General features: G+C 40.1%; 1 protein-coding gene across 15 annotated transcripts; it reads left to right on the forward strand.

The window, feature by feature from the left end:
* The first annotated feature begins 785 nt into the window (after window positions 1-785).
* SHISAL1 (shisa like 1) lies at window positions 786-85,921 on the forward strand. 15 transcript variants are annotated; one of them, XM_083802126.1, is made up of 9 exons: window positions 786-802; window positions 36,290-36,388; window positions 38,930-39,328; window positions 44,438-44,651; window positions 46,756-46,828; window positions 47,324-47,489; window positions 51,562-51,891; window positions 79,037-79,651; window positions 81,350-85,921. In XM_083802126.1, exons 5-8 carry the CDS (start codon window positions 46,804-46,806, stop codon window positions 79,089-79,091), a joined length of 576 nt encoding a protein of 191 aa, XP_083658252.1. In that variant the 5' UTR covers window positions 786-802; window positions 36,290-36,388; window positions 38,930-39,328; window positions 44,438-44,651; window positions 46,756-46,803; the 3' UTR covers window positions 79,092-79,651; window positions 81,350-85,921. The 15 variants fall into 15 exon arrangements, with proteins under 15 accessions (XP_083658252.1, XP_083658254.1, XP_083658259.1 ...); XM_083802129.1 differs by lacking the exons at window positions 786-802; window positions 46,756-46,828 and adding an exon at window positions 50,752-50,869; XM_083802127.1 differs by lacking the exons at window positions 786-802; window positions 46,756-46,828.
* The last annotated feature ends 19,043 nt before the right edge of the window (window positions 85,922-104,964 follow it).

Here is a 104,964-nt window from a genome sequence, read left to right on the forward strand (position 1 = left end):
AATGTAGCTGTGTTCCCAAACAGTAAATAACATACATGCGGTGGGCATGAGTCATCACTCCTGCGACAAGGTCTGCGGAGCTCCCTGCTTTGCACGGCTTACGCATTAACGTGTAAATGAAAAATAGTTTTTATTACAAATTCGCACGAGGGAGATCGTTTATGGGCGCCGGCTTAAAGCAGCCTGCTTCTCCGCGATCGCGGGCGCAAGAGCGCGGGGGTGGGGGGGGAGGAAGTTTTGCCATTTTTAGGCAATTGAGCCCCAAAATCGGCGCACGTCCTCCTTCCCTTCCTCGCTTGGAGCCGCGTTTGCCTAGGGAGCCCGGAGCGAAGGTCCGGCCGTTTAACCCCCAGGGCCGGCCGTTACCCAGGGCCCTGAGGGGAGCGGTCCTGCCCCGCAGCCCCCTCAGGGCTCCCGTGAGGCGCTGGCGACAGCCCCAGAGGAGAGGAGGAGAAGGAGGGAGGCGGGCGGGGAAGTTTCCGTGAGGGACAGCGGGGCGGGCTGACGCGGGGCAGCCGCTGCTGGGCTCCAGAGGGAGCCAGGAGGCACCTGAGAGCCGGCGGCAGGTGGAGGGGGAGCGGCTCGCCGGGGCGGGGAGAGCAGAGCGGGAGGGAGGGGACGCGGGCGGGGAGAGGAGGGGACGGGGCAGCCGCAGAGCAGGGAGATGGCGACGGAGGTGGTGGATCCTCAGGGCCGTCGCCTCGTCCCCCGCCTTGGGCACTGAGGCACCCGCCCGGCTCGACCCACAGTCCCGGGGGGCTGCTGGGGGAAGCGGCCGTGCCCGGCAGCGGCTTGGTGAGAGGTCAGCGGGCTGAGGTGGGCTTGGGGAGGGGAAGGGGCTGGGAGAGCCGTGCCGAGCCGTGCCAGCTCGCCTTTGGGAAACTTTGCGTGCCTCCTGCCAGCCCGGTAGCGCGGCACCGGGACGGCTGCCTTGCTCGTCCGGGCTGCTGGGGTGTGTGTTTGGGTTCTGAATCGATGGTTCGAATCGAAGCAGGGTTCTGGTATTAATCACTCGTGTCTTAGAAAGCTCGTTGGTGACTCGTTTCCATGACAACGAGACCCCTCCGAGCCTTCGGGGTTGTGTCTTTGCCCGTTTTTTATTATTTTTTTTTTCCATTTCGTGAAATGTGTTCGTGCTAATGCCGTGTTTTGTCACCGAGGAGAAAAGCGAGCAAATAAAACCTGACCGATCCTGCACTCCCGGTGCAGCGGTCCTCTGCCACCCGGCTAATTGCCTGCCTTCCTTAACGATGCGCGGATGGGACTCGTGTGGAGAGTTGTACGAGATTCCTCACCTTTTCCTTTACCGGCTTATCTCCTCTGGCCATAAAGCTGGGACCAAAATACGGTTTGAACTGTCACTTGCTCAAGCAAGTGCTCCTTAGCCATGTTAGTACTGCAAGTGTGATGCTTGTTATCTTTACTTATTGCTTCTGAGCACAGAACCCTCTTGGAGGCAGGGAGTCGCCTTCTCTGTAGTTGTGTGGTGGAGCACAGGGCTGGGAGTCAGGAGTGACTTACTGTTTAACTTTGTCACCTTCTTGTGGTGTGACCTTGACAGGTCTCATAACTTCTTTATATCCTACCGTGTCTCAAAAAGGAAACATTGCCCGCTCGTACCTGCGAAGTGTTCCAAGCTAATCAAGCAATTCTTCTGAGATGAAGTACTCTTAAATTTGAATGTGTTGTTTTCTGTTATGAATAGTAAATGTATATTTTATGTTCCTCTTCTGTAATGATCTAGGTGAAAATTCCCTTCTTTAGCTTCAGTCTTAATCAACCTAGCACAGTCCTGCTTGCTCTTCAGGTAATGTGTAGTGTTATCCATCTGAAATCGATAATTCTAATCCTATTTATGCTAACAACCAGTCACTACTTTCTCAGATTAACTCCATCAGATTCAGGTAAAAATGTGACTCTTCGGCAGTTTTAAATTTGTAGGAATGCCTACTATGACAAAGAGTATACATCTAGCAAGGTTATACAATAGTAAAGAAAAGACTGTAAAATTGAATGACAGTCTTGATCACTTGCCTTAGTATTGCAACCAGAGAAGGACTTAAAAAGCTTTTTTGAGAGGGAGGCAGGGAGGGAGAGAGACAAAGAGAGAGAATGAGCAAGCACACACTTTTAACTTAACTGTATGTCAAGTTAAACATCTGAAACTGTTCTACCAATTTTCATAGTTTTCCAAAAAACATTTTAATATGTATTGTTCTGTATAGAAGCATTGGAAGGGAGTGTGTAAGAAATGTTTTAGAATATGCGGTTCGAAACCCAAATACTGTCTAATTGATGTTCAATTATAAACACTTAAGATGAGTAGAAAGTTATACCAGTAGGGGAACTTTAGTAAGAAGCGTACATTTTTCTTCTTTGTTTAAACGCTCTTTTTAAGCGAACAAACCATATCTATTTTAAATTAAGTATCTCCTTCCTACTCTGAGGAAGAGTCTATCCCAAGCTGAGCTGAGCAAAGTGCTAAAACATATATGCCTCATTTCAAATGCATTAGTGTTCTCTAATATCAGTAGACAAATTGTGCTTCAAGCATTTATTTAAGCATTCTAAGGAATCAAAGCCTGTGACCTTACCTTTTGTATTCTGGTCTTTTTAGCAGCTCAGTAGTGAAACATCTGCCTGAAAATATTTCTTGGGAATTGAGGACCTTCTGACCGTTACCAGCCTTAGTGAAGCAAATGTATGACAACCCTATGCAAAGAAAGAAAAAGAAATGATACCTTAATATCTCATCTCCTTTGGATGTCATTGAATTATGTTCTTATACTGAATTACTAAATTTGTACTACTTAGTGCTGCACAGTCTATATAGGTAGACAGAAAGTGAACTGGGCTTTATTCTGTGCTTTATGTCCTCTGCAAAGTTCAATCTGTTACTTGTGGTAGTAAGGACAACAGATATTCCAATTCAATTCTCCGACGCTAGTTGCTGGGGGGGGAGGGGTCGGTCTTAATTTCATTTTTTAATATTGATAGCAGGGCTCTCTTATGAAAGGTATTTCATAAAAAGCCTGTATTTAGAGTTGTTTTTCAGAACATTATTTGCTTAGGTTTGTAAATAGATTCCTAAGTGTATGAGCTGCTACTGATAAAGGTGTTCTGTTTGAGGGAGTAGAGAAAAAAGCAAACATGAAGGCTAAATCCATAGGTATGAATGATATGGGTTTATGCTATATTTTACTTATTTTACCAACATAACTTTGATATAATGTACACTTTTTTTTCTAAAACAAAAATGCTTCTGGCAGTGTTTATATTCAAGAAGCTACGTGTTGCTCAAGCCACGTATTGCTTAAACTTCGGTGGCATGTAGAAGTAGACTTAAGTGTTGTTTGTTTCTCTGGTGTTGGAAGTCCCTCAGGTGGTTTGGTGAATAATGTGCAAGACCAGTATTTAGTGGAGATGGCTGAGCTCCTTTCTCTGTAACAGATCTACTTTGGACAAGTTGCTTTACCTCTGTATTTCATCATTCCCCCATTTGTCATCCTCCTATTTATCATTCAGTCTTGTTTATTTGGAGTGTAGGATCTTCAGTGTAAAATCTGTTGTGCCCAGAGAGATCTCTGCTGGAGCAGCAAAATGCTACTGTGGTACAATAACAAGAAATGATAGCCAGCATTTTTTCTGTATCAGTCACTGTGGTCTTAGCATGATCTCTAGCCACTGTCTGAGAGGCAGTAAGATTGTTATAGATCAGTGTGAAGAGGTAATGGAGGAATTGCTTCTAATGCTAGTACCTTAAAATTTATTTTGCTAAATATATTTAAAGAAGACTCTTAGAGAAAAAGTTCACATATCTATCCTTCAAGGGCTAGAAAATAAATTATGTCTCATTCCTGCTTTTCCTGAACACGTATGCTTGCTGTCAGGGTGAATGTACTAATATTCTGTATGTAAAAATAGAGTAATCATGAATTTAAAATGTGCTATTAGTGGGAAGGAGCTTGTCAGTGGCACAAACCAGCACTAAAGAAACAAAGTGGAATTTTTTTTTTTAACTACTTATTTGTTCTTTCTCCTTTTCTTGTGTTTGTAGGTAGGAGAAAGGCAGATGAGTTTCCAAGTACCCTTTTTGATCTTATAAAGCACGCAGCTACATTTGGCAGCAGTAAGTAATGACATTAGGAAGGTGTGAGAGCTGTTTCTGTATTGTTCCAGCTAGGAGCTTAATTATGCTTGTGATAAACTACTATAAAAATGTTTACACTTCAAAATATGATGTACTTGGTGGTAAGTCCAGCTATGGTTTTTTGTTTGGTCTTACTTTTCAAAATCACCCTATAAATGGATAGTGGTGATTTCTGATAAACGAGGCTTTTAGATCGAGGCAAGGTTCTTTCCTAGGAAAGGTTACAGATGAAAAACAGACTTTTATTAAACTGTCCACTTTTCTGCTTTATATGGTAGACTTGCATTCTGTGCTTTATCTTACTTTGACAGATAAATCCTGATTAAAAAAGTATTTTTGCATATTACTGGAAGGTGAAATAAAGCTCTTCTGTTTGAGGTATTTTATTCCTCTTACAGATGAGATCTCTTACGTGGGAAGATCCAGAAACCTCTTTTCCATCCTTTCATTTACTTGCCTTATTTTTAATCAACTGTGTACAATGATTTCAAAGTGACTTAGAATTTTAGGGCCTGAATTTGACACAACTCAAAGATTTATTTTTTTTTTAAATGTACCTGGAGGCGGAAAAGCCCAGGTCTCTAAAATGTCTGATGTTGCACACCTGCAAGTTGACATGCACAAATTCACTGGTGAGTTTGGAAATTTTGGACCTGGATCTGTTTCCTACTTACAAAATAGAGGGATGAAAGGAGACACCAGCTCAAATTTGTTACTTTCAAATCATCTTACTGCTCAGACTAATAGTGGAGTCAGTTGTAGGGCCCAGCCAGTGATCGATTTGTACATCTCTGCAATACAGACTATAGGAAGTCTGAAGAGCAAAGCAAATCTTTCTTCTCACAAAGTCCTGCTGAACATGGTATGGCCTCCTGCATGAAGGAAAAGAATGCGTGGAAGCTTATAAGGACTTAAAAATGCAAGAAAAAATATGGCACTCTGTGAAGACAGACATTTCAAAAGATTTATCTAGATATTGGCAACTTGGGTAGAAACAGTGGTGTTAATAGTCACCAGAAGCCCAGTAAAGGCAGAAGCCAAATCACAGAAGTTTGGATCAAATCTGAGAGGGAGCAGACCAGACTGCTTTACTGCTTCAGAAATACTGAACAAAAGGATTCCTTTCAAAGGCTCTGAAAACAAAGACAAAGCTATTTGCTGGCCTCTGTGGGTTCCCCAGTACGAAGTCTTCATTATCTCTGTGCCTTACGTAGCTTCAATTATAAAGAGTTCATCCTCTGGTGACTGGAAATGTCTGTGGTGTAATTTCAATTCAGAGGGACTGACTTCTCTAGAGAGAGGGGCAAAAGACAAGAAACAGACAAACTGTTTATCTGTGCCATATTGTGTCTTTGCTTTGTGGTCCAGGTAATATCCAACAGCCTTCAGAAGCCTCTGCCATCTTGAAGATCTAAAAGCAGCATAGTGCTACCTTTGGAGCAGTTAATTTTTTCTTCCAGTGCTTTAACTCTGTTTTTTTTTCTTTTTTTGATTATGGTGGGGAAAAATGTAGGCAGATTTCTCTATTAGCAGTTCCTGTGATAGAGGATTTCTGCTTTTATTGGTACCCTAGGCGCACATAACACTGCTCACCAAAACAGAAGTGAAGAAGATGAACTCCACACACCCCCAAGAAACTGATACACAGCAAGCAAAACAGAGAGTGTTCCCTATTTTACAGTTCAGTATCCCTTGCCTGTATATAAAGCCTACAGAGAGGAGCCATTGAGTACTTATATGAGTTCAGATGGTATCTCAACCTTTTGATGCTGATGCTACATCTGAACTGCCTTACCTTCATCTGGCTAGTATTACACTGTTTTATGGTAAGACTGATTTGCCTAGGCTTTTTCAGTAGCAAGAGATACACTCTGAGCACACTACTTGGTGGGTCTGCCAGGCTGTCTGCGCAGGGTGTAAGCTAAGGTACTGTTCTGTGATGTTCTCTGGGGATAAGGCAGGGAGGGACTTAGCCTCTGCATGTGCAGCAGCCCCAGCAACAATCTGCATGCTTCTCCCTTTGAGGCTCTTGATTTGTGGGCTGACCTTTTCACTCTAGTGAAGCTTAGCAGGCCCACACGATTTTGTCACTTAATGCTGGGATGTCTGATGTTGCAGACAGGGAGTCTGTTCCTGCTCTATTCGGAGTCAAGGGCAAAATTCTTGCAGATTGCCACAGGAGCAAATTGTGTTCCTAAACATACTTCAGTAGCTAGAAAGAAACTTCCTAATAAAGAACCGGACTGTAACACTACACCAAACATCCGGCATTGTTCTATGCCTCAAACCTCTCAACAGTAACATGCTTGCAGACAGAGGACTGCAAACAACAAACCTTAGGGCATTCCTGGAAGGACTGTGGAGGATTGCCAGCTCTGCCTGCTCTGAGAAGCAATTGAGGCTTGATCATGTCATTGATAAAATCCTACTTATTCTAATGGGCACTATTCAGTCCCTTAGAATTCCAATCCTACTACAGTCTGGAAGTAGTGAAGTGTGACTTAGTAACTATTACACAAAGGATTCACTGCCTCAAGCAGAAAAGGCAGAGGGATTTCAATTCACCTGGAGAAACAAAAGGCCCTTTCCCACACTGATGAGGATACAGTTGGAAGTTATCACAGAAAACTTCAGATTGCGTCCTGTTGCTGGGAATTGTGATACTTTAGAAAGACTGACTCCTAACTAGAACAATTTGATTTTTCTATATACCCTGGGTATATATTATATACCCTGGGTATTATTTTTAGTTTTGTACTTTTTTTCCCCTTGGTGATTACCATGTAGATGTTCCTGTGGTTCCCTTAACAGAGGAACTTTTTCAATTACAGGCTTTTTCTCTAAAAGAAGTTCAAGTGAAGTACCTAGATAGAGCCTGTTGGAAGTAGGCTGTTCCAGGAATGTATTTTGTAGATCTCTGCAGCTCTGCGCTTGCTTTCCAAAGTCCCTGTATTTCACTATTTTTGCCCATAGAGAGCTACTGTTACAAAGCTTTTGAGGTGCAAGGAGGGGGCAGGGAGGTAGTCGCTTGAGTCGTATACATTGTGCATTTGTCATCTGTGTAGCATTCCCAAATATGAGAGTGCCAGGGCTGATTTTTCCACATAATTTTCAGCCTATGGTAATTGGAACACCACTTCCTTTGGTAACCATGCTTCACCTGGTAATCTCCCATCTTGTACTGGTTTGCTTTATGTGATGAGAGTTTGGGAGATTGCATCCATTTTTCTTTTTTTTCCTGTGGAATCCTGACAGCATCCACCATCAACATACTCCTCTGCCCAACAATTCTTAAACATAAAAAAAAAAAAAAAGAAAAAAACTGTCTTAGAAAGTGTGTAGCTGACATTTTTTCCCATTATGTCACTTCCCAGGTGGTTCATCTTGCCATTCAAAAACATAGGAAAAATTCTACAGTGGTAAACTTTTCCAGGGAAATTCTGTTCTCTTCAGATGCTTTATCTTAAATAGCAAATATGAATCTTCAAAAAAAATTAATATCCAAAGTACTGACATTTTCTTACACAGCTGAGATTTGTTTTTTTTGTTCCTGTCTTGTCTTTTCAGTATAACCATGGCATGTAATGTGGACAGAAAGCTTCCAGAGTAGACCAAATGAGAAGTTACTCACATGAAATATCCCCAAATGCAGAAATTCAATACAAAGCTGTTTGATTTACTCTAAAGCCATAAAAGACAACGTAAAACTAAAGGCAGACGTGGTGTCAGTGGAAGCAATGAAGCTTCATGAAGAACTTAAGCTATTCAAAATGATGAAAAAGTCAAGCATGCGTGAATGGAAGCAGAACAATGACATCTTTACAGGACAGTCTTCATGCTGTTTTGTGAAAAATGTTAAGGCTCATTCTTCTAAATGCAGTGTGTTCAGTTGCACCTGAAATAAATTCTCTTTATACAAATGGAGGTAGAGAAGCTCTGACATGCATATGTGGCTTTTTGCTCACTGACAGATTGGGCTAGAATTGAAAAGTCATGAGAGGAATTAGTCCATGACTGTTCTCAATAGTGTAAACGTGTTTGTGAAGTAAGTTCGGTATAATCATGCTTGTTATCTTTTTTGATTGTGTACAGTTTAAGAGTAATTCATTGCAATCCTGTTGCAAAGTATGGTGACACAGCAGCATTTCCCTGATTAACATATTGCTGAATTTTCATATTTAGAAATACTATTGGCAGTGATTTAGGAAGCTGGATTCTAGCCAGAGAATAAACAATCACTGAATCCAACTATGCAAGGAGATTCTATACACACAAGTCAGAGACTTAATTATCGCTTTTTGTTGCAGGCTCTCATCTCTGTTTGGGTAAATCTGTGAATTCCCATGTGAAGCAACTCAGTAGCCATGTAAGCAGTGCAGGGGCATTTGCCAGTGCAATGGTTACTGGGTCACATCCTGCCCTGTCACCCTTCCAGGACTCATGGCAAATGGAAAGGTTCCTTTGGGCTTGGTGCTCTTCTGCTTCCAATCTGTGTTTTGTGACAGCTTTCAAGTTGTTCTATTGCTAGAAAAGTGGCAAGGTGTATAAATCGCTGTATGGTCAGCATATTTAAGGAAGAAACCAAATGAAGTTTAAAAGAGCAAGTGCAGAGTCCTGCACCTGGGAAGGAACAACCGCATGTATCAGTACAGGCTGGGGGATGACCTGCTGGAGAGGAGCTCTGCGGAGAAGGACCTGGGGGTCCTGGTGGACGACAGGTTGACCATGAGCCAACAGTGTGCCCTGGTGGCCAAGAAGGCCAATGGGATCCTGGTGTGCATTAAAAGGAGCGTGGCCAGCAGGTCAAGGGAGGTGATCCTCCCCCTCTACTCTGCCCTGGTCAGGCCTCACCTGGAGTACTGTGTCCAGTTCTGGGCTCCCCGGTACAAAAAAGACAGGGATCTTCTCGAAAGAGTCCAGCAGAAGGCAACAAAGATGATACGGGGCCTGGAGCATCTCCCCTATGAGGAACGGCTGAGAGACCTGGGTCTGTTCAGCCTTGAGAATGTAGGGGGGATCTTATTAATGTTCGAATGCTCAAACTTTTCTTTAATTTGAAGTAAATGTTTCAAGACATACATTATAATTTTATAAGTCCATGGACACATTCCTATTTATTTGAATGGAAGCAGGGTCAAGCCCTGTATCTGTGAGGGATGCAATTCTGAACACAAAGGAAACCCTTGTGAGTCCCCTATGCAGGAGTCAGGATGCACTCCTGGCCAGCAATCTAAATATAACAATGTAAAATTTATGAGGAAGGGAAGTGGCAGTAATAATACTTCCTTGCCTTTCTACTCTTTATCACTAGCCTCCCACGCTTTTGGGTCATTCTTGGCAGAGAGCTGTGCAGTTTAGTAATTGTCTTTGTTAGAGAGTCTCTATCTTCTTTCTCATAGTGACACATTCATAGCAGGGAAAGTTCTATCCGTCATTAGTCACTTTAAGCCCTAAGGCTGTAGTTCGAAGCCTCCTTCCTTTTTTTTTCCTAGAATCTGTTACACATAAGAGAAATTAATACATATCCACATGGACACATATAGGCATACATGCATAGCTTTCATTAAAATGAATTTGCATAACGTCTGTTCATTTTGTAATTTTGTAATTGCTCTAATCTCTCAGTGATAATATGAGAGGTACAACAAGGTTACTGCTTATGGCAAATTTTGATCCAGAGTTTGTAACCCTTATAATAACTATTTCTCAACTCCACCTACCCTCTCCCTACATCTTCTGACATTGGACTGCAGTGGAAGATTGGCAGTGTCATGAACATGAATCCAGATGTCTTAATGAAGACTCTTGGTGCTAGGTGCTTCTTAAGGAGAGGTAAGAGGAGCAATATTCTCAGTGAAGTCGGCACCTTTCTTAAGCAGGCTGTGTTTATATCGGTGTCTGTTTTGATAATTAGGCATTAAAAGCAAGAGTTGCTTTTGCAACTTTCTGCGTAATATATTTATCTACACCAAACAATTAAAAGCAGTGTGTAACATTTAAATAATGCAAATGAAACTGTTGTCACTTCTCACAATCAAAGCTAAACTTTCTCTTCCTTTTCTGTTCCTTCTGCCTTCTAAGTTATCTCACCTATCCCTCTTCAGGTGGGTTTAGGCAGCCACATGGTGGAGAGTAATGGGATTCTTGCCATTTGTTTTAATGTCCAAAGTCAGTCGTGACTGTGTTTTGCAGCAAACTGATGGCATGGGCTTGGCAAATAAAGTTATGGTGTCCAGCAGCTGCCTACAAGCTTCCAAAATTTGCTCAACTTCTGTCTCAAAAATCATTCATTGTGCCTTCTTTCTCTTTGTATCTAGCCCAGGTAATTGTATTAGGAAAAGTGGCGGTGATTTTGGTTTTATGCAATACTGATTAGAACAAGGAAAATCTTTTTCCTGTTTTGTGAGCCAAATTTCTATTTCCTTTGCTTTTCCTTTCTGTCTGGTATGAAGTAAATGTTCTGGTTGTTTTAGTTTAAAGCACCAAAACCAAACAACTGTTTATCCCATATCACCATGAATGTCTTCTCTATTTTTTTCCAACTTAGCTGCCAAAACAACAAAAACCAGTTGGTTGCATAGCCTTATACTGGAGAATTTATATGTGGCACAGAATGCCTTCCTTCCCCCCCCCCCCCCCCCCCCCCAAAAAAAAAAAAAAAATGTTTTCTTGTGAATTGAGATCCTGAGCACATGGTACAACCAGACTGGTTCCAGAGTTGTCATTACAGCAAGTCCTCTTTTCTGGAACAGAAGTCCTGTCTTCTTGCACAAGAGTATTTTCCATGACTGAGAAGCCAGAAAGACTCAGAGTTTGTGAAGACTGTAAGAAACCATGAACTGGGGGAGAGGTGAAGGGAGGGTGGAAAGAGCTCATTTTAAGACAGTAGATTACACATATCCTTTTCTTGAAAGCAAATCTAAGATGCGATCCATAAAGAACTTTGTAATTTGAATCTTATACCCATGTTGGCTATGCTTGCCGTAGAATCACAAACTTTTTTATCCAATTCCAAAAAAGTGCTGTTAGTATGAACTGTAAAAACATTTTTGATAGATAATAATTGGGTGCTATGGTGGCATTATCTCACATGTAGTTTATATATCCAATCTGAATGCAATCCATGAGTATGAAGGTTTTTTTCCTTTTGAGGGTTAGTGGGCCTGGAAGAGGATGTCACCTAAATTAAATTGCCTAGCTATTAGTAACAAAGCAGACCCAATAAAGTAAGCCATCTGTTGCACAGCTCATTACTGCTAACAAATGTAATGATACAACAAATGCAGAGCCTGGATTTTGAACCATTTATTGGTGATGGATGTAACTGAAATTCATTGGGATGGCAGAAACTCAGGCTGTCCTCCACCTCTGAAAGGAATCCAGACTTTCCAGCAAGACTGTCAGTGCATTAAAATACATCAGTAAATAAGCAGCTAAGCAATGCTGAAGTTTGTTCTATCACAAGAGTGAAGGATCTCTGAAAATGTAATGGTCTGAGTAATTAGCTGTGGATCTTTCCCATTAGAAGGCTGAAATAATGTCTGAAGAATATGCTTCTTTAAGCCAGAAGTGGTGAAGTCCCACTGTCATTAAATAAATAATGCATTAGAAAGTAGAACCCCCAAAACACACAGCTGATCAGTAAGGCATAAATATATATATATATAGATAGATATAGATATATGAGGTTTAGATTGGAAACAACAAAAGACCATGGAAAGATTCTCATTTCTGTCTCCTTACGATCACAAAAGGGATCAGCTGTTTTCTTAGAAGCAAGTTAAGGACTGCACAAGTCTGTTTGTTTGTTTGTTTGTTTTTCCTGCAGAGGCTAACAACTAAGCAATGTACAAGATGACCACTTCACAGGAGTCTGCTGAAGTTTTTGCCTGCTGTGTACCCTGTGTAGGGTATAGGGCAATTTTAAGTTGATTATCTAGATAGTAGTTGCCTATGCACACAGTAAGTTTCTAAAAAATCACTACTAAAAAATCTACTTTCTAGATGTAAAAGTCTGTTTGAAGAGTTCTCTTGCATGCTCTGACCCTGGGTTGCAACTTCGTTGGTACCAAGAGGTTTCAGAAAACCAGCATCTTTGGGACCATGTCAAAGATGACTTTGAACTCGTAATCTATTCTTTCAGAGTAATGCTTTTTTTGTTTGTTTGTTTTGTTTTGTTTTTTGTAGGCATTCTGTAAGGATGGCGAACAGGGTGAGGGGACTGGACTTTTATGTGGCTTTTTTGGATAGGGTAGATGACACAGAAAAGAAATGTAAGAATGGATATTTTGGGTCAGATTAAACATCCATCTAGCTTGTCATAGCTCTGATGCTGGCTGGAGTAGATATCACATGATGTAAAGCAGACATTTCCACAGATAGATACACTCTCCCAGCTTCTGGCCATCTGCATCACAGGTACCTTTTTGCATTAGAGATCATAGCTTAGAGTTTAATAGCTGTTGGTGGATGCTTTACCGAGGAAATTTGTTTAATAGTTTTTAGAATATAAGCTGTTGTCATCTACAAAATCCAGTTAAACTGCATGTTGTGTGGGGAAAAAAGCAAACACCTCTTTTTGTTTATTTTAGAACTGCTGTCTGACAATACTGTTTGGCTTACAGTTCTTGTATTATGAGAAGCGGTGCATGGCTATTGCCTATTCAGCTTGCCCATGGCAGTTGTAGGTTTTATAGACCTTTATGAGTTCCCTTCACAGCTGAATCTTCCTAGTCCATTTAATTACATGTGTACAGAAGATTTTTTACACCTTTTACTGTCCTCGTTCTCTCCTGTTCCCCTTCCAGCTCTACATATGTAGATAAACTATAAATTTATACCATGACATAATGAGCTTTTCTTTTTTTCTTTTCCCAGCAGCTTCTAAAATTGTCTGCTTTCTGACTGCTACTGAGAACAGAATCACTGTTTGTGTAGAATTATTTGACTTGCATAAGATTATTTATTTCAGACTTCATATTTCCTTTCTAAGATGCAGTAGCTATGCTGGAGGCCACCACTGTGTAAAGCTAGTGTTGGGAGGAGGTTTCAACCCTGCATTGCTTTGCATTTACTGTCATGAAATTCATTTGCTATTTTATCCCCCAGTGACTTGGTATCATGAGTGGTGGACTCTATGTGAATGATTTCTGGGTGAAGGCAAGGAAGTGTTCTGCCTAGCCATGGATACTTTGAAGAGGCAGTCAGCTCCGTATAAGGGAGTGTATGTCTCAGGGCTTGATGCCATTTTGTGGAGTTGGAACTCCTAAGTTCTATAAAATAAATCTGGTCAGGAAATTCTCATACTAAGCCTGCATATTTGTTGCCCTTCTGCCACAGTCTTTGGAGGAGTTAATGGGCAAGACTTGACAGCCAAATGAGGTTGTGAAGGAGGAGTGACAACAGGATTGTGCAAAGCCTGCCTTACTAATTTCGGGATCAAGGGCAACAGCTGGAGAACATGCAATTGCAAGAGATAGGTAGGTGGTTGAGAGGGAGAATAAAAAAGACCTGGAGTCACAAAGAAAGGGACTAAGGTTGGACTCTACCAGAAATCTGTTACATCAGAAAAACAGCATATCAACAGTCAGATGCTTGATTGGTTAGCAGCAGAAATATTCAAGCAGTCTTTGTGCTGTGGTCATGGTGGTTCTTCTTTTTTTTTTTTTTTTCTCTGATCTAGCAACAGAAAACATTCCCTCATGGGGGTACCAAGAAGGCATAAAGATTCTGTTTTTCTAAGAGCTTTAAGAAGATGGCAGGTTGGACTGCCTAAGGCATAGGAAATACTTGAAATCATTTGTCTCCCGAGATCTCTCTCCTCTTTCTCTTTTTATGTATTTGATTGGTTTTTCTTACCCAATGTCTAAGTTCTACCTTGTTTTCTACTGCAGGTGTATTTATTTAATATCTGTTAAACCAACAGCCAAACAACAAAAGACCTATTTTGAGATCTGTGTCTTAAGGCATGGGCTGCGGAGTGCTTGAACTTCCTGAGCACTCTCCTGTCCTTCCCTGTATCACATTAACAGTGGTTTTGGATCCTTCATTAGCAGTTTTAGATGCACAGAAATGGCCTGTCTAGTGAGCAGTGTGGTAAAGCTCAGTGATGGGTAATTCTTCCTCCACCATATTATTATCAATTGTACCTTTCTCAATTTATCCATGTAAGCATTTTATTCTATGTTTTCCCATAGAAAAGTACTCTTGAACCTCAACTTCCTTTCTTGAAGACTATTTGAAAGCTTTGATATCATGATTTGGCTAACCATGACAACTTTTACATATGTTTCAAATACAGCAGTAGTTAGTAGCCCATTTAATTTCAGGCTGATTGTCGTGTTTATCTTCTGCTAAAACCTTGTCTGTGACTCTTAGAATACTTTTGAATTAATTACATTACTGGTATGATTATCATTCACGTTATGCATGTTCTGGTGCTTTATATACTCTTGATAAGTGACAATCCCCTTGTAGTCACGGCATCCTTTCTTCATAAGGCAAGAAGATATATTGTTATCAGTTCATCACAGGCCCTTGGGCAGCTTTCTGTATCAGAATTCTTTTGCTTGTAGTAGCTTGGGTTCTTTGCAAATTGTATGTGGTTGTCCACCATGTGTTTAGCTTTGCTTCACTTGACAAATCCTCATTTATTTACAAATGGTCAAGCCTTCATCTTCCTGTGGTCTTTCTTGGTTTCCTGTTGTATATTGTAGTTACAGCCTGGTGTCTGTGCAGTATTCCTTACTTATCTGTTAGGATGTTCTATAGTTGGTCCCATCTGCTGGATTGAACTAAAAATACTTAGAAGGCAATCAACTACTTTCAGAAATGAGGTTTTCTAAACCTGTCATACACTTGTTGGTTCTTGGTGCTAGTAGGTAGGATGTGATTCGTTAAACTGGATGTATTCATGCACAGTGGAGTTCTCTCCATCTGACATCATTCAGTGGAGTCAACAGCATGTTCCATATCTTCCAAATAGAGATGTTGATATTGATTTGCATGCTGAAAATGCTTTCTTCTCCATTAATTGAATATAGATCTAGATCTGTGTTCTGCAGAACATTTTATAAAGATAGGTGAGATGCATCCCAGCACTTTAAATATCTGCCGAGGGATTTCTGCTTAGGAATCCCTAACTTACCTTTCTTCTACTAGAGGCATCAAATATACAGCAGAACAGATTTCTTGTCCTAATGTATTTTTTTTGTTGCATGTGTGTTTTTTGTTTTATTTTTGTTTTCCTTCTCAGAATACTATTATGTACTTGATTTCAGAATTGAAGCATGGAGCACAGCAGTTCTTCCCACAAGAGCACCAGAAATAACTGGGTCTAGAGATGGGGAGCAAGAGCAATGGTCACAGGTAGTCAGTCCATCATGATGAGATAGTAGACAGTCTCTACTTCACATAATGTAAGCTTACCCAGAGGACTTACTCCCAGTATCCCTCTCTTCTTAATATCTAATACTGGATAAATACTCAGTCCATCTTTTTGAAGAAGTTGATCTTGGACAAGCAAAGCAAGCTGAGACAATAGAGCTCTAGTGTGTAGAAAATCCAAGACCTTCACAGGTATGTGCAGCATTGTGTAGTTAGTTAATTAATAAGTAATACTTAAGTATTAAGTATAATACTCAAGTGAGTATTTGGTTTATTCCTTTTAAGTGTCTTACATTCTGTGTCTTGTTCTATTTGGTTGGTTATAGCTGTTAACAGTATTCTTTGCAGATGGGATATTGTGGAAATGAGAGATGAGTCAGTGAAAATCACACAGGTGCCTGTTGCATGGTACTGATTAAAAAGATGCATGCCAAAATGAAGCAGATGTTAGCAGAGTCATTTGGATCTGAAATACTGGATAACAAAACTCTGAAAGTGTTTCCAGTGCTATAGGAATTGTTCCGTTTAGATAGTCTGTAAAGTGACAATTTAAAACATAGCTAAATATTGAAGTATATTATGGTGATTACTATGGAAATACAAAATACTACTGTTGATATTTTAAGTCTTTCGGCTGCATTGATTTTTACAAGAATTGGAACAGGCTTCGAATTTTCATCCTGCACAACTGGTCCTGGTTTCAAAGTGTATTTAGGGCAGAAAATTCTTTGAACCATTACAGTGTTCAAAAACAGTTTCCCTGTACCTCATAGTTCACTTATCAATAGTAAATAAGTGCTAACACTTTTAACTAAGTACATTTTCCTAAACATCTAAAAGAAATGTGCTTTTATCACCTGAAGATAGATACTTGTTCAGTTGGAAACTAGTCTATGTGTTGTGTAAACTTGGTTTATATGTGCAGCATCATTTTCATTATGCATCATATTGCTAAGACTTCCTTACTCATTGGTCCATCTTCTCACTACTCATTTTTATTGATATCCTATCTCATATTACTGTTTTGTTTTCTGTTATGTAGTGCACTATATTTCAACATAGTTATTAGGTGATACTATTGAAAGATCGTAAAAAGGTTTTCGGAGTAAATTCTAAAATATTTTCAGTAGGTTTGAAAACTTGGCTTGTCATATCTAGCAGCTTGTGACAATGTACCATGATTTCTAGCTTAGTTCATGGAGATTCCAAGTGATCAAGCAGCTGGTAAGTGGACACATCTTCATAAACTCAGCAAAATTAAAAGTTTTTATTACACTGAATATATAATATGCATTACAGTAGTGTAATTCATTGCTTTGCTGATCAGTCAAGGTTCAGGACTGCCCAGTATTCTGACTGGCTCCTGTTTTCTGAGCCTGTCTGGTGCCTTTCTCAGACTTCAGAAAAAGTCTGGATAACAGGAAAAGTTACTCTGGTGGAACATGACAAATCTCATGAGAATCTGCCGAAAAACAAGGCCCCATTATATCAAATCATACAGGGTAGTGTGTCTCCTGCTTTGCAAATTACAGGGCAGAGCTGCAGTAGAGTGGGCACCTGCAAAGCCTTATTGGTACAGGTGTAGCGCTGCTCAGAGGGGGAGTATGGGTTCCCAGCATTATGGCTTGCTCCTAGCCATAATCATTTAAGAAAATTAGGTAACTGATTTTGAATCACTTTAGCACAAACAACTAAGGATAAATGTTAAAGCAGAAAAGCCTGAAATACAGTTTCCATTGTGCTGTGAAGTACATGTAACATTAAACTCCTAGAGGCAAGTTTTTTGTAATTTAATTAAAAAACAAGAATGTTGCCAAGTATTTGGCACCGATTTCTGCCCCTGCATGTTGCTTGCATTGAGTATTCTGACTTTCTCCAACACAGAATCCTTCTCCAGGACCAAAAGGTCTAGTGTAACAATAACTTTGCAAAATCCAGTGGGTGAAAATTGATCTACTACATGCGAATGGGGGCTTTCTTGTTAAGTCAGTATGAATATATACAGATTTTAAAAACCCTTCAGAAATACTTCGGTGGAAAAAAAATAAAAACAAAACAAAACATTAATATCCAAGAGCATTCCCTGTCACTTAGGATGAATTCTTGAAAATACATTGTCCCAAAATGCTACAGGAATTTTTCAAAAGGGGAACGAGGGGAAATCACTTTAACATAATGCACTCGTTCTTCAGATGCAAAATCTTCTAGCATTTGAATAGAAGTTACTCTGTTTGTAGTTAATAGAGGAACCATTTTTTATCTTTAAAAAGTTTATTTTTTAAAGGTGACACGTCAAAAAGGTCCAAGTCCATTGAGAAAAGTAGGATCTTTGATTTTTTTTTCGAATCTAGCTCTCACTTAGCAAAGCCTGAATAAATCAAACTGCATTGGTACTTGTATACTGCAGTATTGTGACAGAACTGTATTTACATAAGGGAAAGAAGGTGTGCTTAAGGTGTGCTTACACTGACCTGTTAACACTGCTGTAATTATCATGTATTTCTGTAGTACTTGATTGTCAAGCTTGAGACCTAAGTTATCAGTTGGTCATGGAGTGCTGAAGCAACTGGATAGGTTTTTAGCCTGTGTGTAGCTAAAAAAATAAAATAGAGAGTACCACTTGAGGTTGTTAAGCAGTCTGTAGTCAGCACCTAAATATTTGGAAATAATCTGGATGCACACTTTCAGATTGAATCAGGTTTGCAAGTGGAGAAAATATTAATGTATTTGTACCAGTAGACATTTTGTATGGCAACACTGCTGATTTTCCTGATGAAAAACAGCTTTCCTTAATTATCCAATTACCTTTTTCCAGTAAGAAAGTTCTGAAGCATTGACTATTCACTTTTTTAGTTATATTTTGGGTAGCTTTAGGTTGCATTAATTTCCTTATAGCATTGAGTCAATGGAAGAATAAACATGTTTATTTTCATATGAATGAACAGCATGAATTATGGATTTGCATGACAGAACAATATGAATTATACAGAATATACAAAGAGTTTTTGTTTTCAAGAATAAATTTTATTGAAGGCCAAAAAGCCTGCAGTTTGGCTTTTTGTGGTAAGAATGTGTGACATCAGTATGTTGTATAATATAAATACTAAAGGTTCATTATTTATTTTTTTTCTTTAGAGTACAACAAACCATTCCAGAATGTTTTTCATGCTCCAACTACAGAGGCAAATTGAAATACCATGGATGGTGGATAAAAAGTAGAAGGCTATTTTGGTGCACTGGTGTAGTGTTGACAGGTTGATACATCCATTTTAGTGGAAACGCTTTTGTTGTAATGCCCACTATGAAACTTCTTGTAATAAAACCAAGTGGCTTTTAGACTTCTCACACTGCATTTTATTTCTTAAATACAAAGACATGCACATACATTTTCCTTTGTCTACCTCTTTGCAAGAAACTTCCTCCCATGCTGAAAGACCAGCCTATGTAGCCAGGAGATATGCTGTAGGAGGCATACACGTCTCAGCTGGCTCCCCATTCTGTTTTTATCTCTTCTTTTTGGAAATACTGGTTTCTAGTGAGCTAATAGCTTATTTGTGCGATAAGAGGCCTGACTCTGGAGAAAACCTAGATAATTGGGATGCTATTCCCTTGTTTTGAGACAAAGATGGAAGTTTTCACTTATGTTCCTAGTGGTACTGATGTTTGTGATCTGTGAGTAGTTTCAGATACCCACTAACGTGCTGGTATGCTGTGTAAGGCTGAATTTAGTTGGCTGTTGCCTTCCTCCACCTGTTAGACAAATAACAGAACTCAAACACCTCAGGTTAACTGGCAACACCTTTGGTCTCTGTTTGGCTTTGAAAGCTTGCATACCTACTTCTGTGGCAGAGCTGCCTTTTTAATTGAAATACTGCCTTTCAAAAAAAAAAAAGTCCGTGGGGGTAGTCATACCATTCAACTATCAAGATTTTAAATGTATGACTTTAATTGCGAATGCTTTGTTAGCCATTCACATGGATATTCGTCTGAACTGATGGTGTTATATGGCTGCAATTGAGACAGCACTTTATTATCAGCTTGTTTCAAGTTCATTGAGCTGATATCCCCACAGGTCTCTTCTTAAGTGCATCAGTTTATTTTGTGTTGCAGGCATTTAGCAGTTGGTCAGAGATCTTTAGTTTAGAAATCTATGTATTGCCATCACATAAGCTGCTGTTTTGATTCTTCTCATAGCTTGTTGGGTTATAAACACTAACAGTCATATTTGTCTTCATTCCTATACAGTTTTGCTTTCCGCTTACTTAATAAACAGTGCTCCCTGGATTTCTTTATGACTTGCTTCATCCAATTGAAGATCACAAATATTTTTCTAGTAGATAAACAGATCCACTTACACTTTGATATGCATCAGTGATTCTTAGATGTGTGCTTTTTGCAACTTTTACCTTTATAAATTATCAAGTGACTGCCCTGCAAAGAAGGAAACTGTGATGTTTAAGTTCTAATTGCTGCCTCTTGGCTTCCCTGAAAAAATTACTACTTCTTCAGGTGAGCTTTGGTCTCATCTCTGTGCACAGTTGGCTATAGTTTTCATTTGAAGAGCTCCTTTGTGACAAGGTTTATGACATTAGAATACAGTTCCAGTGCAGATGATTAACTTGGTTATGTGAACCTTTCTGTGAAGGATTAAGTAGAGCTTGGTCTTGGTGCAATTTCAAGCTGCAAGCCTGATTAACTGGGAAATGTTTTCCAAACTGTGATTTTCTTAAGACAAATCCTTTCTTAATCAGTGCTATACCACAAGACGCGTTTTCTTTTTAGACTGAGAGAGATTTGTGATTCGTATAAGTTGGAATGGGCTTCCCAATTAGTTTTAATTACCTTATGAGGAAGATAATGAATTGCATGACTTGCTTTGGAAATTCATCTGTTTAAAATCACCTTCAGAAGCTGCTATTCCTAGAGATTAGAAGCAAGGTGAAATTGCATTTAAACCATGCTAGTTTGGTATTTTCAGTATACAACTGGTGTAAAGATAGGGGTGGGTTTTGGGATGGGGATACAGATCCAAAGTATCCAGAGAGAACAAATAGCTCCTAGCTAGGAATATATTAGGTTAAGAACAAGGCCTCCTTTTAACTGACTTTTTGATATTCCCTGGGTAGTATTTCTAATAGGTAGGGTTTCTGAACTGCTTATGATGCAACTTCTTGAAGAAAACACAGTTTTTAAGCTATGTAAACATCAATCTAATTTAAAACATTTCAAAATCATTTCCCTACTTCTTCAAATTAATTGATGTTTCAATACCCTTCCATTTTCTAAGCATGTTTCAATACCCTTCCATTTTCTAAGCATGTATTTGTAATAAGCATTATGATCCAAGTTTTATTAAAACAGTTCTAGTTTCATAATCAAGGACTCTTGAATTTCTCCCATATTCCTCACATGACATGTGACACTAAACTTGCTCCAGAAAGAATACTGAGAAGATTGAAACTCTTTATTGGGAAGTGGGATTCAAACGGACCTCCTCTAAAAAATTAGAGGTGATCAAGCGAAGAGAATGTTAAACTGGTCAAATAGCCTTTACTATTTATTTACAACAACTAATCAGTAGAAGTCATTGAGGTAAAAGGTATCTGTGCCAACAAGAGCTCCAGAGAAGAGTAGGCACTTAACAGACACAACGAAATAACTGTGTAGTAATTCACTGTTCCAGTAACTAAAGAGTTTTCAGTGTTTTGTTTTGTTCGTTTGTTTGTTTTAATTCCAGACATTCCAGAGCTTCTAATTATAGGGATATAGAAGAAATTTACCTCTAAGATAAATTTTTGCTAATGTCCATTTTCAAATATCTAGCAGTCTGTTCTGGAAAAGGAAAAATGAATTTGACCTGTGACTGGTATGACAGCCAAGTTTTTAATACGAATTTAGTTGTAGCTTCTTTCTAACCTACAGGAATACTACTAAAAATCTAGTGTTAAGAAACAAAACTTACAGTTTTTGTTCTTTTATTGAAAATCCTGTCATTGATTTCAATGTAATGAAGTTGTCATTAAATGTAGGTTTCTGGGTGGCCATATGGAAAAAATAAAGTATACTGTGTGGGGAACAGAGTGACATTAAATAGGGTTAAACAGAAATATTTTTGCTTTTTCAAGGAAGGAAGAAAAAACTGTCAAGTCAACCAAAGAATGTTTCACTTGACCCAAGACAACATATATTTCTCTTTCTCTATAAATTAAAGAGAAATAAAAAAAGCACTTAGGCATTTCTAGAGCAACATTTGGTGTTTTTTCCTGTTTTTATTCTTCAGTGTCTGCATTTAGAATGTGAAACATTTCACATTTTTAAAAAACAGCCCTTTTTAGCTGACTTTATGGATGCTTTGGTGCATGCAGTGTAGACAAAATGACCTATTCCGGTTTATGCTACAGTCAAGTAGGAAACTAGGAGATAGGCTCTTTTGCTCAAAGAAGACTTCTTAAGAACAAGAACTTGTATAAACTCTTACGAGTTAAATTACACAGGAAAGAAATATAGAGAACTGGATTGAAAAGATAGAGGTGAACTTAACTAACTAGAATATAGCTGTGTAATGGTGCTACCAGCCTGGCCAGTAAACAGAAAATTAGAATGTTTAAACTATAGTTATAGCAGTTGTAGCAAGGTATAATACTACCTGGAAGGAAGGAAGTGGGGGACAGGCTACAACAGTTTGAAGTTCCAGTGATTAGGCTAATCTTTCACTTCTGCTATGTTTAAATGTGTAACAAATACACATAATTTTCAGAAAATTTGTTTATATCACATTTTTGGATGAGGCAACAAGATGAACAGTGTCTCAATGCAATAGAGAAGCAGAAAAAAATCTCAGAATTCATGCACATGGAATAAGGTATTTATTATTCTGGCTTTTGAAAACTGTGTAAACTATTATTAGGGCAGCTGATTTCCTGTAATCAGTAAGATTTCAGTGAGTAGATTTTTTTTGTTGTTGTTATTGCAGACAGGACACTTTCAGCTTTTCCACTGGATAGGATAGGAACTTTTCCATTGGATAGGATAGGAACTTTCCCATAGGATGGATAAGATGCTAAATAAGAACTAAATCTTTGCGTGAAAGACCATGGATTCCCTAAGGCTTCTTGGGAAGGCTGGTGTTTTTCTGATACGTTTTGTTATAACCACAAAAATAGATAATTTTCTTAAGGCAAAACTTCCTGACAAAATATTTAAAAGCTTGTTTCACTTGTGTTTGTATTTAAGACCTACTGTAGATATGACGGCAGACACACTTACTATTCAAAAGCCTGTGGAAAAGGCTAGAGAGAGGGTTCTTCGCCTTTGCTGTGGTGCTTGTAGTGCATCATTGGAATAGGATGGTAATCCTGGATGGGTGATGACATGCAACAAAGTGCACCAGAACATATTGCAGTCTACGCTCACCCGTATAACTGATGTGAAGACCAGGTATTAAAACATAAAGAGTTCAAGAGTAAGGGGATTAACCAAAATAAGGATTTTTGTGGAGGAAGAGAGAACAGCACAACCAGGAGAGGACAAATTAATATATGAATGTAGTTCAAATTTCACAAATCAAAGCAATATGTTCAATAGTGTAGAAAATAGTTGATTACCACGGAAGCTGAAGAATGGACTGGTGGCTTTAATTTGTGGCTAGAAAAGATCATGTCAGTAAGTTTAGAGATGACGAGTAGGTAGAGCAGGATTTTGGAGGCAGCCAAAACCAAAATAAAATTCAAGGAAGTGTTCAGAAGTGTTCTTCAGAAGTCCTCTGGTTGTTTCTATTTCCATTATTTTGACTGTATGGACCAAACCATGATGCAGGTAGCTGAAGTGGGTAGAAGATGGGAAGGAAAAGGATAGGGTTAGACGGGGGGGGGGGGGGGGGGGGGGGCGGGGACACATGACAATCACCTCTGCATCTGGCTTCTGTTTTCTTACCTGGAAGACCCCACTTTTCATTAATTTCTATCTCATCTCCTCTTTTGCCTCTTAAACCTTAACTGTTTGTTTTTTTTCACAGAATTTTCCACAAATGTCTCTCTGAGTTGATATTCATTGGTAAAATGAGGAAGGAAGATTTCAGTTCTTTCTGAATACAAGACCTTTTCTTTTGTGGGAAGGCTGGAATTCAGTTTTAGAACTTCCAGCTGAAGTGAGTTAAGCCTAAATAAAAAGCTTCTCTGCACTTCACAGACCTCATTAGGTTCAGTGCAACTATACTTGAGTTCTAAGGATTTCATAATTCAGTGTATTTTGGATGTCATTTACTGTCCCAAGACACAACTGATTGTCTGGGGTATATGACTTCATCCATACTGACAAACGCATTACACGATGGGCATGAAAAGTCTTACGGTTAGTGAAAAGAAACTCACTGCAGAATGAGTGTTTGTGGTACCTGCCAAAAGATTATATTTTTATTATACAAGAGGGTCCAAAAAACTATGTGACAATAGATAGGACGTTTGCAAGCAGGCCTTGAAAGCCCATAGAGATATTAAGATTAGAGTAATATTCTGCTTATAAAATCTGCATGTATAGTGTGCTCCCTTAGAAGCTGTAGCACCAGCTTTTTTTTGGTCATATGCTAGGTTTTATGACCAGTTTTCTCTGTTGCTGATTCAAATAGAACAGCTAACACTATCGGTATTAAAGGATAATAAAATTATCACTTAATAAATTAACCAATTTCATTTTTCTGAAATACCCAAAAGAATGCATCATTGGGATTAGGTTGTGAGAAACAGTTCCCTGTGCCGATAATGGATTCTTCACTTAGACCGTGATGAAGTAATGCATATAATGTGGTGTTGCTGCAGATAGGAAATGTAGTTAATCAGCCATAATTTCCAGAAAAAAAAAATCTATTTTTTCAAATCATTCCAGTGATTTAAAACTCTACATTCTTATTTGGCTTCTTTAGCACATCTAAGTTGTGACCTGTTCCTCCCTGTCTCTGAATTTGAAGGTTGGTATGGCTGTTCTAAGATACATAACTGTGATTTAAAAAAAAAAAAAAATCTGCAAGGATGGTTTAAAGCATTATTGGTGTCCTTCATCACAATCTTTCCATACATTAAGGTGTGTATTTAATTATACACAGGTTAAGTAATTCTCCTTTGAGTTCCTTGGGTTAGAGATTTTGCAGGAGTATCTCAGAGACAATGGCAGGCATCTAGTTCCTGTCCTAAGTTGGACTTCTGACTCCGCTTTCCAGCTTTACTAAGACCAAAGGCATCACTGAGGCTTATAATGACTTCAAATTTGACTATTAATAAGTAGGGTAAGCAAAATTACCTAGCCAGGCAGTCTTTCGTGTGTAAACTGTATGAAAATTACTTAAACATCAAATGAGTTTATATTCTCATAGAGAATGAGCCTTTTTTTTTTCAGTTTCCCCTAACCTGGTCAGTTTTCACAGGAGCATGGCATTTTTAATCAGTGTTTCCTGTTTAAGTCATCAGATCTAGAAACTTGATGTGCAGTTCCCAAATTTGATATGTTCTTCGTTTATGACTGTAACTTCTCCGTGCATCATTTTCTCTCTGGAAAATAGAAATAGTACCCACTCTCCACTATTATTTTTTCATTTGTTTGGACTCTAAAGTATCTAGGAGAAGAAACAGACTGCATGACTGCAGTACTGCTTGCTAATAATCTTTGCTGTGTAACATACACGATAAATGTTATACTTTGTGTGTGTTATTTAGAGTTGGTATGTTCTGTCAATGATTTTCTGTATGCTGGTGTACAAGGTGAAGGGAGAGCAATTGTCACATTCAGAGGGACCATTTCAGAAAGTTCTGTCACGTGGAACTACATTGGCTACTGCAACCCAAAAACAAGTAATAGTTTGTTACTGCAGATGTGAGCAGCTGATCCTGTTGACTTCAAGACAAAACTCCCACTTACTTCAATAAAACCAGTATTTTACCCTAGAACTTAAATTATAAGTTACCTAAGGAGCTAATCAAAACACCGAGGAAAAGTTACTTTACACAATATGCAGAAATAAATGCCCTTTTCTGTGTTGAAGAAGCTTAAACAAATTGATCCAAATAAAAATGCATGGATGGGTCATGTTTATTTTATGAATGACTCAGACCACTTTCCATCTGCAGTGTGCTCCCTGTTATTGCATGCTGATGTAAGGTGGGTTTAGGAGGATGTTGAAACTAGAAATTAAATCCTGGTTTAAAGATGGGTGAATGGTTTTGTAGGAATGCTTTGTTTTCCACCATGGAGCCAGTTTTCAGCTTAGGGGCTGACACATACACAGGGTGGTAATTCCTGTCAGTTGCTTTGTAGTCATGAGCCTGTGTGCTTAGGGTCTTTTACTGTTGACTGGGTCATGGGGTGATTGCATTACAGTCTCCAGTATATGGTGTGAGCCCATTGACTTCCTCTCAGACATGCACATGTACCAGACAAAGGTGAAATTGTGTTTCAAGTGTGGTTGACAACAAAACTCAGTAGAGCCATAATTCTGCACCCAGCTAAATCCTATGACGGAAGCCAAGTATATTCATCAATCTTCGTAATGGCAATGAATGTTCTTTAAATGCAATTAAATTCTTTAGGCATTCAATTTTTGTATTTATGCTTCACCATTTTAAAAATGCAAAACTAATTCTTACCAGTTTTTCAACAAAGCAAACTATTCAAATAGCTATGCAGAGAGAAGTGTACATACGGATCACGTAAACAGTGGTTGCTTTTTGTAGGAATGACCCAGAATAGCATGTTAGAACCTGTTTTGGGCACGAGCTGAGCTGCAGGCCATTCCAGCCTATATATTAGGCTTTCAGAGTCTCTTTCTATAAAAATTGTCCTCTGTGTATTGCTGAAACTATTAGACATACAAATGGCAAGTGTTTGGGTAGAAGCCATTTCACAGGTACATGGCTGCATGGAGAAAAGCATGCTGTTGATGCCTGCACTTCATGACTAGATTTCACTGTATTACTGTACTTGAACACCAAGGAGTATACTCTGTATATGTAAGGTATGGATGCCCACTGGGAATATATAAATAAATGCTAAATAAAGAAAGTCCCTTCTGAATGAATTGTGGCCTGTCTGCAGTTAACACTTCTGACCGATTCCTGTTTTTTTGCTTAGCTCCAGTGGGTTCAGTGGGACGGGTGTTTCTCAGTGCTTGATCCACGTGCCATCAAGAAGCAGCATTTTTATGGAATTCTATACAAGTCTTTTCAAGTAGCTTCTCTCACACAGACCTCTGAACAGCAGAAAATCTGTAGAAACCCCGAGCTATGCATGAAAGAAGCGCTTCATGCATTCAGTAAAACAAAAGAGGCGAAGCAAATGTTGCAGCCTGTGATGCCACCATCAGCTAGCTACACAGCTTTGTTTTACCCGGTATTTCAGTTTCAAAAGTGCGTGCACACAAAAAAATGTTAAATCGATAAAAAAAATCACTTTTCTGTTGCTCTGTATCCCTTTTACCCTTCTGCTTGGCAGCCTCCACACCTACTGACAATCATCCTTTCTTTTGTCCTGCAAGTATTTCTGCCTAAGAGGAGAGGAGAATGGATTCACTAGCATTTTTCATGGTTCTGGTGCCTTGGAACTTTCAAAACAAAATTCTTGTTAACAGTTCAGTAGTGTGAGGGTTCCAAAATTTTGAGGTTTGTTTGTTTGTTTGTTTAATTAGAGTGGCTATACGCTAGTGTGGTTGCAGTAACACCAGCACATAATGCTCTAAAGCTGTTTTTTTTTTGTTTTGCTTTGTTTGTTTTTTAAAGTATTCAAGGTATAGCTGTGAAGAGTGCATTTTCAGCTGCAGAACAAGGTTGGTGTGTTTAACAGGAATGAGGCAGAAGAAGAGGTGAAAAAAAGTTACTTTCACCTTCTGCCACACAGCTTTTCTCTCCAACATTTGCTGGTTCAAGGTTCCCACACGATTTCCTTTTTACTCAGCTGGTGCAGTGACAGCTCGTTATCCTGTTCCTGTCTGTTTTAAGAACTGCCTTCACTTGTGATGTCACTGAGAAGAACGTAGGAAACATTTGGACATACCATCACAGATGTCTCGAGGAGGGCCAGTTCTTCATTTTCTGACAGGTATTTTACATCATTTTCCCAAAACCAACAACACACAACAATAGATTGTGTAGAATGTTCCCAGTTTACCTCAGGTGACATGTCTAAATTGAAGGTTTTTCTGGGTCTACTTTAACTTTTGCTTAACTTACTGCTTGTATGTTTTCACTTTTGAGCAAAAGATTTTTTTTTAAACCATTTTACAAACCCAGAGTAACAAAAGGTTAGAAACAAATCTGCTTAGATACAGAAAATAATTGTCAATGTTCAAGAATATGAGAATGAAATATAATTCTCATGCCAACAGACTTTTACCAGAAAGGTTTATTTTTCATGAGAGGCAATTTTGAACTGAAAATGGGTCAAAAGTGATCCAGCAGAGACTATAAGTAGTTCCTAGTTTTGGTACATATACAGCTGACCCCATGTTGCTGAAACTAAAGTTTACTTACTTATTTTACACCAGATACATCATTTCTTGAGATACTACATTTTTCTCAGGTGGATAGCAAAAATATACTAGCCAGGGTCACTGCTATGTTGACTTGTACGTGTTTGAATGGCTTGGGTTGGAAGAGACCTTAAAGATCATCCACTTCCAACCCCCCTGCCATGGTCAGGGATGCCTCCCATCAGACCAGGTTGCCCAAATCCCTATCCAGCCTGGCCTTGAACACCTCCATGGTGGATGGGGCATACACAGCTTCTCTAGGCAGCCTGTGCCAGTGCCTTACCATCCTCTGAATGAAAAATTTCCTCCTAACCTCTGTCTAAGTCTCTCCTCTTTTAGTTTAAAACCATTCTCCCTTGTCCTCTCATTATCTGCCTGAGCAAAAAGTTGCCCTCCATCTTTTTTTAAGCCCTCTTTTAAGTACTGAAAAGCCACAAGGAGGTCTCCCCGGAACCTTCTCTTTTCAGGCTGACCATCCCCAGCTCTCTAAGCCTTTCTTCACAGGAGAGGTGCTCCAGCCCTCTGATCATCCTTGTGGCCCTCCTCTGGACCTGCTCCAACAGCCCCACATCCTTATGGTGCTGCGGGCCCCAGAGCTGGCTGTGTCACTCCAAGTGGGGCCTCACAAGGCAGAGCAGAGGGGGACAATCCCCTCCCTCAACCTGCTACTGGCCACCCCTCTACTGATGCAGCCCAGGATGCAGTTGGCCTTCTGGGCTGCAGGTGCGCACTGCTGACTCATGCCAAGCTTTTGGTCCACCAGAACCCCCAAGTCCTCTCCGCAGGGCTGCTCTCAATGAGTTTTTCTCCCAGTCTGTGCTCATGTGTGGGATTGCCCCGATGTAGGCGCAGCACCTTGCACTTGGCCTTGCTGAACCTCCTTAGGCTCACATGGGCCCACTTCTCAAGCTTGTCCAGGTCCCTTTGGATAGCATCCCTTCCTTCTCTTGTATCGATTGACTGCACCACTCAGCTGCAAACTTGCTGAGTGTGCAAGGCGTTCTCAGGTGCTAGTATTATTCTGTAATACATGGATAAGAAATACTTGTCTATTAGACCATGGAGATTCTCAAAATGGAGATAGCTCAAAATGCAAGCTTAAGTTTCCTTAGAGAAGAGCTGTGCATTTCTTAAAGTCTGAAATGATATCTTGATTAACAGTAGAGATTTGTAATGACTTGAAATGAAACCTGTCCTTTTCTCTAGCTCTTTTAAAAAATAATTGCAAAGCTGCGTGTTTCGTTGTCATTCCTCCCTCATGGGATATCAAGAAGATCGTTCATAATTTCAGAGTCAAAATTTTGTTTCATGTTGTTTGTTCTGTGAATAGACCAGACTTTACAGTTTCATCATGATGAGTTTTATATATTAATTAATTTAATATAGCAGCCAGATTGCCAGCTGCGTGAGCTGAAACTAGAACACGGTGGCACAAAATTGCTCATCTGCTTTGTTTAGCTCAGGTATGTGTCCAGGTGTGTATCTGATCTAAGGTGTGCCTTCAAAAGACTGAGCTTAGTTGATTAAAAATAAGAGTCCTGGATGGCGATAACAAGACTCTGTCAGCTGCCTCCATCTATGCTGAATACACACAAATAAGAACATAGGCTAAATCAACACAACTGTAGCTGTTACTTTTACACATCTGACTGTCTCACTGAAGTAACTTAGGTATTTTTTCCCCAAAATGAGATCTGATGTATACAGTGAAGGGCCTGTTGCAGAACAGAAAAATTTGCACCAAGAAATTGATCACTTAACATTTTTGTGGAATGCTGCAATACAGCTACATTATAGCAATACCTTTAATATCTTAACTTTTGCTGCAGAGATGGTGAGGAATTTGGCTGTCAATAAAGATTTCATGTTAGCATAGGAAAGTTTCTCATCAGTTAAATTTTTTGATGGAAAGGTCTGAATGTACCACTGATTCTCTCAAATTAATTATGCTTTTGTATTGAATCCTTTGACTTCTCTGTCACTCTGCAGCACAATGTACTACACAGTCAGGATAGGAACTGCTAAAATTCATTTTCAATTTGCATGCACATGATGTGTCTCTCAGGGTGTAGGAAAGGGCTAAATGTATTGGTGAAAAGGGAAGGGAATAAAGAGGAAGGAGATAAATGAGCAGCTTTGGTGTTGTAATAGACAGTTGTAGCATGTACGAGTTTCTTGGCCTTCTCTTACTAATAACAACTATAGACTGCTTAAATCTCGTAAGGTGGTCTCCAGGCTGTCCTTCATTAAGAGCTGTATTTTTCATGTATGTTGTCTCTTTATAGCTATTTAGCAGGGAGGAAATAATAAACGGGAGAAGGAGGAGGGGTAGGAGGGATAAAACGAACTAATTCGTATTTTCAGTTCAAATTTTAAAAAAAATAAGGGGAAAGAATTTTATAACCAAGTAAGTGTAATATAAGTTTGTTCATCTTTCACAGTACTTAAACCCTAACTGCATGCTTTATCTGCAGTTGTGTAGATACTTCAAGCATATGTATTAAGATGTTTTTAGGGAAGTAACAAGTCATATTAATGCTCCACTCTGATCCAAAAGGTTTTCTATCAGCAATTCTTTTGCATAGGTCTGTTTTAGTTATTTAAAGTAAGACAACTGTTAACTTAAAATTTAAGTATCTGCTTTTCATAATTTTTTGAGGTTATTGCAGTGTGGAACCACATTTTCTTAGTAATCAGGTTTTATTTCATACCAATTACATTGCTGCCTTTGTAGTAAGACTGTAATTTCATTGTAATAGCATGCATGAGCTCATTCAAGATGCATTTTTCACCCCATGTTAATGTGAGAAGCTAACAGAGCTGAGCTAGAAGTTAGGTTCAGACCACAGCCTTATTTTTCCATCTGATCATAAACAGTTTTCTCAACCACTGCGGTTGTGGCCTTGGCTCCATTATATTTAGTCCCCTTACCACTGCCACAATCCAGCCTGTGTTGTCTGTTGACTTGAAATGAGCAAATAGGTTGAGAGAGACCATTTCCCTGACAGGGACCCTTCTTGTCCCAGTAATGTATGAAGTGGAGGAAAGCCAGTATGTCTCTGAGGTTAGTGAGGGCATTTCTCAGGAGGAGACTGCGGAATAAGAGAAGATGGAAATTGGAGCCTTTTGAAGCTGTCATTTAATCAGAACTGTGGAAGATGACTTCTGTGTCCCAAGAGTACAGTGGACAAAGAGGAAGGAAGCCCATCACTGCAGCTGCCATTGTGACAGGATTTCCCAGGGCCAGTCGCTGGTACTCACTAAAATTGGAAGACCTGTTGGAGATTGGTGTGAAAAGGAGTAGGAGTCCTTAATTATGTCACATGCGGTGGCATGTTTTTATGTCTGTATGGCATATTGTTATGTCTGTATGTAGATGTTCCTATCTGATTATAACATACCTACATATCTTTTGACTAACTGTGAGATTTAGCAGAAGCCCTGTGGCTCTCCGCACATTTGCAATGTTGTAATTTTATCTAACTTGGCAAGCACAGGGGTATTTAATAGAACCTTCTGAGCACTAACAAAGTATGAATTAAACAACTGAAGCTGAAACAGTGCTGCAGGCACACCACAGAAGTGTGTGATATCCTTACCATAAACTGTAGCGCAAGATTTATGAAGAGGTGTAGAGAATGTGTTCTTAAAGGAAAGATTGCAAGAAGTAGAAGTTGTGAGCCTAAGAGAAGACTGAGTGGGGGTATGATGGCACTTTTTGTATGTATTAATTGAAAGCTGACACAGAGAAAGGTGTAACCAGTGTGTCTCTGAGCAAATTGTTCTCCAGGTCCATTGGACTCAAGAGGATGGGCTTGAACAAAAGCAAAGGAGCTGCAAGTTAGGTAGAGGAAAACTTTCTAGCAATGAGATTGGACAAACACTGGAAGGGTATCGCCCTCAGAGGCTGGAAAACCCCTCTGGTGGTGATGATTCTGTAAACTTCTGCTAAGAATGTACTTAGGTGTACTTAATCCTGTGACAGAAAGATGGGTTAGATGATCTCTTGGATTGCTACTAGCCTTATCTTCTGTTATTCTGTGCAGAGAGCTAACTTATGAGACTGTGCTGATGTATTTAATAATCCTCTTGCTAGCACCTTTTTTTCTTTCTAATAACAACAACAGCAAAAATGTACAATATCTTTCAAGCACCTCACCTAAATATAGCTTTACCCTTCCTTCAGAGTGAAGGGAAAAAATATTTCTGGATAAAATCTTGCCACGTGAAATGGTTATTTCTCTTGGCAGCTTTTCTTTCAAATGATTCACTGATTCCTTTCAAGAAAACACTGCTAGATAAAAACATATGGATAACCAAAGCAGTGTACATAGCAGCAAAGAATGAGCTAGAATGTCACAGTGTGTGACTAAAGAGTAAAGTCCGGTATAATGATCTGATACATATATCTAATCACTGCATCTAGTGATCACACGGTGAGGGGGGAGGTTAAACGCAAATGAGTTTGGTTTCTGTAGTGGTGGTGAGATTAGAAGGTGCAGTGCAACCACAGGCTCTGTCAGCTGGAACAAAAAGCAATGTTGTCTCATATTAATGTCTATTCTCCTTGATCATAACATCACAGCACCTTTCTTTTGAATTTTGTTCTCTTTGAATCATTCATTGTTGCATCTTCTGCAAGCAAAAGCAATATTCCTAACATAATCCTTGTTTTGTGAAAAGACAGCAAAGCGCTTAGGAAAAAAAAAAAAATGTAAGGACCATTACTTCTGTCTCATAGTAGAAATGTTGAAATGCTGGGGGAGGGGGGAGGGAGGGAGGGGAACCACCACCCTCTAAAACTGTGATTCCCAAGCTATTTCTTCAGCCTAATTTATGATGTAGCTGCAGAGACACTTGCAATTGCAGAAAAGAGGAGGTGGTGTAAGGCTAGGAATGGGTTGTCAAGGGACAGGGAAAAGAATGGGTGTTCCCCTTTCTACCACACTGACCACAAATAAGCTTGAAATGGTGCATTGAAAATTAAAATCGGTGCATTAGACCACACATCTAATCACCAATGTACAGAACAAGGAAGAAAACCTAATCTCTTAGCTTCCAGGCCCTTTTCCTTTTCCACTGGGTTTGTCACAAGCTGTTTGAATTTTATAAAAAGAAAACAACAACAAAAAATTGTCTTTCTTCAAATGTTGTTGTTTTTTAAAAAATAAAAATTAAAAAATTAAAACGGTGAACAGGCTGCCCAAAGGAGTTGAGGAAGCCCCATCCCTGGAGGTGTTCAAGGCCAGGCTGGATGGGGCTTTGGGCAACCTGGGCCGGTGGGAGATGTCCCTGCGCATGGCAGGGAGGTTGGAATTAGGTGGTCCTAAAGGTCCCTTTCAATTCAAACCATTCTGTGATTCTATATGTACATTTATATGTGTATGTATATATACATATATACATACATCCACTGGCTGGTGTCATGATACACCATATCACTGTATGTATACATATACACTGATTGGTGGATGATACACCAGATCTCTCTCTCTCTCTCTCTCTCTCTCTGTCTCTCTCTGTCTGTCTGTCTGTCTCTCCCTCTGTGTCATTTTCCTGGCCTCTTTTACATGTCTCTACCATTCAAGTCTCCTCACTCTGATCTTCTGAGCTGGCAAGCATCACAAAACTTGGATTAAAATGCCATAATCATTGTTGCCACTTTTTATTGGACATAATTGGGTAAATTTTCCCCTCCCTGAAACGCTTCTAAGTTTCTGTAGATTTCTTTCTTCTAGTAAAGTTGCACTCCATTGCCAGTAAGACTGTACTTTTTAAAAAATATGCATCTTATTTGTAGTCTGAGTTAGTCTTCCATAGCTGACACACTATATTGTTATTTTGCATCGTTTTCATTTCCTGATCAAATTACATACTACTTAATAAACTATTTTACAAAAATCTATGATGTTATTACTGTCTTTATTAGGCAGCCTTCATCGACATCAATACTGAAACATACAATTTACTTTCTACAAGCCCACTGTGATATGCATTAATTATATTACTCTCCTTAACTAGTTATTAATTGGGTTCTATATTAAGCATTCTATTAACTTTCTCCTTATCATTCTCACAAGCTTAAAATTACCTGGATTATCCAATTTACTGCTTAAAATGTCATTAGATTTCTTCATGTCCTTTGAAAGCCACCATAGTTTACCAACAGAAGTAACAAGAAAAGGATATATATGCTCCCCAGCCATCTCTTCTGAAATAACTGGACACAAATTACACAGAATTGCAGATTTAAAATTATGAACTTTGGTATTAACTCATTAATGTCATCCTAAATTATTCTTCGTATGGAATTATTTAATAGTCTCAGCTATACCAAACATCTGTGTCTCCCCAGATACACAACATAAGTGCTTATTGATCTCTTTTTAATTAACTGTTACTAAAGCCAAGATTTTCTTCTTGTAATGAATCACTATTGGAATTCCTGCTGCTTTGGTTTACACAGGAAAAAAATCTTATTCTCTTTATTCCTTACAATATGGGTAATAGCTTGTTCTTTTAATCAGTTTTGCTTGATTAAACTTCCACATTCTTAACCTTTGTCTTATACTCAGTGTTACTCTTTTTTTAATGAAATTCTACCTTTAAATCTGATTGATATTTTAATTGATGTGATATTCCTTCGGAAAAAGGTGACGGCTTTTTCAAACAGAGTTGGTGCTTAGAGAAATATTCTTAATATGCTCCTACTTAGCGTTCATAATTTTCTGTCCCATTTTTTCCCTTCATAGTGTTATGGCCTCTAATAGTTTTCCCGTTTGAGGAATTGATTTATTTTAAAGCTACAAGCATTATAGTGGTTTGGACTTTAGTCGCACTTGCAGATTACAGTGTAATCTATCATGATTTCTTGTACAGAAGTTAGCACTGATTTTTAGGTTTGTGATCTGTTCTCTTCATCTGCTAAGATGCCTTCTTACAGAATTTACTTGTGCTGAACATGTATTTTTTTATTACTGAGAAATCTGTTGTCCCTAAACACTTTGTAAATAGCACTGTGTCTCCCCTCCTCCTGTGCCAACAAATGTTACTCAGAATGCAGTTATTTATGATAATAATGCTAATATTTTCTCCCTTTTTTAAAATACGGGTGCAGTTGCCTCGGTATTTAATTTGGTGCTGTAGTCTATAGTAGGCATCAATTAGTAAACTATATTTTATTTATCTGTTATACGGTACTGATTTCGTAAGCATTTGGTATCATGTTTCTCTTGAGATGTCAGAAACAATTTAATTGTTGACATAAATTGCCATTTTCCTCTCATTTTTCCAAGCTGCTCCTTTATAAACACCTTATTTTTTTTTTTTTGGTGGGGGGAGGTACAAACACCCAAGTATTTGATGTGTCCCACCAACCTTCATCAGAATCACCTCATCTGTCTGGTTTATAGCCTGAGCTCCTAGTGTTATACAGATCAACAAATTACTTCTTCATTATTCTCCAATGTCCGTGTGCGTTCAGGATGCTGAAGACCAGTGTTAGTCTGCATTAGCAATGACAAGAGGATAGGGTACCAGATGTTCCTACTGGTGTTGATGATGATGTTTGCACTGGGATAGAACCTCCACCATAGCTACGTGATCTACAGCTGGTGATGTTGAATCAAGGTGGATGTAAGATGTGTGGATTCCACCAGTTGTGGAGCTGTTTTACAAAAAGACTAGGAGAGCCTTTTTATGAACACCTGCCAGCCAAACAAGAAATAAGAATAATCCCATGAAATGCTTTGATTTTAATGAAAAAACATTTTTTGAAATGTTTCCAACCATCTCACTTTCTGAACGACTGCACCCTCTAATGGGGTAAAACAGATTGACTTTCAAACCAGCCAATTTACTTTTATATTGTTTATATCCTTCTAGTTCTTATAGGCAAAATACAACAGCCCATTCATGAAACAATAAACTAAGCGCAATCGTGCTGAACTTAGATTACAGAGGAAGTGTGAACATCCAAAAAAGACTTAATTTAAATTAAATTTATCTTTACCCTGGGTTAATGAAAAGTATATAAATAGCTGTATACATTCAGGGTAAAATGAGAAAGGAATGAACAAGAATTTATTTCTCTTCTAAAACCCGGTCCAGAAAGACATATGATTTTTTTTTTCTTATTGTGTGAAACAATCTCAGTCAACCAAAGCTTTGTGGGGAAGCACATGTTTGAACAAATGAAAATGAGATGAAACAGACACTTAACCATATTGTTGCATCTTGTCAAACAGGTGATTCTGTAATGGACCAATGAAAGCCAACGATGACAAGTTGTGGTCAGCAGCCCTTGAATGTGCTGATGGTTCTGCTTTCATTGCTCTTGTCAGCAGGTAACTTTTGTACCTTGAATTTATCTTTCACTGATATATGTCACAGGGAAAAATTAATTTCAGTTTAATACTGAATTCCTACAAAACAAGATCAAATGGATTGTTAATTGAATAGCATAAAGCATCTTTGCATTTAATAACTAAAGCTGAAATTTGAAATGTAACTGAAAATTTAGTTCAAGATATCAAAGGTGGTGGGCACAGACATGGTAAAGCAGACTGAAAATTTAGAAGAAACAAAACTACTGTTTAGATATACTAGTTTTTCAGCTCATCTAAAAGAAAAAAAGCAACCTCTGCAACCATCCATCTGCAACCATCTTGCTAAACGACCATTTCTTAGAAAAAGAGTAAGTTGGGTTCCAGATTTTTATAAGTGTACACAAGACTATATGAGCATGTGAAGCATTGAATATGAAACGTAAGCTGTTTTTGAGATGAGTATAAGTTAGATATGATGTTATTTATTTTAAATACATAGATTCTTAAATAAAAGTGCATGACGTTGCAGTATGCGAGTATTGTGTTATTTTTCTGAATCTGAAGAATTGACTGTTCCAGGGAGTAGGCACATGTTTTTTTCTCTAGGTGCTTGTTAGATCTGCCCTAGATGTTTGCTACTAGCACACAGAGATGTTTTGTGCAGAAATCTGTCAGCTGTTAGACTGAGAATTAGTTGAGTGCTATGATTACTAGTTGCATTTGTTCTTCAGGAGTTATCTATAGCATTAAAGTTTTTTGTAGTGATGGATGATTTTAAAAAAGAGGAGAAGGGGGGAGAAGGATATTCACAGTCCAAATATGTTTGGTTCTACGTATTTCAAACTCTGAGTACATACAACCTCTTTTACCCTCCATTCTTGAACTGCTTTTTAATTCAAAAGGAGATTTTTGTCATCATTGCTTCATACTCCCTTGTAGTACGCATCCATAATCACCATACTTAAAACTTCACCGGGTATTATATATCTTAAAGTTATCTTTGTGCTCCAGTAAGAGTTGTTACGGTACTGTATCTATGTAATGCCTGTAATATCGAGTGTAATATCGAGTGTAATATCCTCATCAATTAGTTGAATCATGCATTTTCTTGCCTACAATCTCAATGCTTGTTTGCAAGTGTTCAAGCTGATTCTTACTAATGACAGTTTATTCTCTAGCTATAACTGACACACTCCTTTAAACTGAGCTGAAATCAAAATCTAAATGCAAAAGTCCTTTTGAGTTCCCTAGATTTACAGACTTCTGTCTCTAAGATCATTCTTTACTTCCAAGTCTGATATATTAAGTTGTGCAATCTTAATACTGAAGTTCTCAAGTCTATATGCATGGCTGAAAACTGCAGTTAAGAATTGGAAATGTAACTGTCAATGGAAGGAAAGTATAGGCACAAGTGACAGGAAGGCTCTCAGAGCAGCTGTTCTCAGGGCCCAGTCTTTGTTTTGTCAGAAAAGGAGAGAAGCAGTGGCAGTGGAACAAACTTAGGTTAGGTGTTAAGGTGGTGACTCAGAATGAGGATAAAGTTTGGCAGCTTTACCCATGTGGCTAGGAAGAAGATGCAGTTGCCCAGTGTGGGCAAAAAGCTCTCAGAGCAAGGAGAAATAATTCTGAAAAGAAAGGGTTTAGTTTGGAGTAGGTAGGCTGTGGCTCTGTGTAGGGAAGAAGGGAGTATAAAATCAGATTGGGAATACCGAGACTTCAGACTAACGTTATTTCAATGTTATCAAGATCACAATGCACACAATTTTAGGATTTGTGGACATTTATTAATTTTACTAACCTGATAGGGACTGCCTAATAAAGGGAGGACTGGCATGCAGTCATACCATAAGAATATTCTTTCAGGCTACTTAACTCCTACATTTATTTTGCAGGAATGTTGATGCTTAAACTCATGTAGGAGATTGAAACACATTTATAAAATCAGGGATGGCAGCAAAGCAAAAAGTGAGGGATTATTTGCACATTACAGTAATTATCCTTTCAAGGAAAAAATTAATGTCTGTTTATCAAAATTGTCAGAGGCTTTCAAATTATTGTCATTGTGCTAAATAAAATGTATATATATGAACATTTGTATAGATTCATACAGAAAGCTTATAAAGATCAACCATTCTCAAAACTTGGTACTTTACAAATTTGGTAGCTAAATTAAAAAATACACAGATTAACTGTTAACAGGTAGTGCAGTAGTAACTTGATGTACACTGGTTGTTTACTTTTTATGGTAGATGCATTTTAAGATGAGCTCAAAACAGTCATTTGAAGCATGACAGACCATTCTCCAGAAATTATTAGGAAGAGATAAGAGCATCTATATCACTAACCTGTTCAATAATACATTTCAAAACTAGGATGAGAATTTGCACAAGCAATTCCACTTCAGTAACAGCTGCAATCTTTGCAACAGACAGCTTAAAGCCTTGCAGTTGCCCCAGTTTTATCATAATGATATCAGCAGAGGTAAGGCTCTTTCATGCTCAGGATTTAAGTTATTTTCCAGAAGAATACTTTGTAAAATATTGTGCTTTGTTTTCTCAGGAAATCGGAGATCCAATAAAGACAGCAACTGAAATTACACAGATTGTAATAAATTGATAAAGGTTTTTCACTGTGTACTGGATTTGGCTGGCATGGGATTAATTTTCTTCACAACAGCCCCCGTGATACCCTGTTATAGACTGGTGACCAAACAGCATCAGTAACACACCAGTGTCATAGCTGTGGCTGAGCGCCATCAAGGCCTTCTCTGATTCTCATTGCTCCCGTCCCTCTCACCAGCAAGGAGGCTGCAGGGGCACATTGCTGATGCCCCTGAACCCAACTGACCAAAGTGATACTCCAGAGCAGATAATGTCGTGCCCAGCCATAAAACTGGAGCGAGAGTTTTTTTGAAAATTGCCATTGCCTGGGGACTGCTTAGGCATTGGTCTGCTAGTGGTGAGTGATTGCTTTCACATCACCTATTTTTTTCTTTCTTCTTCTTCACTTATTAAACTTCCTTTATCTTGACCCACACTTTTTTTGCTTTGCCCTTCGTATCCTCTCCCCCATCTCCCTTGGGGGGAGGAGTGAGTGAGCGGCTCTGTGGTGATCAGCTGCATACTGGGTTTAGCACAGTGACTATCAGATTCAGACCTGAATTAATACATCACTTTATGCTTTTTCTTGTCTATTTATTTTAATCACTGATACACATTTTACTATTTAGGGGTTTGTTTGGGAATACATTTTATTAGAGGCATAACTCATGATCTGACCTGATTGTTACTTTCTATTCTCCCTCCTTTCTGTAGTCACCCTTCCCCGAGTTTTGACCACCAAAGAAGTTTGGGTTTAATTTTCCTTTTAAAATGTACTGAGAACCTGTCTAGGGATCGGGGAATATTTCACATATGTGGATAAATAAACTACTTTTCAGTGAGGAGTAATCTAAACCTCTCAAAGTTCTATAGCCTTCTAATGCATTCTCACTATTCAGTTTCTGTCACAGCACTGAATAATTTCAGAAGCATGGAAGTATTCAATTGCTTGTGAAACGTAAAGAACAATTTTAAATTCTAACAACATGCACTAAATGCATGCACAAGTCAGGTATAGCCTCACAGGGCTGCTGTTCTCTTGTGGTAGTTTAACCTGGGTGTAATTCACCCAAGATAAGTTGTAGTAATAACATGAAAAATAGTATTTTTGCTATCCTTTTATTTTCAAAACCAGTTCTGGCATTTTTCCTTAAAATGTCCCAAACTTGAAACAACAATCTATACTAAACACTTCAAAAATTACTAATGTGTAATTAGTTGTAATATAACATTTTAAAAGGAAAAATAAGTTAATATATCTTAAGCCTTAAAAGGCATTATACCAAAAATAATTATGCCTGCATTTTTTATTGTATATATATTGCAATATAGATATCTATAAATAAAATATACAAGTGAAAAGCAGGTATAATGAGATAAGTGTATGTGTCTTACTACATTTTTTTTGCACAGCTTTTTCAATAAGGCACATGTATCTTCCTTTGAAGCATCTGAAGCTAGCCATTTATCAGAGAAGGATTAGATGGGTGCTCTCCTGCTCAATACTGAAAATAAAAATGCTGTGAATAAACATCACTACTGAAGTGCAGTGCTATGCTATGAAGGCTACCACTTCACTCAAATTTATTAGGCACAATAATAATATGACTTAGAAGATAGCTTCCTGATTTTGAAGAGACTTACAGTAAAACACTAGGCAAGCATTACCTTGACATGCTACTTTGTATGACTACTAGAAATGGGTCAACTTCCTTTCCTTTTTTTTTTTACTAGGAACAGTGACTAATGTTACTATACGCAATGTAGTGCATGTAATGCACCCTTGCAAGCTGGTACCAAACACTTAGGGCCCTTTACGAATGCTTAACCATGTGCATTTAATACCATTTGGCTTGCCCTAGATCATCCATGTGTGCACTGGACCTATGAGAGACCTCTACCTCCTCCACTGAAAGCTGGAGACAGGCTAGGGAAATCTTAGCTGGCACTGGAGTCCTGTATTTAAGGAACTGAATCAAGCTGCCATTCTTTCTAGGAAACAAATAATTAGCTAAAAGCTCTGTTTGGTTTATGAATTTATTTCCTGCCACATGTCTCAGATTTTCAAATAAATAAATAATGCATAGATAAAAACTAATATGATGATGGAACAGAGTGCACCCTCAGCAAGTCTGTTGATAATACAGATGTGGAAGGAGTGGCTGATAGGCCAGAGGGTCATGTTGCTGCCATCCAGAGGGACCTGGACAGGCTGGAGAAATGGGCTGACAGGAACCTCATGCAGTTTGATAAGGGAAAGTGTAAAGTCTTGTCCCTAAGGAGGAACAACCCCATGTACATGTACATGCTGGGGCTGCCCAGCTGGAGAGCATCTTGGCAGAAAAGGACCTGGGTGTCCTGGTAGATACCAAGCTGGATGTGAGCCAGCAGTGTGCATTTGCCACGAAGAAGGTAATGGTATCCAGTACTGCATTAGGTAAAGTATTGCCAGTGGGTCAAAGGAGGGGGTCCTTCCCCTCTCCTCAGCACTGGTGAGACCACACCTGGAGCGCTGTGTCCAGCTCTGGGCTCCCCAGTACAAGAGAATTGGACATGCTGGAAAGAATCCAACAAAAGGTCATTAAGATGAAATGACTGGAGCATCTCATATGAGGAAAGGATGAGAAAGCTGGGGTTATTTAGTACAGAGAACTGAAGGCTCAGGTGGGAATTTTAATGTATGTAAATACCTGAATGGGAAATGCAAAGAGGACAGAGCCAGGCTTTGTGCCCAGTGCCAGGAGAAGAGGCAGTGGGCACAAACTGGCAGACAGGAGGTTCCCTCCGAACATCAGGAACCCCTCTGTGCTGTGCAGGTGAGGGAGCACTGGCACAGGTTGCCCAGAGAGGTTGTGGAGTCTTCTCCTTGGAGATCTTTAGAAGCCACCAGGTCCTGGGCAACCTGTTCTGGGTGGCCCTGCTAGAGCAGGGATTGGACCAGGTGGTCTTTGTTCCAACCTCAGCCATGGTGATCTTTCTAAACTTAATCAATCCTGGAACACTTACATCATTGTTGTGTTAATTAAATGGGGAGGGGACAGGGAAGTTAGTATATGTTCAAACAAATACATGGTCATGCAATTACCTGCTTTGTGGATGTTGCGACAGAATTTGAACATGCATATTTGTTGTAAGAGTTACAGAGGCTCACCTAGGTCTAAGGAAAGAAAATTTATTTACAGGTTATAGTGTCATTGGATTTGGAACGCAGATTTTTCCCAAGCAGGGCAAGAGCAGATACACAATCAGTTTTCCTATTATCTGTGTTCCTTTTGAAATAATAGCATTCTTCTAGCACCTCAGTTTTTGACTGACATCATCTACAAAGGGATCTTCTCTGTTGTTAAAGTAATGATGACAGGCATGCATATGCATGTATATATATATATAACATGAACAATAGACGCATTATCGTACCAATCAGCTGAAATTACTTACTTCTGTGCTTATATATATACTGTGCTTTCCTAATATTAGGGCTTAGGTTCATCTCAACTAATTTTAGGAATGAAGCTGAGGTATGAGAAAGGAGGATAGCTGCCGTAGGGTCTACAAACCATAGAGATAGAGGCAAGTAGAGAGAGGAAGTTATAGAGGGTGATTCATATTTTATATAGGTTTGATCGTCCTCTGGAGGTACTCATCTATTTGTTTTTAAAGACAATTGTGATTACAAAAACTGAGTTTTCACCCTAAACATGTATGTCCTATTACCAAGGCAGACTGCATGTCAGGTAGCTAAGAAACTGAACTTGGCATGAGAAGATGGAAATGGATTCCTGCACTGCTGTAGACGTCATGAGATCCTCAAGCAATTTGTTTAGGCCTTACTTTAGCTATAATAAACAAAATACTTAAGTACTTTAAGCTGTAAAATGTTTAGAGTGGTTTTCCTTCACTCAGAGGGGAGTACAAGTTACCTTGTTTTCTCCTCATTGTAGCGCTCTGTTATTTGTTTTGTGCTCCCTCTATACACATAGAGAAATAATCTCCACTGCAATAATCCTTCAAATGTGACTAGGCCCACAGAAAAAAAGAGTGGGAGAAACTTGAAAATAATATATTTACTTTAGAAAATTGAGAAAATGCAATTTCAGATCAATGGGGACTGTGTGTGGAGAGATACAGCACAGTTAAGCTAAATCCGTACAAGTCATTATCTGTATCCACTTGTACTGGTAAACTGATAGAAAAATCATACACCAAGTTACAAGAGTTAATTCCGTCAGTCTAAAGTGAGTATCTTTAACTTGTGTAGCCTTACAAAGTGCAGCTGCCCACAGCATTGCTGTGCCTCTGTTCTCTAATGAGAGTGAAAACATTATACTGCTAGTTCTGTACTCAGACTCTTGACTTCAACATTTTGCTTTCCTTCAAGTGAGAGGCTCTGTATGGTACATGTAATCTTAAACAACGCCACAGGGCCTACTGCAACAAAAATTATAAATCAGTTAAAATGTTGGCAGTGTGTGGAGCCAAATATTGGCTATAGGCTTTTCCTTTGCAAGCCTTTTCAGATGTACCAGGAAGTCACATGCAGGTGGTTAAGGACCATGCTGGAAGGGATTCCTGTGCTGCTCCTCTGCATGCTTGATTAGCTCTGGCAAACTGAGATGCTTGCAAAGCTTCTAGTTCAGAGCTGTTTGTAACCATTAGGCTGCCTGCAGTCTTACCACATAGATGTAACCGTGGTGTGCCAGGCACCACACAGCAAGCAGCCTCGAGTCTGCATTCTAAGGATATATATGGAGAGCATTTCTATTTATTTGTTTATTTATTTTCAGGGAAAATGATGGTGAAATCATTGTGACATTCTTCAGAAAAAAAATGTTCTCAGAGATGTAATAAACACTTCACATGAAAATTTAATAAAGAAGACCTGTAAGAACTCCCAGGAGTAGCTACATTTCTATTAGTTCTATATCATTGCAAATTTGGAGTTGTTCAGATCTGTTATACTGTTTTGTACTTACTATTTATGGCAGAATAATCCTTATCAAAGAATTACCTTTACAGTGGAAGAGCAATTTTTTGTCAGTAACTGTGACTGTATATCAAGTGTCTTCAAACTTTTATTGCAGTTTTTACATAGTTTTTTTGTTTTTATGAAGTCATCACAGTAAAATCAAACATGAACATTGTTAGGTCTTTGTGGTTATCTGTATATTTAGTGTGTGCAGTATGAAAATGTTTCCCTGGATAATTTTGGGTTTCTTGCATGAAGAGCATTTCTTCTCATCCCTTAAAAGAAATAATAATCAGAACCGCAGCAATAATAACAGTCAAAAAACATGAAAACATGCTAAATGTTTTAGTATTAAATGATACAAAGTTGAAAGTTCTGAAATGTTAACATTTTTCAGAAATCAAAGAAAAATGTTTAAGCTTAACCAATGAAAAATTACAGTTTATTGCCTACATATAACACAAGTAACTTACAAAGCCAATATTTTTCTTTGTTTTATAGTGTTGTCTGCACATTTTCGGGTCTGCGAGCCATATACAGACTACAAAGGTCGCTACCACTTCGGTTTTCACTGCCCCCGTCTTTCTGACAATAAATCTTACATCTTTTGCTGTCACCATAACAACACAGTATTTAAATACTGCTGCAATGAGACAGAATTTCAGACTGTTATGCAGATGAACTTAACAGGGAATGCAGATGGATATATGCATAAGTAAGTACATGAGTTTTTAAAGTGCTCTTCACTAAACTGTTCCTGGTCTAGTAACATAGTGTGAGGTGTACTTAATGATGGAAGCAATTAGAATAATTGTGTACACACAGAAACATTGCTAAAAGGTTTTTGCTTACAGAACTCCTAAAAGAAAAGCATATTTAGCTTTGCTTTTGTTGCTTTGACACCTACTATAAACATCGCCAGGACAGTATGTATGTAAAAGTTGCATTTAAATGTAAGAAATAGAGAGTTACATATAAAAGTTACAAACTAAATGTCTCTCCCCAACCTCAGTCTTATCCAAACTATATTTAAATGAATATCAGTTAAAAAAAAAAAAAAAAAAACTAAATAATGAAAAGTATTTGCTTATATGCCAACACCGTGTCGTCTTCTTGCCTGTTACTTGAGATACTTTCATGTTGTTCTGAGACCTATCCTCCAAGTTAAATATCACTGATTTTTTTTCCTGAGGAACTAATATGTAGCAAGGAGATGTTTGTTACTGATTACCTATTTATAATGGCTAAATATTCACTTGTGATCTGTATCCTACTTCTTATTTGATATTCTGGCCACAGTAATCCACTGTTACTTCTTTTGGTTCAGAGGACAAATTCCAGCTGATGTAAACCTCCAGGGTCAAGTTCTGATCTATCTGCTTTCCCCTGTCAGTTTATTCTTGTATCCAGCCCCTCCAGGGCAAGAAGGGGGTTGATTAAAGACAACTGGAACTCCAGTCTATTGATTTTTTTGGTTACTACAGGGATTTCAGTGTTTTCTTCTCTGGAGCAAAACTTGGTCAGTGTGTTGTCATTCATTCGTATGAGACAAGGTGCAAGTCTGCTAGGAGACTATGGTGCTGGCATACTGATGTTGGCTCTTTAGCTCACTGTGTGCAGCTGCAGCCAGCAGCAGGCAACCCAATGTCAGCAAACTGTTGTCTTCCTTAACAACCACCTCTCATACAGCTCTGCCTAGCAAAGTTTGAATCTTGTATAAATGTAAAAATCGCATACCCTAACTTCACAGGTGTTAGTGGCAATCACGTAGTATAAAGAAGCCTGTATCATGTGTAGTATAAAAGAGTTATGATTGCAAAATATCCCCTGGCATGTAGCACCTTTCCCTGCCTCCTGCTTTTTCTGTTTGTGTGCCCACTCGTGTACATGTACACACATGCACCTGCACCCACAAAAGTAAACATGTAGAGCTGTTCATATTATAGGGCTGTGGTGTGTGAGCAGTTCATCAATGGGAAAGAAGGCTATTTGGTATTCTATGGGCTACAGTGTCTCATTTTAATTAAAATACTTAGAGCCTAATGTATGTGTTATTTTAGTTATAATCTAGCAATCATTTTTTTAAGTCGTCTCAAGCAAAAGAGAAAGCTACTTATGTATACGTGTTTATTGGCAAGAGTCATTGTTGAGAACCACCTTCAGATTTCTTTCCACATATGTCTTCAGACCAGAATTTCCTGTGGACATTAGCTACATGCTGATCTTTTGCGAATATAGGTGAAAACATGTTAAATACAATAAAAAGCTTTTGGAGATGTAGTTTAGAGAAGTGCCAGAGTGGAACCAGTATTCCCTTTGTGTAAGTTCCTGAAATATTACCTCTGATAGTTCCATCAGGGCCAGGAAAATGAGGGGAAGCTAACTTTCTATTTAAAACTCCTCCAGTGTAGTGAGAGGGAAATATCATCATCCTGAGCTCACTGAGGTTGGCAGGAGACTTCCTAATAATGTTAATATGCTGTGGAGGGGCAGAAAAATGAGAAGCCTAGATGCCTACATTAAGACCATTGTAATAAACATCTTAATACACTCTGACTTTATTTAACATGTGTGATAATTTAATTTCATCTGGATTCTAATACATCTAGGGTTCACTTTACTGTTAGAAAGTCAGCTATTTATTTAGATCTAATTTAACACACCACTGAAAAAAAGCTTCTAGTGAAACTGTGGCTGTGGTTGCACTGTGGCCGGGGAGAATAATTTAGGATATGGGAATAGCATTGAACTGAAAAAATATATATAGTTTTAAGGGAAGAGTGATTCAATATCATTATTTGATTTATTTTTCTCCATAGTCATTCTTGTGATCATCAAAACACACCTCTTGTTTTATCATACAGTTGATGGAAAAAATTAATGAAGTCACAGGTAACTTCTTTGTCACAGTGCAGATGAAACACATTCCTTTCTACAGTCATACAGTGTAACTGTAGCCAGATTTATTTACATTATTTCCATTACCATAACTAAAGATTCCTCTGTTTTGGTAACTGCAGAATACTGGGCTATTATATCTTTGCAATCATGCATACTAATCAGCTTATAATATTTTTGAATGTGAGCAATTCATTTAGTATTAAATATAGAAATGCTAATGATATCCAACAGACTAAAAAAGAGTTCTGCCATTGAAAGTATTTTTCCATAAAACTTTGTCTAATAAGTTACTTAATCAGTCTTAAAAATAGTATTTACTTGAATATTGTATTCATATTCTCTCTGTTTTTCTATTATGCAAGTTCTGATTGGTATCAGCAGATCTGATGGGTATCAGCAGGGATCCTTAATCTGATACTGGAAAAACATTATGGCAGTCTGTAATACATCCATGTTTTTCCTTATCTCTCATTCCTGTTTTCACAGAATCACAGAATCATTTAGGTTGGAAGAGACCTCCAAGATCACCTAGTCCAACGTCTGACCTAACACTAACAAGTCCTCCACTAAACCATATCACTAAGCTATCGCTAAGTTTTCCAGGGTTGAATGGCTTTTGCACATCACATTACAACATTGTACCAAAAGCAATGTAAGGACAGAATCTTTCTCCATATATAGCATGTCCTCTGCAGAGCCGATGTTTGCTTAACTATCTCCCAGAAAATCAGCTTTACAAGAAAGCAAAGCTAAATAAATAAATATTTTTTTCAATTCCACTACCAACTGTTCCAAAAAGATGTAATTTAGTTGGGAAGACTTGTTAGGTACTACAGTAGTGGATTCTACAGGAAAATGTAAGATGGGGCAAAGATCTTTAGGTATTTTCTATTTTAATAAAAATAAAATAGAGAAAAATTCTAATTAAAGTATACATGTAAAAAATATAAAGGTTTCCTCAGTGATAGAAGTACCAATGCATTTCCAAGGATGTAAGCTCATATTTGCTTGGGGCAACACTTAAAATGTATTACTACTGTAAGTAACAGCCCCATTTGAGGAGAGTAGGGAAAGAAGCAGTTTCCATGGCCATCTGCCCGCATTTAAACTGCAGCTGTAGAATTTTGCTCGCAATTGTTTTGATTTGTTGTTATTGTTTTTTTGTGTTTTTTTTTAAAAGCCTGAATTCCCAAATGAATTATTTTCTGTTCATATACAGCATATAAAAAACCAGCAAACTCTTCCAAAACAAAGCTTAGTCCTAACCAGCTTGTCATCTCTATCAAAAAGTCAATGAATTAGATGGAAGGAGTCACATGGGTAAAAATAATAATAAAATAATCTATCCGCTTTCATTTGTTTGTAGAGGTGTCAGAGAAATCTGATTAGGATTCTGTATATGGAATAGGATGAGATGGGTAGAACATGTATTTCTCCAAGAGCCCAATTCAAGGCTTCCTGAAGTCAGAGCAAATCTTGACATTTACACAAGTAGGCTCTGTGTCAAGTGTATACCATATATACACTATATTTTTGTAAAAGCTGAAGTATCTTGAAATAATGAGCCACTAAGCTTTTCTGACATACCTATGGATTATCCTCTCTCACACAGAAGCTAGAAGAAAATTATCTCGCAACTCTACTCCAGATCTTGCTTTTGTATTGCTGGTCCTGCAACAGCAGAGGACTGGGCAACATGGCTGTGGAAGTAGTTTTCAGTGTTACATTGCAAAGCATTGTGTTGAACCTAAAGAGAAGCTCCAAAGTGACTGACTGAGAGGGCAGGAGAATTGGGAGGCGAGGCCATGCTTTTCAGCTGGGGAAGGGGAGGAGGATACACAACCACACCAAAAAAATCGTAATATATTTGTCCCAGTGAAGGAGCAAACCCCAATAATTTGAATCTCGACAGATTTGGAATCCACTCACACTTTATTTTTAATTGAAATTAAACTTCTGCACAGAAGTACAGAAAAATTGGACTGTAAGATGAAACTTTTACTGTTAAATTATTCAGTTCAATGAAATGAGAGCATGTCCTAGGTGTTTTGATTCCCAGTTCTTTGCCATGTCTCTGGCCCTACTGTTACTCAGTGATACAGAAGTAAGGTTGTTTATTTTCTAATTACGGCATCTTCATAATTTGTAGGTAAGTTTTAATTTTTAATGTGATTAGTAAGCATCAGCAAAATTAGTATTTTCTACCATCTTAATAGTTTGAGAAACAAAATATATCAAAGTATGGCATTTCCCTCTGTGTACAAAGCATACTACGTATTAATTTTGCTTGCGATTTGTCACAAGGCCCCTTTGATAGAGCTATAGTCCCACTGTGTTATTTTAAATAAAGAAGTCTTTCAGTTTTGTACTTGTGAGAAACAGATGTTATTTAGAAGGAGCAGATGGAGAGCTCTCACATGGCATGATTAATAAATTGTTGCTTTAAATTGGAACTCTCAAAATAGCTCAAATTTTCACTAACTAAAGTTCATTGGGTAAAAGTAAATGCCTAAAATACAAAAGAATTCTTCTGAGGTAACTGAAAGAAATGTTTCTGCCTCTCAAATTGCTGCCAAAACAAAAATAACATGTTTTCTAACATTTCCATTCTTACTATGGATCAAATACAGCACACCTATTCCTAACATGCATTGGTACTAGTAATGAATAGGAACAGGATTTGTCACAGTGGATTTCTTCCTGACTTCTCCGGCCTTCACTTCCCTTTTATTTATATTGGCAGAAAATAGAGAATTTTACTCCAATAGGGATAAACCCACTGAAAATGAAGAGTACCACTGCTGAGAAGCCTAGCTTAACCAAATCCACTTACAGTTCCAAGTGCTTTGGACTGCAATGATTTCAATGCATTACAAAAGCCTACCCACTGTTTTTTGAATTTAGGCATACGGGTACAGGTCTTTAGCAGAGGCAAAGACTATTGAGTTAAGAGTTTTCAGAATCACTACATTTTGTCTATTTCTGATCCTCCTAGAAACTTACTGAAAAGTTTAAAAATCCTAGGCTAGAATGAATGATCATAAAGTTAGACAGAAAGGGCCCATTAACAGCTCTCATTACTCACAGTTGTTTGCTATGGAACCCCATTTAATCTAAGCATTTTATATCAGTGTAGTGGAAGAATCATTTACTGGAGAGGAAAATCAGTCTCAGTAATTGCTGACAGGCAGCAACACAAATTAAAATTCTGTTTTCTTATCTGATCTCTATCTTCAAATGCTGATTTTATTTATAAAATGGAAGATCTGTACAAAAGTTTAAATGGAAGTGAAAGTTCGAAGCAGAGACTTGAAAAGTTTTAGGTTTGAAAAGGTTTGGGACATATTTTTAAATTGTCAATATATCTTTCTGGCTTGTGTCTATAATGTGTGTTCTCAGGCTTTTTTCCTCTCAGAGCACTTTAGTTTTGATCAATGTTCTGATACAACAATTCCCTCAAAGTCTGTGAAAGAGAGCAGCGTTGAACATGTGTTCAGTTGTATTCACGTAAGTTCAGGTTCGAATAGATGGGGGCTGCCTGCTGATATGCTTAGATGTCATTTTCCCCCAAGATTGTCTTCCTAATGATACTTTTTACTAGTATCCTTTCTGCTTGCTCTTGTTTTTATAGTCTCTACTACACATTATTTCCACATAAGCTCTTAGGTCTAGATCGGCCTTCTTTCTCTGCGTACCTAACAATTTCATTCTTACTTGTTTCTTCCCATCTCTGTTCTGGTCTTGTCTTCCCCACTCACAGAGTTTCCAATTCAAACTACATTTATAACTGGTAATCTTTTTTTTTTTTTTCTTTTAAGAATATTGCATCGCCAGCAGAGCTTTAGCTTTTTTCCCCTGTTTGATCTCTGTACTGTTGATCCCTTATACCTTTTCTTCCTTTCTTTGCCCTCTAGTAACTTTACTCACCTGTCTTAGCTACAAAGCTCCATGCATCATGCCGGCAGCTGATAATTTTCACTGCCTTTACCCATATGTACCTTACAGCTACACCAACATGAACGTGCAAACATAGTACGTATTTTCTTTCTTATTGAATGCATTATATAATACAATCTTGTCCATATTCTTCCTTCCTAAATTGAGCATAAGCTAACTAATGGATCTTTAGCAGTTGCTCTTGAAAGCCTCTTCTGCAGCCAACAATTATTAGTCATAAAATTCAGAGCAAGTCCAAACACGTTAAACAGCTTTTAAGACAAGGGGTTTATAATGCTTGTCAGCAGTGAATGTTTCAATAGTAGAGGCACCCTTGGGTTCAATGATTACAGCATATTTTCATATTGTTAATCCTCACTCGTATAAATGCCCTGTTGCTTCCAGAAGGGTGGCTCTCTGAGAGAGAATTTGCAGAATAAGACAGAATAAGACCCATCAAACATTTGTATATCAATGGTATCACTTAAAGCATCAAAGTTAATCACATACTACGTTTATATACTGGTATATGTACACAGATGAGAGAGAAATAAAAATGTTTGCAGGACGGGGGCCTTAATTTTTAAAAGCCTCCCATGTCATGCATACAGCAGTATTTAGACAGATTAAAATAATAGATAATATTTTACGACATTCTTTCAAACAAAATTTTGGTATCATTCATCTATATATTATTTTTACATAATTAATGGAACAAAAAACCTTTACTACAATGACCACTACACATATTACATGACTTTTTTGTTTTGCCTTTTTTACTTTCACAGCAACTACAGTGCACTGTTAGGGGTGTGGATCTATGGCTTTTTTGTGGTGATCTTGCTGGTACTGGACCTTTTATATTACTCTTCAATGAACTATGATATTTGCAAATTTTACCTGGCACGGTGGGGAATCCAGGGAAAGTGGATGACACAAGGACAGAGCCGATGGATTAACCCTGCTCAGGATCCAAGCCAAGTACAGACAAAGCCTCAGCCAGAGACACAGCCTCAAACTCAGCCTCAGCCACAGCCTCAAACGTCACAGACAGTACATACTTTAAAAGGAGATGCTTTAAGCCCACCTCTGATGTCTTTTCAGAGTACATCTGCCTGGTAAGTATGTTAAGCCATTCTGTGATGTATTTTTTGACTCTCGTTTTGTAGTTTGAACAATCATCTGCATTTGGAAGTTTCTGCAAATTCAGGCTGAGTGACACCATTTGAGAACGTAGCACATAATTCTTTATATTGTGAATTGTCTTACATAATTACTGCTTAGGAGTGATTTCTTATTCTGGAGTATTTTAAATTATCTTTTAATATTATTCTCTCAGAGAAACAGATGCTGCCATTTTTCAGTGGTAAATAGTTTTACTACTCCTAGACAACATCCTTGTCTCTAAATTGAAGAGAAGTGATTTTAAAGGGTGGACAGTTCAGTGGATAAGGAATTGGCTGGATGGCCACACCCAGAGAGTGGTGGTCAACGTCTCTCTGTCCAGGTGGAGGCCAGTGACAAGTGGTGTCCCTCAGGAGTCCATCTTGGGACTGGTAGTGTTTGACGTCTTCATAAACGACATAGGCAGTGGGATCAAGCACACTCAGCTCATTCGCAGATGACACCCAGCTGAGTGGTGCAGTTGGCACTATATAGGTAAGGGATGCCATCTAGAAGGACCTGGATAGACTTGAGAAGTGAGCACACATGAACCTCATGAAGTTCAACAAGGCCAATTGGAAGGTGCTGCATCTGGGTTGGGACAATCCCTAACATAAGTACAGACTGCGGGATGAATTAATTGAGAGCAGCCCTATGGAGAGGGACCTGGGGGTACTGTTGGATGAAACACTGGACATGAGCTGGCAGTGTGCACTTGTAGTCCTGAAGGCCAACTGTATCCTGGACTGCAACATCAGAGGAATGGCCAGCAGGTGGAGGGAGGTGATTCTCCCCTTCTACTCTGCCCTCATGAGGTCCCATCTAGAAATACTGCATCCAGCTCTGTGGCCCCCAGCACAAGAAAGACATCGACCCATTAGAGTAGGTCCAGAGGAGGGCCACAAGGATAATCAGAGGACTGGATCACCACTCATATGAAGAAGGCTGAGAGAGTTGGGGATGTTCAGCCTGGAGAAGAGAAGGCTCCAGGGGGATCTCTTTGCCCCCTTAAAAGGGAGCTTATAAGACAGACTTTTTACAAGGGCATGTAGTGATAGGACAAGGGGTATTGGTTTTAAACTAAAAGAGGGGAGCTTTAGCATTGTGGTTTAACCAGGCTGGCAGCTAAGCACCGCACAGCCATTCGCTTACCCTCCCCACTCCCTCTCTGGGATGGGGGAGAGAATCAGGAAAATGAAGCCTGTGGGTTGAGATAGAGACAGTTTATTAGGACAGAAAAGAAAGGAAAATAATAATAATAGTGATAATAGTAATACTAATAATAACGCGTACAAACAAGTGATGCACAATGCAATTGCTCACCACCCACTGACCGATGCCCAGCCTATCTCCGAGCAGCCAGTCCCCCCACCCCAGCCAGCCATCCCTATATATTGTTCAGCGTGACACCATATGGTATGGAATACCCCTTTGGCCAGTTTGGGTCAGCTGTCCTGGGTCTGTCCCCTCCCAGCTCCTGCTGCACCCCCAGCCTGCTCGCTGGCAGGACAGAGCGAGAAGCTGAAAAGTCCTTGGCTTGGTGTACGAGCTGCTGTGCAACAATTAAAACATCAGTGTGTTATCAACACACTCATCCTAAATCCAAAACACAGTACCCTACCAGCTACCAGGAGGAAAAACAACTCTGTCCTAGCTGAAACCAGGACATTTAGTTTAAGTATAAGGAAGAAATTCTTCACTCAGAGGATGGCAAGGCACTAGCAGAGACTTCCCAGAGAATCTGTGGATGCCCCATTCCTGGAGGTGTTCAAGGCAGGGTTGGATGGGACTTTGGGCAACCTGGTCTGGTGGGAGATGTCCCTGCCCATGGCAGGGAGGTTGGAATTAGGTGGTCCTAAAGGTCCCTTTCAACTCAAACCATTCTGTGATTCTGCTCTGTGGTACAAATAAATTACAAATCTTTGTTTCTGCATCAACCATTATAAAGTTAATTTTCGTCTGGTACCAAAGACAATTTGCTGTGTGTATCTACATGTCTGTTGGTCTGGTTTTAAAAGACTGTATAAATAGCAACAGTGCAATAACTTCAATGTGAGATATCACCAATCCACACCATTTGTGGCATGAGATACAGAAGCAATGTGAAAACCAGGTTAGTTTTCTATATGCATAGCTGAAAAAGCATACCTTAATCTCATTTGACAGGATGACACAAGTAGGCTACTGTAAAGTTAAATGCAACCAAAACAAAACAAAAGAAAAAAAACATGCCCAATGGGAGACAGATTCAGGAGTAGCAAGAACAGAAAATACAAACAGAAGAAACTAAGGACTGATAACCACGGGACAACATGTCATTGAATGATTTTTGTTTTTACCAAAGAAAACAGAATTAAAGGAAGAGAGATGAATAAACCAATACTCTGAATGAGGTGTCAAAAGAGGCAGGTGATTTTTTTCATGGCAAGAGTTTTCTAGACTTGTCCTGAAAGGAAAGGGTGCAGAGCCACCAGTGCAATTTAGAAGTGTTCCAGAGGGCTAGACACCGAGTTTTGGCAAAATAAAGTGATCCAAGAATGAGCAGGGTGAAAAAGATGACGGCAGTTCCTGAAGCTGTAGAGCATATAAAGACACAGTGTTGGTCTTGATCTGAAACCTTTGGATAGCACTCTTTTGAAAAAAGGATGATATCAGCAGCAGTCCTTTTATTTCATAACTTGCTCTTTAGTTTTAAAAGAAAATCTAGAGCAAAAAGGGTTGAAGATTTCTGTGATAGAAAAGGTAACAATAGTATGACCAAGGAAAAGGATCAGTGAGAGAGGAGCTCATTTGGTGTAGCAGTCAGTACTGACTGAATATATTCAGTGCAGCTCAGACTTAAAGGACCATTATATTACAGCAGATGGTGTCTAAATGGAAGAGTCCCAATAATGCTCCATAAGAGAGATACTTCCTTGTACTTAGTTATAAGCATTCTCCTTTTCCTCTTCTTCCTCTTCCCTTCTTTTTTCCTTCTTCCAGTCCCTGCAGCTTTTTTGCACATGAAATTCCCAGTCTTTAGTTGGAATTGCCATACAGCTTAAAACCAACGTTTGTAATACAGTATTGGTGGTTTAGCTTCATACTTGTGTATGTATACAAAAATGCAATAACTATTTTATATCTGTATTTATATATTTAAAATATTAGGCCTGGCTATACTAGTTGGTTGTTCTGCCATACTTTTACAAATCAAAGGAAACTGTCCAGTAATTTTTGAAGGATTCTTAATCAATTTCCATTACTGACTTTTGTTGTTCTTTTTCTTTGCTTTTTTTGAAGCATTAAGCGGGGATTGTATGTTAGGATCAGGTGAGCATATCACACATGCTCCTTTTCCTGTGTTTGCAGGAGATGAGCCTTGATAAATCGCTGTTGTAACCCTCACCCCTTCCCCACTGCACTGTGTGCGTATGATCCCATCAGCTCCCATAACATTATTTTTTTTTCTAAATCCTTTCATTGCCCAATGAAAGAAATAAGTAGATGTTTCCTTAGCAAATCCATGTTTATCCCTTGTATTCCAGCACATAAAATACTACAGGAAATGCCATATTTTCAAGTTTATAACCTGCTACTTTTTTGAAACTTACAACCCTTCAACTAAGTGCATAGATGTTGTGGTGTTTTTACGCTGCTGGGCAGCTGAGCTCCACCACAAGCGCCCTCTCACTCCCCCTGCTCAGGAGAAGAAGGGGAGAGAAAAACATGCGGGACAGATTAAAAAAAATCATAATAAAAGGCTTATGGATTGAGGTAAGGGTAATTTAATTAAAGGGAAAAGAAAGAGGAAAAAAAAAGCCACACGGAAGCACAGAGAAAAAAAAAATTCTCTACTTCCCATCAACGAGCGACATTTGGCTATGTCCCAGGAAGCAGGGCCTCCATACATGTAGTGGTTGTTTGGGAGGAGAGACATCTTCATAACAAGAGCCTCCCCTCTCCTTCCCCTTCCCCAGCTTTTATTGCTGTGTGGCACCACATGGTATGGCATATCCCTTTGGTTGGTTTAGGTGAGCTGCCCTGGTGATGTCCCCTCCTCGCCCCTTGCCCATCCCCAGCCTGCTGGCTTTGGGGGCTGGAGGGACTCTTGGTGCTGTGGTGCACAGCACAGCAATAGACAAAACACTGGTGCAATATCAGGGCTGTTTGTGGTTTGATACCAGTGCTGTTCTAGCTACAGGTGCAGAGCACTGCATTCCTATATGGGCTGCTGTGGGGGAAATTAACTCCATCCTAGCCAGACCCAGCACAGGTGTCTCACAAACACGGTAGGCAGGGCATTAGCATATGGAAGAAGCTTTTGAGTAAAGAGGTCTTTCAGAAAAATAGACTTGTGTACTACAGCAAGTGGTAAGACAGTAGGGAGTAAGAGTAGTTTCCCTGGCTATTTATTTCTCCATTAGATAATCTGCAGGTTATACACATGGAAAATATGGTAATTTTGCAATATATATATAAATTAAGTTTAGCTTCCATTTAGAGTCTGTTTCTGCTGCAGTCTATATTTGATGAACAACCTTAGTACTGTCTTCTCAAAATTTAATCATGCTGTTAGTGAAGAAGTGCAATGGAGTTAAAGGATTTATCATTTCCACCACTGTCTTCAAGATTGCTCAATTATTCACATCTTTTTGTTTTCCATTTTATACTTGAATTTCCATTATTGCAGATGATGACACCAGCCCCTTGAACTGCTTTGGTAACAGCAAGATTCCAGTTATAAAATCAACTTCTCAGTTTGTGTTCACATTTTTGAAGTGTCTTAAACTTATCCCTGCTTTTCCAGTCACAGAGAAAATGAGTGTTTTTCTTCAGCACCTCACAAACACATTTACATATATATGGGTGGTGTCATGCCATAAGAGCAGCTCCAGTTTGCAGATGGGCTTTCTTTCAACTCAAAAAACAGGAAAATAGAAAAAAGATTTTTTAATCCTGTGAGATACGCATATATCCCAGGGCACAAAAACTTGAATACTGTTTAAAACATTTTGCAAAAAAGTTCACAAGTTTTCATGACAACAAAAGTTGTCAAAGTTATTAGCTTCCTGTACTACATTTATCATAATAGAGTTAGGAAAAAAACATTCTAGAAGACGGTACATTGTGATAATGGGGAAGTGATTCTTGTATATCAGGAATCAAAGCAGCACTCCCTATTGCAGTCTCCTATTGCAGAGGACTGAAAGTGTAAGAAAGCATCCCAAGAACAATGTCAGGATTAACCTATGATTTGTAAAGTAGTTTGGGAACTTCCTGGATTAAAAAGTTGATGTAAGTGCTAAATATTTCATCATTTTCTTGTTCTAGTTTAAATGCTGTGGCAGCTAGCAAATGTGACGCCCATCTACAAGAAGGGCCGGAAGGTAGAACCGGGAAACTATAGACCTGTTAGTTTGACCTAAGTGCCAGGGAAGCTCATGGAGCAGATTATCTTGAGTGTCATCACGCGGCACTTGCAGGGCAAGCAGGCGATCAGGCCCAGTCAGCATGGGTTTATGAAAGGCAGGTCCTGCTTGATGAATCTGGTCTCCTTCTATGACAAAGTGACATGCTTAGTGGATGAGGGAAAGGCTGTGGATGTGGTCTACCTTGACTTCAGTAAGGTTTTGGACAACGTTTCCCACAGCATTCTCCTCAAGAAACTGGCTCATGGCTTGGACTGGTGTACGCTTCATTGGGTTAAAAACTGGCTGGGTAGCTGAGGCCAAAGAGTTGTGGTTAATGGAGTTAAATCCAGTTGGAGGCCGGTCACCAGTGGAGTCCCCCAGGGCTCAGTACTAGGGCCAGTTCTCTTTAATATCTTTATCGATGATCTGGATGAGGGGATTGAGTGCACCCTCAGTAAGTTTGCAGATGACACCAAGTTAGGTGTGTGTGTCGATCTGCTCGAGCGTAGGAAGGCTCTGCAGGAGGATCTGCATAGGCTGGACCGATGGGCTGAGGCCAACTGTATGAAGTTCAATAAGGCCAAGTGCCAGGTCCTGCACCTGGGGCACAACAACCCCAAGCAGAGCTACAGGATAGGAGATGAGTGGCTGGAAAGCTGCCTGGCAGAGAAGGACCTGGGAGTATTGGTTGATAGGCAGCTGAATATGAGCCAGCAGTGTGCTCAGGTGGCCAAGAAGGCCAACAGCATCCTGGCTTGTATAAGAAACAGTGTGGCCAGCAGGGCTAGGGAAGTGATTGTCCCCCTGTACTCGGCTCTGGTGAGGCCGCACCTCGAGTACTGTGTTCAGTTTTGGGCCCTTCACTACAGGAAGGACATCGAGGTGCTCAAGCGAGTCCAGAGAAGGGCAACGAAGCTGGTGAGGGGTCTGGAGAACAAGTCTTATGAGGAGCAGCTGAGGGAGCTGGGATTGTTCAGCCTGGAGAAGAGGAGGCTCAGGGGCGACCTTATCGCTCTCTATAGGTACCTTAAAGGAGGCTGTAGCAAGGTGGGGGGTTTGTATTTTCTCCCACGTGCCTGGTGACAGGACGAGGGGGAATGGGCTAAAGTTGTGCCAGGGGAGGTTTAGGTTGGATATTAGGAAGAACTTCTTTACTGAAAGGGTTGTTAGGCATTGGAATGCCCAGGGAAGTGGTTGAGTCACCATCCCTGGAGGTCTTTAAAAGACATTTAGATGTAGAGCTTAGTGATATGGTTTAGTGGTTTAGTGGAGGACTTGTTAGTGTTAGGTCAGAGGTTGGACTAGGTGATCTTGGAGGTCTCTTCCAACCTAGATGATTCTGTGATTCTGTGAATTGGCTAGGAAACCAATGACTGAAACAGAGATGTCAGAGCAAACAATCAAGCAAGTCATAGTATATAGTGTTTAGAACCATCCCCAAGATGTTTAAACATCTTGTCTTAGCAGACCACTTTGTTATTTACTTGAGACAAAGAGGGCCATGAACAGTCATAATATTATTATTTCTAAAGAAGTCTGGAATGCATTATACATGCTGCTGGCTGAGCTGCAGAGGGCTTGCAGTGTTGTGTAAGGACAGAAAGGAAAACCATTAATCTCAGAAACATCGAGCCTGATTTAGAATAACGTTGCTTCATCATGTAGTGTATGGATTTTGTGGCCCAACTGATGTTGATTTCTTCTTTAGCATGGAAACCATCTGAGGGCTGTACAAAGGCCTGTGTGGTCTGAGTCCGGGTCCTGGTGGATGTACCTTCCGCAGTCCAAACACCATCACAGACTCAGAAAAGAGGCCTGCAAGTGACTGAGCTTAAACCGCTGTGGTTTGCCTCATGGTGCTCCGTCTGGGCCATCACTGAGGTGCATGAGCCAGGCCCTTCCACGCTTACTGGTCCATGTAAGAACCTGCAGTCCAATTAGCCTGGGCAGGCTTTAACAGCTGGACATCAAACAGCAACAAGCAGCAAGGAATTCCTGCTGCTCAACAAAGCATGAGCCGGGGAGCAGTAAAATGGAATATTCTAAGTTGAGGAATCAAAATCCAGACCACTGAAAAAAATTGTTCTCACTACCACAGGAATATTGTTAGTTAATAATGGCTAAAAAAATGTCAAGCTAGCAAGGAAGACTGCATTAAGAGGAAGTTTGAGGAGGGGGAGCCTGGCAGAGCTTTCCAGACATACCATGGCTGCACTGTGTTCTAGCTGTGGGAGCAGAACTGTTGATCATCTCTCTACCTTGTTCTGCTGATCCTAAACCTCACACCCATCACAGAGGCATATCAAAGGGCATACAGTCTTCAACGCTATCTTTTGCCTCTGTCATCCCTGCCTGTCTGCACAACACAACACAGAGGCAATGTCTGCACTGAGTATGTTAAGCTACAGGAGTCACAGTTTCAGAAATCTGCTGCTTGTCCAGGATCAGGAAAGCTACCAGCCCAGCAGGGTGAGCCTGTGCTTTTTTTCTTTATGCAGTTGGAATGGGCTAGACAAAGGCAAGTCTATTTTACTTCTCCTTATTAGATTTTGCAGTCTGCTTTTGCTGTGAATTCCTCTGAGTCTTTCAGACACCAAATAGAATCGTTTGTAGCACACCACTACTCCATGCCTCTTCAAGTGACTATCAAATCACTTAAAAAGAGGGGGATAAAAACAAACTCTGCCAGTATGTTTAAAGGCTAGCAAGTAGCTAAGCATGTCCACAGTAGCTGTACAAAAAAAAAATAAATAAATAATAATAATTTTAAAAAAACCCACAGATGTGGAATAAAGACTGTGCTGGTGGGTAAACGTCTATGTGAAATAATTCCGTTTGATAATATATCTTGAAACAGAATACGTGTTATCACTGGAGCTAAATACCCACATTTGATAGGTGCTGTGCTTCAGCAATTTCAAAGAGCTGCACAATCATGCCAGTGTCACCTAGCTTGGGACACTGGCTCTGAAGTGGGTCAGCTGTGCGGTGTGACCATGGCCACCATCCAGAAAAAGCACTCTGCAGCAGTGTGGCAGGGGGATTCTGTGAAGAGACTGCTCTTGATAGAAAATATTTACAGGAACAGAGTGAACAAAATCTGCCCCATTCAAGGCACTGTTTTTATTTACATCCCCTAGCTAGACTGTTGAACTACACTCAAGACTAAGTATGGCAAACCAAAGCACTATAGTTTGTTTTATGAGAGCTTTTATGAGAAAACTACTTAAGAGTTAACATCCTGGAGTATCTATCTAGTAAGAAACATTAAGGGTATCAGACAACATCTACAATTACACGTGCACTTACATTCCCTTCAAAAGACATTAATTTAGAATAACAGATATTGTTAAATAATTTTCTTCTCAATATTCTTGCCTGTTTGCTAGGACCCGCATAGCTGTAAAAACATAAGAAGCTTAAAAACTAAAACAAAACTAGGGAAATCACTTTCTGCTCCTGGAAGAGCCAGATCATGAAACTGGTTTTGCATTGCGTATCCCTTCTCTTGCCTGGACTCCTATGTGATGTCAGGGCAGGAGACCAGCAAAACGGGTGGGAGACTTGGAAGCAAGCACCTCAAATTCCTTAATGCTCCAATGCTTGTTTACTTGCCACCACGCTATAATTATGCAACTAAATGGAAAGGTTTTATTTTGAATTTCATAGTTTTTATTTAAACAATTCAAGATACATAAATGAGTGCTTTTTTGTTGTTTTTAGAAATTCACTACTGACATGAAGACAATATGCAAGGCTTCTGACCACTTCAGTCTGAATCCCAGCAATCCTTCTATATGTTGATAGACACTGCTTCTTCTGTTGATACATAAATAATACATACGGTTCATTTCATGCCTATTCTCTTTTTGCTTTTGTTCTGTAAGTTATAGACCCAATAATGCAACATTTATTTCTTCACGTTTGTGTAAACTGCAGATTCATTGGATATGAGATGATCGATATTCCCTATGTAGTTACTTCTCAGCCTATCCATCAATCTGGGACCGTCATATTCATCAACTTTATGAAAGTCTTCCCTTTAAATTGACTGTACAGTTAAAGGGATTTAACTATCTTAAATATGGTAATGAATTGTCAGAAAACAGCAATTAGTAGAAAAGTGAGTAGTTAAATGGATATCTGAAAGTTATTGATAAATGAACTCTGCATGCTGAGAAATGAAAGCTAGTCAAAATACTGGAAACCAATTCTGAACAACTTCCATATTTAAATTTTCTCGTATATTTTGAGTAGATTTTCTTGCAGCCAGATCCTTAGCTTATCTAGATAATAACAAATCAAGAGTGTAACTGCTGAAGTAGCAGATAGCAGCATGCAATTCATGTGAAATCAGAAGAAATCAATTAAGACTGCAATTTTACTGTATAATGTAACAACACTATAGTGTCATACACAGGAATGAGTGTGACATCACAAGTTTTATCAACAAAACCCATAATTTCTCTCACAGCAAACACCACTTAATTTTAAAGACAGTTAGAGCTATTTGGATAGTTCTTTCTCCTACCCCTTACCTTCACCTTGGAGTCAGATGCTCAACAGCACATACACTTTTCATACATTTTATATATGCACTGAGAAATAAAATGACTAGGTTGTTCTGAAGCTCCTCACATAGATTCTGAAGCATCACAGAGAAACTTTAAAGCATCCCCAAGCGCTTTTCAAATAAGCTGAGTGCAACTGCTGAGCTTCAAGGAAAAGTACTCACATATATATATTCATGCAGCAGTCTGTCCATTTCTCTTAATAGCACTTTAAAGGTGTCCAGGCTGGGTGATTTGAACTTCATATCTGCATTTAAAAATCCAAGTCAGCTGCTCACAGTCACCCTTGATTTAGATCTGTAAATACAAATGTAGCTGCAAATAAGCTTAGCTGCATCTGACATATTGTTAAGAGCAGCTGTATCTGGCAAACGCAAGAATGAGAGAGTTGCTCCCATACTTTGTATTGAATTATGCAGCCTCAGCCGAGTTAAACTTTAACTGGCAGGGACCAAAAATTATTACTACTAAAATGCAATTAATTGCTTTTAGTTTTCTAGAATCTAAATAAGGCAGATGGACAAGGAAGTGAGACGGATAATCAATAGCTTCAGCCAATGACTTTGCAGGTGGCAGAAGAGATGAAAGGGAAAGTGGCAAGGAGCTGGCGATACTGATCCAAACAGGCAAGCCCTCCTGCATTCATGGAAAGTTGCAGCAGGATTTCTGAGTAGGAAATTTAGCATAACTTACCAGATTCCAGAACTGAAAGAAAATATATCTTGAAAAATTAAAGAAGGGGGAAAAAAAGGAAATGATGGACAGAATATTGTCCATCTTAAATAGGCTACACCCCAGAAAACTACTAAAAACCTGCAAAATGACTATCTATGTACACTGTGTGTTTTTAACAGAAGTGAGAATGAAGAAGAAGAAAGCAAAAATCCAGTGGAAATAAGAGCCTATGAATTAAAATCCCATTGCTGTCAATGTCTGGGAAAGTCAACTCCAGCATGTATTTTGGTTATGAAGAAACAGATAACTTACCTCCTAACTCAAGGAGGAACAAGCAGGTAGTACAGCTGAAGGTCATGTACAGACCAGTTCATTATTCTCAGTTACTACTCAACAACAGCTGTATGTAATAATTCTGTTATAGGGTTGCAGAAGATCTGTTCAAGTATGCTAACACTTCTGCATGAAATAATGGCACACTGTAGAATTCCAAACAATAATCATAAAAAGCTGATGTGATGATGCTGAATCTGTGACCTTAAATGGTAACAGTGTCAGACAATTATTTGCAGTGACAGCAGAGGTCACGGATCTCCCACATCATTACTTTAATTGTTACTGTTCCCCGATTAGATCATGATGCAGCAAGCAATTAGGCATTTCATCAGAAAAGTGATAAAGCATGTTTGTATGACCTTGGTTTTATAATGATCTTTCACTGCACAGTTCAAGAAAAGGCCAGAAATTAGACACAGTCTAATTCATCATTAGGAAAGTATCAGATAAATGGTTGTTTAAGTCTCAAAAGCAAAATAGATCAAAAAGCATGGAAATTTGGGGAACATTAGAGTTGTTTTACTGTCCATTAGGTCAGGAGAGAACACATGCCAGTCAGGAAACCATTTTCAAGAACTGAAAATGTTTTGGAGAAGTTATGTGACCAACATTGTCGTAAATACATGTACACAGGTATCTATAACCATAATTGTAAAGAAAATCTATTCACTGAAAAAAAAAATGCCTCTGAAAAAACTTTGAAGTCCACTGTAAAATGTTTCTTGGAAATCACAAATGCTAGGGAGGTGAACCCAAGTTTAAGACATTAAACAGCAGGAAGATGACAAATGCAGCTCAAACAATTAAAAATGCCACTAATGGCAATGTCCAATGGCAGGTGATGACACGATCCCAAAACAGAACAAGTAGGCAAGCCTGAGAGATAGTACTTTAAACATCAGAGAAGACAGGATAGTCAGCACAATTACGTAGCCTACACAGAGCAGCATCACAGGAATAATTGGTGGAAAGTGGGCACACATCTTAAACTACAGGAACCTATGTAAAAAGTAGCTATGTGGAAAATAAATAGACCAGTTCACCTGACGTCCCGGTAGGGTAATCTGTTTCCTGTTGTTTGTGCGTACTGGTAACCTTTACTTAGGCTCCAAAGAGCCTGAAAGATGGAATAGTGGTGGAGACATGGCCATTTACAGCAAACATTAAAAGCAGCGATGGAAAGGTGTTTGCTCAGAGGTTCGTACAATCACTTTGCAGAACAGTGATTGATGGGCTTAAATCTAAAACGGTGTAAGGTCTGCCTGCAATTTTTCTGAAGGATGGGTGCTCTAGTACATAGCTGAGTAGTTTATGCACAAAGGAGTCTTCATAGTTAAGGGAACTTTGTCTGTGTTAATAGTGGCGAATCATACCACTGAGGTGGATTTGCATTAGAGCAATTCTTTGCAGTCATTAAAGTGATGCTGTTCTGAGAGCTGAAACACAGTGAACAGCCCGCCTCCTTCCTGTTGAAAATCATTACTATCAAGTAGCAGCATGTGGAAAAGTAGTTGCAGTGAGTTTCATCAAAAATTACAGTAAATTAATTAAAGTCATTAAGTATATTCTAGGTTGATTAGTGATACAGATTTTAATCAGTCATGCAGACAAGGGCGGCAAGTTATTTGCCATTGCATTCCCAACTTCTCAGCTCTTGGATGTGATACATCATTGGGAGCTGCTGAGCACAGTACCTTTTATCAGTCTTATGCTAGCAGCTCATCTCAGTCACAGTTCCACCTAAAATATTCTAAAGAAATTCTGATTGGAAAGCAGCCAGAATTCACCCTTTCTGATCACCAAAAAACTCTCAAACAGTGGCTGAAGTTAATAACTGATACCATCTAAAAAAATGCTTGCTTAATTTATTTTCTTTTAGACATTTTAAAGAAAATTATGTGAGGGGCTGGGGATTGATTTTTTCTTTTTTACTGGTCAGTGAAGCCTCTCAACGCTCAGAGTAAGAACGGCGTTCCAGCTAAAAAGAGCCCCACTGTTTGCTTGCACTACTAAAAGAAGATAAAAATGTGGATGATTTTTTGTAAATGTGTTAAAAATACAAACAAATTGTGATGCTATTGAAACCAAAAAAAAATTTGTTTCATCAGTTGCCAGCTGTCGCTCAGGTTGACTCTTCTATTTTCCTTGGAAATACATAAAGTAAAAGGAACTCAGAGTGAAAGTGCCTGAAGCAGTCCAACAATTATTCCAAATACTTAACTCGAGTTATATATATATAACTCCCCTGTACTCGGCTCTGGTGAGGCCGCACCTCGAGTACTGTGTTCAGTTTTGGGCCCCTCGCTACAGGAAGGACATGGACGTGCTCGAGCGAGTCCAGAGAAGGGCGACCAAGCTGGTGAGGGGTCTGGAGAACAAGTCTTACGAGGAGCGGCTGAGGGAGCTGGGCTTGTTCAGCCTGGAGAAGAGGAGGCTCAGGGGCGACCTCATCGCTCTCTACAGTTACCTGAAAGGAGGCTGTAGAGAGGTGGGGGTTGGTCTATTCTCCCACGTGCCTAGTGACAGGACGAGGGGGAATGGGCTAAAGTTGCGACAGGGGAGTTTTAGGTTGGATGTTAGGAAGTACTTCTTTACCGAAAGGGTTATTAAGCATTGGAACAGGCTGCCCAGGGAGGTGGTGGAGTCACCATCCCTGGAGGTCTTTAAAAGACGTTTAGATGTAGAGCTTAGGGATATGGTTTAGTGGAGTACTTAGTGTTAGGTCGGAGGTTGGACTCGATGATCTTGAGGTCTCTTCCAACCTAGAGAAATCTGTGAATCTGTGAATCTGTGAATATCCACAAGATGATGTTAGCTGAAATGGGGCAGGTTTTGGAGGGGTTACAGACAAGTAAAGTAACAGAAGAAGGGCTTGCTCAGCATTAGGGTAGTGACAAAAGTAATCCACATCTTCCCATTTAAGTCCCGATCTTCCAGTGTTTGTTGCATGGGAAATCTCTCATTTTCTTAGTTCCTATATTCCATTTAGATTAGTGCAAACGTGGTCTGGAAAGCTTTAGAAAACAAAAATAATGGAAAACTAAGGAACTGGCTAGCATTTATCCTATCTTTCTTAAAGTCAGTTCTCATGACCACTGGCTATAGCTAGAGTTACATTCTGCTCCTATATGTTAGAGAAGTAAATGAATACTTGATAGTCTGAGATGTATTTATCCTCACAGTGCTTATGTGCGTTCTGTTATTTCAGTTTGAGAGATGAGGCAGAAAAGCTTACCTGTTGCAGAGGGCCCTGCTGGAAGTATTTGACAAGAGCAAGAAACTGCTGGGCCAGCCCCCTCCCCACAGGCTGCAGTTTCCAGGGGATCAGACCTCCTTGAAAATTGGGAGGCAGTAAGCCTGGGATAGTGGAGGTGAACAGAAGGCTGTAGATTAGGGCTCCAACAGTCTGAGTGCAATGTGCTCTACACACAAACATAAGTGAACGCTGATTTTTCCATTTGGGTTTTGTTCCTCACCTGACATAATGTGAGGAAATGACATGGCAGCACACTGAGTAGGTTTGCTTGTGCAGTGCAGTACATGATCGAGTGCTTTGGCGAGGTTCTAAGAGACTGCCAGAGAGGAGACAAAGGGGTCATTAAAGGATTTACAAACTGCTACCACTCCATGCAGTTTCTACCTGTCACTCCCTTAGTTCCATAAAGACTTGCAAATGTGTTACAAAGATTAGCCATATGACAAACTATAACAAGGCTCTTAAAGACAGAGCATACTGCTCTCTGCTTTGGTATCTGAAATTTAGAACACCTTACCTGGGCAGCAGCGCTCCTGCCTCACAGCTCCGAGGTCACATATTTTGTATTACATAGTATAAACAGGGGAGATAAGGTCCACGGTAAAAGCACATCACCTGCCTGACTGTTCAGTTGTAGGCACTGCTGGTAGAGTGTCCTGGAACCATCTAAGATACCAGAATACATTAGGCAACTACACACCATGTATTTCCTACACTGTGTGATAGCTAAGCAAGCTAATTATATTATTGAGTATATAAAGATGGAGATGCTAGTTAGAAGAGATGCTAATTAGTGAGCTGTTATCTCACTAGCAGTGGTGATAATGCTGGAGGGAAACATCACCTTCACTAGTGCCTGTAGCAGAAAACACTGGCAGATGCAAAGGCATTCAGAAAAGAGCTGCAGAGCTTATTTGACTTCTGGAAAGTCTGATAAACTGTGAGAAGTTTAAGAAGCTCAAGGCTAGAAGAACATTAAAAAGCAATTTGATCCCAGTCTGTAAATTCTCTGTGAGGAGATTTTAGATAATGGAGGACTGTAGCAAACAAAGAAATAAAAAAAAATCCAAAACCTGGTACATCGATTTATACAAATCTAGACGGGCGATAAAGAGTAGGGTTAACCTCTGTCAATTTAGCCATCTGAAATTCAGGCATGTACTCCAAGCTAGTTATTTAGACATCCTCACTAACACACTGAGAGAAGCGTTTCCAGAGGGCTATTCAAACCACCTCTGTTAGGATGGATTGAATCCCTTGGATTCCTCGCTCTCTTGGTTTTGTTGTTGGTCAGTATGTTGAAGGTGACCTTATACACATCACTGACATTGAACCAGCTGAAGTTTGTGTGTGTGTGTGTGTTCATTGTACTGAAGTGTAAGTTTTTTTTCAAGGTTGGTCATAGTCCAAGGAAATGTCTTGAGATGCACCAGAATACTCTTTATGTGTCATTGTAGAACTAGGCACGATGGCTTGTGGAATATAAGCAAGAACCACAGGCTGGGAATGTAGGTCTGCAGAGGAGGCCAAGCAGAGGACCCTAAGCAGAACTGTTCTTTGAAATCTGGGTTAGCTGGGGAATATGTGAAGCTGGGTTCCCAAAAGACTCGCACCAACATCAGTTTTTCTATCATGGCATTGCATTCTCATCAGACTTAGAGAGTAGTCAGAAAACAGGGGGCCACAGCTGCACATCAGAATCACACTGCTTTTTCCAATGGTTGCCTCCACCATTTGGGAACACGGGGGACAAACGTGTCCTTCCTTCTCTCCACCTCTTCCAATAAATACTTGATTATGCAGCTGCTGCATAATAGCTGCTGATGCCAGTGGGACTACGTGGTGGTTGCATTATCAGACCAAAGAATGGAAATCTCTGGGCAAATTCTCATCTCAGCATCACCTGCGAAATCCTCATCTCTACTGTTCTGTGGGCACAGAAGGCCGATGATCATAGGAGGGCTGAGAAGGTGAGGATTATTTTTGTGTGTAGCTGGCTTACAATTTTTTATTTACAAGTGTTGTAAGATTGTAGTGGACACAAGAACATTGACACCGCATCAGGATTCTCTGTTGCAGTGCGTGCATGTGATACTTGTAGTTGAATTATTCATTGTGAATTATTACTTTCTTTCCACCTCTCATCTAATATTAAAGTGCACAACTGAAAACCACAGTTATCATCGGGCAACTGCAAAACGCATAAATATCTGTCATGAAAAAATGAGCATGCATTGGATCCGCAATACAAACATGCGCATCCACAAACGAATAAATAATGGAACTAACATAAAAAAAACATGGAACTAACAGAGAATAACCACCAGCTGGCCTTCATAATTGCTCAAAACAAAAATCTCCAAGATTCATAAATTATCATTCAAACCAAGCCATACCAAGTAGGATACCTCCTCCAGATGATGCCAAGGATGCACTGTTTTTCTTTCTCCGCACTCAAGAAATGCTCCTCAGCAGGGCTCACACACTGCCACCAATCCATGCACAAGGTGCCTGTTGCAGCTAAAGGAAGCTTTGCAGCCCAGCGTCTAGATGCAGCCCTGGGACAATACAAAAATAATAAACCAGTCACAGTTCTAGCACTGGAGCCAAAGCATGTTTCTTTGTGAAGCTGGCAATACATCTCAGGTGACCAGAAAAGAGTTGTTGTTTTCTTCCCTCCTTCACTCTGCTAAAATTAGCCAGGCTCCTTGGCTTCTTCTCTTTCCACACCTCCACTTCTCCCATGGCTTTTTATGTGGGAGGAGACATTCTGCACAAAATTCTCTTTCTAACGTTCCTTCCAGCATGTGGTACTGTTCTGGTGTGGGCCTTGCAGGTGTTACACCTCTGCTCCTAACTACAAATGAAGTTAAAAATTATTTATTGCTTGGGTCGTTATGTGTAGAGAAATATATACTAGAACTGCAACAGGAAGCCAAACACATAACCATGTTAACTGCAACAGCTTTGCTTTTATTTTTTTTTAATTGTTGCCACAATTGTTCCATTAATGTTAAAAAGCTGTTCTGTGTTCTTGTTTTGAAGTGTCTTCAGACATTTATTAAAAAAAATAGTTTTAGGTTTCATACTGCTGGAAAAGCCACACAAATGGCTGAAGAAAAGAAAAATCTTACAGAAAAAGAACAGTTACAGGCAACATGATGACACGATGTTTCATCCTACATGGAAATCCATCTCTCAACACAGAAATTACTACGTATTTTTTCTTGAGCTCTGAATCAGAAGGCTAGCCTTCTTAGTACTGAAAAGTAAAAGCAGAAAACAAGGCTTTTTGGTAAAAGAAATAACTATTTCAAGAAATACAGTTTTTTCCATACGCCATTAATAAGCCTTTTCTTTCCAGAAATGAAAGAATTTCCTGCATGATGCTGAGGGAATTAAAAAATCAGATTTAATTGAGAGTAGATATAAGACCCTGGGTTAAACCACAGGTTTGGGGATTGAAATTCAAGTGCTGAAATAGACTTTTCCCCCCTAAATTGACCGTTCTGCGGCTGGAGCAAGTTCAGCCTCTGGCAAGGCTACAGGAAGTAGCATAGGCACATTGTTTCAACTCTCCTGGAGGAAGAAGCAGCTATTCTAGAAGGCCTTTAATGCAGAGGAGAGAAAAAAAAAATGGAAAGAGAGAAAGGGGAGGAATTAATAAGGAGAAAAAAGTGCAGGGGCTGGGCAGGCTGAGCCTGGACCCTTCTGCAGCATCAGGAATGATGGTGGGTGACCCAGCTGAGATCCAGTTCAAGCCAGGCATTCATCTGATCTGCTTTGGAAACCAACTTTGGTGCCATCTTTCCAGTGGAATACAGAAAAAAAATCTCCTTCTTCTAAAGTAATTCCTCAGAATATTCAGTCTTTTCAGTCTTATTGACCTCTCTGGGACCTGAAAGAAGTCAGCACCTTGCAGCTCTGCAAATGGTACCAGCCCATTCAGATGTAATGTTTGGATAGCTGCCTTCACGCCTTCAGCAGACTTCAACTGTTCCATTTCCAGGAATGTATGTGGTGTTATCCTCTGTTGGTCTTCAGGACATGCTAGGCAGCAATTTTAAAAGGAGATATTTGGCTGATGCCAAGGTGGCAAAGAGCACTGAGGCAAAAAGAGCTGTAATATAAGGAGCAGGCTATTCACCTGACGAAGGTTAGCTCACTTTGGTTTAGCTCAGTCCATCTTTCTTGAATTTTACAAAGAAACTAAGCTACAATTTCTATCCTGTCTGTGTACAGTTATGTGTAGAATCTGGTGGAGTATATACAGAAACTGAGGGCCCAACAAATATGAATTATAAATAATAGGTAAAAATGTAACGTGATACACAGCTGTATATACAAATACATGCATGCACTTGCACCCCTATGCGCATACCTACACACTTCCACATGGCCACGTTTTTCCTTCACATGGTATGTTTTCTGCACAGCTCAATTAACTTCAAGTTGAAAACCATACACTTTGTCCTGTATTTTAAAGCCAGCATTTGGCCTCAGCTCTAAGTGGCAAAGACCAATTACAACACTTAGTATTGACCATCCACCTGAGTAAAGATACACTGAGTATAGCCTTGATAAATGTCTTTTTAAATTTTGTCCTTCACTTATAAATAAATTATTGGCCACTGTGTGGCCAAAGACTTACAGAGGAGAAGAAGAAAAAAAAGTTACTATACTTAATAAAATAACACACTCCATAACTGCTCATCTTTCTGAATCAAACACTAATGTCATAAGCAAGTTTGTTTTGTTTTTTTCTTCTGTGAGCTTTTTAAAGTATCCATCGTATTGTTCTGGGGTACGTTAAGAGGTTGTACAAACAGAGAATGGCTGTGTAGTAGCAAGCAACATCATATATCACACAGCAAGTTTTACTGTCTGCTTTTTCAACCTGGCTTTGCATTTACAGCAAGTAGTATCTTATAAAAAATGTGGATCTGTTAAATTCAAATTGTCAGCCAGCAAGGAAGGAGCCTTTTCCTCATATCATGTACTTCAGTTTTACATAGAAGGGCATGCTCTTGTAAAGACTCTTGTACTTTTCGGTGTGCTCTCTTGGATTTTATTGTACTTTTCAGTGTGCTCTCTTGGATTTTAGATGTGTGGTTGACACTGCTATGTAAGAGCTCAGCAAATGTGAAAAATACTTGAATATCTTAGGTATGTCAGAGTCCCTTTGTGGAAACAGATCTTGAAAGCCTGTAACATCAGCTTCTGGGAAACTGGGATGAGCTGAAATTGGAGACATTCAGATAATCAGTCCTTACCACTGATGTAGAAATATTCAAAGGTTCACAGATTTTTTATTTGTAAAGGTTTGACAGCAATATCAAGAGCATTGACTGCAAAACCACACACACACACACACACACACACACAAAAAAGCATGTTGAGCCCAGCTCCAAAGAGTGCCCATCTATTGCCCCATCCACAGGAGCAGGCAGGACTGCAGCATGACTGTCACCAGGCTGCTGCAGTCACAAGCCTCAGGGCTGCACCTGAACCACTAGAAGTTCAAGAGGGAGGGGGAAAAATGTTTGGGGCTGCACATGCACATCTGGTGTAAGAAGCTGCTTTTCTTTACCAGATGTAGCTATATGTGAGGAAATACCCACATGGCCTGGTTTTTCCATCAAAATCTTTTAGTATGTTGTAGGTCTTAAACACATGCATCAGAACTGCTCGTGAATAAACCTGAGGCAAAAACGTTTCTAACCAGAACATGGAGACTACAGAACAGCTTCCACTTAGTAATACTGGATTGTAAATAGCACAGTTGGGTATATTTACTTAGAAAATTCTATAATTGCCTGTAAGAGCAAGAGATTGAACATGATGGTAACAGAAATCCACCCTGGCATTATAAATTTTTATAATTCAGTTTTCAGCAGAGTGGGTCTTCTGATGCCCTAGGTTAGACATCCTACTTCTGGATACCTGCACCTGAACTAATCACCCAGCAACTTGTTGTAGAGCTGGTGGGGACAAAGGGAATCTCCACAGCACCACTTGCCCAACTTGATGCCCATCACAGGAGGAAAACCACTCTGCAGAGGCGCCTGTTGATTTCCAGTGACAATAAAGAGGCCCAAGGTGACTCCCTCAAAATGAAGGCATCTAGCCATTTTCTGAAGCAGCATGCCTGCCCCAGAGCTCAAAGAAGCAGGAAAAAAAATAATAAAAAAAAAAAGGACGAAGAAGCCTGAGTTCATCATATGATATCCCTACTGAGTTTATCATCAGAATTCCTAGAAGTCTCGAAAAAAATTTTAAAGTAGTTCAAACTATATATAATAAAACCAGTTTTTCTTGTAAACCATGCAGATTAATTGGCTTTCAAGTGTATCAGTAATTTAATGGCTGCCACACAATAGCCTGCAGGAAAATTTGGCAGCAATCAGCCAGATGAATTTCAACCTCAATTCATGCAGCTGATTCGGACACTGTGGGGAAGACTTGAGTGTTTCATGGATGTCTAGCAAATCAGGAAGTCCAGCCCACTTTCAGTTTTACTTATAGTTGGCTAGCCACTCTTTTAAGATGCTTTGGGAGTCCCAGGAGTTTTGACTATTTATTTTAAATAACCTTAACAGAAAGAATAAAACATTTCAAGTCATTAAAAAATCAGCCTGGTATGCTTCAGTGAGGGAAGATGCATACAGCTTTTGAGTGATCATGTTTCAATTTATGTCCTCAAACCTTCATCTGTTTCTCTGTTCAACACATAAATCAGAAGTTAGAATGTTCCGTATTTCCTTTAAAAATACTCAACATTTCTCTTAAGAGAACTGGATGGTTTCAGTCTCCAGAACTGTGTTCAGGAGTATCTACCATTTCAGGAGCTATCAAATGAAAAACATTGCTACTAATTGAAAAATACTTGCCTTTAGAAGCGTAGGATTACTTCAGAGCCATTACTCAGAATTAGTTATTTATGTTAGCCACCCTATTGATTTCAGTACACTGTGCTTTGTGAGAATTGTAAAATATGGCCTTCAGTAAAATATAGAGAAAATTGTATCCTGTGTGGTTTCATTCTTCTCCCATCCAACCCAGCTGATGGGACAAAAGATGTATTTAATTTGTACAATTACGGATATTGCAGAACCTCTGCAGGAAACTTGTCTCTTCTCCTTTAGTTTTGGTGTGTTAGCCAGGCACCATGTTAATAACAGAAGCAAAGCCAGCTGCTGTTCCAGCACCCGCCATGCTGGGGAAGGTGGCAGGGGAGGCAGGTCCCTGCCCCTGCAGCTCCAGCTGCGCCCCAAAAGCCTGGTCTCCGTCCCAAGCAGATCCTGAGCTCCACGTACTAAGGATACCAAGGAAGCAGCCATGTTGTCTGCAGCCCCGCTCCTCCCCTGACCCCGAGGCCTTTCCTCCGTGGGGCAGGAGCACAGCCAAGGCCTGGCCAGCAGGGATGGCCATCCACCAGCAGCTCCTTCTCCCATGCAAGGGCCCAAGCCCCGGGAGCACATCTTCCCTAAAGCGCCTTTAAAGGCAAGGAGCAGCTCTCAGCAGTGATGTGAAAAGCAGTTTATTTTGTAGCCCCCAGTCTTTAAAGGACTTGCACACTCTCAATCTAGACTAAAACAGGCACGATTCTTAACATGTGGAAAGAGCAATTTATAGTCCAGGTTTACCAACACTCATAACCTAAATTATTAAAATTTCTTTTTCTTTTTTTTTCATTTTTGCACTTTCATAACTCATGCACTTGAACTTTTTTGAGTAACCCTTTCTCAAGTATTGTAAATGGTCATTGCTACTCTTGAATGTATTGTTACAATGCTCCAATCTCTAAGACAGCTGACACAGCATTCACTTTTACAACATATTAAGCCTATACATGAGAATTACCTTACGTAATACAGACAGGCAATTCTGCCCTGAAAGCGCGTAGCTAACTTGTATGTAAAATAAGGATATTTAAAACCAACTAGCAAGTACATCCTAAACATTCCTCCTGCTTGATCAGTTTAATTTATGAAAATAACTGTTAAGTGATTATCTTATTTAATGTTTCCCATAGCTACAGATAATGAAAAACTCCAAGCTCTAACACTTTCCTGACTAGAAAATGAGAATTTTCTGTAGCTATATTTAAATATATATATATATATACATACATAAAGTACCATCAATTCAGCTCAATGTACTTTCTCTTCCCAGTAATCAGCAAAAAAGTCTTGAATTTTAAGCCACTGTCTCTTAGGAAATATTCTGCACAAATATAATAAAATTTAAAAAAATATAATTTTTCATGAGACCATCATCCCCAGGATATAAAAGCATACTGTTCTTAAATACTCTAAATAATCCACTACTAGTGAATTTATGTTATATACGAAAAGAAATCTTATTACCAGTCTCCTTGATTTGAGTTTTTACATACTGATATTCTACAGTTCCTTTGTACTAATCCTCCTTATTTTATCTGTGGAGTCTCTGAAAACATCATCATTATTTCTTAAAGCCTTCCTGTGACAACACTGTGGCACTTGAAAATCAGATTGACCCAATGGCTAGATCTGCTTTTAAAAGGTAGATACTCTACCACCACCACCTTCTCCCCACAGGAGAATATCACAGGCACATATATGCTTTCCACACAACATCAAATTCTGCTTCTTTATGTGTTGTCACTCACTTCTTTTGCACGTTAGAGGAGATTCAGTTCTGATTGCAGGTGCTGAGTACCTTTCAGTGTCTATCTGCTTTTCCAGCTGTTTCCTCTTGTCTGTACAGGGACTGGTGTGTACCCTCACATTCACACACAAGATTGTGCAAAACCAGCATTTCCCATGCCAGTTGTGGCTGAGTGGCGCCTAGTGCTCGGGGTAGTGCTTCAACAGATTTCAGCCGACACCTCATCAACTCGCTGCTCTAACATCTCAACCAAACTTCTTCCCTGCAATTCAATTTCAGAGCATAGGGTTGTGCTGGGTAAATTTCTGAAATCAGGTGGGACAAGGTCATAGGGAGTACCAGACTGGGAAAAAACTCCAGTGTCCAGGGTCAACAGAAGAATATGCACCTTGAGCAAAAGTGGTGGACAGCCTCAATGCTCAGTCCAGTGACTGGTTCAGAAGAGGGACTTGTGGGGGCAAAGGAACCTCAGAGCTGCTGCTGGTGAAGGATTCCTGCCATCTCTATTATCAGGTCATGAAACAGTTTAGCCAATTACTGATCTATCCATTTATTATCATGGAATATATTTTAGGGATGAATGGCTTCAACTGAGGGTGAAAATTTTGCCTTTTCCTTGACTATTTCCATGCTAGCTCCAGATCAAAGTCACCAAAATGGATTCCAGCACAGGGAAAAGATGGCTATCAGTGATTTGCTTAGGTGTGCATAGTTTGCACTTTCATATTACAGCATGAAGTTATCAAAATGTGTAAAATGAGAATTTGTGTGTGCATTTTAAGCTGATGCACAGCAGTGTTTTTCTTCACACCAGCACTTTCATTTAAATACTGTTCAGTGCTGATTATCATATTGCATTGTATTAATTGAAAAGTATTTCATAAAGATTGTTAGGTTAGCAGCTCAGTCTTTCAGAAATTGGCACAAAATGAAGGTTTGCTGCTGTATCTCAGGTCACCATCCCTTTTGCCTCTACACTTTGGTGATGGAAACACCCCATTCAGGAGAAACTCAAGGTACTTCCTCAGATTTAAAGTCAATTTCCTTTGCACCTTATTCCCAAACATATTATTTGCCCTCCCCACATGTAGATTTATTGCTAATTATTGGCAAATAAATGATTCCTTGACATGGATAGATATTTTTCTAGCTGAGGTTTGAAAGATTATTCCTTGCACTCTCAATTCTTTGTCACCAATATCTTCCAAAAAAAAAATGCACCTAAACTGTCACTTACTTCCATTCTTCTACTTTTTCCACTTACACAGACCATTATCTCTGCTGAATTTTTAAAATAAATTACATGTTGTGGTCTCAAAAAGTGTGATTTGCACTCAAAATGACCTGGGAGGTAAGTAAAGAGAGATGGTATGAAAGCAGTCATATAGGAAATAAAGTTGCAGCTTGTAGTAGTACTCTGACCCAAAACACAAGGAGAAGAAATCTTCCTTTCCTACCTCTGGATGAAAAAAAAAAAAAGTGTACTTTTAAATTGTCCTTGCCAAACAATTCCAGTTTGGACCTCTGTGAAGAGGATTCTGAAAAATAAGCTAAGCAACAGGAGAAGAATTGGGCATAACTGGCTGCAGGACATGTACAGGAGCAGTCGAGAGTAAAGTGCTACACAATACGGTGGCAGAGTCCCTCAAGTAGAAGAAGACACTGACCATAAATGAGCTCTCCGCAGGGACTCTTTTTACCATCTCCTGCATCAGACACTGGACAATTCAGGGCTGAGAAATAAGCCCAGCATCATGCCCCATGATGGAAGTAAGCACAGGCCTATTTTCCCACCTACCTGCTTTCCAGGTGGAAGGGAGGAGAAGAGATTGTCAGAGGTGACATGCAGCCCCATTTCCAGTAAGTGGTAGGTATGGCCTATTCCACCTGCACTCTTGAGTTAGTCCCATTCATGCCGTCTGTCTGACTTGTTCCTCATCAAGTACTCCACTGTATTGATGGTAGAGCACTGCAGCATGAGCAAATAAATACATTGCTGCAAGAACAATCCAAAGGAAACTGTTTTGTTTTGTTTTTTGTTTCTTTTCCACCAGCGAAGAAACATTATGAGCAGACAGCCTCTTTCATATGATCGTGATTCATGAGCTACTGTGATTTCCTGACCACTTTGATGCTACGCCTCAGAACCGTGGCACACAAGCTGGAGTTCACATTTCTCCATTGGTGCTTAATTCAGAGCATGTAATAACATTTCTAGTTGCCATTCACACATGCATTGAGTAACCAATGGGCCACCAGCTTAATACATTTGGTAGCTGCCCACAAATAGGACCACCCCCCCAAAATACTCCTGCAGAATATGAGCAAAATTCAGTATATCCATTAGTCCCATGCCTGCCCTGGGCATAAGACCCTTGGTGTTTCTTAACAACTGATACAAATGTCTCAGACATTTCTGACTACCTAGCAAAGGGGTCTCTCAGTTGGCCCCATTTATGTGTCCCCCCACCTGCCAAGAGCACACCTATCAGAGCAGAAGCTCCTGGGTTTGTTCTTCACATACCCTGATATTTCTGCCTCCTTTTCTTAGGTCTGCAGCTAAGGAATAAGATTAAATCTGATCAATCTGACATTCACTACACATTCATTCAGTTTGATCCCTAACACCTTCCTGAGGTATTTGCTTTCAAACACATTTAGACATTTCTCTCCACCTTTGCAGAATTGTCAGCTAAAGTGGAAATAACACACGAGTTGAAAATTCAGAGTCTGTTTCTCAGGTTGAAAAATTCCAGAGCCTGTTTTTTGTTTAAACTCTTAAGCACCAGATGTCTATCTTCCCTGAGCCAACGAATATATTAGAAACATTAGCAATGGCTACCAGTGACGATGGTAATTTTACATGAGGATTGCAACAAAACTGATTTGCCACCAGTTAAGGCACTCCTTTCATCTGACCTCCTGCATGTGTCATGACCCATTTCACTAGAACAGAGGGGAAATTGTGTGGCACCAGAGGAGAACGATCACTCAGCCTGGGGGCCATGCTGCTGCTTCTTTTTGGCAAGATAGCAACATCCCATGCGACTGCTTAGTGTTGAAATGTTCATAATCAATTCAAAAGAACAAGATTTGCAACCTCTTCAAGTTACTGAGCGAACCTGAAACAAATTTTAGTTGTGTCTGAAGTGTTTCCCCTGCATCATTCAGCTATTTTGATGTTCTCCCAATGAAAGAAAAGATTTCTCTAAGGAAAAAAATAAAATAAAATAAAATAAAATAAAATAAAATAAAATAAAATAAAATAAAATAAAATAAAATAAAATAAAATAAAATAAAATAAAAAGACAAACAAGGCCTATTTAAAGACTAAAACTTTCTGCTTTCTTTCACACAAACTAGATGTTCAAATTAAGATCACACAGGCAGTGTTCATTCGTGTATTTCATAGTTTTTAAGACTGAGTAACCTGAGCAGTCTTTCAGCATACATTTTAGATGCAATGTTATATGCTATGTATAATACAACCATTGCACTGTACAGATGCCAAGCTATGAAAATTATTTCCCTGCTCTTTGGCAGACTCTGCAGGCAGAGGGATTAGATTATGCTCTATTTCTTTCTGGTTTGCAATATATTTAGACAACTGAATGGCTTTTCATTTGGTACTTGTCCTGCAATTCATTTCTTGCATCCTTTCCTTTCAAACTCGTGAGGCTTTTTTTTTTTTTTTTTTTTTTAAATCTAGTGCATTGTGCATTGTCCTCCCTTGTCCTTCCGAGTATGGGAAAGGAGGACTTTCCTCTTGCCTATAATAATCAGTGTGTCCGCCAAGGGCTACTTGCAGCAGAAAGCTGTCTGTTAGCCTGGTAGCCGAGCTCTTCCTATGACAAGAGAGAGCAAAAGCCTTTCTTCCACTCCCAGTATGAACAGAGTTGAAGGCATTGCAGACCCTCAGCAGCCGTAGATTAGGGTTGGTCTGTTAGATCAGCGTAATGCAATTTTATACCAGAGAGAGGATCTGGACATTTGCAGAGACTGCTTACTGTGTTATCTCAGGTCTGAAGGGGCTGTGGTGATTGATAGCGCTTTTATGTGAACACTAACTTAGCAAGATTCCCTGGAACTGTGAGTGTGGCAACTGTTTACTTCATTTGTCAGAAAATGACAGAAGTTCCTGAAAAAATATCTTGTCTGCAGAGGCTCTGAATCATTCCTTTGTTATTAATGGATGTCTTTTTTTTTTTTTTTTCAGTGGAACTAAGCCGCCTAGCAAAGTCATTGATGTGAAAAAAGAGGCAATCTTTTAGTTAGCTACTTCCTCGTCGGGCAATGAAAATCGATACAGTCTGGGGTGCCACATTGGTGGTAACCCTTGCCAGTGAGTAGGAGCAAGCTGAGCCACCTCCAGAGCACACACTTCTACTCTCTTGATACATAAAAGTCCAGAAGAAGTGACCAGAAGTGACAAACATGGGGTTTCTGTTGCCAGGTGCACTCTGGCTGACCACATGTGGAAATCGGCATTTCTTTTTCTTAGGAAATGCAAGTATTTTCGATGATCCCACTGTTGCAGAGCAATTAATCTAAAGCAGAACCTCCCAGTTTTACTGATCCATCATCAGTCAATCTGTTGTTCACCATCCATGCTCACTCCTAACTATAAGAAGTGGATCACGCTGAGAGGAAGGAGAACACGTGCAGAAAGTGGTCTCTGTTGGGCCTTTTTGTTATTCAACAGCTTGTCACCCATTTAGTGAGCACTGCTTGGCAGCTTTTACCTGGCACCTACCTGTGCTGCCAAGGTTTGGTTTCAGTTCGAAGCAACTGATTTGGCACCAGCCTTAGCCAAGAGCTGAGAGAACAGAGGGTGAATACTTTGAAAAAGGAAAAAAGGAAAAAAGGAAAAGGGGGAGGGGAGGGGAGGGGAGGGGAGGGGAGGGGAGGGGAGGGGAGGGGAGGGACGGAGGGAAGGGGAGGGACGGAGGGAAGGGGAGGGACGAAGGGAGGGAGAGAGGGAGGGAGGGAGGAAGGAATTTAAACTATGCAGACTGCAGATCTGTAAAACACTTCATCTGAGCTAAAGCACGTGTAGCACTGTACAGAAGAGTGAAAAGAAACAACTGAAGGTGCTGCAAAGGACATGAGTGGCTCTAAGCCATGACGTGCTCTTACTCTTCTCGTTCCCCTCTCTCAAGGTTTTTTTTTGTTTGTTTTGTTTTTTTAATTACTTATAGCAAGGTCTCAGGAGGTTCTCTTCTAGATACAAACAAACTTGCATTAAACTTCTTCTGTCTGCAGACCTTACGAGAGGCACATGTGCATGTTTCTTTAGTGCCAATTTCTACCAAGGTCAAAAAAGGACAGCGAAAGAACAAAATCCAAAGTAATTTTGCTGTATTTCTAAGGCAAATAAGGCTGACTAGGATATTCAATTATTAGAAAGCAATTATCAGTAAAACCTTGATGTAGGTTTACTTTGAGTGAGTACTGGATAAAGGCTTAGATCCTCCGCGTGAGCTAGAGGGAGGACAGCGTATTTCTGTAGCAGTCCTCCCTGACCAGCAGCGCTGCGAGAAGGACCTGAACCTGGCCAAAGGCAGCATACTTCAGCTGCATCCGAGGCGGTCGCCCGGCAGACTTGCACATCCCTGCAAGCCCACCCCTGCCATTTCAGTGGCGTGACACTGAGGCAAAGGTTGGAGATCGAGCCTCATATACTCAGTGGGTTTGATGGGAAACACTAGATAACCTCAGACATGCTGATTCCCACAGATATCCTGGTGTCTGAACCAGGTGTTTCTTTATATTTTATACATTAGTGGAATGCAATATGTATAATGTAGTGCACAGACTTGCGAATACCCAACATGTAAAGAACACTGTTTGGAAAAGTTAATTAAGTGTCGCTGCTACTAGGATACCAAATTGTGCCTCCAGCAGCTTGTGTTTATACCGCTATGCTTTCCTACTCCAGGAAACAGATGGATCACTTTAATTTATTATTATGATTAATAAACCTGGTCTAACTCACGCTACCATAGCTCACATAAAAAAGGATCAACATAGCCAGGTACACACGCCCTCTCTGCACAAGGTGAAGATGGGCAGATTTAACACATTTGTTATGTTCCAGACGAGTTGCAATAAATAAATAAATAAATGAAACACTTCTGTGAGGAAAGCACATGAATATATTTACTCATTTACATACGTGGAAACAGAAATGCATTTTCTCATCATGGGAAAGGAATCGGGGTTAGAGTAAGCAGTCCGTGTTTGGTCTGATGCTCACCTTGGTAACCAGTGCAACAAGAAGACTCTGTGACATTTGATAAAGGCTTTACCATATGGTCACGGGAATACACTTTACTCAGGCAAACAGCCCTGGTGAGACTGTATAAGCAAATAAAATTTGCTTCAAAGTAAATTTATGGTTGCAGAAGGAAGTCCTCTGCACTTTGCACTTTCAAAATAGACTTCATGCAGTAGAAATGAAGAGTTTAGCAGTTGTTTGCATTTCCTCTTTCACCTTTTCAGGCAAATATTTGATCATTTTATCTCACAGGTAGTAGACAGCTCAGCAACATGGAACAGTATGCTGGTATACGCACAGAAAAAGGTATTTGGAATAAAATCTGATTTTTATCTCTGTCTCAGATTCCAGCCATATCTGTAGGTTTGATTGTTACCCACGTCTCCGTGGGCCGAGGGTGCTCAGTAGCCTACACCTGAGCCCTGCTCAGGTGAGCACATGCAACTTGCACACCTAATATGTGGTTGATGTCCAGGACCAGGACCGATTTGTAATGAATAAGGAGAAACAGGGTTAGCCTCCCACTCTGACTGTAAAAACAAAACAAAACAATAAACAAACAAAACAAAACAAAACAAAAAAAAAGAAGGGGAATGCAACCGTCCATAGCACATGAGCTCACACTAGGCTAAATAAAGCTAATGAAGGAAGGTAAAGGCCTCCCAACACCTTTCTTTCTCACCTGTTTTCTCCACAGATCAAATCCACATCTCAGAAAATGACACATATATCTTTACAGAAAATGCTTTGATGTTGAATGCTTATGAAACATTACAGGAACATGTGTGTTTTATGTCTTCCAGAAAAATATATTGATGTGCCTCAAGATGGGAGAGGTAAGATCAGACTCCACGGAGCAGCTTTCAAGAAAACCAATTAAATGACAAAGACTTAAAAATGGTTGATAAGCAGCAGAGAGAGAAAAACTACAGGATGGAGATTGATCAAGTCACCTGAAGAGAAACACCTTTCAGACAACTTCTGTAGGCAAATGATAAGAGTTTCCAGAAGAAACTAGTCTGTAAGCAATATTTTAATTTTTGACCGACAATATTATCTTTCAAAGGAATCATCATGCTTGAGAAAATGCTCAGTAGGAAGAAAATTAAGTTGCTCTGGCAAATCCACACGAAGGTGGAAAATGATCACAAGACAAACCTTTGGTAGATAACTTTTCTTTGCCTCCTCATCCGTCTATTGCCATTTGAGCCTAATCTAAGTGTCAGAATACTGAATGTGAGTTTTTCCAAAGTTCTCTGATGAATATTTTGTCACAATGGGGTAGATGCTGGCAATCCCCGTCACTGCTACCCATGTTGTCATGAACTACAAGATGAGTAAAGCCTTCCCACCCATCAAACTGCAGGGTAGCAACTGGTTCAGCCTTAGTACACATTTTAGGATCATTGGCAGTGATTCTGATAAAACATCAAACATCTGAGCACAGCTCAGCTTCAGCTTTGCATGCTTTCCTGAGGAGGGGAACTTTTATTAAAAAGCAAAACAGATACCCCATTCCTCCCCCATACTCCTTGAAGCTGAAAGAAAATCAGAAGAAAAGCAACAAACTTTATATTACAAAAGCAATAATACCATTGTCCCTCTGCTTTACAAGGCAATAATCCAATTCCCTCATCCACTGACTGGCATCAGAGTTTATCCCTCACAAATCTAAGAATTCATTTGTAAGCCAAAAGGGCAATGATGCTACCATGGAAGCACGTGGAGTACTTGGTCACTAAGTTGTGATAGCTTGACTTAACTTTCCACAGGACAGGTTTATTTTAAAATCATACAGTATCAATTATATGAGCAGACCCTGTGAAATTTAGTCATTGATTAAGAGAGAGAAAGAGAAATGGAGAACCTGGCAATGACAGCTAAACAGAGTAGTTCATCTAGAAGGTGTAGCACAGTGCCATGCTAATACCAAATTAATTCCTCATGCCTCATATTTTGAGGCATGCCGCAAATCAGTAATTTTATAATAATGTTATATTTTATTGTACAACCAGCGTGAGGAACACCTTGCCAATGAGTATTAAGAAACACCTTGTTAGTGAACAATCAAGTTGGGGTGGTTTTTTGTACCTCTTTGATATGAGTGCATTTTAGCCTTCCATTGAACTCAACAGGAATAGACTACTGAGTGTGATATGAGCTAATTTATAGTTATTGTAGTGTATGATGGTACATGACCAAACCCACCCAGGAATAAATACTGTTGGGGGAGCCAAGACTGGAGGGCATAGGAATGTCCAGTCTCCAAAGAAGACCCAATCTGAGTGGCTTATTAATATGCTCATGCCCCTTTTCTTTGCAATCCAAATAGTAAAATAAATAAATAAATAAAAGCAGAGTATCACTGTGTAAGGGCAGGCAACAGTTAACTAGCAAGAATTCAAATGCCACAGATAAGTGTGTCACCCTCCAGGCATTAGGCTCCAACCTGTTCTAGGTAAGCATACGCCTGGCCCACTCTTTATCTTCACAGAAGCTCCTGTGCATGCTCCTCTGAATGCAACCCTACTTGCAGAGCTGTCATAGTGCAACTGGGGTGTTTGACACTGAAAGAAATGCAGCATTTCAAATAAAAAGCAGGCAGTATTTTTTAAACCTTGTTTCACTATAAACATAAGAGACTTTAGTTTTCTAACAAGAACATTTAATTAGAGCATTGCAGAACCATTTAAAGCACTTCGGCTGGGCACAAAAAGGACCTCCAGCAAACAAGCACTGTAAGGAGCTTGCAGATAGTGGCAAACAGTCCTGGCTGCTCTCTCCTCGGAGATTAGCACTTCAGCAGGGAAAGGGTCGGATCTCCTGGTGCTGGGAGACCTATCCCAATGAGGATATAAAGTGGTGCCAACTTGCAAGAAAAGCAAAGGAACGCAAGTAGCTGGGAACAATGCCATCAATGCCTCTACAGGCATCATGTCTTCTCCCCACTCCCACTTTGGCTCCAAGATCCGTAACCCTTGCATACAGCCACCAAAGTATATAACTCCAGTAATCAGTCTTACGTTGGCGCTTTGCTCCTTTTACCTTCTATCAGCACCTACTTTCATTGTGAGGTGGTGACCACCACAGAGAGCTTTGTAAAAAGCTTATGTTCATGAAGGAATTTGTATTAGATACTGGTTTGTGTTACTTACTGTATTTTGTAAAGGTTTTTTTTTCCCTTTGGGAACTGTGCGTTATTAATGAGCAGTTTTATGCTTTACTTCTAGTACATGTATACCTTGTAATCGATGTGCTTTTTGTTTGTTTGTTTTCTTTTGATTTTCTATACAGAGCCAGCTATATAAGGTAGATACTCTCTGGCTGAAATTCTGATTTTGCATACCAGTTAACTTACGCATAATTCACATCGTAGCTGATGATGTTCATCAATTGTGTTGTTATAATCATCTGATAGCCTACCTAATTTAGCAGAATATAAGATCTTGAATAAGACTAATGCTTGCTGGGCCTCAAACTAAAGGGAAACATTGCACCACATGTACTTCCCTACCACCATTGCTATCAGCCCTTCTCCCTTATTGATGAGACATTGCAGAAGAGTGCTGGCTGAACATCCCAACCATCTGTATAGCAGTGCTCTGATATCCTTATGCATTCACCTGATCAAAAGTAATTATTGTGAACCAGATGAACAGCAATGAATCACTCAATTATTTCTGCAGAAAGAGCCTGGTTCAAATGCAATCTCTTTCTAAAAGAAAAGACTTGGACTAAAATAGATATATTTCTCTATGTCCATCCTGATATAGTTGGAAAAATAAGGGATATAAAATTAACATTAATGAAAGCGCATAATTTCATTGTGCATCCCATTCACCAATAGCAACTATTTCAGTGGCTATTAATGACATTTGTACTCCAGAAACCTCCTTCCCTGTCCAACTCATTTTCTCTCCCATGTTTTACTAAGAACTGAGTATCCAACTTCTTAATAATTGCTGTGTATAACATAGAACATAAGTTCTAAAAGTTATAAGTTCATAAGTTATAAAGCTTGTGCAGGACTTGGTGTTGTCATTAACCATCTGTTGTGCCTGGTTATAGATCTTACAAGAACACAAAGTGAAAACAACCTGGCCTCTTAATGTACACATCAGCGTATTGTAGCAGCTATTTTAGATAACTGTTTTTAATAGTTTTATTATGGCTGTAATTTCTATATGAGGACTGTCCACTTGCAGAAGCATTGAAGTAATACATCAAAGTGATTTTTAAACTCAGTTCTATTTAACTACCAGTGATGGTGTATGAAAATTAGGGCAACAAAAACAAAACCCTACCAACTTGCTGGGAAGAAACATCTTTTCTCACCCTTGAAAATCCTCTTGTAAAAGAGGCATTTCATCTAGTCCTCCTTTTACATAAGTAGTAAATAACTAAGAAGCTAAGATATGCAGTATGATAGTCTATTTTAATAGTCTGTAATCAAATTTTAGGCTAATTAAGCTAACTAGAAATTCTAGGGTTACAGTGATTACTCACTCTTTATTGATGCATTGACAATAATACTGTTTACATAACACTCGATGTTTAAAATCAATACGTGCCAGTGTCCAGTGATTTGCTAATCTAGTTTTTGATCTAATCCTGTCCTATTTTTTGCAGCATACTCTAACTTCATATTATGAGTCATGTTGTCTTTCTAAAGTGATTGCCAAGTAAACCAAAAATGTGTTTTACACTGCTATTGCACTGCTCTTGTCTTTATATACAGTAGTTTTTATAAAGATGTCCTTAGGTTTTAATAAATGAGTGTAACATAAACCAATATCTGTAATAAAACTTGCTTTAATGTTTCAAGACCTTCTGGAATAGCTTTATAGATCTGAGTTTCCAACTTCTTTCAGTAGCTTCAGACTTCTTGTCTTCCTTTTCCATCTGCAGGGAAATCCCTAGATACCAATACTCTATAGTTCATACAGGTGGAAAGAAAGAAAGTATATTCAGTGCAAAGAATGATGCTTGGACCTGAAGAACCAGAAAAAGAAAAGAAAAGGAAAAAAAAAAAAAGGCTAAGGTCATTGGATTGGTGTCACAGGTACTATTTGCCAACAAACACATGGTCCATTTAGTCTGCATCACATTTCCACCAGATGCTAATACCGGATACTTAAGAGGGAAATGTGGGATGCTGAACAAAGACTGCTAGAAATAAACATCACCTTTCCACTTCTCAATATTAGCTGAGAAGGCCAAATGTGCAACTAAGGAGAAAGAAAGAATGCAACATTTTGCTTTCCATACATGATGCAGTGTCACACATGTATGTGATGGCAGCTCCACCTACCCGGCTGAGGCAGGGGCAAATACAGTTCAGCTTGCTTTGTAAAAAGGTAGGATCAACAGCTCACAAAGGCAGGACTTATATTTTTCTTCTTCTGATGGGCTGAAGGCAACAGTGTTTTCCAGAAAGGCTTAGACCTACTAAACACACGGTGCTCTCAAGTCCCTTTGTAACAGACAATTTCAGAAGCATCACTGACAATATTCCAAAAAAATCTTCCACATGCCTAGCTGAAATTTCAGCTTTTGAACTAGTAAAATGGGACACTTGTGACACCTGGATTCCACAAACACACCAATAGAAATGCAACGGCTGTTTTGTGTTGGTAGCCTTGTAAAGTTTCTCCTTCATCCACCCAATCCTCAAGAAATTTCACTGGTATCTGCAGTAACATTCACAGTGAGCCTAGGTCCTAGCACAACACATGGACAGGAGGGAGAGTCATGGGGGCCTTCTTGCCTCTGGTTCCCTAGGCAGAAGCTGTTCTTGCTTTTCTCTGTCCTACAGCTCCCAAGTGTAGGTTTTCCTAAGCTGTTGTCCTCTGTCTAGCCTGGTTGGCCTTCTTGACTCATCCAGCATTATTCATGTCTCAGTGAAACACAAGAATTTATAAACACAAAATGTACCTTTTCAAATTAAAAATGTGATAAATTAGCGGGTGTTTGTTCATTGTCTTTAAAAGGAATTCAGAGAATCTGCTGAGAAGATAAGGTTTTGCAATTTACGACCTTGTTAAGGGGGAAGACTAAGCAAGTAGATAGTGGGGAGGGGGTGTTGGATAAACATCCTTGGTAAAACAAAGACTCTGTGAAATACTGTTTCCCGCTTCACTACCCTCCCCCTTGAACACGAGCACAACGCATGATCATTGAAAGAAAAACAACGACCCCCAACAACGAACTGCGCAGCTTCAGAAGGTTCAACAAGTCCTGACAAGCCGAAACTTGGATGCTTTAAAACGGCGACACTGAAAAGGGAAAGTTGCGTGCTGTGGTGGAGCGGAGACTCCCCAGCCGCCCAGCGCTGTTTTGCTTGTGCCTGCTTACTTAACTAATAAAATATTTCTGATAGACCAAGAAATTTGTATGGTCTCACTTATAACAAAAAATAATGTTTATAGTATCAGGTAGTAACTAGCCCCAGACTAGAGACTAGGTTGCAGGAATACAACTAAAAGATCAAAAAGGTAGAGGAATTTTAAAGCAAAATAAAGTATGTGTATATATGAGAAATCCTTTGTAATGCCAGTTACTGCATGCAACACAGATCATTCCTGCAGCTTCTGTAACTACACACGTCAGCTCAAAAATGGAGAAAGATCATTTTCATTAAAGCAACACTTCGATAATTCTTAGTTTACTTGCAACTGTAAGAGACTACCATTACATCCCACTGTGCTGAGAGTTATGGAGACATATTGCAGAATGAAAGAGAGGACAAAAGACAACTTTAAAAATAGCTACAAACAATCACAACCCACTTCCCTTCTCAAACTGTATTTACAATTATGAACATAAATACATTTACAATGTCAGACAAATGAGAAGAAAAAAATAAATTGATACATTGGGTGTGTTATGGCTCCCTTACCAAATTTCAACATTTTTTACAGCATGTTTCTGGTAATTGAGTAAGCATTATATTCAACACATTATGCTCAGCAGGAACAGCTTTTATATACCAAGCAAGCAAATTAAGTATCTCTGAAAATGCCACAGAAGATGTTAGGATGTTGATAGTGACTTAGAGACTGACATTACCAAGCCATTATCACTGACACACAAACAAACAGGAGCTTCAGTTCCTTTAAATTAAGAGATCAATCTTAGCAAAGATGGTGTTGAGCTGCTTGTCATTCACACATACCAAAGGACAAGGAGAGAAACCCTATCTCAATGTTGATATTTACTTCCAGGAACACACACTCCTGTCCATCTCACTCAAGATGTTCTCAACACTTACTATAATATGTGCATAAAAGGGAGATTGTGGGGGAGACACTAATATTTTAGGCATGTGTGGGCATTCATGTGTAAGCATATAATGTCTTGAATTTCTGAATCAGAATTCTGACCGTTCTTTGCTGGACTGTACAGAGCCTCAAGCTTTTCTAAATTTTCTGCTCATCATCCCATCCTTAAGTGCAATCCCATCACTGTTTTTTATTTGTGAGGATAATGAGAAATCAAAATGATTTTATGAAGAACTGAAAGGTCACCTAAAGAGAGGGAAACTCTTGTGGCTCTCTTCAATATATTTTCATCAGCTAGCCTTTGCACCTTTCTTTTTATGTACTTTTCCAACAAAAATATAAAGTGATTTGCTCTGCTACAGACAAAGCCTACCATTAGAGATACCTGTACTTCCCTTTTGCATCCCCACTTTGCAGGACAGCACTCTTAGGACTAAATCTTTCCTGAAGCACACACTCTCCCAGCTTTCCAGCAGGAATGCAGTTCACATCTCCCCAGTGAGTTGTGCTCATCACAAAAACTAAAACAACACACTTTAATGTGAGGTGTGTGCCTGCATACTTGCCTCTACTATCGTGCAAGCCATTTTTTTTCTATTTATTTATTAAGCTAGGGATATGAACGTAATACTTCTCTACCATCTCTCTGCTTCTTTATCTAAGCAACTAAAAAGCTATGTTTCATTTGACACCTGCTGGAGACCAAAGAAAAAAAGAGGATATACTAGCTTCTTTCTCCAGTATTTGCTGGCCTAGAAATTAGTTATATTATGTCATTGATAATTAATACTACACAATATCAAACTGTGCACTGTGAACTCAGCTTCCTCTAGCATTATAAATGAAGATACAACTCAATCTGAATTTAGTAATATTTATAAAAGGCAAGTAAACAGCGCTGGGTACGCGGGGAAACTACGCTCTACCAACACGCACACACAACCGTTGAACTTTCTAAATATATAGAACATTGCTTTTACATATTCATAAGAAACCCGAGTACACTTACACATATGTACAATCAGAAAAGGTATCAATTGAAACATAAACATGGCAAAGTTTTCTGAATTCTGGCAAGTGTTTAACAAACAATCCTTTAAGTCTATTAAGTATTAATGTCCATGACTAGGGAGCATAGTTGGAGTTGGTAATCCTGGTTGAAGTGCTCCCATATCTTCCATGACTTCATTAATTTTTCTCAGATCATATAACAGTCTCCATTTTCCATTCCTTTTCTTGATTGCAAACACCGGAGAATTCCAGGGCTAGTCATGGGTACAATATGTCTCGCTTTAAGTTGTTAAGCAACTCAGCCTTCGGGCCTTATGTATCCTATTCCTCCCGGATCTAAGGGAAACAGATCTGGCTCCTTTTCAGGGCCTATAGGGCTTGGATCAAAAGGAACGCCCAGGTCACCAGGGGGCATAACAGCAAAGGCCTGCGATGCCAGTAGCGGCCGGGGGGGCCGATGGTGTAGCAGGTGGATCAGTGGATGAGCCCACAGCTCCCTCACTATCTGGCAAACCACACGTTTCTGATTGTGGTCGCACATGGCTCTTTAAGGCCTCAGAGATTGCTCGCCAGGGGCCAAGCAATCCCACCGCAACCCCGTCGTCTCTAGTAGCAGAGTCCCACACCTTGACCTTGGTCCCATGTTTCAGGATCATAAACTGTCTGAATAAGCTGTAAGGTTACCAGGACAGTCTTTGTTTCTAAGGACATATGATTCCCCATAATGCGCAACTGCTTACCTTCAGCCAGCGAGGGGCAGTTGTGTGCACGGGTCCGCTTCTCTCAGCTGGAGCTTCCTTCCAGCTCCGGTGCGCCTATTTCCAGCAACCTTCTATACGAGCTTCTTTGAGTGGTTTGCTGAGTTTGGCCGAACGTATCTTCATGAGGCGATCAATGTCCCTGTTCCTGTCCTGGTCCCTGTTCTTCTAGCCATTCCCTATTCATTCCTTTTTTCTACTTCTTCATTGATGACATAACTTCATTATATCATGTTGCATTTTCATCTTGAGGACAGGCTTCCCTTTTTATACCATTCGCCCCACAGCAGTCCTTTTCCGCTAACTCTTCATTGGTCAAACAACTTTGCCCGGCAACCAGCAAACCCCCAGCAACTTCCATGCCTTAACGGCTGGAGAACAAGCAACCTGTGACGGCATGGCGTCTCCTGAATCACCCTTCTTTGTTCCCTCTAAACTCTTTACATTCCTGATGGCCTCATCGTTAAGAGTCTGATGTTATCACCAACCATGGGGCCTGTCGACCCCCATGGCCACACTCCTACATCTCCCCCTTCTTTATTAACATCAACCATCTTCTTGACACGAATTATTACTCCATATATTACATTTAGCATTACCAATTTTGTTAGGAAATTCTATGCTGCAGAGTGCTGCTTGGGTAGGTGGCAACCTGGCAGGAAGTACCACCCCTGGTGAGTATGTGATAGCTACGACTTGCTATACAAGTTCCCACATCACTGTAACCACATAGTACACCTCCTCTTCCCTGAATGAACCCCACCAGAAAAAGTCAATTGGGAATTTATCTGGCAAAGAGACACAGCATCCCTGTGCTATATCTGCTATTATTATGCTGATATAGGAGCTCCAGGACGTTTCACATCCTTTCCCTTTTCTGTGTTTGCTAACCACGTGGACGGTTCTAAAAGCACCTTATCTCTAGCTAATTAAAAAAATAAAAAAGAAAAGAAAAGAAAAAATTAAAAAGAGTAACTAAAAAGCCCCAAGCCCTAGGAGAAGGAAACATGCAACACGGGCAGTCTTACAGACTTTATATTTTGTAACACTACTTGTACAAATGCCAGATGAATAAAAAGCACCACATAGGCCGACAGTCAAGTTTTTATTGAGTCCCCAGGCTGCAGCCAAGCTGCACGGTAGGTGACTCTGGTTGTTCATGCTGTGTAGTCATTATTCCTCTATTCCACATCTTTTTCCAGCACTGCCTGTATACAATGAGCTCCTGCTCTAACTGTAGCAGTAAGTGCTTCTTTTGGGGAGGGGGGTGAAAACCCACCTGCAGATGCTGCCAACCTCCCCACCCTCCACAAGGCAGAGCCATGCCTCCTAGTGCTGAACAACTACACACATAGCTGCAAGAACCAACCACCTTGTCTGCTAAAACATTTTCCCTCCTCAGCTGCATGTGAACCCTTTCCAGCCAGGACATCAACTGCTGTTGGACTTGTTTGCAGTCCTGTTCCTTTTCCCAAAGAACTTCAACCTCACAGCGAGGGAACAGGTACCACAGACACTCAGAAGTGCCTGAAAATGGAACTGATTCAGGGCTGAAATAAAATAGGAATACTTGGACTACTTGAACACTGCAACTTCCTCTTAACTCCTCCTCCCATTTCCCAGTGCTTAGACAACAGGAAATCAGGTCATGGTATTGCAGGGCAGAATAACCAGTATTAAGAAATGTTCTTTTCTTATCACCTCTTCTTCTTTCTAGCCCCACAAATGAAGTATGCATTAAATCTTCCATCATCATTATGCACAGACACACATTCCTTTTCAGCAGGAATGGACAAATTGGGCAAATTAATTTTCTACTTCATTTCTCCTCCCTGACAGTTAAATGAAGGATACATTGGCTAGATCATGGTCTGCACTCACCATCTCTCTCCAGCTGGTGCTAAAAGCCTGCTCTCCCCTACAGTCCTTGCAAGCCCACATCTGCAGTCACTGGATGCAAAGACCTCCTGCATGAGCCTGCAGCACAGGACCAGTGCTGCAGGTCTAGCATGCTTCTGGACCAAGCATTTCCCAAAAGAGACTCTGCCAGAGCTGTGATGAGCTCTTGCAGCTGTATGCTTGGGCTGTATTTCTACACTGCTTGTTGTGGTTTGGTCCAGGGTCCCCTAGTGCTGTCGTCTCCCCAAAGGCCCTACTCCTGAAACACTACAGTTGCCTTGGCCAGGTCCCCCCCTTGTTGCAGGTTGTTTTTTCCAGCCCTCAGCCCTCACTCACCCCACCACGGCTTGTGGACCTTGCTGTATCAGCAGGCAGCAATGCAATTCCCTTGTTTATTCTTTAGGACAGAAACATGTGCATATACAAAGGAAGCAAGCAGTTGTTCATACAGAAAACACTTTCAAGTTCATGTCTTGCATTTGCAGCTTAAAACCAGGCTCTACCACCCAAATGCTACCCCATTTATACCAAAGTTGTGGGTTTGTTACTGCCCAGGCTCTGCAGAGATGAATCGAGGAGACAAATCTCAGTGAGCTGGCAACTGGCAAATAAACTTTGGAGAAGAGCAGAGTAAAAATAGTGGAGTCTGAAGGAAGGCCAAACTGCATGTCTACTCACTATGAACTGAGACCCTTTAAGCTAGAGGGAACCCAAACTCCTCTTGTTAGCATGGTTATTTACATGTATGTAAGTAACAGCGGTATACCTCAGCCACGCTCCTTTTCCCACTGCAAAGTCAAATATTCAGAGGCTGCCTCGGATCAAAAGGTATACCCACTCACTTGGTATGTGTCAGCACATACCAGGGATGCATCTGAAAGCATTAAGAGTGATCTGACGCAAGTCTGTAGAGGACGAAGAGTTTCAGTCTGCTTGGCTTGGGTCTGCAAGGCTTGGACTCACCTCCTCTGTGCCAGCTCTCAGTGTGAGCCACCCGCTCTGCCCTGCTGTTCCAACCTGCATATCAGAAATACCTCCTGAATTGCTAAATATCAGAAGTCACAGGAAAACATAGATGACATTGGTGGGGCTTCTGCAAAAACAAGAGGCTTTTGCCAAAGCAGCTGCAAGGTTTGCCATTTCAGGGAAGTAGCCAGGTTTCTCAGCCAAAAAAACATACCCTGGTTTACCCCAAACCATTGGCTTTAGCAGAAGTACACATGGGTTTCTACGTGCTGTCTGGTCCCCAAAAGCCAAAGCAGGGTGTGACAATAATGCAGACAGCTTGGGTGTACCACATTGGTGTCAACCAGACACAACAGGTCAGCATGGTGCTGCAGTTCATGGGACTTTCACAGAAGAGAGTAAAAAGAAAAAGGTTAAGCTACTTCTTGCCATCAGCCGTATCAGAGGGAGGAAACAGAGAAAATGCCTGCTCTGCAAAATATTGCACTGTCTTCTTCTCAGGTCATCCTAGAAGGGCCTTACTGAATGTAAATATAAGGGTTTTCTTCTAACACCTTGATGCATAAAATTTGTAGGTCAACTCATGTGCACAACAAAATGGACAATTCAAGTCAGAACTCTATGAAAACCATTGTAGTTTATGTACCCTCAGTGTCTACTGCTTAAATGCTCCCTTGTTGAAAAAGGAAGGAACTTAATAAAAGGGTGGTAATTAATTCTACAACAATAGACAATAAGGAAGAGCTTCATTTTAATAAACAAAATAGAACTACTGATTTAGTGCAAACATATTCAGAAGATTGGGACACCTCACAAAAATGCATATGATAAGCAAAAACAAAACAATAATAACCACCTTCTATAGAAAGTATTGCTTGCTTTCTGGTCATTAATAAACCCCAGGAAAGAATAAAATAGATTGTCTGAGATTTTTCTCCATTTTTTCCCCCAAATTGAAATGCACAAAGGAGATAAATGCCTACCGTGAAACCAAAGCCAAAATTTCATTATGAGCTTACATTATTATAGAAGCGTACTAAGGTCCCCCTCCCCATGGAGCTTGAGTTATCCCTTATAATGTTGATAAATGAACAAGAGGGAAGGCTTCTTTCTTTGCCAGAAATTCAGTACGGAGTTTGCAGCACCTGTGCCTCCAGCCCCAGGCACTGACGCAGCCAGCTGAGGTGCCTGGTGTACTCTGCCTGGAAGGCAGCAGCCATGGCAATGGGAGGATGCTGCAGGGATACCCACGGTGCTGCTGCCATCAGTCTTTCTCATAATTTTTCAGCCCTAGAATAACAAAGAGTGCTCCAATTGTCAGAAACAGAGGAACTTTTCCTCCCCTATGAGCTGCAGTGGCTACAGCTCTGTTAGAAAGCAGGGAGCTCAAGCACATGCATCCTCAGCCAGCAACAGTGGTAAACCCCTACCAAAATGACGCTAAAGAATCAGATAAAATGTAATTGCAATATTTTCTCATCAAAACCCTTAGCTTAACAGGAAATTTGATGTCATACGGGCACTGAAAATTTTAGAGGTTTGGATTATCCTGTTTTTGTTTGTTTGTTTGTTTGTTTTGTTTTTTCCCCAAATGAAAAGTAGAAAAAAAATTGCAGGTTAATAAACGATTTGTCAAAAGTCACCACTGGATGTTTGCCTCAGAATACTCCTTAATACCACTTTCATCTAAATTACCGTCTCCAAATCCACCCTGCAATATTTTCTCAGGATTCAATCTGCCATCATGAATGATGCAGGCAGGTGTTATGGCTCTGATGTCTGCATGCAGTGGGAGGTCAGGTCAGGTTTTGGCTGTTAGTGGCTGTCTGCAAGCCCTTGGGCTCCCTGGTTCACCTCTCCTACCATTTCAGGGCCCCCATATCATACAGTTGCTAAAGGAGCAATTACACTGTCTCTGTAGGTGGCGTGCCCTTTTTGAGTGTCTGCTCCCCTTCCACTTGCAAAGTGTCCCCAAGCCGAACTGCGACATTCATGTTTCAGTGCTGCATCCGTCAGTCATGGCAAAAACATAGTCCATACATCATTGTAACTGTACTCGGCGCACTTTGCCTGCACAGCAGCAGTTAGAGTCCAGTGTCATTAGCTGACACTTGAAACCTGCCCTTTCCAGACAAACTGAATTGCTCCTTTGCGATGAGCTTTTTTTTTTTTTTCTGAAAGCCAACCCAAATTTTTTTTTTTTTTGAAAGCCAACTCAAATGCAGAAGCCACTTCCGTGTAAAGGGGAGGTAGAAAAATTCAGGATCAAAGTGGCAACATGGCAGTGACTGCAACGTGGCAGTCTCTGCAAGGTTGCATGTTCATGGATATCACTGCAGCAATTCTTCACCTGTCCCACCACAGTTAGCACTGGGCACAGTGTGAGCTTCGATACCAGACAGCTGGTGATATGAAAGGGCCAAAGGAAGCATTGCTGTGCCCCCAGCTTGCAGGAGGAGAACTGAGCACAGAAGGAGGGATCGTCTGCCCATAAGCACAGTGCAAACTTTAGTGCAAACAAGAGCTTGTACTTGCCAAAACCAACCAAACAACCAGAAAGGTAGCTTGGGGTTGAGTGAATCTGGGTTTGGTTTCTGGTCCAATTCACCAATATAAAGTCAACATGAAAGCAAGATCATCTCCTGCCTGGTGGAGGCAGGGTATTGGGCAGACGCCGCATGGCAGAGGAATCAGACCCTTCTCTTCTCTCCTCAAGTGCTTGGGTGGGATAGTACATCTGCACATGCATATCATGACACCTGGAGAGCAAAAGGTTTTGTTCAAATATTAAAGTTTTGTTGTTGTTGTTTTTTAATCCCTCACACTATTCTTCTTATCTATTTTCAGTTTCTGCCTCCAAGATGAAATTCTGGCATCTTACTTCTGACTCTTAGGTGGTGGTAGATGGTTAGTAGTTGAAGCTCGTACCCCAGAGAGGACTCTGGCTGCCCTCCAGGCAAAAACACTGACAGATGCACTTTTTAGGAAACTAGATTACTAATACAGTAGTGTGACACAAGCACCAAGCTATGCGTATGCTTGGTGATACTAGATTTTAGTCTTACAGCTAATGGATTCACAACAAGTTTACCATAAACAGATAAAAATCCTTAAGAAATTGTAGCTAGCACTGATAGTGTGGAAGAGGGATTGGGAAGATTCTGGGAAAGTATTTCAACAGCTCAAGGGAAATAAATGTATATAGTAAGTCAGTCTTGGGACACTTCTAAAGGGAAGTCTGAAGAAAGGAAAAGAGAGAATTTTGTAATACTATTAGTGAGACCCCAAAATAAAGAGGTTTATGGATATTCCTTTGAAATAAAAAAACAATCATTCATTCCAGCTGTGTTCACATCCTTTCTGCCTTCCAGGGTTAATCTGCTAACAAGCTTCTAGCTAAGTTTAATGTATATCCAGCTGTCTCTGGACTTTTCTTTTTTATCCAAAAATTAAAACACACTGAGCAAACAACTAGTGGCAAAAACATATTAACAGAAAAGCACCATTTCAATCCTGACACAATTCCCATGGCATTGCCTTTCATTTGAGAAGAATAAAGTGAATCGAATTTGTTTGCCAAAGGAAAATGAGATGAGATGAGAGAAAAAAAAAGAAAAAAAAAAGGAACTCTGCTAACTTGTAACATTGCTTAAAATACAAAGAGGTTAAAAGGCTTAATGTCTGGAAGCTTAAGGTTGCTGATAGCCTGTGTGGTATTGGCAGCGATAGCATCAGTGTTGTAGGTGATGTTACCAATAGCAGTGAAGGTTTCACCTCGTACCAGCAGCCCTCTCGGACCCTGCCATAGACACCTGCACACTTCGCTTCAGTCTGTTGAATCACTGGGCCTGCATTTCTATCTGTGAGTGCTGAGGCAGGGCAATGATCTCCTTATGGCCCTGGTGGGAGGCGATGTGGAGCTGCAGAGTGGATCTTGCTGCCCATGCCTGCCTTCCTCACCCCCAGGGGTTACGCATGTTGGTACCCAGGTGACACCCAGCACCTCTGTGCCAGGCTTCCTCCCCTCCAGCAGAAAATGGGAAGGGACACAGCATGGTACCCCCTCCATGTCTGGGAAGCATCTTGCTCTGATGACAAGGTTTCAGGCAGGGGCTTGGCTTGCAGGAGCTTCTGGGCAGCCAGGGGGATCCAGACTTGCTTCCCACCACTGAAACAAGCCGACCACCTTGCCACCTTCATTTGGGGTCCTGGCCATTTTGAAATGATTGCCACTGTGAAAGCAGATGTTTGTTTATTGATCTGGGGACCAGAGAATCAAAGTAACCCCCCTAAATCCCACAGCAACTTTGTAAAAAAATGACTTTTTCCCCAGTGCATGCTTCAGCGAGGCCATCTGCTCAGCATATAAAATAGTAACAACAGAATTCTTTACATCCCAATAAAAGGCCAAGATGAAAAATGATATTCAGGTGGCACTTTCCTCTCTATGGGTACTAGAAGCAAGGAGCGCTGCTATGAGCTCCAGCAAACACGACACAGATATTTGCTATCCCTTGAGCTGAACTGGAGGAACCTTGTAGAAGGTTAATGCAAGAAAATATATCTAGGAAATATATATATATATATATATTCTCCAAAAGAAAAGAAAAGAAAAAAAGAACAACAAATAAACATGCAAATATCCAAGCTGAAAAGTTAAGGAAGAACATCCTTAGCCAGAACAAAGAGCATAAAAAACATCAAGATGGCACCAAAAATATACTTTGATCTGGCCTCGACATGCCAGTTTTTAAGGTGTCTTTCTAAGCCTTCCTGGATTCCTTGATGCACTGTCAAACATAATTTAAGTGTATTTAACTTAATATTTTTTTACTTATAACCTTTCATTTATAACTTAAATAAACTTAATTATAACTTTTTTTTATAACCTTTTATTTATGTACTCGTTATATAGATTTTTTTTTTTCAGTGCAAACGAATTTCATAATACATAGCTAGGCAATGGTAACTATAAGTATCACTCTTCTTCATGAAAAAGAAATATACTTTTAATAGCAGAGTTACGGTCCTTCCATGTTTGATTAACCAACAACAACAACTTTTTCATTGGCAGTAGTCACAACATCCACAAAGGCCCCATGATAAAAGGTATTTCACATTTTGAGATTACAGTGAACCTGCTTCCATCTTTATGGAAAACATACAGAGGCAAGGCTAGTTGTCCAGAGGAACACCAGGAACAACAGAGAAGGTTTGTGCATGGTTCAAGGAAGGCCATGAAGGAATGCTGCCCTGCCTGAGGACAAGGCTGAGTCCACCAAGTAAGGAGCACCTCTTCCACAACTCCCAGGAGGTCCACAGGTAGGGGCACACACAGGAAGTGGCCAGAAACATGATGGTTTCTTTACTAACAGCTTTTCAGTGGGAAATGCCACTTCAATTCTACCAAAACTGGAAGAAAGTATAGAGAAATAACCTCATGAAAATGAAGCTGGACCCTATTCTGACACAAATGTTTCAGAAAAAAATATTCCAACATGAATTTAAATAAACCATACAGTTTCAGTTTCAAGCTGTATGTACTATATTACATTTTCTTCTAAAGTCTAAAATGGAAATAAAATGCATTGTCACATGTCAGTCATTGTCACTTGCACAGTCTCTGGAAATGCTTAATTTGTAGTGAGGAGGGGGAGCTCCCTCAAAATTTCAATGCTTTTTTCAGGATCAAATGATCTGTTCTCTGATCAGAGCTACTAGCACAGATACACCCTTAGCTGCTCAGGTCCTTCTCTGCCCTGATCCATAGAAAACAAACATCTGTCAGAGGTAAAGGGAAGCTTAACTCCAGCTGAAGAAGTTCATACTCTCAGGTTGGGAGTTCCCTCTGTTAGTAACTAGAACATGAACCAAGATGGAGTGCCATTTTCCATTTCCTTGCTTTTGTGGAGTTGTGAAAAGATGAGCCTTCAACGTTATAGCATACGACGCTTTTGTTTATTAATTCATTTTTCTTTAAAATAATGAGGGAAAGATTTTCCAACATCAGCTTACTAGGAAAATTGTTCAGGAGGATCAAAAACTTCTGAAGAGGTTGAAGTGCTGACAAGGAATGGGAAATTCAAACTTCACAGAAGTTATGGAACGAATTCCCCTAACATCTGGAAAAGCAATTATCAGAGAAACCTTAAAACATGAATTTGTTTGCTGGACTTTGGGCCTGATCAAGTTTCCCTGTAGGATAACTATGAAAGCACAAGCCCAACCACATCCAAACCAGCCTCTCGTAAGGAACTATTCAAAAAGCTGTGCAAAGAGGTAAACACATTCCCAGATGTGCCAGAGCACTGCAGTATCCAAGCACCTCATTGGCAAATAGACTGCTAACCGCAGTCTATCTTACGAAATCTGTTTTAGAAAGTAACAAAAAAAAAATTCCGCCCCCCCCCCCCCGAAAAAAAAAGCAATTACACAGAGTGCAAGACCTTAAAATGGGAATGTCTTGGACAAAATAAGATGTCAGCAAAGCTAAAACTAGGAATGACATGATATGAGGGGGTTGAAAATAGGCTCAGCTATTAGTGCTGTTCCTGGATCCCTGCTACCATACCAACTTTACCTCCTCCCTGTCTGCTCATTAATAGTCCCTGTTGCATCCCTCAGGGAAAGCAGTAATTCAGCCACATAGCCATAAAACTGGCAGGTTTAATATGAACTAAATCATTTGCTGTCTTCTCAATAACACTGAAGTCTGGCTTGTGTCAGTAGACCACTGAGCAAAGGACGATTACCGCTCTTCTTGACTTCTCTTGAGAAACTGTTCCCAAGTCTGTGGAGGCATTTCTACTGTCTCCTCTGAACTACCATAACATTCATCCTCGGGAAGTATCACAGGCTGATGCTGTCCTCATCCCTTTTTACTTCCAGAGAGTTGAGGCTGCCCCAAAGCAGAAGAGTTTCCATTTCAGCATTCCCCCTGCAACTGGCCTACTCTCAACATCTTCTACCAATTTCATCTTGGCAAGTTTTCTGCTCCATAAGGAGCAGCTTCCTTCTCTTCAAATAAGAGTTAAAAAAATAATAGTTGGGGTCTCCTGAGTTCAAACTATATAATGCCTCAACTATTTTTCGTTGCATGTAAAACTGAAGAGACAGCTCCTCTAAAAAGTCAGAGCATGCACTCTGCCAACGTTGAGGTATCACTGAAAAATTCAGGCACTGCATTTTCAAAGCGTGGGGTCCACAGCCCTCCCCAGCATGGCAGCAGCAAGCACATGACTGGGGCTTCAGTAACCCTACCTCAAGCAGGTCAAAATTACCAAAATAAAACCCAACAAATACAATGTATGCTGCATGAGACATTTTCTTTTACTCAGAGGCAGCTCTATTTAGTAGGCTTTCCTTCTGCTTTATTTTTATTGACAGCATCTGTTTATTTTGTAGGGCTATTTTCCAGCAACATAGAGAACCTTCTGCGGCGTTTGCCTCAGAGGCTGGTGTGGTGCTCACTTGCACAGCAAAAGCCTCATATCATGAAAATAAGATGCTGCCAAACAAGCAAGCTGTTGAGAAGCTTGTGGCACTCAGAAACGCCTGAGTGGTGGCCTGGCCACCACCACGTTTGTTGCCTTCAGTGGTGCACAAGTTTGGCCAGCAGCCCAGCTGCAGCAGCAGCAGTGGAAGCTGTCCTCCTCAGTTCACAGAATCATTGAATCATCTAAGTTGGAAAAGACCTTCAAGATCACCAAGCCCAACCACCAACCTGACCTACTGATTCCCATCTCTAAACCATGGTCTTTAGTGCCACATCCACATCTCTTGAATACCTCCAGGGATAGGGACTCCACCACTCCCCTGGGCTGCCTGTTCCAAAGCTGAACCACCTTCTCCATGAAGAAATTATTCCTAATGTCCAATCTAAACCTGCCCGGCACAACTTGAGACCGTTTCCTCACGGCCTGTCAGTTGTCACCTGAGAAAAGAGACTGAAGAGAATTCACCCATGTCCTCTTAGGGGTTGCCAGTGGCACCCACATCACTTGGGGTGGAAGCAATACCCCAGCTCCTGAGGGTTTTTCAGACCTGGGAGGGGTACAAAGGTGCCCACAGGTGTGGGTTTCCATTTGCCAGGGAGATGTGGCCATCTCCTCTGACTTTCCATACCAGGTTGCTGACAGAGTTAGGAAATAAGTCATCTCCTTCGCTTTCCTATCTACTTGATTTCAACTTTACTCATTTTTTCATTTTTTTCCCCTTTATTACCTTCTTTCCTCAATTACATAGCTGTATCAAAGCTTTTAAAGGATTATATTACATTTTAAAGGAAAAATAAGGCATCAGGCTAAAGACACATAAATTACTATTGCCCCAGAATAACAATAAAAAACACAATACAGATCAGCTGCAGCTTCTAAACTGCTTACACAAAAGGAATAGATTTGTCCCCTCTCAGCATTAAAAGAGTTACATGCACCCTGTTTTGTTCTGTTTGCTTTGTTCTGCTTCCACTGTAACACAATTAGGTTCCAGCAGGCTTACATGCAGGCAGATCTGCAAAGAAACCCTATTTGTCTTTCTGTCTCGTCGACTGTAGATGCCCAGATTACCCAGAACATTAATAAACTATCAAATCACAAGAAGCAGTGCTAGCAGAAACCCCAGTGGTTGCCTCATCCGTTTCCAGGGCACAAAGCAGGACCAAGAAGCTGCTGAGCTGCCCTAACCTGTGCTTACAGACTTCCAGTTGTGGAGCAGCCTCGGTCTCCCAGGTTTGCTATTGTCATGCTCACCCACCCCAGCAAAAATAGCCCAAGGACTTTCTTTTGCACCTATGAGATTGTTCAGAAAGTTCCCTGATTCCAAATAGATATATATTGCAATTGAACTTTTCTATTTGCATATTTATTTTTTGTTGTTTAGCAACCTGCAGAGCTCTACCTGGGACTAGAGACAGCAGCTCCTTTTTGTAATCATCACTAATCAGAAAACCTCACAGCCTTCACAGGAATGCTACAGCCCCACTGCTTACCACTTTACCACTGTGCAAAGGGGCATGCTTTTGCTTAGGACAACAACAGAAGCTTTATAAAAACAGAAGAGTGATGGTCTTCACACATTAACTTTGGCTCTTTTAAGTATTTGCATTTAAGTCTGCTGAGCAGCCATCAGCCAGGGCTCTCTTTTCAAAAAGCAAAACCCTACCAAGTGTGAGCTTCACGAGCCACTCACTCTTTAATCCCGCTGGCCAGGCAAGGCGAGCAGAGCTGTCTGCTGGTGTTCATCAGCCTGTCTCCAAACACAAATGAGAAGTCCAGCATGCTCAAAAGGCTTCCCCAAACAGACACTGAGTGGTAACACTTGTGAAGGCTCAGCTAAATCAATCAAACAGCTGGCAAATGTAGTCCAGGGCTGTTTTTTTGTTGTTGTTGTTTTGTTTTTGTTTTCAGAAGTATAAATTCACAGTAGAGAGGAGGCTCATTTCAAATGCCGTGCAATTTTCATTCAAACCCATTTCTGTCTGCAGATGACTAGCACTGTTCATGCTAACCTGTGAGGCCCCAACCTCTGCTTTTCTTACCCACCCCGCGTCAGTCATATCCATATTGCTCTGCAGAGACCTGGCGTGCTCCATATTAATAATCATCATGGGGCAAAGGACAACTCTTGCAAATTGTTATCCCAGCAAAGAGACAGCTGTGAAGCTAAAACACCTATAAGAAAGGGCAGGTTTATGTGTCACCTTTCTTAAAAATATCAAATCTGGAATAAGTTTCTGAGCAGCAAAGCCCAACATATATTTTGAAGACCAAAAATGTCGCCAAGTACCAAATGCCAGTGAGAAAATCTTATCTAAGACTTCCCACAAGGGTCCTGGGACAACCATGATGGGCAGTGAACAACTTTGGAGAAACCCAGGGAACCAGGCTGGTCTGACACCGCTGTTGGCCAGTGCCTCCCGCAGCTGCAAAGGCCATCAGTAAAATGTTTTTCCAACACTTGGCTGCAACCAACATGTCCTGGTTCCAGTTAGGACAGAGGTAATTTTCCTCCTAGTAGCTGGTAGGGTGCTATGTTTTGGATTAGGATGAGAAGAGCGCTGATAACATGCTGATGTTTTAATTGTTGCAGAGCAGTGCTTACACCAAGCCAAGGACTTTTCAGCTTCTCGCTCTGTCCTGCCAGCGAGCAGGCTGGGGGTGCAGCAGGAGCTGGGAGGGGACAGACCCAGGACAGCTGACCCAAACTGGCCAAAGGGGTATTCCATACCATATGACGTCATGTTAAACAATATATAGGGGTGGCTGGCCGGGGGGGGGGGGCGGCTGCTCAGGGATAGGCTGGGCATCGGTCAGCGGGTGGTGAGCAATTGCATTGTGCATCACTTGTTTCTTACACATTATTATTAGTAATACTATTATCATTATCGCTATTATTATTATTGTTATTATTATATTCCTGTCTTAATAAACTGTCTTTATCTCAGCTCACAGGCTTCACTTTCCTGTTTCTCTCCCCCATCCCAGAGAGGGAGGGGGGAGAGTGAGCGAACAGCTGTGTGGTGTTTAGCTGCCAGCCGGGTTAAACCACAACACAACATTACAAGAGATTTCCACCACTGCCAGGGGAGTACTGCACAGCTGTGAAGAAGACAAGTGCAGGATGGAGATGCTCACATCAGACACTCCAAAGGATGACTACTGCATTTGAATGAGCCAGGCAAAAGAGTCCCTTTTGGTACAGTGCAAATTCACAGTTACCGCCAACAGATAGTGACACTCCACAAGCAGGAGAGAAAATAAGTCTGTTTAAAGATATTAAGCCACTGCCTGTTAAAAACAAACAAACAAACAAAACTACTTTTTAAAGACGAAGCAGAAAAGTTCACGCTTCCCTCTGTCAAACCTTCCTTTCAGCCCCTGCCACACTTTTCCATTACTCATTCCTGAAGGTTTGGGCCCTATGGTGACTCACAGCCTCACACAGAGGAAGTCACCATGCATTAGCCATCTGCTATGCTGCCAGAGGCACAAAATGCTGCCTGCATGCAGCACCCAGTTCAAGCTGCATGGCGTGCAGCTCAGACAGGGAACAAGATAAAGGATGTTGATTCCATAGGTCTTAGCTAGCACAACTGTATGTTAACGACCCCAAAGATAAGGGAGTAAAAGTCTGTATGCATAGATAATGGAACCAGAAAGAACTGGCTTGACTGCTGAAGTCTGTCAAAGAAAGGAAGGGTCAGGAATTTAGAAGACTCCTGGCCTTCAGCAAAAGACCACCAGAGTACACCAGACGACCACCCAAGGACTACATTATGCGTGCAAATAGGTGCGGGAAACTATGTTAATGATTCTTCGGAGATTTGATGAATATGCAAGAGACTTATGGGAAATGAAATGAATATGTATCTGTCCCACTAATATAAGCACACTGCCAGTAACCCTTGGTGTGTGTGTTAGGCGGAGTGTTCCCCCACACACCCGGCACCATAATAAAGAATACCTGCTTAATAACTTCGGTTATTGAGTTTTCACTGCGTCACAGCAGCCAAGCAAGGTCCCTCAAAAACCTGGGCCAGATGGGGTCAAACACTATCTGATGGGAAGTAAAGAAATCCACTCCAGCCAGGATTTTTGGTGGTTTTGGGGTTAAAAAAAAAAAAAAAAAAAAAAAAACAAGACTGCAAAAATGGTGTCCATGTATCATCAAGTCTCATCATCACACTGGCTTGAAAGAGTAAAAGAAATCAGCAGGGCACTTCAGTCACCACAGACTGGAGGCCAGACCTGAACCAGAATTGTAAAGACAGAAGGCACAGCAGCCTGTTATGGACACTCCAGGCACTGCGAACCCCATGCAATATACACGTATCTCAGCCCTCCTGTCTACGCTGAGCAACTCTTAACACATGAAGGGGAAAATGCAACAACTGCAGATTACTAGTAGCATAACGTGGAACACATCTTGTTATCTTGCATAAACAAGGGCAAAA

This window comes from Anser anser (genome assembly GCF_964211835.1).
Source record: "Anser anser genome assembly, chromosome: 1".
Taxonomy (NCBI): domain Eukaryota; kingdom Metazoa; phylum Chordata; class Aves; order Anseriformes; family Anatidae; genus Anser; species Anser anser.

Bases quoted from the DNA above. Each gene is read 5' to 3' on its own strand.
- SHISAL1 (XM_083802133.1), top strand. From the start codon at position 36,322: ATGACAAGTTGTGGTCAGCAGCCCTTGAATGTGCTGATGGTTCTGCTT. The intron at 44,652-51,561 runs GTAAGTACATGA...TTACTTTCACAG, and splicing joins GCAGATGGATATATGCATAA to CAACTACAGTGCACTGTTAG. The intron at 51,892-79,036 runs GTAAGTATGTTA...TTTTTTTTTCAG, and splicing joins TTTCAGAGTACATCTGCCTG to TGGAACTAAGCCGCCTAGCA.